This window comes from Mastigoproctus giganteus, chromosome 10 (assembly GCF_048544385.1).
Source record: "Mastigoproctus giganteus isolate SK-2022 chromosome 10, ASM4854438v1, whole genome shotgun sequence".
In the NCBI taxonomy this organism is placed as follows: domain Eukaryota; kingdom Metazoa; phylum Arthropoda; class Arachnida; order Uropygi; family Thelyphonidae; genus Mastigoproctus; species Mastigoproctus giganteus.
The window spans coordinates 200,568,994-200,688,927 of record NC_143584.1 but is presented as its reverse complement, the minus strand read 5'-3'; the positions used below and the strand labels follow the sequence as shown (position 1 = coordinate 200,688,927).

Below are 119,934 nucleotides of genomic sequence, written 5' to 3'. Positions count from 1 at the left end.
TGCTTACCCCATTGACTGAAATAACTATCATAATTATAGCCCACAAAGGGTTAGGGAGGAGCACATCTTGATAGATTTTTTAAACATGTAGATTCCAGTCTGAATTGATCTCATGGAGTCTAATGCCTATAGATTTATCGAAATGCAGCTTATTTTAATATTGAACAGTTCAATGAGGCTGAAAGATGTATGGCCAAATAAGATGAGTTGGCATGCTCCGAATTTTAGATGCATAGCTTACTAATAAAATTTTTCTTCTGATATGTGATGGTAGTTCGTGAGATCTAATATGTAAGGTCTGAGGCGGGAAAGTTCTAAAGGTTCCTAACGCAATTCTCAAAGCGTTGTGCTGGATAGGTTCAAGCCATCTAGTGCACTCTTCCTGGCAGAGACATAGACTGGAGAGCCATATTCCAGACGCAATCTAATTAAAGCTCGATAACGATCGAGAAGGCTAGCACGATCAGCACCCTAGTTTTTGACATATATTTCTTGAAGAATGTTCATTTTTTTTAAGCAGTTGGTTCGGATTTGCTTCACATTTGCTAAGAAGTTAAGTTTTTTGTCAAGTGTTAATCCAATGAGGCGCATGGTACTATTGAACGAATGATATGGTCTTGTAAATATAATTGGGGACCCAAATGTAGATTTCGTTTTTTACAGAAACGTATGTTTACTGTCTTGTTTTTTTTTTTTTTTGGATAGACGATAGTCATTGCAATTTACCCATGCAGTGGTTCCATTGATTGTCATTTGCAGTTGCCATTCTGTATATGCCATGTTTAGAGAGTTACATGTTTAGAAAGAGTATTTTGATTTCATACTTGGAAGGATCAATGTTGTAGAAAGTTTTGAATAAAGAGAGGAAGGTTGCCTCGAAGTCCTAGCTTACAATGATTCTGCAGGATTCCATAATGCCAAGTAGTGGCAAATGCTTTTTCTATATCCAGGCTCACCATATGAACATAACCATATGTTCTTTTTCGATGCTGCGTTGCGAATGTTACGCTCTATTTTTATCATAAGGTCAAGGGGATTTTTTTTGCGAAAACCAAATTAGCATTTAGCAAATGTTGGTTTTCTAATAGCCAAATTAGCATTAGCATTAGTAAAGGCATATGATGCAAGAAAGAAAGTTTATGCAGCATCAGCCAAAAAAAAAAAAAAAAAAACTTCCCCTTCACCCCCTCCGTTCGTACAAAATACCTGTCCAGCTGAGCCTTAAATTTATTTAGGCTATCAACCTCCGCAACAACGGATGGAAGACTGTTCCACCAACCAACAACCCGCTAGCTAAAGGCAAATTTCCGCACATCTATCCTACATTTATCTTTCCTCAAATTGAACTTATGCCCTCTCAGGTGATTATTCTGAGCAAGAGGAAGAATCCCGTCAGCATCGAGCATGCTCAAACCATTCAAGGCTTTATACACCTCTATCAGATCACTACGCCGGTGCATAGTCTTCAGACACTGTAATTTGCAAAACTTAAGCCTTTCTTCGTAAGAGCAACCCTTTGTTCCATTCACTAATCTTGTTGCCCTTCTCTGTTTCAGCAGCTCTACATCCTTCTTGAAATGAGGCCTCCAGACCTGTATACAGTATTCTTGTAATAACTGAGAATAAAGTGGAGGAGAAATTGTTGAAGATAAACACAAGAAAGGCACCTGGGGTGGATGGGATCTATCCAGTTATATTAAAGGATAGATGCCTTATAAGGGAATAATCACCTCCTTATCCCTGCTAGAAATATTCCTGTATATCATTGACAAGACACCATGAGCTACTCTTGCAGCCCGTCTACACCGCTCAGAAAACTTCATATCTGCCTGCACAACCACCCCCAGGTCCCTTTCATTCTCTACCACTATCAGTGTAGTACCACAGAATTGATACGTTGCTCTGGGATTGCTATTTCCCATATGTCGTAATTTCCATTTCTCAATGTTAAACTTCATTTGCCACCTCTCAGCCCATCTGCTCAAACTTTCCAGATCCTGTTGCAGCAGAATAGCGTCAGTAGTGTTCTTAACATCCCTGCCAACCTTTGTATCGTCTGCAAACTTGGACATTAAGCTTGATATACCATCATCAATATCATTTATAAATACAGAAAACAATAATGGACCCAACACTGAACCCTGAGGTACTCCACTAACAATGTTAGTCCACGATGAGCAGTGTCCATTGATTACCACTCTCTGTCTTCTGCCACTCAACCACCCCTTTATCCATAGCATCAATTTGCCTCCAATGCCACGCTGCTCCAATTTTTGCAGAAGTCTTCCATGTGCAACAGTATCAAAAGCCTTCCTAAGATCCAAGTACATAACATCAAAGTTATTCCCTGCATCCAGTTCTTTTGTGACTGCATCATAGTATCCAATCAAATTGGTCAGGCAAGAATTCCCCTTAACAAAACCATGCTGTGTCGGAGCTATAACTGAAGTCTTGTCTAGATGATCCTGCAGTGCTACTTTAACCAGTGCCTCCATTAATTTTCCTGGAACAGAAGTTAAACTCACAGGTCTATAATTACTTGTGTCAGCCTTTGATCCTGCTTTGTGAATTGGGGTCACATTTGCACATCTCCAGTCCATGGGTACTTCCCCGTCCAAGGAAGCTCTCATAATTATGGCTAATGGTTTGCTTACTTCCTTTGCTGCCTCCTTTAATATAACTGGATAGATCCCATCCACTCCAGGTGCCTTTCTTGTGTTTATCTTCAACAATTTCTCCTCCGCTTTACTCTCAGTTATTACAAAATCATATGGCTCACTGCCAGAGTTAAAATCACCTCTGGCATTCCCCTCGCTGAATAACTACTCATGTGTGAATGTGGATGCAAAATATTCATTTTGTTTGTTAGCTACCTGAGCAGGATCATTAACAGTTGAACCATCGATATCAAGTGCACCAATCTGATTCATCCCTTTCCTTCTAGAGTTTATACGTATAAGTAAAGAACTCTTTGCTGTTTTTTTTTTTGCATTCCTTGCCAAAGATTTCTCGTAATCTGCCTTCGCCTGCCTAACCGCCTTTGTAACTTGGTTACAGATCAACTTATATCTATCATAGGCTTCTGTGTCACGTGTTAATTTATATGTATCCCATGCATTTTTCTTCTCTGCCGTATGTCTCATTAGTTCATCTGACATCCATTTAGGCCTCAACCTTGAACAATGTTTCTTAGTTGGTGTGTAAAGCTTAGTAGCTTCCAAGATAAGTTCTTTGAATGCTTCCCATTTTCAATTTTCTGTTGGTAACATCATCAGTTGGCCCCACTGTATAGAATTTAAATTTCCATTGCAGTTTGGACATTTCATTATTTCGCGATGGGCACTCTGTTTGATTATGCTCTGTGAATCCGCATCTTGGGCAGACTGATACTCCATAGCATGCTTTTTAGGGGTGACCATATATTTTTGCTATATGTAGCATTTCAGTGGATTGCGAATATAAGGATGTATTCGGCAATTTAAGTAGCCAGTTTTCACCGAGCTTAATAGAATTTGATTGCTAAAGATAGGCATAATGTTTCGTCGGTACTAGAATGCCATATATTTTTTTTTCAGAATGCGTTACCTGCTGTTTCACTTAATTCTTGAAAAAGTGCTTCTGTGATATTCATGAGGTTCCATTCTGAAATGACACCTTTAGAGCTATTTAGCGTGGCATGAGGTGTATGTTTGTATGTTTACTCCACCGAACGACGATAGTTCCAAATATGCGGCGGCATGTTTGTGCTTGAGTGTTTCCACCAAGAGATCTCCGGATTTAATTAGTCCGACTACTTTTAATCAACCTGCAGCATTCTCCAGGTATCACTAGGTAACAAATGCAGAGATTTTACTTAGTGGCTAGTTGGTGAGGGAGTGAAATATGAAAAAAAAGTAGAATAATTTTGATTCGCTGCCTCTACTTTCTGTCTCTTTGAATTGATAGGTGAAAGGTTGTTATTTCCAATTGGACACATTTCTTTGGATGCTGGACTAAGCTTGTTGAACTGAGAAAAGTTTTAAAGTCTGTGATTCTCCTCTAGCCCAGGGGGCTAAGATCTTTTTCCCTTGAGTTCCAGCCTTGTCTCAAGAGGTAGACAAGTAATTGCAAGCTCGCTAGGCCTAACAATAAGTAATCAAATCAAATAATGAAATATGTGGATGGATGTGTAACACTACGCGTATTTCGGGTTAGTTAACTACAGTTTACAAACACTATTAGTGATAAAACTACTTGTTTCACTGAAATAAATAGAATTCACGCCCGAACAATATCCACTGATAATTGATTACAGCACTCTCAAAACCGTATGGAAAATGTCTGGTTTCGATTCACATTGGTGGGAGTTGAAAAATGTTTTGTTAGTACAGGAATTATAAAAACGAAATTAGGCGATGTGCAGAAATGTATCAGACGAAAACAAATTATTTCAATAAGGAAATTAAAAAACAATTATATATGTCTTGCAGTCTTCCTTTCCCGTTGGCACGGTAACACAGTGGTATTGTCACTGTCCTCCCCACACTGGGTGGAAAAGGCCCGGGTTCGAATCCCGTCGATGATGCAAGGAACTTTAATGGGCTTTTTTCACTCCGTGGCTGAACTAGTCGGTCTCAGGCGTAGATAGCAAGGTTTTTTCCCATAGTGAGCTGCAGTATTGTCTGGGTGTGCTGCGGTGGCTACACAGTGAATTTCTGAATTTTGGGCTTCTCCTAATGCAAAGTTCAGTAGCTTAACTTTAATATATTAACACTTTATACAGTTAGGTTACAGAAATTTATTAAAACATGAAACAATTTATTGTAGTTGTAATAGGGTTTTTAGGAGCATTGGCAACTAAGGCCATATTTATTATACTGTCCATAAATTGCATGTGTTCTGTTGGTGATTTTCTGTTTGCTGGACGAAAAAACAGGGTTTCTGGAATAAAAAACCATGCTACCTAAGTGTGAGACTGACTTACTTAGCCACGTTATGAGATATGCCCACAAAAATTCCTCACATCAATGAGACATAAACTCAGGTCTTTTTCACCTGGTGTGGGAGAATGGCAATTTTACCACACCACTCACGAAGGTATATGAAATAAAAATTTCATACATGTAGCTAACTGTAGCTCACTGCTGATGTTGTTTGTTATTTGGTTTTTAGGAGCATTAGCAACTAAGGCCATATTGCTCCTGGGATATGCGGTCAATCCCTGACCTTTCCGCATCCTCCGTATTTGGTGGTCATGGGCTCGAACCCCGGTCTAATCAAGAAGCGTGTGCTATGGACTGCTGCTCCTGCTCACCTGGCTACGGAGGCACCACTGCTGATGTGCCACCACAAACAAAGCAATCGCACTGCAGCAATATCTGTTGCATGCTGGTCACTACACTACTCAGCTGAAAGAGCTCCTATAACAACCTATTCTATTATCCTCTGCACAATTTCTTCAAAAAGTTTCACAAGCCAAAATGGATCATCCTGTCTTGAGCATTAGCAGTGGCAAATGATGCAAGAAAGCAAGCATCTGTATGAACTATATTTATTTATATTTTTAAATATACTGCTGAATTGTTGGTTGTAAGAAATATATTTTTTTTTATATATATAAAAAAAAAATATATGAGTTGCATAATAAAATTTAAATTATAAGTTGTACATTATTTTGAATAAAGTATCAGTTTAGTTCCACTATATTTTAGATTAGCATTTATTATAACTACCACTTTCAAGAACTTTTTTTTTGACAAATTTTCTTCTTTGGTATTTTTATGGAAACCATTCAGAAAGCTTATCTGATTTAAGTAATTTTTACAAATGCACCAAACCGGAAACTGTGTTTGTGAAACTAATAATTGTCCAGCTTTTCCTTAGGTCACCTGCCATCCCTGCCTATTGATTTTGCCTCAGATTGGTTGTTCCAGATGTCTGTTTTGAAGAGCTAACACATCTAATCTCACAGGTGCTCAACTGTATTGGGATCTAGCCACTGGAGAGGCCACTGCACTTACATTCCTAGAATTAGTTCTATTTAATCCTGGCCTTGTGACATGGTGCCTTATCCTGTTGGAATCCATTTGTAGACAGACACAGTGCAGCCATGAAGGGATGCACCTGGCTAGAAACAATTCCCAAGTAACCTGTGACATTCTGTTGCTCCACCGTTAGCTAAGGGGGCCCAATGCACACTTCTCACACCATTACACTGCTCCACCGCCAACATTGTTGACATCTGATAGGATAAATCTGGGGAATTGCTGTTTTTGCCATATTTTGGTCCTTCCTCAGCATGAAACAACAGAAACTGGTGTTGTTTCACACAAATTGAAAAAATTTCAACATTTTTTCAATTCTCCACTTCTTCTGTGCCAAGCATTAAGTTACATTGTGAAATTCCTCTTTGGAGACTACTGTTGTATTAGATTATTATATGATTAACCGTGGCTCTTCTACCAACCGGCATGTCTTATCAGCTTTCGTTGGCTTCTCACATTAATGGGGTTTCCCATCAAGATTTCCACTGGCGGGATGTCATTTGGGTATTGGACCAATCTCCATAGCTGAGACATAGTCATATGTGAAAACCGGCAGGGTTGCAAATTCCAATATACTCAGTCTGACACTGACTACACCATGCCATGTTCAAAATCACTTATATCATTCATCTTGCTGATCTTCACAATAACACGTCATCCCTATATATCTGCCCACTCAATTTGTATATTGCATGTTAACACATGATACTGTGACTGAAGGAGCACTCGATTTCATGAAAAGGATAGGTGTACCTAATAAAATGGCCACTTAGTGTACATTTTCCTGGCCCCATCCAACAGCAAGTTCTCTCATTAGAAATATGCATTAAGACCAGAGAATGCACTAAAATGATCCATCATTTTAATAAAGTAGAAACAGCAAAATGATTACCAACTTGATTTTCATCAGTTACTACCTTCCAAGTCTAATTTATTGGAAATTAATTGTGCATTTTCAAAGAGGATGATGGCATGAGTGAAAAACATCATAAAAATGCAAGAGTGTGGTGCTATCTTTTGATGCCTTGAAACCTGACATTGTATTTTCTTCTTTGGCAATGCATGTTCGATCCAGCATTTTTTTTCCAATAGAGCAGTCTCGTCAACATTATAAATTTTCTGTGTTGAATAGCTGCCTTCATCAATAATTTTTTTCCAAAATTCCATCACAAAATTTCTCTGCAGCTGCAGAATCGTCACTGGAGACTTCATTAACATGGAAACCAGCGTAATGCTTGAACCTATTAAACCACCCGTTGCTTGCCACGAACTTGGGTTGGGGCTCTCCGTACTTACCCTCTTCATAAATATATGAAGATAAATATATCTTCATAAATATTTCTTGCTTTTGCTTGAATGGTCATTAGACTCAGGGGCACTCGCTTATAAATCTGATTTTCTATCCATATTATTAACAGCTGTTCCATCTTTGATATACAAACTGAATGCTGTTTTGTGATCACTGTTGATCTTAAGTGCATTGATCCTTCGACATGTTCTTTTATACACGCAGTCGTTTAAAATAGTATTCACTGTTAAAGCAGCCAGACCTAATTCTCTTCCAATAGATGACAAACTTTGTCCTGCTTCGTCTTTATTAATCATTTTCATCTTCATTTCTAAATCAATTTTGTTTTGTTTCCTGGCACTACCACCACTTGCACTTTTCATTGGTCACTTTCCCTTCATTATTGTAGTACGTAAACAGGAATGAAGAGAATTTTCTGAAAATTTGTTTTTTATGATTGAAGGTTTCAGTGAAGAGGGAACACATTTAACCATAATAGCTTAAAAACCCACACAATTCCAGTTATCAGTATTATCGCAAATGCAATAAGATAGAACTTACTACCTGTTTATAATTAGATGCACTAACAGAAAAGCCCAATAAATGGGAAAGTGCAAATTCTTTTTATTGTTTTTTGGTTGTGACCTCCAGAAACGTGCTTTAGAAAAATATCACAAAGGCTTTCAAAATTGATTCTTATAATGGGAACATATGATAACGATGAAAGGGTAGTGCAATTTCCATTATAAATATGACCTTTTAGAGAGAGAAACAGATTAGTAATATAGCAAAATTTTCAACTTCCAAGGACAGAACGAACCAAGAACTCCTTCACCCCCCCCCCCCCACAATGTGTTATTGGGTTCACATTACAATATTTTCACGATACCTCCATTTATTTCTATGGGATGCAAAATATGTTTCAACGATTTTTTTAAGTTTTCACCGGCTGGCAAAAACTTACGTAAAGTCGAATTTCCGTAAGTCAGGGAATTCCTGTACTTATGGCCCAAACCTTGGGCCATAAGTACAGGAATTTCATTGTAATTATCAATGAAATGTGGAAGAAGTCAAGGAATTGTAAGTAGCTTGTACACTATCATGGCAAGTTCCTTGTATTCATAAAGTGAATGGTTTTTGTGTCAAAAGATAAGATGCAATCGGCATTATTCTGAAAATATGGATTACTACGACTACTACAAAACAAAGTCAGTTTTTTGGAGATAAAATTACCATTCTGAAATTCAATTCTTGTTCCACTGATCGCATTTCGGAGGTAATAGTTTTTGATCCCATAGTTGGAGACCATATAAGACAGCAATTTGACTTTGATGATGAATATACCATCAATGATGATATTATAGCATTGCTTCTTATTCCCAAAATGTTACAGAACTGTAATCTATCAACTGCCATACTAAAGACAAAGGTATATAAACCTTGCTAGCACTTATATCAGTTAAAAAAAAAAAAAAAAAGAGAAAAAAATATATCAACTAAATAAGTTTTTGTATTTTGTTGCATTCTGCTGTATATGTATTTAAATTCATAGAATTTATATCAGAAAATTTTTGAAACTGCTTTTGTAAGGCATCTTTTAATTTCCCCAAGTTGTAAAGCAGTGGAAGAGCTTCTCTGATGGTAATTTTTATTTTTATCTTTTGGAATTCATATATACACAAGATGCTAAATAACTTAGTTTTCCCTAATTAGGATATGATTATATGACAGTTAGAAGAAGTTGGTCTCTGAGAACTAGATAGCACACTTCATTCATCATTGAAAAATTTTAGTCTGAACTGCCCATTAGCTTATTTTAAAATACCTTGATTAACAAACACTTTTGGCCTAAATGAAAGACATACTATTTGGCAAATAACAAGAGCATTAAATTTTCATTGAATTAAAGTACATGGCAATATTACATTGAAAATAAAAATCAGTTTATTTACAAAATGCAAATTTTCTAGTTAAGGTAACTAGAAAACACTATATTATAGGCTAAATACAGCAATAAATATACATGGTACTTATACAGAATATACAGGTGGTATTAACATAAACAAAGTGAATACCTATGAAATAAAGCAAATAATTCAAACAGTAATTGCACTGCTCTTTTTAGCATCGGGTTACATGTTCTTCTAAAAGTTATTTTTTTTTTATCAATTCAAAATAGTCAGAGATTTTCTTCACTTCTTGTTTCTTCTTTGAGCAACTGAATCAACATTTCCTCAATTGGTGATTCTGAAATTCTATTACTTGTTCTTTTTTTTACCGCTCTTACAAGTCTCTCCATATATTTAACATGTCCATTTTTATATTTCCTAACCTAGAAGTAGCATCATTGTAGATTATAAATTTGAAATAAATATATCCAACATTTTACAGCATTAAAATTTATTCTAAAGAGCAACACAGTGAAATAGGTTTACCTACTTGCTTGTTTGCAGTACAGGCAAATGTCCTAAAATCAAATCAATACAACCATATCTGGTTATGTGCACTGTGCTTTTTGATGATTTTGTTTTGTTCTGGATGCAAATAAATGCTCACTAGATGGTTCTATATTTATCACTTCAATAGCATTAGCATTAGCAGAGGCATATGATGCAAGAAAGCAAGCTTATTCAGCATCAGCCAAAAAAAAAAAAAAAAACACTCCCATTTCACCCCTCCGTTCGTTCGAAATACCTGTCCAGTTGAGCTTTAAATTTGTTTAGGCTATCAACTTCAACAACAAGTGATGGAAGTCGGTTCCGCCAACCAACCACCCGCTGGCCAAAGGCAAATTTCCGCACATCTATCCGACATCCGTCCTTCCTCAATTTGAATTTATGCCCTCTGAGGTGATTATTCTGAGAAAGATGAAGAATCCCATTGGCATTGAGCATGCTCAAACCATTCAAAGCCTTATACACCTCTATCAGATCACCTCGCCGGTGCCTAGTCTCCAGACTCTGTAATTTGCAAAACTTAAGCCTTTCTTCGTAAGAGCAACCCTTTGTTCCATTCACTAATCTTGTTGCCCTTCTCTGTACCCGTTCCAGCAGCTCTACATCCTTCTTGAAATGAGGCCTCCAGACCTGTATACAGTACTCAAGATGTGGCCTAACCATTGCCTTATACAAGGGAATAATCACCTCCTTATCCCTGCTAGAAAAATTCCTGTATATCATTGACAAGACACCATGAGCTACTCTTGCAGCTCGTCTGCACTGCTCAGAGAACTTCATATCTGCTTGCACAATTACCCCCAGGTCCTTTTCAATCTCCACCACTGTCAGTGTAGTACCACAGAGTTGATACGTTGCTCTGGGGTTACTGTTTCCCATATGTAGTACTTTACATTTGTCGATGTTAAACTTCATTTGCCACCTCTCAGCCCATCTGTTCGACCTTTCCAGATCCTGTTGCAGCAGCATAGCGTCAGTATTGTCCTTAACGACCCTGCCAACCTTTGTATCATCTGCAAACTTGGACATTAAACTTGATATCCCATCATCAATATCATTCATAAACATCGAAAACAACAACGGACCCAACACTGAACCTTGAGGAACTCCACTAATAACATTAGTCCACGTTGAGCAGTGTCCATTGATTACCACTCTCTGTCTTCTGCCACTCAACCATCCTCTTATCCATAGCAGCAATTTGCCTCCAATTCCACACTGCTCCAATTTGTGCAGCAGTCTTCAATGTGCAACAGTATCAAAAGCCTTTCTAAGATCCAAATATATAATATCAAAGTTATTTCCTGCATCCAGTTCTTTTGTGACTACATCATAGTATCCAATCAAATTGGTCAGGCAAGACCTGCCCTTAACAAAACCATGCTGTGTCTGAGCTATAACTGAATTCTTGTCTAGATGATCCTGCAGTGCTTCTTTAACCAGTGCCTCCATTAATTTACCTGGAACAGAAGTTAAACTAACAGGTCTATAATTACTTGTGTCAGCCTTTGATCCTCCTTTGTGAATTGGGGTTACATTTGCACATCTCCAGTCTATGGGTACCTCCCCTGAGTCCAAAGAAGCTCTCATAATTATGGCTAGGGGTTTGCATACTTCCTTTGCTGCCTCCTTTAATATAACTGGATAGATCCCATCCACCCCAGGTGCCTTTTTTATGTTTATCCTCAACAATCTCTCCTCCACTTTCCTCTCAGTTATTACAAAATCATCCAGCTCACTGCCAATGTTTACTTTACCTACATCATTCTCCTTCCTGAATAACTCCTCATGCGTGAATGTAGATGCAAAATACTCGTTTAGATTGTTAGCCACCTGAGCAGGATCCTCAACTGTTGAACCATCAATATCCAGTGGACCAATCTGATTCATCCCTTTCCTTTTCGAGTTCAAGTATGTAAAGAACTCTTTTCTGTTTTTCTTTGCATCCTTTGCCAAGGATTTTTCATAGTCTGCCTTTGCCTGCCTAATCTCCTTTGTGACTTGGTTACAGACCAAGTTATATCTATCATAGGCTTCCATGTCACCCATTAATTTGTACGTATCCCATGCATTTTTCTTCTCTGCCACATGTCTCATTAGTTCATCTGACAACCATTTAGGCCTAAACCTTGAACAATATTTCTTAGTTGGTATGTAAAGCCTGGTAGCCTCCAAGATTAGTTCCTTGAATGCTTCCCATTTTGAGTTTGCTGTTGGTAACATCATCAGTTGGTCCCACTGTATAGAATTTAAATACTGTCTCAGACCATCATAGTCGCCTTTACGAAAACAAAAACCCTTCCCTTTACCTCTGATGGTAGTTACCTCCTTGAGTAAATCCCACTTCAACACACTGTGATCACTGCCACCTAGTGGTTCATTTATCTGCAGGTTCTTAATGCATGAAGAATCACTACTGATAATCAGATCAAGAGTATTGCTCCCTCTTGTTGCCTCATGAACATGCTGATGTAGGAAACAATCATCCAATAAATCCACAAAAGTCTTGCTAGTGTGAGAGTGACCAACCCACAAATTCCAGTCAATATCTGGGAAATTAAAGTCCCCCATTATAAGACTCTCTGATTTACTGGCCCACTCTATTTCCCTGTACAATATCTTATTATACTCATCAGAGTCATTAGGCCTATAGCACACTCCTACTCTCAATTTTGATTTCCCTATGCTTATGTCACACCAAACTGACTCGACACTGCCCTGTCCATCGATGTCGACTGGCTTCACTTCCTTGGACTTTGTGTTTCTTAATTAATAGCATAACCCCTCCTCCCCTCCTGTCCTGTCTATCCTTTCTATACACATTGTATTCCCCAAATTCCAGTTCCGCATTACTTATATCTGTGTGACACCACGTCTCTGATATCCCAACAATATCTGCGTTTGATGTTTTGAGCAATACCTCAAATTCATCAAATTTATTTACCAAACTCCTAGCATTGGTGTACACGCAGGTATACATGCACCTGTTTCTATTCTTAGCTACCCTAACACAACCCATGTGTTTACTTGTACCGCAATGACTACCAGCAGTCTCTGAAATATCCTGCATCTTGTTTTTCAGACTTCTGCTCATTTCAATAGAAGCAGTGCAAGAATCACTTCCACCTCTGCCACTGGCTACTGTTAATCTATTAGTCCTTGTATCCCCCCCAACTAGCAGTTTTCCGACCCACCTAACACTGCCTCGACAGCATCAGCAAAAATTCTTGCACCCTTTCTATTTAAGTGTATCCCATCCCTGTAGAAGCAATCTCTCCTGTTAACAAGTACAGTCCAGGCTGAAAAAAATTCTACCCCTTGAGCCTTGCACAATCCCTCCAGGGCCGAATTGATCGACAAGTCTCTCATCATATACTCCCTCCTATCGTGTCTGGGCAGAATTGCAGACACTTTCAAGTTCAATCCTAATTCACGGCTTTTTTTCAACAGTGACCTGTACTTGCTAAGTAATTCCGCCGGTCTCCTACTCTTAATATCATTAGTGCCAACGTGTACAACTATATCACCTTTTGTGCCCTTAAAAGATGATATCCGCTCTACAACGTCATCAATCTTTGCCCCTGGCAGACATACCCTGGTCCTATTCCATCTATCCTTTTTACAAAGTATGTTCCCTGTTTCCCTGACAATAGAGTCACCAACAACTACTAGTTCCTGTGGGACCAGCGCATTCTGCCTAGGGGGCTGCTTCTGTGTTGCCTGATGACCAAGTGCAAGCTCTGGCGTTGATGTGGGCAGCTGAGAGCTTGATGGGCCCCTCAATTTATTTCCTTCGAGGGCATCCACCCTGTCCTTCAAGCTCTCATAAAGGCCCATAACAACGCTGAGTTGTCGCCTGATTTCCTTGCACTCCTTACATCGTGCACACACAAAGACATCCCCCTCGGCAGTATCATGTCCTGTACCCGACTGCTCCGCAAACATCAAGCAAACAGTGCATTTTAATAGACTGTGATTCAGAGGGCAACTGCCCCCCTCAGTTCTCCCCTGAACCACAGCACTCCCATTAGTTTGAGCCTTTTGCTTTGCTGCTCTGGTCAGAGTCATGATTCCGATTTAATTCAATAAAATTCAAAACAAAAATTAAATCCTTAAGTTATATCCCAAAACAGTTATGTCATATATATATTTTTTCGGTATCTAGTGTTTTCTACGAGTTCCCTTTTACAACTTCCGTATCACGTGTACCACTATAGTTATGTATTAATTATTTGTTACGATTAAGTCGTTATATATATATATATATATATATATATATAGAGTTAAAAGTACAATTTAATTGACAATAAAGTTTATCAAGATTAATATATTTACTGATTAATTGACAATATTATATTATGCACTATACGACACTAAGCTTATGCTATCATGTAAAAATGGCGGGAATTCACGAACGGTATTTCTACGGACTCGTAAGTATTGATTAGCTTCCAAATCTCACTATCTCAATTTAGAATAAACTAAGGATCCTGACTAGGTCTATAATCTACTTATAGAAGATAATTTGATATAACAGTTGGTTAATAAATCGACTAAATTTGGTTAAAAAAAAAAAAAAAAAAAAAGACGTCTCGTTCAATTTGTGACACGTGGATTTGATACCGTTACCGATACTAAGTAATATCTACAAAATCTCTGTCTAAGTTAAACTTTAAACTAAGTATCGTAACTAGGAATATAAAGCCACTCTAGAAAATAAGTTAATATGACAATTTAAACTAATAAAGCAGAAAATAAATCAGGAAAAACTTCTCTGTTTGAAGAGCTTTAAGGAGCAAATACCGCACAGGCTAACCTCGCACCCAGACTGCACAGGCTAACCTCGCACCCAGAATACAAACAACATGTGCTTTATTTTTTGCAAATGACAGGATTTCTTTGGAGACTGGTGTTGGTATGTTTGTTTTTCATCATTTGATTAAAAATTTGTTCTTGTTTATAATCTGGTGCAATCATCAGATTGCAGTAGTTCATAATAAATTATGAGTACAATGTTAATTGTATTAAGTTATCACATGGGTTTGAACACGGTCTACTCAAAGAGAATGTCCTTCTGCACTCTTTCTCATGACCACTCAACTACATCAGACCCAATTATGAAATATAATTGAAAATTAATACGTTTGAACTTTTTTTCCTTAAGTAGTTATTCCAGTTGTTTTTATGTCATTGATTGCTTTTTTGTAATGAAGGTTGGCAGAAAGTAGTGATTCAGAAAGGGAATCAGATTCTGGATCAATAAAAAATTTGCTTTATTGATCTAGAATCTTAATTCATAGCAGATTATAATTTTTTTTTTCATAATGTATTACTAAGAACCTATTTTTAATTTTTTATGGAAAATATAATAAAAGTATTTTGCAAAAAATATTTTATTTTACTGTCTAATTATAAATTACCTGTCACTTACACACACATATATAACATACTCATAATTCAAATAGAAAGCATCCATTTTCAAGATGGACTGAAAGACATGTAACCCATTATAGTGTGTGTCATCCCCTTCCACCTAAAGTGTTCTAAATTTCATTTGGATAAACTGTAAACAAGTTATAAACTGGTGTGGCTTATATTGAATGGTTACCATCCTGTTTAAAGATGTCGGGTCAAAATGAAAATATCCCTGGTAATATGCCGTCATACCAACTAACAAGACCTGTAAATTTTGCTTCAATCAGATTGTAAACAGAAGAGCACCAAATAAATTCATGTATAATTAGTGGCAGCCATTTGTTTCAAGATGGTGTTTTGAAATAGAAGTACCTCAGTGAAGATATATCTGCCCCTTGCCCTCTCAAAGAATACTGTAGCAGCAGGTTTGCTGATGAACCAAACTCACACTATGATATGATTGGATGGCTTATTGATAATTAAACATCTATGATACATGTTGCTCCTTGTGATGATTGGCAACTACTATCATTCAATGTGAAAAACAAACTTTTTTTTTTCCTTCCAAATTTCAGGTTTAGAATATGATGCAAGCAACTGTTTTGGCAACTTTGTTGTGATGCATTCCTCAATTGTGGTCTTGGCAATTATAGCAAGTCATTCACCTCAGGGAACTTTCCTGTGATTGCTGCTTTGGCAGCCATGAAAAGTTTCCCAATGATCACATTCTAAGTTAGGGAAAGAACTTGCTTTAAAAGTTTATATGACATAGAGTTTTGGTGGCAACAGCTGTCAGTCATAATTAGGAGCAACCAATGAGAGATATCTGTATGCAGTCTAATTATCATTGAATCATCCAATCATATCACAGGATGAGTTTGATTGGCATCAGGTAGCACATTTTGGGAAGCAAGTCATTGCAAAATTTTTCATGGTCATACTTACTCTGAGTGGCCACTTCATTAGATACATCTACCCTTTCACTTCATGTTGAGTAACACCATCATATACAAAGGGTACTAGGAAAGTTTTGCAATACAGCTTTGTTTATTTAATTTTTTCAAAGTAATTTCCTCTACATTCAATACATCTCTCCATCCTCCGAAACCAATCTTTAAACCAGTTCTGCCAAGTTTCACTAGGGAGTAAAGCACACTCGTTGTCCCAAGCCCGTAGGTCCTCATCACTGGAAAACTGCCTCCCTTTTAGCTTCATTTTCACATGCGGGAACAGTGCAAAGTCGCAGGGAGCAAGGTCTGGACTGTGGGGAGGGTGCTCGAGAAGTTTCAGTCCTGTCGTGGTCAAATATTCGGTGCAGGCGTTGGCGCAGTGAGCTGCAGCATTATCGTGATGGAGGTACCAGGTGTCCATTCTTGACTTTGGCCGCAGGTTCTTCATAGATCCAATGACTTTAGGCAGGCATTGTTCAGTATACCACTTCATGTCGTCCAAAACGACACGTTCCACAATTCCACTCGATTTGAAAAATACAGCTATCATTTTCTTCTTTACAGATCGGGATTTTCTGACAATTACGGGTGTGTCGTCATCATCAAAGACCCAAACTTTGTTTTGAGCCTTGGTCGGCAGATCGTAATAGTACAGCCAAGTCTCGTCACCTGTCACGATGTTGCTCACATACCGAGATTGTCCCTTATCAAACTTTTTTAACATCTCCCAGCACCAAGTCACACGTCGTGTCATCTGCTCTTCAGTCAGTTGATGCGGCACCCAGAGAGAACAAAGTTTCTTCACGTGCAAATGATCTTGCAGAATCGAACGAATTGCTGGTGCATTTAGGCCCAAAGTATCCTCTATCTGTTTTTAGGTCACTCGCCTGTTTTCGTCAAGCATTTTCCTCACAGCAGTAATGTTTTCCTCCGTAACTGACGTTCGTGGCCTTCCCGGCCTCTCAGAATCCTCCAGAGTGAAATTTCCCCTTTGGAATTCTCTATACCACCTGAATATCGTTGTACGATGTGGACAAGCATCATCTAGTGCAAGAGTCATTTCTTCTAAGCACTGGTCTATGGTTAAACCATGCACGAAATTATACCGCAAAACTGTCCTTATCTCATTTCGTGACCACGATGCCATCGCAAGCACTGTACACTCTCACTACTAATGAATAACTGAGCCCATCGAATTGGCGCGGCGGCTACTATGAACGTATGAACATGTCTCAACACGCAGCAACAAGCAGCTTCCTGTGATTCATTGTTGCGTCATATTGCAAAACTTTCCTAGTACCCTTTGTATTTGCACCATACAATATGAAGCAGGTGGGTATATAAATAGGGATACTGTATTTGGGTTTGCCACAGTTCTATAAAATAATCAAGACATATTTACTGAATACAGTAGTAAATGAATCACAAAGCTGGCAATATCTTGTATGTCGCTTTGTGCAAGTGAAAATGGATGAGTTAGAGTTAATATAATCAAAGAGAGGAAGGAAACAAGCTGGAACAAGTCTTTGACAGCAAGGCTTGTTCTGTAAGGTTATGCCAACTAGAGCATTCTTCTTATGGAGGTAAGGAATAATACTTGATTTCAAAGAGCTAAGAATGTGGAACTACTAGCTGCTGTCTATGCTAAATGTGGTCAATATGTGCTCCTCAATTTTATGTTCAAAATGTGGTATTAAGAAGAGTTATTTTATTTTCTTGGTGATCATCTTGTTAATGAAGTTACATTGTAGTAGGGTCGAGGGTTTCTTCACGATATCAGGTAGTATTTAACTACTTACAGATGTGTTTATTTTGACAGTTGGAGCATTCTTCATTCTAACGGTCAGCTGATTGTTTGCCTATACTAAAGCATAATGTAAATACTTAACATTTCATCTAGCTATAATTTAAAATTATTAAAAAAAAATTAAATAAATAAATAAAAGCTAGAGAAGTCTGAAAGGTCTGGCAGCTACGAAATCATCATAACACAACAGAATGCTGATGGTGACGTTGGACCCAGCAGGGGGTCCAACGTCACTAATTGACTACCTGGAAAGCCTTATTTTTCCAGGTAGTCAATTAGTCAATATGCGAAATATTCGTTGTGGAATCGGGATATGTAACTTACGAATGATATTGAAATGTGGAAAGCTGGAGAGTGTCAAAAGAGAAATGCACAGGAATGGTATTGATGTGCTTGGAGTGGCGGAGACAAGATGGAGTGAAGTGGGTGAATTTGTAAGTGGAGGCTATAAAGTTATGCATTCTGGAAGTAGTGGCGGCAATAATTAGGATAATTAGGACAAGAAGATTCATGAGAGCACTAATAGATGTGGTATTGATAGGACATAGACTTATCATGGTCAGATTTGTGGCAAATCCGGTTGACATGGTACATACACAAGTTGATATGCAAACCTCAAATAGTGCTGATGAATTGGTCTAAAAGACATATAAACAGCTGAAGAAATTAATAAGGAAAAGCAGATCCAAGAAATGTAATAATTATGGGAGATTGGAATGTAGTGGTTGGAGAAAGAAGGGAAGAAAAGACTGTGGGGAACTTTGGTCTAGGTGTGAGAAACACAAGAGATCAATACTTAGTGGAGTTTTGTACAGAAGAGAGGCTAATGGTAGCAAATACATGGTTTAAGGCACCACTCTGCAGAAGATATACATGGAAGAATCCTGGTGACTCATGAAGGTGTACTACCAAATTGACTACATTTTAGTTAAACAGAGTGACCAAGTAAAAAAAAAAGAAGCAACGTTCTATCCGGGAGTGGACAGCGGTTCAGACCACTCACTTGTGAAGATGAATGTGGAACTACAATTGAAGTGCCTGAATAAAAGGAAATCATTCATGAGATGGAACACTGAGAAATTTAAAGAGGAGAGTGCAAAAAAATGTGTTTCAAGATCTGACCAATGTTATTGATACTGAGGAGACTTGTAAAGCTGCATCGGAGGCTCTGGGAAGAGTGAAAAAATTAGAAAGAAGATTTGGATCACAGATATTTTACTGCAGAAAATGGATGAGGAGGAGACTGAATAGCCAAAAAAATTATGATCACCAAAGGAACTATCGTAGGAGTGTAGGAAGGCAAAAGAACAGTGGTGGGCAGAGATTGAAATGTTCGAACAACAAAGTCGGATGGACAATGCGGGATGAAAAGGGAATGACATTAGTGAATTTCAAAGAACAAAAGGAAAGATGGAGGAGATACACTGAAGAACTTTATGAAGATTTAAGCATGTACACATGGAAAAGAACAAGAAAACATGGAGGAGAAAATATCTAAAGACTTCAACAAGCCTTAAAGTCTCTTAGCAATAACAAAGCACAAGGAATTGACAACATACCTGCAGAGCTTTTAAACAGTGGAGAAAATCTGAAGAAAGCCTTATTTGAACTGATAAGGAAGACACACACAGGGATGAGCGTTGGCCGGAGGAATTCTGCACATTAATCATAATTCCCATACCCAAGAAGATGACACTAACAGTATGTCAAGATTACAGAACTATAAGTCTTATTATCCATGCATCCAAGATTCTGCTGAAGTTATCAAAGTCCATATAGAGAGTCAAACTGAACAATTTCTGGATGACTCAGTGCGGTTTTCGTAGAGAGAGATCAACGAGAGATGCTATTGGAACATTGAGAGTGTTGGGAGAGAAAATGTATAACATGGGAAGAAACCTCTATGTGTGTTTTGTGAATTACAAGGAGTTTGATAGAGTAATCTGGAGAGAACTGTTCCCATTGTTTGAGAAAACTGGATGCAAGAAGATTACTGGACTGATCTACGAGGGGTTTCCAAAAGGTAAGGTAACACATTTTTTCTCTCGATGGAGTTTAATAATACGAAGTTGAAATTGCACACCAAGAAATAAGTGAACATGCACTTCTCCACAAAGTCTCCAGTTTTATTGATGCACTTGTCCCAACAATGGATCAGTTTATCAATACCAGTACTGAAGAAGTCTGTGCCCACATCGCACCGCCTGATGAACTTCCTCATCCACGATGAAATGCTTTCCTGAGAGGTGTTTTTACAGAGGGCTGAACAAATGGAAGTCTGAAGGTGCTAAGTCTGGGCTGTAGGGAGGATGTGACAGAGTTTCCCAACAATTATGGCACAACCATTCACGAGTAGTGTGGGCAGTGTGTGGAGTTGCGTCGTCATACAAAAAAATCACGCCGCTTCTCAGGAGTCCTGGTCGTTTGTGTTGAATTTTGGTTTTCAGTTTTTCCAATGTTTCACAGTAAAGCTGTGCATTGATTGTTCCTCCCTTCGGCAAGAAATCCACTAACAGAATGCCTTGGTGGTCCCCAAACATTGTGGCCATGACTTGTCAGACACTGGGAACAGTTTAGAATTTTTTGCGCACAGGAGATTGTGGATGTTTCCAGGTCATGGAGTCTTGTTTGCTCTCCGGGGTAAAGTGATGAACCTACGTTTCATCTGCTGTCACTATGCAAGTGAGAAAATCCTCTCCATTGCTGTATCACAACGGGTTCTCTAGACATCCCATGCGTTTTGTTTTGTCCTCCCTCTGACAATTGTCAGAGCGCCCAGTGGCAGCACACTTTTCGAAAGCCAAGGAAATTGTGAACAGTCGGCTTACTCATGTTCACTATTTGTGCAATTTCACGCAGTTTCACTCACATGTTTTCAAGAACGATGGCCTTAATGCATGAAATGTTGTCTTCTGTCTTGCTCAATGAAGGCCTGCCCGCCCGATGTCGATCTTCAATGTCAACATGGCCCGCTTTAAATTCATTGCATCAAAAACATACCTGCTTCTTTGTCATCACCTTTTCACTATACACAGCAACCAGTTCACAGTGAATGTCACTTAGTGAAGACCCTTTTGCTTGCAAAAAGCAAATAACTTCATGAACACCTGTTTTGGACTACACTCGCATGGTAGCCACTATTTTGCAACTGGAATCTGTTGTGAGGCAACAGTATCACAACACTACACTGGTGGTCTTTTTGAACGTTATTAACAGGTCTATCTGTCCACCATGTTTCATCTCATTCCCTTTCACCATTATTAAGAAAAAAAAACGTGCTACCTTACTTTTCGGAAACCCTTCATATGACTTATATAGAAGACAAATTGTGATGATAAGAGTGAAGGGAGAACTGACAGAAAAAGTTAAAGTTAAAAAGGGAGTAAGACAGGGATGCTTACTTTCACCTGGATTTTTCAATGCTTTTGCTGAAGTGATAATAAAGGAGGCACTTGGGAATAAGAAGTGGGAGGTTAAAATAGGTGAAAAGTACGTACAGGTTATTAAGTTTGCAGACGATCAGGCCATACTAGCAGGTTGCTCTGCTATGCTGCAAAAAATTATCAGAAGACTAAATAAGAAAGTACTGAAGTATGGAATGAAGATAAACATCATGAAAACAAAGGCAATGACGATTGGTAAAAGGCAGATTCCTTTCTGAATAGAGATCAATTGAGTAAGAATAGAACAGGTAGATCACTTTAAGTATCTGAGGCAGTTATTTGCACAGGGCATTTTATGTCAAACTGAGATTCAAACCAGAATTACAATGGCAAGACAATCTTTCAAAAATAAATTATCGTTGATTATACAGAAGATGTCACAGGAAATTAGGAAGATAATAATGACATAATATACCTGGTCAGTAGCTCTATATGCAGAGAAATGGATTCTTATAAAGAAACACAAAAAAGAGATTTGAGGATTTCAAGGTGTGGGTGCTGATGCAGGATGGAAAAAATTAAATGGACTGAAAAAGTGTCAAATGTGGAAGTATTAAGACATGTCCAAGAACAAAGGAAAATTCTAGGTAAAATAAAAAGATCAACTAGGCTCAAATGGGTCAGCCACGTGATTCAACATGGTGGTTTGTTTCTGGATGCCATGGAAGGGACTGTGGAGGGAAAACGTCCTAGGGAAGACCAAAACATACCTTCATCGAGACGTTGGATGAAGCAGGACTTCGAAATTTTTGAGGAACTAAAACAAACAGCACAGGAGAGACAAAGGTGGAGACAGGTCATCAGAGGAACTGGCCAATCACAAATCTGAATTACTAATGATGATGGAGAATCTGGAAATCTCTCTTGTGTGGCAAAACCACAGGGAATTTTGATCAAATAATCATGTTTGTTTATTGTTCATTTAATTCTTCATACTGAAAAAAAGAAGCAACATTTGCTAATATTTTGGAAGGCAAATAAGAATGGGTCACTTTCTAACTGTTTATGAACTTCTTTAATGCTTGTTGCAGAAAAGTGGGGGGTAAGAAAAACACCCCACAGACTTTCAGTTCGGGATGGCCAAAGATTGAGAAGGATCTGAAAATCTCAGGGCTGAAGAGAGAATGAGAAATTCACCAAGCCAATATAGGGAATTGCAACAATCAAGCAGGTGTGATAAGGATAAAAATTAACTTACCGGCATTCGAATGAGAGTTTTAAGCTGCAATAAATATCTACAAAAATCTACAAAATTATACATAAGAAACCAACATAATCCAGCATTGCCAGATTTTTTCAAAAATCCAAGGTTCATTAGTTATTATTAATATATTTATGTTATAATGTAAAATAGAATTTGTTTTATTTTACATTACAGCACACAATGTTCTAATACTAAAATATATTTTCTTCAAAAATATTTTGCAATATCACTGATATGCTCTTTTAAGGTAAAATATATTACAAAAGAAAATTTCAATAACATTTTTCAAGACATAAACCTACTACTCTAATTTCTGTAGGCTTTCTCTGCTTGCAGATTTACTAATTTCAGGCTTCTTCAGGAGTATTACACTCACAAATGAAGAGGTTCTCTCTATAAGTGCTAAAATTAGTTATTTAAAAAAGAATGAATAAGCCATTATAAGAAAAAAAAAAGTAACTTTAATGGCACTTCACAGTGATTAATTTAATTTCTAATAACTGAAATTTAATACTTACTGCTTTCTTTTTTTCTTTAATGACCTCTTGACATACTATTCTAATCTCTTCACTGTTAGTAATAAGTGACCAGTTACATGCTTTAACAATCTGAAAAAAAATCTGAAGGTTCATTGGTTGATAAAAATTTTAAGCTGCTTTAAAAATTATTAAACCACCAATTCTTAGCAAATATTACATAGCTCTGTATGAGAAATAATGCCACGTGTTACATCTTTTACAGATCTGTATAATATTTAAAATTATGTGCAAAAGAACAGTGACCATAGCCATTGTGCTATCCGTGACTAACAGGAGGGCACTTTTAATAATGCAGAAGTTTGATCATCAAGGTTTAATGCACAAAGTCAAATAATATGTGATATCATATGGAAAACAAGTCCAAAGTATAGCAGTAACTAAACTGTGTGTCAACCACTGAATGTGCAAAACCAGTAGAATCGGTTTTATCTAATTACTGTTATAAGATGATCTTATTAAAATACTTGGTTAGTTGCATGCTCCTATCATATATAGCTGTGATGTGAGACTACATATCCTGCTTTTAATTACATTGTTGTTGCTAAAGTTATCCCAAATGGCAGAATAAACAAATGAGAGAGGGGGGGAAAGAGCTGTGTCATGGCAATTTAAAAAGCACAAGAGAAAATGTGAGGATATGGAACACTGGCAGAAATAGGAATTAAAAGAGTTTTGTCATGACAACTGGCATGTGATAGCTAAAATAACTGAAGTAGTATGACTAAAAGGAATCAATTCACATAAATACAGGAATCTTTATATGAACAGGTTTAAAAGCAACTTTCTACATAAATAGCTGAGAGATGAAAGAATGTCTCCTGTTGAAAACAAGCATGAAATCATGCCCACAGAAAAGTTTCCATTTATTATTTATTATACATTTTTTAGCAGTTAAAAAAACGTTTTCAAAGTTTGTTCATGATGAGGCCGCCGTAGCCTAGTGGTCAGGCGCGCGGGTGCATAAGTACACGTGCCTTGAATGACCGGGGTTCAAGCCCGTGACTGCTGAATACGGTGCTGTTTCTTGTATTCTGTGTATCTTGTAAACTCCTCTGACCGTTTAGTCGTCCTGGAGTATAAACAGAAAATTTATTTATTTTATATTGGCCTAAGCTTTGAATCCACAAACATAAATCATATAATATTTAAAAAAGTCTCAACCAAGAATCAAGGTTATGATATTAACCAGAATTTAATGAGTCAATTTTTAAATATGAAATTAATTAATAGATGCATTTGTGCAAATGACTAACTGCCATTTTAAATCAGGATTCAGCATAATGATAACAGTTTAAACAGTAGTGTACTCAATAAAAGAGTTTCATGTGTGTTAACCACTGAATGTTAAACTGGAATCTCATTTTTAATCTTTACAAGCAACCTCCATTCTGCTATCTGCTTGGATCACAAATATCACAGACAATGGAATCACAGGATCTGACATACTTTCAAGTAAAGTAAAATGACTGCTTTGTATATGTGTTATATACTGCTTTGTATATAAGTATACTAAATGTATAATCACAGTAAAAACTCTTAACATTTATAACAAGCATGCTCAAATACATTTATTTTTATTTATTTTTTTAATGTTTTATTACTAAATTAAAGAATATGAAGAGTTAATTTACAAATATATATAACAAGGCAGTTTCAGGACTCCATCAAGGAATGTCTACACCGAAAATATTGTCTATCAAGAGATTTTATAAATTAATGTATTCTAGTGGAAAACATTGCTGATGATCAAAACTAAAGTTCAAGCATTGCACATAAAGGTAATAGTATTTCTTATTTTTAAATAATTGTTTTCTTTTATTGATTAACAATAACTATTCATGTCCTTAAAACATGTAATAAAATGTTTTTTATTATTAAATACTATTATTTCTCAAATAGCTTTCAATAGTCAAATTTGACTTTACTAGAAAATATTTGAGAATGCATGCTTGTAAACGTTAGGAGTTATTATTGTACTTATAAGTTTAATTTATATATATTTTAAATCCATATGCAAAGCAGCACTTTAATCTTACAAGTACCTGGTGGTATGTTGGGTTAGGTCAACTTTATAAATTGTGTTTGCATACAAAAAACTTTACAGGAGACCGGAAAAAAAAAAGTGACCAATGCACCTTCACTGCTCTGAAAGCAGTGCTCACCACGTAAAGACGCCTATGTGAAACATGCAAACTGAGCCTTGCTACAGCTGCTGTTCCACCTTTTAATTACACTTCACCACAAGACCCTTCACTATGATGTTTTGAGAGCAATACTTACACTGTTCAATCAACGAATACTATTCTGATTTCAGTGAATATTTTAGGTGATGGAAATATTTATTTATTTATTGTAAAGGGTTGCAAGGGCTCATTTTCAAAACCAACATGCAGAAGTTTGTTATGCATCTGCCATAACATCTCTATTGATTTATGAAATGAGAATCTATTTATTATTGTTTAAGAAGCATGTTTTCCATTTTTTGTGAAACTTTTTTTTAATTTTCTTTAAAAGATAGTGACTATCCTTATGAAAATGCATTGTTTTACAATGTATATATTAGGAATGGCAGAAAAATATTTTCAAAAAGAAAGATGCAATGGCAGATGCATTATAAACTTCTACAATTTGGTTTTGCAACCACTTAATTCATGGATTGAACAATATAAGTACTGCTCTCAAAACATTATAGTGAAGTGTCATGATGAAGTGCAATTAAAAGATGGAATAACGGTTGCAGCAATACTCAGTAAATCAATAAAAAAAAAATAATTAAAATAAAAGAACAGAAATCAGCAATGAAAGTTAACCAAGAACACCGTCAACTCTTTCTAAGCATTAATCTGGTGGTTTTTTACATTTATGTTGTCTGTTTACTTGATAATTACAGTTAATTGTAAAACCCTTAATGGAAAACTTAATGATTAGATTTTTTTTGAAGAGTATTGTGATTTACAGGCAGGCAGGTAATGCAATATAGCTGAAGAACAGGAAAAAATTTTATGCCACTGGGAAGTGTTTTTATTACCATGCAGCCAATTAAAGGTAAATACACCCACATACAGGTAGCTTTTTATTGAAACTTAGCCTTACTTAACAAGTCCTCTGTGACAGTATGGTTGCCATGTTTCACTCAGATAAGTGAAAAATTCAAAGAGGTCTGGAATGAAATCCAGCTGCAGTACAGTAATTCTTCAAGACCTCTTCAATCAGGGTTGTAGTCATTAGCTAATCTCAGGTGGAGAAGTCTCCCATGAATTATTCCAGGTTTTTCGGCATGAAAATTTTCCTGCGAGCACACACTTATATGGATATAATACACTGGTGGAATAAAGCCTAAGATGCTAATGCACCATAAAACCAACAATAATAATAACAATCGTACCTAACGAAAATGTTTAATTCTCTAAAATACACTTTGGAATAAAAGCATAATACTTTATATCTTTCTAAACAGAAAATCATAATAAGTAGTGCTAAATGTATTCATCAAAGTCTAAATCATCAGAAAATTTCTATAAATACCTATTTTCATATTTTTGGGGAAAAAATTACCCCCCCCCCCCTTTAAGTCTTAAAAGGTCTGTTCCACTATAATTTTGCAATTTTTTTCTTCTCATATACTTGAACCAATGTATGGATTTTTCAGTGAAACCATAACACACCAATATAAATAGAAAATTTATATGCCAAAAGAACAATTATACACATGACTGGTCAATGCCATAAATACCTAAATCACTATTTTTCATTTAAATAAATACACTATTGATTTAACCGTAAAATATATATTTTGTTTTCTTGATCAATAAATTAGTGGCAAATATGTATTTCTCAGTTTATTTTCCTTTTTGAAAAGTAAACTTTTTTAATGATATATAAATTACAAACATCAGAAATAGAAAGGTAGCTTTCATAGTTCCCGTGTTTGATATCACTAGTAATAAAGGTGCATTATAGCCTTAGTTGCTAATGTGCCAATAAAACCCAACCAACTAGTAATAAAAGTGTGGGAAATACCAGACAAACTATGCATTTTCCATGATCTGTTAGCATTAGCATAGGCTTATGATGCAAGAAAGCAAGCTTATGCAGCATCAGCCAAAAAAAAAAAAAAAAAACGCTCCCATTTCACCCCTCCATTCATTCCAAGTACCTGTCCAACTCAGCCTTAAATTTATTTAGGCTATCAACTTCCACAACAAGGGATGGAAGTCTGTTCCACCAACCAACCACCCGCTGGCTAAAGGCAAACTTACGCACATCTATCGTACATCTGTCTTTCCTCAATTTGAATTTATACCCTGTAAAATGATTATTCTGAGCACGAGGAAGACTTCCATCAGCATTGAGCATGCTCAAACCATTCAAGACTTTATACACCTCAATCAGATCACCTCGCAGGTGCCTAGTCTCCAGACACTGTAATTTGCAAAATTTAAGCCTTTCTTCATAAGAGCAACCCTTTGTTCCATTCACTAATCTTGCTGCCCTTCTCTGTACTCATTCCAATAGCTCTACATCCTTCTTAAAATTAGGCCTCCAGACCTGTATACAGTACTCAAGGTGTGGCGTGACCATTGCCTTATATAAGGGGATAATCACTTTCTTATCCCTGCTAGAAAAATTCCTGTATATCACTGACACTATGAGCTACTCTTGCAGACCGTCTGCACTGCTCAGAAAACTTCATATCTGCCTGTACAATTACCCCCAGGTCCTTTTCGTTCTCTACCACTGTCAGCGTAGTACCACAGAGTTGATACGTCACTCTGGGGTTGCTGCTTCCCATATGTAGTACTTTACATTTGTCAATGTTAAACTTCATTTGCCACCTTTCAGCCCATCTGCTCAACTTTTCTAGATCCTGTTGCAGCAGCGTACTGTCATTAGTGTCCTTAACAACCCTGCCAACCTTTGTATTGTCTGCAAACTTGGAGATTAAGTGTGATATACCATCATCAACATCATTTATAAATACAGAGAGGCGCCTCCATAGCCAGGTGGGAAGGAGCAGCAGTGCGTAGCACACGCTTCTTGATTAGACCGGGGGTTTGAGCCCATCACCACCAAATACGGAGGATGCGGAAAGGTCAGGGAATGACCACCGCATATCTGGGAGCAATATGGCCTTAGTTGCTAATGCTCCTAAAAGCCAAATAACTAACTAATAAATACAGAAAACAACAATGGACCCAAAACTGAACCTTCAGGGACTCCACTAATAACATTAGTCCACGATGAGCAGTGTCCATTGATTACCACTCTCTGTCTTCTCTCACTCAACCATCCCTTTATCCACAGCAGCAATTTGCCTCCCATGCCACACTGCTCCGATTTGTTCAATAGTCTTCCATGTGCAACAGTATCAAAAGCCTTTCTAAGGTCCAAATATATGATATCAAAGTTTTCCTTGCATCCAGTTCCCTTTGTGACCACATCATAGTATCCAATGAAATTGGTCAGGCAAGACTTTCCCTTAACAAAACCATGCTGTGTCCAAGCTATAACTGAATTCTTGTCTAGATGATCTTGCAGTGCTTCTTTAACCAGTGCCTCCATTAATGTTCCTGGTGCAGAAGTTAAATTAATAGGTCTATAATTACTTGTGTTGCCCTTTGATCCTCCTTTGTGAATTGGGATCACATTTGCACATCTCCAGTCCATGGGTACCTCCCCTGAGTCCAAGGAAGCTCTCATAATTATGGCTAAGGGTTTGCTTACTTCCTTTGCTGCCTCCTTTAATATAACTGGATAGATCCAGTCCACCCCAGGTGCCTTTTTTACGTTTATCTTCAACAAATTCTCGTCCACTTTCCTCTCAGTTATTACAAAATCATCCAGCTTACTGCCACAGTTTAACTCACCTCTGGCATTCCCCTCCCTGAATAACTCCTCATGGGTGAATGTAGATGCAAAATACTCCTTTAGTTTGTTAGCCACCTGAGCAGAATCATCAACAGTTGAACCATCAATATCCAGTGGAACAATCTGATTCATCCCTTTCCTTCTAGAGTTTACATAGGTAAAGAACTCTTTGTTTTTCTTTGCATCCTTTTTCAAGGATTTCTCATAATCTGCCTTTGCCTGCTTAATCTCCTTTGTGACTTGGTTACAGACCAGCTTATATCTATCATAGGCTTCCATGTCACCCATTAATTTATATGTATCCCATGCATTTTTCTTCTCTGCCACATGTCTCATTAGTTCATCTGACATCCATTTAGGCCTAAACCTTGAACAATATTTTTTAGTTGGTATGTAAAGCCTAGTAGCTTTCAAGAAAAATTCTTTGAATGCTTCCCATTTTGAATTTGCTTTTGGTAACATCATCAGATGGTCCCACTGTATAGAATTTAAATACTGTCTGAGACCACCGTAGTCACCTTTACGAAAGCAAAAACCCTTCCCTTTACCGCTGATGGTAGTTACCTCTTTGAGTAAATCCCACTTCAGCACACTGTGGTCACTGCCACCTAGTGGTTCCTTTATCTGCAGATTCTTAGTTAGTTATCAGTATCTGTTCTTAGTTATCAGTATCTCTTATAGAGTGAGCAATGTTAGACTAATTTTGATGTTTCTTATCCAACACGTTTTACTACAACAGTCAGTCTATTTCGGTTTTCACAGTAAATAACAATGGCAAAATTGAATATTTCTTTTTTCAATCACAGAGTGAATAATTTATCTGAACAGTCTTTTAATGGTGTATTTTATTATAGCTTGCCCAATCACTAATGGTGGACACACTACTTTAATGTAGGTGCAACAGAAAAGCAGACTAGTAAGTGACACCTTATAGTCTGTTTTTCCGATTTTTAAAGCAACACAATTTTACGAGATTTATAACAGATTAAATATATTTTTCTCTCCTTATGAAGGAATAATGTCAGGCTGTGACATTCTGTACACAAATAAACTTATTAATGCAACTGTTTACAAGAATAAAAACCAATGTCCAATAATGTAGAACTTAATGAACAATTTGTGGAGCACTAAGTGGGGAAAAAAACTGCATGAAAAGTAAATATTTATTAAAATTTTTTTAATAAATAACATAATTTTTTTTTGTGTGTGCTTTTAAAAATACAGTGTACTTTTAGAAGCACACACAATTAAAAAAATTGTGTGTGCTTCTAAATTAAATTAAAAATTATAAGTAAAAATATTGCATAAAACCTATTTAGTGCTGCTTTTATTCAAAACAAACTGAAGGCATATACTTAGTACACAACTGATATTCATAATATTAACCATGAGCAGAGCTGCCTAACAGTGACTTTGAACTCTACAATGATAAACAAAATATGACAAATAACTTGCATATCGAAAAATCAAAAAATAAATAAAATAAAAGGAACAAAAACTTTAGTAGAATTAAGCCAAAAAGTACACTTTCCAGAGAACTTTAAAAGACACATTCATTTTGGAAATCATTTAGCAAAGCTGAAAAAAGATGACAGGTATGCAAGACTGATGAGAGCAGTGTCTTCAAAAATATCCACAAAAAAAAACAACAGAAAACTTTCTTGAAATTAGTTTTTATAAATTTTACAAAAAAAAGGAAAAATAATGTGTTTTTATTTGCTTGTAACAGTACACATGGAATCAAATTACATGACTCAAGAATGATAGATCAAAAATTAGGTATAAAATTAAATTAAACAGAACAAGAATCACAAATGAACATTAACTTATTTAAATAATCAATTGCCATATTGGTCACCATCAGGAAGTCTCCAGGGTTTCCTTCATAGGCTTGCAAGGCACAATCCTCTATTTATGTGTTGGATTTTTTTTTTGATTTTTTTTTTTTTTTTGATTTGGTAGTTGTTGGCGCATCGGCTTCTGTGGCCATATTGCACCTCCCAAGGTTTTTGCAGTACTTTGATCCAAGCCCGAGGCGGGAATCGAACCCGCGACCTTTGGGTTGCCGGGCAGGTACTTTACCCACTCGGCTAGCCCGGTCGGCTTATGTGTTGGATGGTCTGTCTATCAGCTCCACAGCCATACGTCGGGGAATAAATTTTGCCCCACTAGAGAAGGTCTGCACATCTACCGTGGTGTGTTCATGCCCTGTTTAATGCTAGCCATATCCTACAAGGCTTGTCAAAACCAGGTGGTGTTTCAGAGATACAAGGCATGTTATGACATTGAGGAGGGGACTTTTGTGGCCACTCTTGCGTCCAGGTATCCAGAAGGTTGAAATTGGCTTGTTGCAATGTTTTAGCCATTGGGATTGGTGGATGTCTAGAACAGAGCCTGTTTATTCCTAGGTCTCGAATGTTGGAGTTTGTTTTGTAGTTCAGGATTGTCTATTATTTTTCGGTATTCTCTGATGAGGGCACATTTTCTTTGGAAGTCTATTGACGGGTAGCCAAAAGAGATAGGGATGGACCCGACTATTCCGGTTATGATGTGCATGGTGTTATTTAGCTGTACATCCACCTTTTTTCAACTGATTTGTGTCTCATTGCTATTGCCCAATCATCCACATAGCCAGACTCTAGAGTGAGTCTGCAATGTAAAGGCTAAAAAGAAATGGAGCAAGGACAGAGCCTTAACATAATGTGTGTTAAGGAGATGTAAAAAAAAAAAAAATACAAAAAAAAACTTAATTTAATCCTTTCAGGATTAAATCTAGTTGAGCCACTTTTGAAGGTTGCTTCAAATGTCACCATTAATACAAGAATTATTTCGACATTTTTTCAGGATGTGCTGTCTTTCTTATCTGTTGGACTAATTGGAGACACAGTTTACAAAAAAGATAGCAAGAAAATAGCTTTGAAAATTAGAGGAACAAATTGTACCTGCCAACTTCAGTTATTTGATTTCGGCTTACAAAAGCCAAAACTGAAAAATTTCTCTTGAAGGCAATAAAATTGAATCAAGCAATATATACAGATGTACAGGATATTACTGCATGAAAAGAAAAATAAAATAATGATAGAGTTTACTGTGATTTGTTTTTATAAATAAAAAAAAATCTGATTTGATTTTTAACATTAAATTTATTCTCATGTTGGACTAAAGATGAATATGGCTAAAATAAAGTAATGTGGAACAAGTATGCCATAGAAAGGGATATGATGATTGAAGGAGCGGTAATTGAAAAGGTGGTTGTTGTTGTTATTTGGTTTTTAGGAGCATTACCAACTAAGGCCATATTGCTCCGGGGATATGCGGTGGTCATTCCCTGACCTTTCTGCATCCTCTATTTGGTGGTCACGGGCTCAAAGCATGCTATGCGTTGCTGCTGCTGTTCCTGCCCACCTGGCTACGGAGGCACCTTTGAAAAGGTGCAGTCATATACTTATCTGGGACAAGTCATCAGCTGTAATAATGATAAATGGCTGGAAGTCAAGAGAAGAATAAATTTTGGATGGATAGCATTCAGGAAATATAGTCACATACTGAGGAGCAATATCCCAATTTGTCTGAAACGTAAAATAACGAACCAATGCATACTACCCACCATGACTTATGGAAGTGAAACTTGGGCACTCACCAAAAGAATGGAAGAGAAGCTGAGAACGACACAGCGAAGAATGGAACAAATTATATTGGGAATCAGACTGTTAGATAAGAAGAGAAATACATGGATTAGGTAGCAAACTCAAGTAAAGGACATTCTTATTAACTATCAAAATTAACTACTAAAATGGTCTTGGGCAGGACACATAGCTCGAAGACATGATTATAGATGGACTAAGAGAATAACAGAGTGGTACCCAAGAGGAGCTAGAAGAAAACCTGGAAGACAATGACGGAGACGGACAGATGAAATTCATGAGTTTGTGGGTAGTAAATGGATGGCCATTGCACAAAACAGAAGGAACTGGAAAGTTGCTGGAGAGGCCTTCATCCTGTAGTGGATTGATAATGGCTGATAATGATGATTACTCTCATGTTGGACAATAGAGTCAAAAACATTAATACTTTAAAACATTTTATCTTCAAAGTTTTCATTTTTAAAAAGTTTGAAATTCCACAAATCAACATGCCCAAAAGAACCTGCCATTATCAGAAATTCACTACCTGGGCTCACACACCCACCCAACCCCACTTAACAATTCACTCATGTAAGGGTTAGTTCTTGTAGTGTTTTATACACAGATTCAAGTATCTCTGCACTAATCATTCACCACTGAATGTTTCTCAAATACGTGAGATTATTACATGATCTGAAACTACCTACCTCTTCTGCAGACCGTTCATCTTTAGAAATCATCAAATCCAGCACATTACCACCTGTTTCAAATGTAATTATATTTTTCTCCACAAGATCAATTATCCCTTCAACTCTTTCAGGTGCAACAGGACTAAAAACAATGTCTAATGTAAGTTATTTGCAAAAATAATTATTACAAAATTAAATCTTGATATAAACCTTAAATCTCAATATAAAAAATAATGGATGAAAAGCAGGATGAAAATAACTAACTAAATACATTACTCGAAATTTCACAAGTCATGCAAAAAATAAATGATGCAACCAATATAATTAATTAATTAATTTAATGAAAGTTTTAACCCACTGAAAGCTAAATAATTATATTTGATGTGACAATGTGCAATTATGTCATTTTGAAAACTACCAAAATTACTATACTCTGAGAAGAATAAAATACTGTATTTTCCAGAGGAAACCTTTCACCTATCATTTAGCCTGCAGTGGGACTAAACAGATTAACTGTACAATTACCCCTTCACTTCAGACACATGAATATGGTCTCAGTAAGTCTCTACATGCTATCATTGAGGGCAGTGCATTCCAAGGTGGTTGAAAGAGATATTTACTCACAAAAATCAAGTTTATTTTATCCATTTCAGATGGCTCGAAATTGCCCCCAGAGGTTATTTTTAAAGAAAAATTATCCTCAATGAGCTGTTTGTTTGTTATTTGGTTTTTAGGAGCATTAGCAACTAAGGCCATATTGCTCCGGGATATGCGGTGGTCATTCTCTGACCTTTCCGCATCCTCCGTATTTGGTGGTGACGGGCTCGAACCCCGGTCTAATCAAGAAGCGTGTGCTACGCACTGCTGCTCCTTCCCACCTGGCTATGGAGGTGCTCCTCAATGAGCCTTTTCCAAAGAGGATAATAGTTGAGGGCACTGAAAGGGTGTATTTTTAAGGCCAACTTTGCTGCTTTTAATGATAAAAATGCAAAGCTCACTCAACTGAAGTTAAAAAGTGCCATCCTAAGCGTTCAAAGTTGGCAATCAAAACCCAGTGGTCTCATTAGGAAGTCACAACTGGGAATATTGCTATTAATACAGGGTGTCTATAAATGGTGGGAACACTTTCAATAATTTATTGCACATGGAGTTAGAGAGATACCATTTACTTATTTATACCATGTGAAAGAGAAAACATGAAAGTTTCGCAGTTGTTACTGCCGAGGTGTGTAGTTCCATCATTCACCGCCAGTTGGTGTTACCTGTCATACCTTTACCAGACATAGCCTTGTTGAGAGATGGTTTCAACAAAGTTGAAAGAATGATTTCTTCTTGTGGGGCTACATAAAGGATCGTGTTTATGCACCAATTTGGCCATGTGACGTCCAGGAATTAAAGCAGAGAACTGAAGAAGCTACCACTACGGTCACACAGGATATGCTGGACAGGGTATGGCAAGAGTTCGATTACTGTGTGGACATTTGCCGTGTCACTCGTGGTTCCCACATTGAATCATTGTGAAGTGATGTGATGTAAAAAAAACTTTTGACATTTTCTCTTTCACAAGGTATGTATATGACACTGATATCTGGCCTAGTCTTTGTGCAATAAATTACTGAACATGTTTCCACTATTTATAAACACCCTGTATATCTTAAATTACTACTAAAAGAAAAGCAGACGCAGTGAATGATTGACAGATGCCGCAAAAAACACATGAGAAATGGACGAATGAAATTTTTCATATGGTAAAATTAATCAGCAGAAAGTTGAAATTGGTCATTTATTCCAGTTTCATGCATTACAACTGGAGTTCACAAGGCTCTAAAGAATGCATCAGCCACAAAAATATAGATAGCAACTGAAGAATAAAAAAAAACGAAAAAAACAAAAAACAAATGGAAGTTTCAATTTCTCCTGAAATTCTTAAAGCAACTGAGACTTTTGAAATATTTCAGCATGAATTTCAGTAAATTACACTTTAAATCCAGACCAGTATTGTGAGATATCAGTTGTCAATCTTCTTTATTTATCACTTTTCATTTAATTCGCCTACCAGTAAATTTGGAATTAATTTATAGTACCCATACTGTTTTTTTGTAAAATAAAAAATTTCTTTTTTAATTCCCTGCACTCTCTTTTCTTAAAATAATTTCACTTTTTGCATGTATTCTAGGAGTTCCCCCTAGAAAATATGACAGTTACATAATATTTGCACATCTCTCTATCTTTCTCAAACATACTTAAATTTCACTGAGAAATTTCAAGTCTGGCTTGATTCTAAGCTTGTGTCAAGAGTCACTACTTTAGCTGCAAGCAAAGCTTTTCGTGAAAAATGCTGAGGATTGTATGTTCATATAAATCCCTAGCCCTCTGGCTGTGAAGGACTTGTACAAAAGTGATGTTCATTTTTTTTTCTTGTTGTACAATAAAGAGTATTTATAAGTCCACACTCTATATAGAGTAGATATGCTCACTCCTTCGTAATTTGGGGTAAACTGCTCAGTTTTGTGAGAAATATTTGTAGTTGTCTGATTGTACGGGTCACTGATTCCTCAATTGATTTTCTTCTCAATTTGAATATTTATCTACAAAATTTACTTGAAGATAGCAGGAAACAACTCAGCATAAATACATTTCAGTTTCAAAACTGTCTTAAGAGTACTCCATTTTTTTATATGAATTTTGATCACCAATAGATATTTCTATTCCATTAAATTAATTTCATGTGCAACTTGACTAATGTTAACATACAGAGCAGGGCATGTTGCAGCCTGCATAAAAGACATATCTGCAGCCTGCAGATATGTCTTAACTTCAGCAGCTGATTTCTGAGGCAATTTTGAGTTTAAAACTGCATATAAACATGGATCCAATTTACACAAGCTTAGAATCAAGCCAGACTTGAAATTTCTCAGTGAAATTTAAGTATGTTTGAGAAAGATAGAGAGATGTGCAAATATTATGTAACTGTCATATTTTCTAGGGGGAATGTGAGAGTATCATTAGAGTAGATTCTCAAAAACACCACCTTTAACTTCAATGCTTCTGTGTGAATTGCACTTGCTTCTCACTTAGGCTCATCATGGCTGACTTTTATGCAGGCTGCAACATGCAATACAGTAGTGCAGCTTGTATTTGCACTTTTGTGTGGTATACAAGATCTTTCATTCACCCTTACAGGCCACCTAGGTCACTACTACAGATTCTAGTGACCGAGGTGGCCAATTTTGTGAACCACTGTGAATGATTCTTCACCCAAGGGAATTGGTCATTGAGGTGAGTAATCACTGCATGGAAACTATGCAGAGGAGATGTAGCTAAAGGTACATCTAACAGTTTCGCAATTCATTTTGCAGAAATCAATTACCAAACTGGTAGACAAACCTGTCCAGTAAGATGACCATCAAAAATAAATGAACTAATTAACTCATCCTACAGGATTCCACACCACACATTAACACTAAATTCGCAATTAAAACTACTGTTCACAGTGGAATGGGAATCCATTTCTGACCAAACATGGGAATTATGTGTGTTGTTGATATCATCTCGGGTGAAATGAGTTTGTTTGTTACTTGGTTTTTAGGAGCATTAGCAACTAAGACCATATTGCTCCAGGAATTTGCAGTGGCCATTCCCTGACCTTTCCGCATCCTCCGTATTTGGTGGTGACAGGCTCGAACCCCGGTCTAATCAAGAAGCGTGTGCTACGCATTGCTGCTCCTTTCTACCTGTGAAATGAGTTTATGAATAGGATGCAACAATGCAAATGGTGATTGTCATTCGCCAATTAAAAAATTCCAGCCATTTGGTGGGATCCTCAGGCTCACAGTGTTGAAAATATGCTGCACACAGTAAGAATACATGATTTTTTATGCAATGTTGTCCATACTCTTGATTGGGAAACATAGAGATGCATGGCCATCCTTCGTACACTAGCATGAGAATTATGCTATACCACCTCAACAATGTTCTCTTGCCCAGCCACATCTTGTCAAACTGCATGCTCATATGGGATGTGGAATATTGGGAAGTGAACCAGTATCTCACATTTGGGAAACTCAGTTAATAATTTATCAATTTAGAACACTGTGATTTGGAAAACATTGCTGGTAATCAGTGACCGCATTTTCATTGAAAATTCATAAACATACACCATATTAACATATTCAGTAAGTAGTAGTAGTGGCATGTGATGCAAGAAAGCAAGTGTATGAGCTTATGCAGCATCAGCCAAAAAAAAAAAAAAAAAAAAACCACACCATTTCCTCCAAATTCCTGTCCAGTTCGTACTTAAATTTATTCAACCTATCAACTTCCACGACAGATAGAAGTTTATTCCAGCAATTAACCACCCGCTGGCTAAAGGCAAATTTCCACACATCTATTCTACATCTGTCCTTTCTTAATTTGAATTTATGCCCACTTAGGTTCATAATCTGAACAAGTGGAAGGATCCCATCAGAATTCAGCATGCTCAACCCATTCAAGGCCTTATACACCTCAATCAGATCACCGCGCAGGTGCCTGGTCTCCAGCCACTGCAATTTGCAGAACTTAAGCCTCTCTTGATAAGAGGATCCCTTCATTCTCCTCACCAATCTTGTTGTACACGCTCAAGTAAATCTACATCCTTCCTAAAATGAGGCCTCCAGACCTGTACGCAGTACTCAAGGCATGGCCTGACCACTGCCTTATACAGAGGGACAATCACCTCCTTTTCCCTGCTAGCAAAATTCCTATATATCATCGACAAAACCCCATGACCTGCCCTGACAGCCTGTCTGCATTGCTCAGAAAACTTCATATCTGACTGCACAATTACTCCCAGGTCTTTTTCATTTTCTACCATCTTAAGTGTAGTACCACACAGTTGGTACATTTCTCTGGGGTTACTTCTACCTATATGCAGTACTTTGCATTTGTCAAAGTTAAATTTCAGTTGCCACTTCTCAGCCCATCTGCCCAAATTTTCTAGATCCTGTTGCAGTAGCACACTGCCATTATTGTCATTAACAACCCTGCCAACCTTTGTATCATTTGCAAACTTCGACACTAAGCCTGATATACCTTCATCAATATCATTGATAAACATATAAAACAACAGTGGACCCAACACCGAACCCTGTGGGACTCCACTAATAACATTAGTCCAAGAAGAGCAGCACCCATTGATTACCACCCTCTGTCTTCTCCCACTTAACCATCCTTTTATCCATTACAGCAACTTACCCTTAATACCATTCTGCTTCAATTTGTACAATAGTCTTCCATGCGCAACAGTGTCAAAAGCTTTCCTGAAATCCAAATATATGATATCAAAATTATTTTTTGCATCGAGTTCCTTTGTAACCACATCATAATATCCTATCAAATTTGTCAGACAAGACTTTTCCTTAACAAACCCATGCTGTGTCTGAATTATTGCTGCAGTCTTGTCTATATGATCTTGCAATGCATCTTTAACCAGTGACTTCATTATTTTACCCGGAACAGAAGTTAAACTAACTGGTCTGTAATTATTCATGTCACCCTTCAATCCCCCTTTGTGAATTGGGGATACATTTGCACATCTCCAGTCCTGGGAACCTCCCCTGAGTCCAAGGATGCTCTCATAATTATGGCTAAGGGTTTTCTTAGTTGCTTTGCCGCCTCCTTTAACATAACTGGATAGATCCCATGCACCCCAGGTGCTTTTCTTATGTTTAACTTCAACAATTTCTCCTCCATTTTCTCTCAGTTATTACAAAATCATTAAGTATCCTGCTACAATTTGATAACCTTCTGCCATTTTCAAACCTTAATAATTCCTCATGTGTGAATGTAGATGCAAAATACTCATTCAGTTTGTTTGCTATCTGAGCAGGATCATCAACAGCCGAACCATCGATTCAAGCAGACTAATCAGATTCATCGCCTTCCTTTTAGAGTTTATATAAGTAAAGAAATCCTTGTTGTTTTTCTTAGCATCTTTTGCCAAGGATTTCTCGTAATCTGCCTTCGCCTGCCTAACTTCCTTTGTGACTTGATTACAGACTAGCTTATATCTGCCATGGTCTTCTGAGTTGCTTGATAATTTATATGCATCCCATGCATTTTTCTTCTCTGTTATGAGTCTCATTAGTTCATTTGATAACCATTTAGGCCTAAACCTTGAACAATATTTTTAATAGATATGAAACTTTTAGTAGAATCCACGATTAATTCCTTGAATGCTTCCCACTTAGATTTTGCTGTTGGTAACATTGTCAGTTGATCCCACTGTACAGAATTTAAAAACTGTCTGAGACCACTGTACTCACTTTTACGGAAGCAAAAACCCTTTCCTTTATCCCTGATGGTAATTAAATCTTTAAATAAATCCCACATCAGTACACTGTGATCACTGCCACCTAGTGGTTCTTTTATCTGCAAATTCTTAATACACGAATGATCACTGCTGATAACCAGATCAAGAGTATTACTCTCTCTGGTTGCCTCTGGTGTAAAAGGCATCTTGGAAAGTAACAATGGAACACAATATATATATATATTTTTCCCCATTTTATTTGCAGGTAGATAATATGTATACAGTGATGGCTGGGAATTTGACAACTGATGAATGCAAGTGGGTAGTGGAAGACCAAGAATGCAGAATCTGTCCATATGAAGTGTGCTAAAGTCTCAATACCACTCCCCCAGGAAGGCTATCCATCTAAAGACTTCATGACACATTCAATTGGACATCAACCATCATTAATGTATCAAAGTGTAGTCAACAATAACCATTATCAGGGATTTTTTTTTTTGTAAATCATGATGCCAAATTTTCCAAACTGGGTTTTTTTAAAAAAGCTCTAAACAGTTAGTTTTGAATGATTTTTTTTTTCTGAGATCTCACGAAAAAAATTATTTTATCATTTTGGCCACTTGTTACTTTTGCCACTCACCCTACATTCTCACTTCTTTGTTATAGTAGGTTCAATAAAGCCACCTTTTCTTTTATTTGATACTTCAATAATATTGCACTTACACATAAATAGTATGCATTCTCAGTCCCAGTGATGCTTTTAAATAATGGCATCATAAGTACTAATTTGACATTTCAAATTACAGATGTATAACAAATTGGACAAAACTAATTTAATAGATATTTTTTATTTAATTATTCAAAATCGGGCTATATTCAACAATCGTTGTAAAAATATGCAAATTAAAGAGGTCACATGGTGGATGAGGTGAGCAGGAAAGCACTATAAAACTGTGTGACTTGATTAGTGCCTAAAGCAGTATGTCAACAATGGCAAACAGGCAAACTATCCTGGACTTTCAAAAAGAGGAGTGTGCATCCAGCTGCCTGCTACAAACAATATACCATGTGGAATGCCCTATGAAATCAGTAGCTTCATAGAAGCTATTGATCTCAGAGCCTAACCAGAAAATACAGCTATGTTGGTGCCAGGAATGCAAAAGATGTATGCAGGACTGGAGGGAAATCATACAATCCAACCAGTCCCAATTTGTGATCAGTGGTAGTAGAGTCAACTGCAATCGTAACAATGATAAAAATAATAACCCAGTTGGCAATACCTTGAAACTACCGTCAAAATAATCTTTTCAGAAGTATAAGAATGTGTGATAAAATATCTAATTTTATAATTCTATGTACAAGATTGCATTAAGAAATATGAAATTGACAATGTCCTTGATATTTTTATCATGTAATCTGAAGTTAAAGTCCTACCAATTTTTAATATTTCAAGATTAAAAAAATGTATGTTTACTTATTTAAATGTTTTTACCAATCAACACATAATTCTATCATTATTAGTAATACCAGTATTAATTATATTCTAGTTCAAAATCAGAGAAGCTTACTAACCAGTCCAAGAATGAGAGTTTATTATCTTTTAATCTATTCATCATCTCATGATGCAAAAAGTGAATAACCATTGTTGGGTCATGTTTGTCCTTCGTAACAGCTTCAAAATATGGTTGCAGACCTTCTATCATCTAAAATAAAAACAGAAAAGTTTATGAAATGATAACACTGGTAAACATGAATTGTTGTTAAGCAAAAACTATAAGCACCATTTTATTCCTTACCTGATGGGATTACTACTCATTTTTCCCACTAGCCACATTTCAGTAAATGTAGCTAGTGTCTGTGATCCAAAGATATAAAGAGTATGAGTGATCCATTTGAGCAGAAAGCATGCAACAGGAAAGATGCAGACAAATCACAGGCAGAAGATTTCTGAATGCCTAAACAAGTGTGATATTCTGATTGTGGAGACAGTTCCAGAATATCAAAAAGTCTCAAAGTACTGACCACAAGTCAAAACACCAACATGACAAATTTCTAACCCTAACTGCTAAATGATACAGGGAGATGATAGCACAGTAGGAAAAATAATCTTCCACGTTTACAGCCATCCCAGAATGCAGTATCTGCTGATAAATTATATCCCATATGCTGCAGAAAATTGGGTGATAAGCAAGTTGACCTACGATGTGTTTGTTTGTTTGTTATTTGGTTTTTAGGAGCATTAGCAACTAAGGCCATATTGCTCCGGGATATGCGGTGGTCATTCCCTGACCTTTCCGCATCCTCCGTATTTGGTGGTGACAGGCTCGAACCCCGGTCTAATCAAGAAGCACGTGCTACACACTGCTGCTCCTTCCCACCTGGCTACGGAGGCGGCCCTACGATGTGTTCCTCTCACTTCATCACAGACAAACCCACTTCAATTAGTGTTATGAACACGACACTAGTTGAAACAGATCTAAAGGCAATAATTCAGTTCTCAATGCATGCTCATCTGAAGGAGGGGAATGAAGAAGGGCCTAAAGCCAGCCATAAAGATCAGGGAAAGGGACTACACTATAAGATATTGTAGGGCCCGAATGGCTTGGGCAGGCATAATGTGCAATGCATGTACAGAACTGCACATTTTCAAAGAGAAACTGGGCCCAACTGTACTTTTTATGGGTACAGTTGGGCCCAGTTCCTATTAAGAGATAATCCCCCCACTTCACCATAAAGCACAGCTAGTGGAGGACCTTCTTCAGATCAAGAATCATCATGTATTAAGAGTCTTCAAGTAAGGAGTCCTTAGGTGACAATGATCACAGTGCATCAATGTGCAATTCAATCAAAGAAATAGCTACTGTCAAGGATAAAGGGAAGGATTTGGTTTTTGGAAAGGTGATTATAATGGGCTCAGACATATTTAGTCTTTCCAGTGGAAAGTGTTCAGAGGTAAATGTTGAAGCTGCTAATTATTTTGCATTAGTAATGGCCATATGGTGCCAGGAAGGCTTATGCCGCACCAGCCAAAAAAAAAAGGAGTATAATAATAATAATAATAATAATAAAATAAATACTTAATAAATAATAAAAGAAAAGGAAATAGACAACCTATGCATTTCTCTCCACCCGTAGGTAACTATCCAGCTGACCTTTGAATTTTCCCAAACTGTCAGCCTCAACCACCCATGTAAGGTAGGTAACTTATTCCAGTAATTTATAACTTGCTGGCTAAAATAAAACTTCCTGCAATCCAGTCTAAACATCTCTCTCCGTAACTTGAATTCATGGCCCCTAGTTCTAGAATCATTTAGAACTGTGAAAATTTCATCCTCATTAATTTTACTTTTGCCTCTCAGTGCCTTAAACAACTCAATCAAATCTCCTCTAAGGTGCCTAGTTTCCAAGCTGTGCAACCCACATATTCGAAGTCTTTCCTCATATGAACGCCCTTTTGCCAAACTCACTAGGTGAGTTATTTGTCTTTGGACCCTTTTGAGAAGCTCGGTGTCTTTTTTTAGGTGCAGCTTCCACACCTGAACACAGTATTCCAAGTGTGGTCTAACAATAGCTTTATATAATGGGATTATGACATCCTTATCTCTACTAGCAAATATTTGACAGATTATCAATAGGACAAAATGGGCCTTCCTTGCAACCTGTCTACAATGCGGGGAAAACTTCATGTCTGACAATATCGTAACTCCCAAAACCCTTTCTTCTACTACTGACTTTAGTTCAACTCCACCAAGTCTAAGCTATTTTAGGATTACTGTTCCCCAGGTGTAAGACGTTGCACTTTGCTGGATTAAAGAATATCTGCCATTTTTCTGACCATTTTGATGATGCAACCCGAGTGATGCAATGATGGCAAAATGTGTGATGGCAATGATGGTGAAGCATTACTTATTTGAAGTAGTGTAATATGCAACTCGTAATATGCAACTCGTAATACTCGTAATATGTAATATGCATATTATATCAATATGAGATATAACTTAAAACGATGCCACTTTGCTAATATTCTGTTCATTCAGATTTGGCTATGTATTATTGATGCTTATGCACTATACTTATACATAGTCTAGACTTTTCCATAACTTGAGGCTTATGCTCTAAATGCTTTATATTATATTAAAAGTATTTATTTGCCTAGCTCACACTAATACTTTACTAGGCTGGCTGCAGGCCTCTAACTGAATAACAATAATGTATGGGATGGTCTGGGAAGACAAATTTTTTAGTTGTCAACCACCCCTAGAACTTCATATGACTTACAGACTGCTCTCTGTAAGAGTAGGCTTTGATACAACCGGGACCCTTGAAAACTCTCATTAACAATATGAGAGCCTGTTGTTAGCACTAATTATCTATTAGAAATAATTCTACTCCCCTCCCCAACCCTGCCTATTAAGGTATAAAACTTTCTCTGCTAGATACTCATTTTCAAGTATCCATACACCAATTAACATATTTCAGCAAACACATGCTTTAATCAGATTACAAATAGTACTGTTGTACCATTAAAATATATATTTGAATATCAATTTTCACAGACTTATCAACTATTTTGCAAACTACTGTACTTTTTCTAATTATATCCTAACTGTTGCTAACCAGTATAAAATACAAAAATTGTATTACAAAAAAAAAAAAATAATAAATAATAATATAACGCATATTTTATTTTCAATATTTTTGCACTATATTATTCCATTATACCAATGATAAATATGAAACTAAAATATTATTTATCTGTCTCCACTAATTATCACACAAATGATAATCTGTTATATTCTAAAATGTTAGACATTTTACAAAACAAAGTGAACTCAGGAAACTTACCGTAATTAGTGAAACATTTTCTAGGGAAAGGTTGAATTTTTCTAACAGATACTGCCGATCTTGTGCTGGAAGCTGAGGTAGCTGTCTTCTTATGTCATCTATATTTACAATGTGTGGACGTTCTTGTGGGTTTATGCTATCAGTTTCATCACATAACAGGAGGGGAGGAAGATTGGGCTCAGGCATAAACCTATAGTCTTGTACAACTTCTTTATCTCTAAGGGTAAGAGTACACCTAGAAACAATATCACTGACTATTAGGATGTTAATGTAAATTTATATATAATATTCTAAGATACTAATCTAAATTAAAAACCTGGTCATCAGAGAGAACTGAAAAAGGCATAAATTGTTCCATACTGCAGTTTAATTCCTTTGATTAATCATTTCAAAGGAAATTGAAAGCTCTGCTATTCAATTAGACAGTAAAAAGTACAATATCAAAGCTTATTAATTACATGAGGCTAAGGGGCTACATCCCTGTTTGCTTTGCTCACCAACACCTGGCTTTGAAAAACAGTCAATGTAATATACATATTTTGAATCTTGATAAATGATTTACAGTGAATTTTAATTTGCAGAGGTCAACTGAATAATAATTACAAGAACAATTCAAGTAAAAATAGATATTAACCTATTTCTTACTCTGTGGAGTGTTGTTGTTGTAGGGTTTCAGGTGCAACAGCAACTTAGACCATTTTGTCACTGTGTGTCATTTAATTTGGGCAAGAGAGCTATTCCACTATCTTAAAGAACACTGGAGAAGGATAAGATTTCAAATATGCTAAAGCAAATGCTTCACAAATGGCCAAGAATGTTTTAGAAGCAGTGATTCTCTTTTAGATAAGCAAAGAAACTAAGCACTTCAAATTCATCAAATTTATAAACTATGCCTCTAGCATTACTACACAAACATATAAGAGTACATTGTTTCATGTACTTTGTAACCCTAACATGCATACAAAACAGAATGGCCAAGAAGTCCCATTATTTCCAGGTACATAAATTATCAATCAATCAAATAAATTACAATACACAATTCCTTGCTTCAAGACTCACAGCACATTACTATACTATCTATCCAAGCTCACAAGAATGAAATATACTATCCTGATTTAAGGAACAAAAGTAAGAAACTTTATACAGTTTGTGACATGATAAAAATAAAATAAATGCTTACTTCTTAATTGAATCATAATTTCTTGTTTCATTTAATACTTCTGAACCATTTTCTAGTAATTCAATCTGACGATTTATTTCATAATCTGAAAGTGAAAGCAAATAGTATACATGTAGAGGCTATTTATATATTCAGTTAAACTTCAAAAATCAAAGAATCATTCCTTGCATTTGTTCTAAGAATATATTTACTGTAATTTTTTACAATGAATTCAATGATAATATCCTTTTTAAAACTTTCCCTCATTTTATAGCATATATATATATATATATATATTTTTTTTTTTTTTCTAGAGGAAATGATTAGCTTTCTTTCCTGACATTTTTGGAATGAAATATAGACCTATGGTTGGACCATCATGAGAATGAATAGTTGCCAGCATACACAATCTTTTTAAGAAGTAGTGGGATTAGTAAAGTTTTTTTTTTTTTTTTTTTTTTTTTGTTAGTTGTTGGCGCATCGGCTTCTGTGGCCATAATGCACCTCCCAAAGTTTTTGCATTTTACTGTGATCCAAGCCTGAGGCAGGATTTGAACCCGTGACGGTTGCCAGGCAGGCACTTTACCCACCTGGCTAGCCCGGTCGGCGATTAGTGAAGTAGGGGAAAATGAAGGTGAATGTAGATATTATATTTATATTATAGACCAATATTGAAATGAGATCAGAAATGATTATATACATTATTTTATGCATATATATGACTGTTTATTTTGTTTACAATTAAAGTTAATTTAAAATCATAGTACCCTAATTACTCATTGGTAATTACATCACCCCTTTATTCCTAAAATAGACTGCATCTAGTGGTGACCTTGAGTTCATTCTAGTGGCAGTATGACTATACATAAGGGTCTATATTTCAAAATATAGTTGGTTTATTTCACAGCATTCTTTCTTCCTTCTGATTTCAATAGATCCTTTGCAGTTCAGATTGTTGTAGAACAGGACTACAGCCTTTCGACTATATTCTTTTATTTTTGTTCACTGAGGGTTTGTGGCCTCTGATGAGATAGAGGTTCCAATAGATGAAATGTTTGCTTAGAAAAAAAAATTGGGGCTGGGGGAAGAATTACATTTGTTTTTTTTTTAATTAAGTCTGGAATTCATAATTAATTTTACAGTGTTCCCTAAGTGGCTGACAAAGGAGACAAAGTATGTCCTGACACTTTCACAGAATATTTTGATAAGTATTTTGAATTTAATTTGAAATTTTCACTCTCAGAATTCATTTAGATTGCAGAAGAGAAAAAGTAGTCATGGCAAACATGTGTAGTACTTTTCCAAAGGTGTTTTAAAAAAAAAAGTCCTTTCAAAATTAGGAATGTAGCACAGTGTAAAGAATAATCATAAGAATGATAAAATAATTCCAGTGATATTTGCACAAAAAAGTTCTCTCTGGGCACATTGAGATCCTGTCAACCAGCAGTAAAAAAACAGATACAATTAAAATTGTAATAATGTTGTTTTTGGCTTTGTGCATTAGGTTTCAGAGATTTTTGATGCTTTAACTATTTCTGTCATTGTGTGCCAATACTGCTGATAACACTATCTGATTATAAATTAACAAAAACCATTTGAGTAATTCAACAAAATGTGTTTATTAAACATTTTTAAATGAAATAAATATATTAATAAAATAAATATACAGTCGAACTTCCCTATAATGAATTCGATAAATCTGGCGAAAAAATTCGTTATACAGGCATACCTCGAATAACGAATAGGATGCGTTCCACGAAATTACTTCGTTAAGCGAAACTTCGTTTTCAGAGGTAAAAATACTATGGCCAGAATAGGGATATGTTCCTACGTAAAGAAAATGAAAAGCTTTTTTTTCGAACAAAGAAAAGTTTTATTAAATAAAATTAAGCTATCAACATTAAACGGTCTTTGGCTGCTTTGAACCCAGCAGCTGGTTTTTCTTCAACAGAAATGAAACTTTTTGTTGGTAGCCGTTTCCAGAACTGCACATACAACTTACATACAAAGTGAAATCACATTTTAAAATATGAGTCTAAAGCTGATTGCTTATGCTTTTTTTCTCTTTCATTTAACAATTGTCTATACGGAGTTATTGCATTTAATACTGATCGCTTAACAATAAAACTTCTTCCTAAATCAGGATCATTTTCACTAAAAAAATTTAAACGTTTTCAATGTCATTTAAGCAGCTTTTTAAATCTTTGTTTGTTAACACTTTTTCGGAAGGAACTTCTTTAACTTCGTCTTCATTATCTTTGTCTTCGTTGCTAACAAGGTTTTCTAAATCTTCCACTGAAAAACCATCATCTTCTGCATTCAATAAATTTCTAACATCCTCTTCATCGACATTTTCGAAACCTATTGATTGAGCCATCTGGATAACTTCATTTCTAATTTCTTGGATGCTATTTTCTTCTTCTAGTACAACTTCTGGCCATATTTTGCGCCAAACTCCATTTAAGCATTTCTTAGTGACTTCTTTCCAAGAACTATCAATGTTTTCAATTGCCTTTTTAATGGTGTAGTTTTTCCAAAAAGTTTTAACTGTCATTTCCTCTTTATCCTCTAGTTCAGTTAAATTGCTTAATGTTCGACGCAGATAATAAGCTTTAAATGATGCTATCATTCCCTGATCCAATGGTTGAATCAAAGAAGTTGTGTTTGCTGGAAGAAACACAACTTTGACAGGAATGCATGTGTCCAACGAGTTAAGATCAGTAGGATGTCCCGGAGCATTGTCTAACAACAAAAGAGCTTTTTCTTCAAAGTTGTTTTTTTTGACAATACCGTTTTACTTCAGGACAAAAGTGGTTAACAAACCAATCAGTAAATAACTCCTTGGTAACCCACGCTTTTCTATTTGCTTTCCATATTACAGGTAAATTCATTTTTATGTTACCTTTTAACGCCCTCGGATTTTCTGAATGGTAAACTAATAACAATTTTAATTTATAATCGCCAGAGGCATTCAATCGAAAGAGTAACATTAAACGGTCTTTGGCTGCTTTGAACCCAGCAGCTGGTTTTTCTTCAATAGAAATGAAACTTTTTGTTGGTAGCCGTTTCCAGAACATACCGCTTTCGTCAACACTGAACATCAAATTTGGTGGAAAATTTTCACGTTCAATTATTTCCTTTAGTTTTTCTGAAAACTTATTTGCGGCTTCTCCTGTTAATTTTACACTATGAACCCTGGCCCGTTTTTTTTTAAATTTCTCGAACCAACCACGAGAAGCCCAAAAGGTTTCCGTAATTTCGTCAGTTTGTTTAGATTTCAGGTGATTAAACTGGAATATTTTTTTTATGTTAAATGGGGCTTGAAATTGCGGACTTCGTTATATCGAAGCTTCGTTATCAGAGGTAACGTTAACCGAGGTATGCCTGTACAGAGAATATCTTTTTTATTAGAAATTGTTATCTAATTAGAAAATGAAAACGAATCTACATTTATTTTTAATATATTTTATTTCAAAAACATACTTATTTAAATTACGTTTACACAATTTTTGCCAGTAAATATCACAAATTAAAAAAATCTGTAATTTTCGTTTGCACAGTACAATTAAAAAATTGTCTGATTCTCAAAGAAAACCTCACATTTGTTCAGACCATTAAAAACATTATCAGGAACATTTTCACAAAACTGTAGACCCATACGAACTGTTTTAAAAGCATTAATCATTTCTTCACGAATTGACTTTTCTACGGGTTGTTTTGATGCGTCTCTTCAGCGTCATCGTTAATTTGTTCGTGATCATGGTCGCGTCTAACACTGTTCAGCAGTATTTCATCTTCATTTGGATGTTCTGCTGTGATCTACATAAACATAACTATCCATTGTTATTTCATTTTCGATGTTTCCAGACGATTCTAATAATGTCCAAAAGTTTTTCAGTTGTGAAAGGGGCAGTTCATCTTGTTCGTCCAGTCGCTGTTTGACTTCTGTATTCAATGCAAATCCCGCTTTCGAAAAACAATTTTGAATAGTGTATTCAGTGACATCGTTTGTCCAAACTTTTGCCAGTTCAGAGATGCAATCTCTAAGGTTAATTGTAACCTCCAAGTTTCTATTTTCTGATAACGCACTGACAATCTTCATTAGTATTCCCTTTAGATAATGAAATTTAAAATTTTTAATAATGCCTTGGTCCATTGGCTGGAGTTTTGACGTTATGTTTGGTGGTAAAAACAACTTCGTACTTTTAAGTTTGGCAGAAATATTGGCAGGATGTGCCGGACAGTTGTCAGTTACCAACACGATTTTCCTTTTTTCTTTTGTTATACGCTTGTCTAGTTTTAATATCCATTCTTCAAAAATAGCACTTGTCATCCATGCTTTTTTATTAAAGGTGTAGTCAACTTCCAAAGATTTTGTGCCTCTAAAACATCTTGGGTTTTTTGATATTCCGACGACTAAAAGTCTTAATTTTTCACTTCCTGTCATATTTGCTCCAACTAGCACAGTGATTCTTTCTTTGCTTTGTTTTCTGCCAAAACATTTATCATCCTTAAAAGCAAGTGTTCTATTCGGTAAAAACATTTAAAGAATAAACCTATTTCGTCAGCATTAGAAACATCCTTACGCTCATATTCTTCCAAAATCTTCTTTAAGGTATTGTTCCTCCAACTGTTGCAATTTTCTTTGCTTACATTAACACTTTCTCCACAAATAACCTTTTCCACAATTCTGTGGCATTTCTTAAATTTATCTAGCCACCCAGTGCTCGCATTAAATTCTGTATGTCCAAGGGACTATGCAAATTTCAGAGCTTGTTGCTTAATTATTAGGCCCGATATTGGGATATTCTTTTCCCCTATCATTTGCACCCATTTTAGAACAGCTTTATCAACATCTTCGTATATACACGACTTAATTCGCTTTTTGTCTGCTCCCCCTTCAATTGCATTTAAAATTGATTCTCGATTTTTTTAAAATCGTAGATAAATGATAAACGATTAAATATGGCATATCTGCTTGCATATATGCCATATTTCTCCACATCTTTTTTCTTAAAACCCTGGTCAATATCATAACAATCTTTGCTTTATCATTAATACTTAAACACTTTCTCTTCGACATTGTTTGTTTTTGCAATTGTAAAAATTATTGGACTGCAGCTCTTGCCGATACATACACCGCAAACTTCGCTGCGCTGCGCTGGCCATATAGTGAATTGTTAGTACAGGTACCGCCTACTCAATGACGTTCGCTTGCCAATTCAACAGTATCACTCACTTTGAAGAAATATACGACTTTGTGAATTTCTTTTATTTTGCTTTCATTCATATATACATGAAAGAAAATTTATGATTAACGTATGCTGTATGTTACTTTTCAGAAAAAAAAAAAAAACAAAAGCATATAGCCTATGTGACTGATGACGAACGAAAAAAAAAAAAAAAATTCGTGAAAACCATCTACTGGGGGTCCAGTTAGACGAGAATAGACATATCGTATAATAATTGACATGAAGGTCACGAGGTACAGTTGAGGTGAGAAGTGAATGTCAGTAGGCATTACTAAAAACCGACTATGGTAGCATTCTATGTATTGCCGCCGCAGCATGCTAAAGGTTTACTGCAGCGAATTTCGCTTTCCCCTGAGCCAACATCAATTTACAAATCTACCCTATTTGTTGTAAAGTTTATGACCACTTTTAAGAAAATCCATTTGGTTTAATAACTGTAACAAAAATGAAACAAAGACCCTCCTATGGGCATCAACGGCCACAAGTGTTCACTAAAAGGATGATTATTTAATTCCAGATGCTAATGTGACATTTCGGAGGGAAGGAGGCAGTATATTTGAGCGGCTGTTTAGCAGTGAATGCTTGAAAATCTTCAAAAATGCTTTTACTAATTTTTTTTTAAAATTCGTTATAGAGAGACTAACACTTCATTATATGGGGTTAATTTTACATGTAATTTCGTTTCAAGGTGCAATGTTTTGCGAAAAAACTAGTAATATAGAGAAATTCGTTAAATAGAAGTTCGTAATAGAGAAGTTCCACTGTATTTACTATTTCATTTTATTTCTTTGGCCACTTTCATTTTGGCATTGTCTGTAAATGCCTTTTCTAGAGCATTCAAATGGCTTATAATTATATAAATATAGGTAGTTTTCTATTGCTTCCACTAATTAAATATTAACAGCAGAATCTTTAATTTTTTCACTCATAACTGCACCTCACTTGGCAACTGAATGCCAAGTTATGAGAAACTAAAGGAAACATGTTCCCACAAATCCCACTCAATTAAATTCAAGTTCAATGCTGAACTAGTTGAGCACGATCTCATAACAAATAATGGGAAGGGCTATCAAACAACTTTTGAGAAAAGTCAAAACTGTATCACTCCATAGGGGGACTGCTTTGAGTGATAATCTTACATGGATAAATTTGGGATAAAAAAATTACTTCATGTGATAACAGGTTAATTGCATATATTCAGGTTAATCACAGAAACAAAGGTTCATTAAAAATTTGGAAAAGTCATCTCTCAGGTTTTGAAGCTTTTTTGACAGTAAGTTAATATGAATTATTAGAAAAGAAATTTTAAAATCAAATGATTTATCATAATTTTATTTAAAATATATTTTCTTTTATCATTTTTATACTAATAAAAGAAAACATCACAGATGAAGTCATTTCCACAATGTAAAAAAAAGTATAAATTCACAGCAAGCTTGATGAAGAATGTTAAAAAATAATAATAAAAGTTTATAAAGTAACATAAGAAAAACAAAAATTTCAACTTACCAATTGCTTTTGCAATAAAGCGAAAACTATTTATATTTTTAACTTCAGTTCTAACTCCCCAGGGTTCTCCAGGTCTGTTAACTGATATGTTTGCATCTACTCTTAATGCTCCCTCTGAAAATTACATCAGCATGAACTTCTATTAAATAAAATTTTAAAATAAAAATGAAATATATTTTTCACTCTTTATTATTAACATTTTCCTTTTGTAACAATTGTAAATACAATACAACTTTGAAATGATTCAACTATTCAGGGACAAGAACATCCATGATATAATGAAATATAAAAGGCTGCTGAATTTAACAATTCCTTCCCCCAACCCCCAGACATCAGAAAACAAAAATCCACAAAAACGAACTACTATATAACCTTTTGATAACACTGTTTTACATTACTTTTTATTGTCATATAGAGTTAAAATCTGATACTCAAAAAACATACATAAAATAGTTAAACCTTCAATAAATTAAGCCTACATTAAATTAAATTAATAATTAAAGAAACCTTTGTTTTTTTTTATTATTCTCAATTATACATATTATTTTATCTTTCCCAATTAAAACTTAGCTTTTCAACCCACTTATTTATCATGATTACAAAAAAGGACATTTGACAGTTTTACCCTTTACTGGTTGTGCAGAGTAAAGTTTTCACTTCACAGCCATAAAAATCCTTCTCCATTCCAACCACAACATATAACATATGTTGTGGCTGGAGTTGGGTAGAATGCAAATGTACCTCAATTTCAAAGTTGTTTTTGGATCTGAGATATATTTGCAAGGATTTTTTTTCTGTTCTAACTGATTTAAGGTATCGAGAAGCTCGCTAGTAGATTATAGGATGCCTGCTACACAAACAAGATTACTGACTGAAGTCACTGATAGCTAACAATAGTGAATTAGAGGTTTCTCAGTCTCATGGTCCTTACATGATGAGTTAGGCTGTCATACTACTCAGACAAGGAAAATTATTAATTTTCCTATTTTAATTTTATTGACCTTGCTTTGAAAATTCCTAGTGATATATATGTATACAGTTACCCCTCCAACTGCACGATGATAACTAGTGATAAATTAATATAAAATTTTAATGGCATATTTCCCAGGTTAACTTTAGTCTAAAGTTCAAAGGTGCACACCAAAAAAAAATTTTTTTTTTGGTTAGTTAGGTGGGTAGATTTTCTAATATAAATTTAAATAACAGAAATAAACTGAGAAGGAGTAAGAGACCTTAATAGGATATCTATTCCCACCTTACCCAATTTCTCTAGTTTATAAGCTGTGCTACAAAGATATATTAGGCATTGATAAGTGGGGGAAATTTGTTTATAATCTTCATCAAGTTTACTTTAGTGAGTTATTATTCCTTACCATTCATGATGCAAGAACATGTGTTTATTCTTTTTAATATCAACTGGAGCTCTTTAACTAAAGCAACTGCTTCTTCTCCATCTGAGAGATCAGCTTCAAACACCAACTCCATCAAGCCAATACCTGTTGACATAGAATATTAGCATTCAACTTAAAACATCATGAATTTCAAGCTTCTATTATTTTAAATATACAGTTGTGTCCCCGTATCCGCTGATTCAGTTACTTGCGGCAACCACAGAAAAAAACCGAAAAACTTAACACGTACTACTTGCGTGTCCGATACAATGCTTCCCTTTATTTTTTACAATGGTGCGTATGGTTTGGTCACCAACATTATAATGGTTCTTTAGAGATTTAACGGATGCACCGTTTTCAAACTTTTGAATAATTTCAAGTTTTTGTTTAATTGAAAGCACAACTCTTGCATTTGCCCATCATTTTCATGAATTCTGAACAAAACAAAACAAAAAAATTCTGACATCCCTGACATAAATAACGAAACAAAATTTGTCCTTTTGAGGTGCGACGGAACACAACAATCAACGTGACGCACTAAATCAAACTAAACATTTGGTCTCTTTTTTTTTGAGCGGTAGGTGTGAAGACAGCAGGGGTTGCAAGATAATAGGTACACTAATCTCCCAATGACGATTTATAACACCAGTTCTTGTTACTTATTTACGACTTGCAAAATATCTGTTTATACCTCTTCCAGTTATTACTTGAATTTTATGATTTCTGTTTTTTTTTATTTTTTTTATTTGGAGTCTTGAAGTGTCCCGGTTAATCCAATCCCGGTAAATCGAGAGTCTGCTGTACTTTATTATTACCGTGTTTAATGTTGGTAATGTCTTACTGCGTGTTTAATTTATCAATTAAACTTTATTATATGTATGTATGTACAAGAAAATTACGTTATATATAGGGTCAGCAGGTGTTCGCTTATATCCGTGGTTTCAGCCATCCACGGTAGGTCTTGGAACATATCCCCTGTGGATACGGGGGTCTTACTGTATATAAAAGTTCAACTATCTATGCACACACAAAAATGTATAAATATTCAAATACATTACAAAACATAAAATATTAAATCAAACATACAATTGAAATATCATTTAATGAACCAAACTAGCTACTTTAAGGTTCTTATAATACTTAGACAATACTAATAAAAGTGAAAGATAAATCTTATCTGACTTTAAAAAAAAAGTTCACAACAATTTTATTCTACCTGCTCTGTTTAAATCGATTAAGCAAGAATTAGCCACCTCATTGTGTAAACTTCTTCCACTATCTTGTTCTAACTGGATTTGCTTCAATCTTGCTTTATGTCTGTAAGCAAATCTGTGTACAATTGGGTTATACACAAGAAATTCAACTTCTCCGTCTGTTGCTAATGGTGATCGCTGCTGAGTAATTTGATAACCAGCCTATAAAAGACAATTAAATAGTATTTTCTGAATAACAAGACTGAAATTGCAAAAAAAATTTAATTTGGTTAATTCATACAGGAACATACATAATTAGATGTATACATTAGAGTAAGTGCACCCTGGATTTTTTCTGGGTGTGAAGGGTGCTACAGTTTATAAGCACATATGCAAAACACAACTTGTAGAAAAGAATAGCTCATAACCAAGTAATTTATGAATTTCACATGTAGCAAAACTAATAAAAGTGAAGGAAAAATGGGATCTGACTTTTAAAACAAAAACTAAGTTCAAAACAATTTTCAAATAATGGATACTGAAAATGAAGAAGATACTAAAAATAACAACAACAACAAAAAATGTGGTAAACAAAAGATTTGTCATTGTCTTCATACTTAGTATTGTTATTGATCCAGTAGGCAACCATGCTAAGGAAGTTATAGAACATCACTGAACAGGTTAAGGAAATAGCTGCAGTTCTGGATATGCAGCAATCTCAAATTGTGGAGGCAGTTCAGTTCGAGTTGCTTGGTATTGTACTAAGCTTAAAATAAAAAAAAAAAAAAAAACATTTCTCAAAAGGGAGAAGTATACTGTTATTTATGTCAATTGTACACCACTATCCATACCAAGGTTCCATTGCTTGTTGGTGACTTATTGGTGCCTACTTTATTATTCTACCTAACTTGTATAGTAAAGTTTTTAATTTCTTAATTAAAATTATTTCTTAACTTTTATTATTGGTGCAGTTTGATCAGTGAGACAAAGGGGATCAGAACATAACAATAAAGAAGTCAAATACAAAGGTAGAAACATTATTGCAAAAAAAAAAAAAAAAAAAATTATGGAAATAATTTTTATGGTTTTTATTAACTTATCAAGAAAGTGAATGGTAATTTAAACTAAACCAATCTTGTGATTGTTGAAGGCTATTTAAGATTCACTGTGATATAGAAATGTTAAGGTTTTAAACAGAATTTAAGATATCAGAGAGTATTTTCAAAAAAGAACACCACCAGACTGGCTGAACAGGTACAGCTACAGGTTTCCTAGCAAAAAAATTTTTTCTCAATTATTTGGTAACTTTCATATATGATTTCATCAGCCTGGATTTTGATACTATAAAATATATATATATACAGGAAATCCTTGACTAACGTGAGGGTTGCATTCTGCGGAACGCTACGCAAGTCAGATTTTACATAAGTCGGAATTCCCCCCATGCTTGTGCAGCACTCGCAACTGTGCTCACTGAATTGATTGAATCAAAAAAGAAATGTCCAACGAACTTGTAAATAGAATTAGTTATTGTATTTATTCAATTTTTTATCTCATGCGCAGGAAAAATTACAAAAGCGTGCAATTTAACAAAATTTCAAAATTAGAAAATTAGAAAAAAGAGGGGAGACAGGCATAATGTCAGTAAGTTTTACCTCTCGAGCATTGTTGCCAGAATCGATCTCTTCAGATGATAATGATAAAATGAAGAATTATATATCTCCACAGCCCTCAACCTCCACTGCAGAGGTTGATGGCTATGGAGATTTAGAAGGGGTTGGCTGCTCAGCCTTACGAAAGAACATATTAATGGATGACTGGGCAGTGGCTTTTTTCTTTTCATCATAGATTTTTTTGTAGCAAGCATATCATTCATCCCTCTGTTAACTTTTAAGAATCATTTGCTGTCAGGATCCATCTTCTCAAACCTTGCCATTGTCAATGCAATTTCACAAAATGCCATTGCCATCTCTCTGGTGATGAAGCATCTCAGCACCTCATTTGGTTCATCTTGAGCTTCGTCAGCATTTTCTTCTTTCACTATCGCTGCCTGCAAGTCAATAAGTTCTTCGTTAGATAATTCCTTCTCTTCTTCCTCTATTAACTCATCCATGTCTTTGGCATCAACTTCCAACTTAAGTAGCTCTGCAACCTTTACAATCTTATCTGTAACCTCTTTATATGATTTGTCTTTTCTCAAATCATTTGAAGCCTTATTTTTCCATGCGCCATTTTAACAACTTTTAGTAATTTCTGCCCAGGCCTTATTAATGTTTAAGATGGCGTGGTAAATATCGTAAGATTTCCAAAAGTCTCTTAATGCAAAATTTTTCTCATCGTCTACTGCAGACAATGCCTGAGAAAATGTTGTGGGTAAATAGTATGCTTTTAAATTTGAAATAACACCCTGGTCCATAGGTTGGATGAGTGAAGTCATGTTTTCAGTAGAAATATGACTCTTATATTCAAATTGAAATCATCTAGATGCATAGGATGTCCAGGAGCATTATCTAATAGAAGCAAAATCTTGAAAGGGACATCGTTGTCTTTACAATATTTTTCAACCTCGGGAATGAAGAGGCATTTAAACCAATCCGTAAAGAAAGAAAGAGAGAGAGAGAGAGAGATAATGTTATTCATGCGCTATGGTTCGAACGGAAATGCACAGGTAGGGTGGCTTTATTGATGCCATTAAATGCACGAGGATTTCCAGAATGGTACACAAACAGTGGTTTTAATCTGTAATCTCCTGCTGCATTACCCCCAAGCAAGAGCGTAGCCCTATCTTTTGCCTTGAAACTGGCATTGTATTTTCCTCTTTGGCAATGTACGTTTGATCCAGCATTTTTTTCCAATACAGAGCAGTCTCATCAACGTTAAAAATTTGTTGCGTTGCATAGCCGCCCTCATCAATAGTTTTTTCCAAAACATCAAAAAATTTTTCTGCAGCTGCAGAATCGGCAGTGGCAACTTCATTGCATATTTTAATGTTGTGGAAACCAGTGCAATGGTTGAACCCATTAAACCACCCGTTGCTTGCCACAAACTTCGGTTGGGGTTTGCCATACATATCCTTAATATCTTTATAAATATTTGTTGCTTTTGCTTGAATGGTCATTAGATTCAGGGGCACTTGCTTCTGAATCTGATTTTCCATTCTTATTATTAACAGCTGTTCCATCTTTGATATAGCACCTGAATGCTGTTTTGTGATCACTGTCGATCCTTTGACATGTTCTTTTATACGTACACTGTCCTTTAAAATAGTATTCACTGTTGAAGCAGCGAGACCTAATTCCCTTGCAATAGATGACAAACTTTGTCCTGCTTTGTACTTCTTAATCATTTTCATCTTCATTTCTAAATCAATTTTGTTTCGTTTCCTGGCACTACCAGCACCACTTGCACTTTTCGTTGGTCACTTTCCCTTCATCATTGTAATATGTAAATACGAATGAAGAGAAGTTTCTGAAAACTTGTTTTTTTATATGATTGAAGATTTCAGTGAAGGAGAACCCATTTCACCATGACAGCGTAAAAATCCACACAATTGGAGTTATCGGTATTATCGCAAATGCAATAAGATCAAGTTTACTACCTGTTTATAATTAGATGCACTAAGAGAAAAGCCCAATAAACTGGAAAGTACAAACTGTTTTTACTGTTTCATGGTCATGATCTCCAGAAACGTGCTTTAGAAAAATATCACAGAGGTGTTCAAAATTGATTCTTATAACCAGAACATATGATGACGATGAAAGGGTAGTGCAATTTCCATTATAAATATGACCTTTTAGAGAGATAAACAGCATAGTAATATAGCGAAATTTTCAACTTCCAAGGACTTGGGAATGAACTACAAAGAAAAAAAAAAAAATCAATCAATGTGCTATTGGGTTCATATTACGATATTTTCACGAAACCTTCATTTATTCCTATGGGTTGCAAAATATGTTTCCATGATTTTTTAAAGTTTGCACCAGCTGGCAAAAACTTACATAACATTGAATTTCTGTAAGTTGAGTATTACGTAAGTCGGGGAGTTCTTGTATATATACGGATTATTTCTTGAGATAAATAACTTTGTCCTGGGCTTTAACAAACTTACTGGCAAATCACCATAAAAATAGTGCTTTCTATCAAACATCGAAAATTTATGGACAGTACAATTGAGGGCTAGTGCTGTAAGTACTCCTGCCTCTACACATCTTCGATTCAAAACCTGAAAGAAATAAATGACAAAGATGAGTTCAGTCATATATAGTAAAACTCAGAGAGATATAGTAAGCAAAAGTTATTTTATCATCAAAGTAAAATTACTCCTTTTAACCTTATATATATTACATATGTACTATATATATATACTACTATAGGTACATATATATATGAGAGCTGTTCAATAAAGAATGATCATAATTTTTCATGAACAACTGTACTGCTTGCTATTTTTAGCTGAAATGCAGAATTTAAGACCACACCAAGCCGTATCACATACAAATTGCACAACTGACTCATGCACACAGTATGACCGTGGCAGTCATATTTATGCCTGTTCAGTTTTGCCTATGTAACAATGGATGTGACATGTGAGGAACACTATGCTGCTCTCAAATTTTGTTTCCATCTCAAGAAAAAACATCAGCTGAAGTGTATGAAATGTTAAAAGATGCTGATGGTGAATCTACACTTCCATATAGCACAGCTCACAGGTGATTCAGAATGTTTAAAAATGGACATGGTTCAATCACAAAAATCAGTGGTCTTGGAGTTTCAACCACTGCTGTCACCACAGAAACCATAAACAATGCGTCTGTAATTGTGAGAGAAGATCATTATATAACAGTAAGGCAACTGGCAGAGACGTTGAAATTATCATTAGGAGCACACAAGGAATTCTCCACGACCATTTGCATGACACATGTTTGTGCATGCTGGGTTCCAAAACTACTCACACTGAGCAACAGTAAGTTTCCATAGAGGAGGTCTGTCAGGAGGTCTGTAGTACAAGAACGAGGGTAGCCTGTGCGGACGTACATTTTTGCCGCTCCTGGAACAGAGAAGTTTTTTCTGATTTATTTTCTGTTTTATTAGCTTAAATTGGCATATTAACTTATTTTCTAGAGTAGCATTATATTCCTATTTACGATACTTAGATTAAAGTAACTTAGATAGAGATTTTGTAGGTATTACTTAGTGTCGGAAAGGGTATCAAATCCACGTGTTTACCATTCGTAAATAGTCGCCATTGTTACGCGATACATAATATCTCGAAATAGATAGCATAAGCTTAATATAGTATAGTACATAATATTGTCAATTAATCAGATAATTAATCTTGTTGAACTTCATCGTCAATTAAATTGTACCTTTAACTATACATATAACGACTTGGGTTACGTAACATAAATAATTAGTAAAAAATAAATAATTAATACTTAACTTGATACGGAAGTTATATAAAGGGATTTCGTAGATAACACTTGATACTGAAACATAAATATAGCGTTATAACTGTGTTGGGATATAAGTTTAGGGTTTTAATTTTGTACTGAAATTGAAATAAAATCGAAATCATGACTCAGACCAGAGCAGCAAAGCAAAAGGCTCAAGCTAATGGGAGTGCTGTGGCTCAGGGGAGAACTGAGGGGGGGGGCAGTTGCCCTCTGAATCACAGCCTATTAAAATGCACTACTTGCTTGATGTTTATGAAGCAGTCAGGTACGGGACGTGAATGTGCCATGGGGGATGTCTTTGTGTGTGCACGATGCAAGGATTGTAAGGAAATCAGGCGACAACTCAGCATTGTTATGGGCCTATATGAGAGCTTCAAGGACAGGGTGGATGCCCTCGAAGGATTAAAAGTGAGGGGGCCCATCAAGCTCTCAGCTGCCCACACCAATGCCAGAGCTTGCACTTGGTCATCGTGCAACAAAGCGGCAGCCCCCAAGGCAGAATGTGCTGGTCCCAAAGGAACTAGTAGTTGTTGGTGACTCTATTGTCAGGGAAACGGGAAACTTGCTTTGTAAAAAGGATAGGTGAAACAGGACCAGAGTATGTCTGCCAGGGGCAAAGGTTCATGACGTTGTAGAGCAGATATCATCTTTTAAGGGAACAAAAGGTGATATAGTTGTACACGTTGGCACTAATGATATTAAGAGTAGAATTACTTAACAGAATTACTTAACAAGTACAGGTCACTGTTGAAAAAAAGCCGTGAATTAGGGTTGAATTTGAAAGTGTCTGCAATTCTGCCCAGACACGATAGGAGGGAGTATATGATGAGAGCCTTGTCGATCAATTTGGCCCTGGAAAGATTGTGCAAGGCTCAAGGGGCAAAATTTTTTTCAGCCTGGTCGGTACTTGTTAACAGGAGAGACTGCTTCTACAGGGATGGGATACACTTAAATAGAAAGGGTGCAAGAATGTTTGCTGATGCTATCGAGGCAGTGTTAGGTGGGTCGGAAAACTGCTAGATTGGGGGGATACAAGGACTAATAGATTAACAGTAGCCACAGGCAGAGGTGAAAGTGATTCTTGCACTGCTTCTATTGGAATAAGCTGCAGCCTGGAAAATAAGATGCAGGATATTTCAGAGACTGCTGGGAATCATTGGGGTACAAATAAATACATAGGTTGTGTTAGGGTAGCTAAGAAAAAGAACAGGTGCATGTATACTTGCGTGTACACCAATGCTAGGAGTTTAGTAAATAAATTTGATGAATTTGAGGTATTGCTCAAAACATCAAAGGCAGATATTGTGGGGATTTCAGAGACGTGGTGTCACACAGATATAAGGAATGCAGAACTGGAATTTGGGGAGTACAATGTCTACAGAAAGGATAGACAGGATAAGAAGGGAGGAGGGGTTATGCTATTAGTTAAGAAATACATAAAATCCAAGGAAGTGAAGCCAGTCGACATTGCTGGCAGTGCAGTGTCGAGTCAGTTTGGTGTGACATAAGCATTGGGAGATCAAAATTGAGAGTAGGAGTGTGCTATAGGCCTAATGACTCTGATGAGTATAATAAGAAACTGTACGGGGAAATAGAGTGGGCCAGTAAATCAGAGAGTCTTATAATGGGGGATTTTAATTTCCCAGATATTGACTGGAATTTGGGGACTGGTCACACACACTAGCAAGGCTTTTGTGGATTTATTGGATGATTGTTTTCTACATCAGCATGTTCGGGAGGCAACTAGAGGGAGTAATACTCTTAATTTGATTATCAGTAGTGATTCTTCATGCATTAAGAATCTGCAGGTAAATGAACCACTAGGTGGCAGTGATCACAGTGTGCTGAAGTGGGATTTACTCAAAGAGATAACTACCATTAGGGGTAAAGGGAAGGGTTATTGCTTTCGTAAAGGCGACTACGATGGACTGAGACAGTATTTAAATTCTATACAGTGGGACCAACTGATGATGTTACCAACAGCAAATTCAAAATGGGAAGCATTCAAAGAACTTATCTTGGAAGCTACTAGGCTTTACATACCAAATAAGAAATATTGTTCAAGGTTTAGGCCTAAGTGGATGTCAGATGAACTAATGAGACATATGGCAGAGAAGAAAAATGCATGGGATACATACAAATTAACACGTGACACAGAAGCCTATGATAGATACAAGTTGATCTGTAACCAAGTTACAAAGGAGGTTAGGCAGGCGAAGGCAGATTACGAGAACTCTTTGGCAAGGGATGCAAAGAAAAACAGCAAAGAGTTCTTTACTTATGTAAACTCTAGAAGGAAGGGGATGAATCAGATTGGTCCACTTGATATCGATGGGTCAACTGTTGATGATTCTGCTCAGGTACCTAACAAACTGAATGAATATTTTGTGTCGACATTCACACATGAGGAGTTATTCAGCGAGGGGAATGCCAGAGGTGTATTCAACTCTGGCAGTAAGCTAGAGAATCTTGTAATAACTGAGAGTCAAGTGGAGGAGAAATTGTTGAAGATAAAAAAAAGAAAGCCACCTGGGGTGGATGAGATCTATCCAGTTATATTGAAGGAAGCAGCAAAGGAAGTAAGCAAACCCTTAGCCATAATTATGAGAGCTTCCTTGGACTCAGGGGAAGTACCCATGGACTGGAGATCTGCAAATGTGACCCCAATTCACAAAGAAGGATCAAAGGGCGACACAAGTAATTATAGACCTGTTAGTTTAACTTCTGTTCCTGGAAAATTAATGGAGGAACTGGTTAAAGAAGCACTGCAGGATCATCTAGACAAGACTTCAGTTATAGCTCAGACACAGCATGGTTTTGTTAAGGGGAAGTCTTGCCTGACCAATTTGATTGGATACTATGATGCAGTCACAAAAGAACTGGATGCAGGGAATAACTTTGATATTATATACTTGGATCTTAGAAAGGCTTTTGATACTGTTGCACATGGAAGACTGCTGCACAAATTGGAGCAGTGTGGCACTGGAGGCAAATTGCTGCTATGGATAAAGGGGTGGTTGAGGGGGAGAAGACAGAGAGTGGTAATCAATGGACACTGCTCATCGTGGACTAATGTTATTAGTGGAATCCCTCAGGGTTCAGTATTGGGTCCATTATTGTTTTCTGTATTTATAAATGATATTGATGATGGTATATTGAGCTTAATGTCCAAGTTTGCAGACGATACGAAGGTTGGCAGGGTTGTCAAGGACACTACTGACACTATGCTACTGCAACAGGATCTGGAAAGGTTGAGGAGATGGGCTGAGAGGTGGCAAATGAAGTTTAACATTGACAAATGTAAAGTACTACATATGGGAAACAGCAACCCCAGAGCAACGTATCAACTCTGTGGTACTACATTGGCAGTGGTAGAGAATGAAAGGGACCTGGGGGTGGTTGTGCAGGCAGATATGAAGTTTTCTGAGCAGTGCAGACGGGCTGCAAGAGTAGCTCATGGTGTATTGTTGATGATATATAGGAATTTTTCTAGCAGGGATAAGGAGGTGATTATTCCCTTGTATAAGGCAATGGTCAGGCCACACCTAGAGTTCTGTATACAGGTCTGGAGGCCTCTTTTCAAGAAGGATGTAGAGAGGCTGGAATGAGTATAGAGAAGGGCAACAAGATTAGTGAATGGAACAAAGGGTTGCTCTTACGAAGAAAGGCTTAAGTTTTGCAAATTACAGTGTCTGGGGACTAGGCACCAGCGAGGTGATCTGATAGAGGTGTATAAAGCCTTGAATGGTTTGAGCATGCTCAATGCTGATGGGATTCTTTCTCTTGCTCAGAATAATCACCTGAGAGGGCATAAATTCAAATTGAGAAAAGACAGATGTAGGATAGACGTGAGGAAATTTGCCTTTAGCCAGCGGGTGGTTGGTTGGTGGAATAGCCTTCCATCCCTTGTTGTGGAAGTTGATAGCCTAAGCCTAAATAAACTTAAGGCTGAGCTGGACAGGTATTTGGAATGAGTGGAGGGGTAAAATGGAAGCATTTTTTTTGGCTGATACTGCATAAGCTTGCATTCTTGCATCATATGCCTCTACTAATGCTAATGTTAAATAAATTTAAGGCTGAACTAGACAAACATTTGGAGCAACCAGATGGGTAAAATGGGAAGGGTTTTTCTTTATTTTTGGCTGATGCTGTATAAGAATGCTTTCTTGCATCATATGCCTCAACTAATGCTAATCACTAACAACATCAAAAAAAAAGAAAAAAGCTGTGGCTTCTGCAGGAAAGGTTATGGCCATCTCTCTCTTTTTTGACATTCAAGGAATGGTTTACTGGTATGTTGTGTCACATCATATGACTGTTTGGGACCTTACTACAGAACTGCACACTTTCTGGGATCATATTCATCACAAATGACCACAACTGAAAGCAGGTGGGTGGATGCTGCATCATGACAATGCAAGACCTAACACTGCTCATATTGTCATCCAGTACTTAGCCAGCATTAATGTCAAATGTGTTCCTCATCTGCCATATAGCTCTGACCTTGCACCCTGTGATTTTTTTTATTCCCAAATTTAAAGGAGCCTTGAGGAAAACTTTTCCAGTTATCAGAAGTTGTAAAGACAATGGAGGTAATTCTCAAATGCATGTCAAAAAATGGCTTCCACCATGTGTTTGAAGAATGGCAGAAACATTGCAGTAAGTGCATTTCATAAAATGGGGATTACTTTTAAAAGGACCACAAATATATGGATGATTAATAAAAGTATATTGTAAAAAATAAATTATGATCATTCTTTACTGAACAGCCCTTGTACACACTGAGTTGGCTCGACATTGGCAACACCTCCTTGTGTAGAGCCGACCGGGCTAGCCGAGTGGGTAAAGCACCTGCCCGGCAACCCAAAGGTCGCGGGTTCGATTCCCGCCTCGGGCTTGGATCAAAGTACTGCAAAAACTTTGGGAGGTGCAATATGGCCACAGAAGCCGATGCGCCAACAACTACCAAATCAAAAAAAAAAAAAAAAATCCTTGTGTAGGAATGGGCTAGTCTGTGATGCTGGAGAAGGCTCAAAGTTGGAAGCAGATGACATAAGATTATAGTTCAGACACATGGGTTAAGACAAGCTATGAGTAGAAAACTTGCTTCTTGTCCATATGGTTGTTGAACATTCTGGTCTCCTAACAAAGCTATTGACTGCAAATTTTGCCAACCTCTACTCCCACCATTGTTAAAACCTGATGGTTCTATTGTCACCTCAGCTAAAGCCAACTTGCTAGCATCCTACGTTTCTCCTGACTCTTGTATTGATGATCTTGATAAACCAGCTCCTAATGTTCCCAGTACACTCCATTCAATGCCTCCTGTGGTCTTCTGTCAAAAAGAAGTCAGAAGGATTTTGAACAATTGTGATGTTAAGAAAGCACAAGGTCCTGATGGTATTTCTTCACTTGTTTTCGAAAATCAGTCCTGAGTTCTGTGTTGCCATTTTACATTTTCTTATTTCACTGTGTTTTTTTTTTTTTTTCTGCTTGGAAATTTGCTCATTCATATCCAGCCAGTTAACAAAAAGGGTAAAAAATCCCCCCTTCCAGTTATTGTCCCATTACACTTCTACTCTTTCTAAAGTAATGGAGAAATACAAGAAGTGCCAACTCCTAAACTATCTAGAAACCTTTCATCTGATCAATGATTGCCAATATGGATTCCATGAGTGTCATTTCACTGGTGATATTCTGGCATATATCAACGAAAACGTTTGGTGAAATTCAAGCAGTTGATCAGGGGTGGCCAACGAGTCGATCGTGGATTTAATTTCGGTCAATCACGACGAATTTTAAATATACAGTCATCCCTTGATTTGTGCACCTTGTGCAATGAAATTTTTGAGATGGTAGATTGCGGCACACATTTTGAAGGAAAAAAGTAGATCGCATCACAAATTAAGTTGGCCACTCCTGCTCTAGATATTTTAAAGGCTTTTGATCATGTTTAGCATAAAGGTCTTCTAAGTAAGCTTCCATCTTATGGACTGCCAACTGTTTTTTGCAATTGGATATCCAGTTTTTTCTCTAGCCTCTCATTAGGTGTGATGGTAGCTAGCTCTTTAAAGGGCTGATTCAATGTCTGAAGCAAGATAATGCAAATTTTCTCATTGCACAATTCACCAAACTCTTATTTTGCAAACTTATTCTCTGATAGCATCTCTGCTATCAGTCTTCTAAATTCTCCACTACTGCTGATGATCCCTAAGGTTCAGTTCTTTCTCCCACTCTTTTCCTCTTGTATATTAATGACCACCTATCCATAGTTTTCCTAATGATAGCACATTGCCTTCCATCATCCAGTCTGACAAACTTTGCCCTGCACAAACAGTTTCAAATTCTCGAATATCCACTACCAATTCTTTAAATGCCGAACTCCAAGTAATTCTCCAGAGGGACAAAGATAACTTTAGTTAATTTCAATCCTTCTAAAACTCAATCCTGTCTTATATCTCACAAAAAGGATTCTTTTGCTCCTATGCTTATCTTTGATGATAGTCAGCTTTCTAGACAAGATCACATATCTCTATTAGGGATTACCCTTTCTAATCTCTCTTGGCATAAGCACATCACAAATATTGCTTTCTCTGCATCAAAACTGGGTTTTTTCTTTTGCTCTTGGTGTTACTTTTCTTCTAAATAGCTACTCACTCTGTACAACTCTCAAATCCACCCTACCATGGAATACTGTTCCCATATCTGGGTTACAAAGTCTCTCCACTCTCTGTCTCATAGCCATTCTGTTTCTGCTACATGCCTTTCTATAAATACTTCCATGGGCACTGTTCTTCTGAATTGGCTTCTATAATTCCTCCTCTCTTATCCAAATCATTCTGAACACACGCTGCAAGCAGTCGGCATCCTTTTACTGTTCAACTCCAAACTCGCAGAACCAACTTTTCTTCATCTTCCATTTTTTGGAACAACCGCCTTTTACAAGTATTTCCTGAAAATTATAATCTACAGAAATTGAAGTTTAATGTCAACAAGTATCATCTTTCATCTTCTTAACCTTCAACCCACACACAGTACTAAGTACAATAGGTTCTAATACCCTTTGTGTTTGGAGTTTTTATTAAAAAAAAGAAATTTCAAATGTTTGTGAGTTACTGCACTTTCACACTTGACCACTTAGCTGCATTTCCAATTCTAAATGATTATGGAACTATAATGGAAAAAAAATAAAAATAATAAAGAAATTAATAAAGAAACGTGTTTTATTATTAAATACCTGAGTCTACTATTTGTCTGCTTATTCATATTTCTTTATTTTTTATTTTTACTATTCAAAACTCCATAGGCAATATTTTTTAATTCAAACAGTCACTGTTTCATAACTGTTCAGAATCAGAATGTTTACATACCTTTTTACTGAAAATGAAGTTTTGAGTAAAAAGGTACATCTCTGCTATCAGCATCCAAAGTTAAGACTTTCCTCTTGAATTACCCTGTATAACGTTCAAACTGACTTGCACAATAAAATTAAGGTAGGCCAACATTTGAATGGTAGGAAACAAAAATTCATGTCTTAATGTTTTCCTTTTGAAATAAAGCGTAGTTTTGTGGTACTATAGATTTGTTAATTTTGTGTCCATTATATCTTTTATCTCTAGAAGTAATGAAGGGCCATAAATAAGATTCACAGTTTTCTTAGAAACAAAAATTCATTTTCAAAAATTGTTTGTAAGAAAAAAAAACCTAGATTATAAAATAAAATTTATAATGAACTTCAAAATGCATAACAAAAGTTTTTAGATTTACATATTTTATAGAATGCTTACAGGTAAAGTTCCAGGAAGTGCAACATCAAAGTATGATACCAAATCATTTGGAGGAGAAAGATATGTCACACCTGAACCAGAGAACAATTTTGAGTTGGCAGTAATCTGAGCATGTATTTCCAATCCCACTACAGCCTGCCAATCTGTTTTAGGCACTACTTTCAGTGCAGAAAGCCTAGGTGAAAAACTACAAAGGGAAAAAGAATTATACATCTATTTATCTTCTCTCTCATACTCACTCACAGATATACTATTTTGTACAGATATGCACATATGGTTACACCAAAACATTTTACAATATTCATAACAATTTTTTTTTCAGTCTTGAATAAATAAACTAGAATTGTAAATAAAACATTTTAATAAGTGCAACAAATTAGAATTAGGTAGTCAGAGTCCCTTATGCACATATTTTTAAAGATCTTAAAAATAAGGTTGTGGGCTTTGCACCATCAGTAATTGCATTGTTCTGGCACTCACGATCTCAAGGCCTTAGAATAACTATGTCTTTGCACTTTGAAAAATATGGACTTGAGTGCAAGTCCATGTGAATGATTATTATTATTATTGTAGCACTAGTGGAAGTTTGACAGTGTCAGCAAAAAATATAAAAAAAAAGATAAAATAACATTACCTATTCTCATCTGTTCATCCCCTCTAATAACATGTCTAGTTCTGCCTTAGATTTATTCACTTCAATTTAAACAGGTCTCCTTGCAAGTACCTAGTTTCCATGCACTGTAATTTGTAGAACTGAAGTCTTTTATGGTAAGAGTACCCCTTTGTGTTCTTGATTAATCTGGCTGCTCTTCTCTACACCTATTCCAAGATATCCACATTGTTCTCAAAATGAGGCTTTCAGACCTGTATGCAAATTCAAGATGTGGCCTAACCATTGTTGTATACAATGGTATAATCGTCTTCTTGTCCCTACTGGCAAAGTTTCTGTATATCATTGACAAAATGCTATGAGCTGTTTTCTATCAGCCTGCCTGCAGTGCTCAGAAAACTTGTACTGTGTAATAATTACTTTAATTTTCTTTCATTCTCCACCACTTTGAGTGTGGTACCATGTAATTTGTATATTATTCTGAGATTACTGTTACCCAGATGCAGTACCTTTAATAACTTGTAATTCATGGATATGAAAGTTGATTATCTTCCTACAGAATTACAATTTTTTGACCTGCCTTTTGTGTGTACAGACAGATGGTTCTCAGACTTATGGCAGACTGCATTCCAGAATGACATCATAAGCTGAAACTGATTTTGCACACAGATGTGATGATATTTTAGGGAAAATCATGGAGGAATTGATCAAGGGTGGAATTCAGGATCATTTGGATAGAATTGAAATTCTCAAGGATACTCAGCATGGTTTTGTAAAGGGAAAATCATGTTTAACAAATCTGGTTCGCTATTTCGAAAGGGTCACTCACGAGCTGGATTTAGGGAATAATTTCGACATTGTTTATTTAGATTTCAGCAAAGCTTTTGACTCAGTCCCACATGAGCGGTTGCTTTATAAGCTGGAACAGGTTGGAATCACTGGGAAAATCCTTAGATGGATAGAAGGATGGCTTCAGGGCAGGAGGCAGAGGGTTGTGATAAATGGCTATTCCTCAGATTGGGTTGATGTAAGAAGTGGGGTTCCCCAAGGATCAGTATTAGGACCACTGTTGTTTTTAATTTTCATAAACGACATTGATGAAGGGATAGAGGGCGTGATGTCTAAATTTGCAGATGATGTTAAAATTGGTAGAGTAGTTAATGATCACTGTCAAGCTGAGCTTCTTCAAAGAGACCTAGATAGACTTCAAGAATGGTCAGAAAAATGGCAGCTGTGCTTTAATCCAACAAAGTGTAAGGTATTACACCTGGGAAACAGTAATCCCAAAATAACTTATTCACTTGGTGGAGTTCAACTAAACCCAGTACTGGAGGAAAGGGACTTGGGTGTTACGATACGGTCAGACATGAAATTCTCTGAGCATTGTAAACAGGTTGCAAGGAAGGCCCATGGTATCCTATCGATGATCTATCGAACTTTTGCAAGTAGAGATAGGGACGTGATAATCCCATTATATAAGGCTTATGTTAGACCACACTTGGAATACTGTGTTCAAGTATGGAGACCGCACCTAAAGAAAGACATCGAGCTTCTTGAAAGGGTGCAAAGAAGGGTAACTCGCCTGGTGAGATCGGCAAAAGGGCGTCCTTATGAAGAAAGACTTCGAATATGTGGGTTGCAGAGTTTGGAAACTAGACACCTTAGAGGAGATTTGATTGAGGTGTTTAAGGCTCTGAGAGGCATCAGTAAAATGAATGAGGACAAAATTTTCAAGATTATAAATGATGCTAGAACTAGGGGACATAAATTTAAGTTACGCGGGGAAATGTTTAGATTGGACTGCAGGAAGTTTTATTTTAGCCAGCGAGTTATAAATTACTGGAATAAGTTGCCTTCATGGGTGGTAGAGGCCGACAGTTTGGGGAAATTCAAAGGTCATCTGGATAGTACTTTCGGGTAAGGGAAGCGCATAGGATGATAGGATTAATTTCCTTTTTATTTAATTTTTAATTTCATTTTATTATTTTTATTTATTTATTAATTATTATTATTTATTTATTTAATTTTTGTTTTTATCATTGTTTTGTTCGGATTTTTTTTTTTTTTTTTGGCTGGTGCAGCATAAGCCATAGGCTTTCTTGCACCATACGGCCGTTACTAATACTAATACTAATACTAATATTACATGGGATTATGTTACTGACTAAGAGTGCAATAAGGAACTTTTTATAGATACAAATACAAGAAGCATATTTAGTAAATTGTTGATCATGAATAAAGTATGTCACTATTATAATTACTTCAACATGAACTCTCATTAAGTGTTATCACTTTTCACTTCACTTATAACAGTCTTTCTACTATGTTACATTTCTTTATAACATCCATCATATGGGCATTGACCTTTCCTTTTATCAGCCATATTTAAGGATGATATAAATCAAAAATGAAGTGCAATGCAGAGAAAGCTAAAGCGTTCTTTAGGCCACTCATACATCAATATTTGACATAAGCCAATATGATGTATTAAATAGATTTTATATTAAATGTTGTCCACTAAGAGATACAAATCATGAATATAAAAACTCAATTAGTCTAAAAATAAAATCAAGTGAAAAATACATTCCTCCATATTCTAGTGATACATACCAGTTTCCTATAAGTATATTTTCTTTAGTTTGTTAATATTCAAAAACAAGCACAATTTCATTGCCGTACAACTATCATACAGAACAGTAGTATGCTGTTAGGTGATGTGCTGCTAATTAATTAGTAATGGGCTCTTTAAATCAGAACTTATTATATAAATGATAACCCTTAATTAAGGATATGGGGTCACTGATCCTGTCTTTAATTCAACAGAACAAGTATTTGTGCACACTGAAGAATTTTTCCCAGTCAACTGACTTCCATTCTGTGCTTCTCCCCCATCACCCCGATCACCATTGCTTAGTTATTTTTGATAGCTGCACTGATTTGTGTCTAATTCTATCATTATGGTCATCATGACCACTATCATTATGGTCATCATGACCATAATGATAGAATTAGACACAATGCTGTGAGAGATGTGGGGAGCATCATGCCCCCCACATCTCTTACGGCATTAATTTTTCACTATTAGCTATCAGGACTGTATCAAAACTATTAAACTTTAGCGCGCCATTTGCAAGGCAGACTGGCTGAATAAGTGAGAATTGATACCTGCCCTCTTTTCTGTAATGCATAAAAATCTATGTACCTTTAAATAATCACTTTTACTATAAGTGATTAATCTGTATTAGAGTCAAATCAGCATTTCTTTATGCACATCAGTATAAAGCAATGCAACATCTAAATTAAATAATCATAAAAATTGCAAACCTTCTCTGGTGGCAAAGTTAGAGGGCTTATTAACATGACTGTTCCAAAAAAGAAGCAAAGTATGATCATCTATGTACACACTTAATTGTTTCAAAATTTTTAAAGGTTTAGAGCAGTTTTAAAACTATGTAATCATAACAGGGAAGCACAAAATTGTACAAAGAAAATGAGTGTACAAAGAAAATTTTAAAAAAACTGTATGAAAAATGACTGATACCGTAGTATACCTTTGACATTTACAAACTTCAGGAAATTTTATATGAAATACATATTAATATTAATAAATTAAATTAAATCAATAACATATAATATTACTTATATTATTGATATTATTTTATATTACAATATAAAATCTAATATTATTATCTTTCTATACATTAAAATAATTTTCCTCCTAATGATATTTATTCAGCCAATAGGAGAAGAGAGATGTTGGTTACGTGGTAATACGTAACAAATACAAAAATATAAGAGAAGCTTGTTTTTTGTGGTAAAACAAGCTTCCGTTTAAGCATGGTCACGTGCTATGTTTATCTAATATGACCCCCCACGGTACCATTTTCGATTTCCATATGTAACATATTTATTTAAATAACTAAATGCAACAAGGCATAACATTTTAAGATTCTATATCTGTATAATATCAGTGTAGATACACCATAGACAACTCTTAAAGTAATGTGAAAGGCACTCACCGATGAAAAGCCAACTAACTTTTAAACGGTGCCATCTGGGTGGTGGCCACTCCCACCGAGAATAAGTGACAACAGTCTTCACTATTACTGAAGCGTTACTTATTCGAGGTAGTGCAATACATGGTAATTTGTTGTGAAGGATGAGTATAATGTGAGTTACAGATGAAATGATGCTTTTCACACGATTGTAGTTTTTCTTTAAGCATTGTTTGTAGTGTATCTACACTGATATTATATAGATACAGTAACGTATTTATATATTCATAGCTGAGGAAGAGACACACACAGAGTCGAAAGCTTTGTAAATCTGTAAATATTTTATTTTTATTTTGTCAAAAGAAGCGAACACAGCGAGCAGGGATCAAGTCCCCTATTTATTATTATTACTATCAGCCATATGGTGCAAGGAAGCCTGATTCTTATGCTGCACCAGCCAAAAAAAATTTCTGAATTACCCTGAGAGAGAGAGTGTCAGAAGTAAGGAGTCACCAAGAAAGAGAAAAATGATGAAATCCAGCTCAGGACCCTGGGTGTACCAAGCCCATACTCACCAGATGTGAGCCCCTGGGGTTTAATATATAATAATAATAATAATTAAATTAATATTGTCTCTTTGTATCCCACCCCTGCCAAACCGATTTTTAACCCCAGGGTCTCACATCTGGTGAGTATGGGCTTGGCACACCCAGGGTTCTGAGCTGGATATCATCACTCTTCTCTTTCTTTTATTATTATTATTAGCCTTATGGTGCAAGGAAGCCTGAAGCTTATGCTGCACCCGCCAGAAAAAAATTTCCGAGTAACCCTGTGAGAGAGAAATCACCAAAAATTATGATATCCAACTCAGAACCCTGGGTGTGCCAAGCACCTACTCACTAGGGGTATGCCCCTGGGGCAAGATCTTCAGTCTAACGCTCTCCCAACTGAGCTATTCTTAGTGACTCTCTTCTACTTCTGACGCTTGTTCTCTCTCTCAGGGTAATTCAGATTTTTTTTTTTTTTGGCTGGTGCAGCATGAGTTTCGGGCATCCCTGCACTATATGGCTAATAATAATACTATACTAAATGTTTTTTCTAATCAATCGATTATTATTATTTTTTTTTATTCCAATTGGCTCATAAATAAACAAATGCGGATAAGGTGGAAACACATTTTATCCATATCATTACCTCTCGTCTCTTTTGCTTTCAGCTAAAACGGACAAACTACGCCTAGGAATATATATTTTTTTATTCGAGTAAGATCTAATTACGTTCAAAGAGCAAGACACACGAAAAGAACTCATCGTTTACGTTTCTACATAACGACCATGACACACAACGCCATCTTTAAATGTAACACGTTAATACTCTCGGAATCAATCTTGTTGGAAACGTTGAATTTGTATGCTGTACAATAAAAAATACAGCTCAACGGTTAAACACAGAGTAGTGGTATGCGTATACATTGGGGTTAAGCGTATTGTATTTTTGACTAATTTCAGTTATGCAAAAATTCCTGAATAATAACAAAATTTAATTACTATTACTGTATAACAGCAATTCAATTTTTTATCCCGAAAAATTAAATACAAAATGTAACATAGCACATAGTTTTCTGAAATAAATGATCAAATTGTTTATATGAATAAGAAGTCATATGTGATGTTAGCTTTCTTGGAAATGATTGGGAATATTATGTCCCAAATAAACGCACGTACTGCTTTAGATACACCTGATGATTTTTTTTTTTTTTTTTTTTTTTTGAGAATGAGGGATGGTATTTACTGTTATTATTTCATTATCTAAAATAAGTGAAAAGACAACGTCCAGTTCTTTTAATTTGTCCTCTCTATCATATTAGAACCAATCCAAAACTAATTCTTAAACAAAAAACCCAAGTTTCCAGTGAGAAAAACTTTGCGATCCACGCCTGAGACCCATTAACTCAGCCACAGAGTAAAAAAAGATGTTCCTTGTTCATTTTGTATTATATTATATACAATGGATGCAGCTGTGAAAGCACTATACCGCTAGATGAGTCACCCGGGAATCTGTGAAGTCAGCGGCCCGACAGCGGGTTTAATTTTTGTGGGCTTTTTACAGAAGCAGCGGAGTTAGTCGGTCTCAGCCGAGGGTAGCATGGTCCCCCCTCCCCCATAAACTCGGGATTTTCATCCAGCAAACAGAAAATCGACTTCAGAACTCAAGCAATTTACATTACGAAGCATTTTTGGCCTTAGTTGTTGATGCTCTTAAAACCAACAACAACAATAACAGAGGGTTTGATATTGTTAAAGATCGACTGGGGTGGTTTGGCAATCTTGCTGGATCGGCAGAATTAATAGTTTTACCTCAGACTATATGATATTGTTAGGACAGCGCTCAAGTGCCTGGATAAAAAGAGATACTGTCCCCTGATTTTCACTAGTATTACCATTAGTAGAGGCATGTGATGCAAGAAAGCAAACATATACAGTATCAGCCAACGGAAAAAAAAAAAAAAAAACCACTTCCAATTTCACCTATCCATTCCCTCCAAGAAGTTGTCTAGTTCTTCATTGAATTTAATTAAACTATCACCTTCTACAACGACAGATGCAAATTTCTTCCAGAATTCTACCACTTGCTAGCTAAAAGGCAATTTCTGCAAATCTATTCTGCACCCATCTTTTCTTAATTTGATTTTTTTCCCTCAAGTGCATAATCTTAGCAAAAGGAAGAATTCCATTAGCAGTGTGCTTGTCCAAACCGTTCAAAAACCTTAATCACCTCAATCAGATCACCTTGCATGTGCCAAGTTTCCAGACATTGCAATTTGCAGAACTGATACTTGGTGAAAAAAGTATATTTTGTGCCCTTTATTATTATTGGTAACTGCTCTACAACGTCATCAACTTTTGTTCCTTAGATATACCTGGTTCATTTCCACCGATCCTATTTGCAATATATATATTCCGTATCCCCAACAATAGAGTCACCAATAATAACTAGCTGGGACCAGCGCATTCTGCCCTGTGGTATGCTGCTCTGATGCCTGATCATCAAGTGCATGCTCCGGTATTGATGTGGGCAGCTGAGAGCTTGATGGGCATCCATCCTGTTCTTCAAGCTCTCATAACGGCCCACAACAACGCTGAGTTGGCGCCTAACATCCTCACACTCCCTTGGCAATATCGTGTACTGTTCCTGATTGCTCCGCAAACATCAAACAAGCAGGTCATTTCTTAAAGCTATGTTTCAGAGGACAACGATCCCCTCAGTTCTCTCCAGAGCCACGGCACACCCTCAGACAGTTTTTAAATTCTGTACAGTGGAATCAATTGATGATGTTACCAACAGCAAATTCTAAGTGGGAAGCATTCAAGGAATTAATCCTGGAAGCTACTAAAAGTTTCATATCTATTAAGAAATATTGTTCAAGGTTTAGGCCTAAATGGTTATCAAATGAACTAATGAGACTCGTAACAGAGAAGAAAAATGCATGAGATGCATACACAGAAACCTATGCCAGATATAAACTAGCCTGTAATCAAGTCACAAAGGAGGTTAGGCAGGCTAAGGCAGATTACGAGAAATTTTTGGCAAAGGATGCTAAGAAAAACAGCAAGGATTTCTTTACTTATATAAACTCTAAAAGGAAGGGGATGAATCTGATTGGTCCCCTTGCTATCGATGGTTCCACTGTTGATGATCCTGCTCAGATAGCAAACAAACTAAATGAGTATTTTGCATCTACATTCACACATGAGGAATTATTAAGGTTTGAAAATGGCAAAAGGTTATCAAATTGTAGCAGGATACTTAATGATTTTGTAATAACTGAGAGCAAAGTGGAGGAGAAATTATTGAAGTTAAACATAAGAAAAGCACCTGGGGTGGATGGGATCTATCCAGTTATATTAAAGGAGGCAGCAAAGCAACTAAGCAAACCCTTAGCCATAATTATAGAGCATCCTTGGACTCAGAGGAGGTCCCCGCGGACTGGAGATGTGCAAATGTGTCCCCAATTCACAAAGGGGGATCGAAAGGTGACACGAGTGATTACAGACCAGTTAGTTTAACTTCTGTTCCTGGTAAAATAATGGAGTCACTGGTTAAAGATGCATTACAGGATCATCTAGACAAGACTACAGCAATAATTCAGACACAGCATGGGTTTGTTAAGGGAGAGCCTTGTCTGACAAATTTTATTGGATATTATGATGTGGTTACAAAGGAACTGGATCCAAAAAATAATTTTGATATCATATACTTGGATTTCAGGAAAGCTTTTGACACTGTTGCAAATGGAAGACTACTGTACAGATTGGAGCAGAATGGTATTAAGAGTAAGTTGCTGCAATTTGATAAAAGGATGGTTGAGTGAGAGAAAACAGAGGGTGGTAATCAATGGGTGCTGCTCTTCGTGGACTAATGTTATTAGTGGAGTCCCACAGGGTTCGGTGTTGGGTCCACTGTTGTTTTGTATATTTATCAATGATATTGATGCAGGTATATCAGGCTTAATGTTGAAGTTTGCAGATGATACAAAGGTTGGCAGGGTTGTTAATGACAGTAATGGCAGTGTGCTACTGCAACAGGATCTAGAAAATTTAGGCAGATGGCTGAGAAGTGGCAAGTGAAGTTTAATATTGACAAATGCAAAGTACTGCATATGGGTAGAAGTAACCCCCAGAGAAACGTACCAACTGTGTGGTACACTTAAGGTGGTAGAAAATGAAAAAGGCCTGGGAGTAATTGTGCAGTGAGATATGAAGTTTTCTGAGCAATCCAGACAAGCTGCCAGGGCAGGTCATGGGGTTTTGTCAATGATATACAGGAATTTTGATAGCAGGGAAAAGGAGGTGATTGTCCTTCTGTATAAGGCAATGGTCAGGCCACGTCTTGAGTACTGCGTACAGGTCTGGAGGCCTCATTTTAGGAAGTATGTAGATTTGCTTGAGCGTGTACAGAGAAGGGCAACAAGATTGGTGAGGGGAATGAAGTGATCCTCTTACCAAGGGAGGCTTAAGTTCTGCAAAATTCAGCGGCTGGAGACTAGGCACCTGCGAGGTGATCTGATTGAGATGTATAAGGCCTTTAATGGGTTGAGCACGCTGAATTCTGATGGGATTCTTTCACATGTTCAGATTACGAACCTAAGGGGGCATATATTCAAATTGAGGAAAGAGAGGTGTAGAATTGATGTACCGGGAAATTAACCGGGTGGTTAATTGCTACCTGGAACAAACTTCCATCTGCCGTTGTGGAAGTTGATAGGTGAAATAAATTTAAGGAGGAACTGGACAAACATTTAGATGGAATTGTTTTGTAATTTTTTTTTTTTTTGGCTGTTGCTGCATAAGTTCATTCACTGCTTTCTTGCATTGCATGCCACTACTACTGCTACTACTATCTTGAGTCTTTTGCTTTGCTGCTGTTGTCTGAGGTTTGATTTCTGTTCAAATTCGATAGAATTAAAAATACTACACTAAATTTATATCCTAATGCAATAATAACACTATATACCCGTTATGCTATGGGGTTTACATTTTTGAATATATATATATTTCAATATCTGGCCTACGGTGTATGTATATCGTATCACTTACCAAGTTTAAGTTATATGTATTACTCTATAACGTTACGTTTGTAAGTTATAAGTAATTATAATAGATAATAATTTAACTATCTATTGCCAACTTACTTGATGCATGATTCGAATAATGGAAGAAAGCAAACTTATATAACATCAGCCAAATAAACAAACAAAAAACAGTTCATACAGCATCCATCCACGACACTAGGAGTCAGGCCAGTAGCATACAGAAACGTCTAATGGGGCTTGTCCTGGCAGAGCCGGAAGGGAGCCCAAATTAGGAAAAGAACGGAGGCAGTGGAAGTTGGGGAATCAAAGTTGAACGCGAAAGGAAGCACGAGAGAAATGTCCTCGAGGCTAATAAGAGCTAGAAAAAACTTATAGCTGTTCAATTGCCCTCTAGAAGGGTTGGGAGGGGTGGAATGAGAGATTAAAAATGCCTAAACGTGAAAACTAGATAGGTTTCCGAAGAGGTTAGATAACAACAGGTTAGATAGGTTCCGAATATATCAGATACCGGCAAAGGCTGCAATATTTTATTTCTAGGAAGGCGCAATATCTCCTAAGTAGCCCTTGCGCCAGAAATAACCATACCAATACCAATATTTCTAGGAGATGGACTATATTTCCGAATGCAAATTTTACCAGTTTCTATGAGCCACTGAAACCACTACCATGAAATGAATTGTCATTTGGTACTTGATAATGGTCCATGATACATTTTAGAGGGGATTTATTTCTTGTAAACATTTTGTGGCGTTGATTCTTTTTGAAATGCACTGCTTTTTTCAATATGATTGTTTATACCAAAAGTTATAGATATATCAGTCAGCAGATGGAGCCAGAAGCATCAGCTTTCAAATTAATATTAATTCTATCGTTAAGAAAAGGATTTATTTATTTATTTTATATTTTAAGCTAAGGCCAAATTCGATGAGTGCAGGGAATTTATTTGTGCACCACCTCTCCAAATTAATCCACCCATTACTTCCCAGATCCCTTATTATTATTAATAGCTATTAAAAGAAAACTTGGTATTTGTGTAACCTATACTAACTGAACGTCATAGATTATAATTCTCATTGGTTATCAGATAATATTAACTTATAACAAATGTTTGATAACCAAGTCACATAAAATCTAAGGAAGTGGATTCAGTTGACATAGATGGACAGTGCAATGGTGAGTCAGTATGGTATGACATAAGCACTGGGAAAGCAAAAAATGAGGGTAGGAGTCTATTCTAGACCGGATTCTGATGAGTACAATGAAGAAGTATACAGAGAGTGGGCCAGTAAATCAGAGTGTCTTATATAATGGGGGATTTGAACTTCCCAGATATTGACAGGAACTTGTGGTTGGTCACTCGCGCACTAGCAAGGCTTTAGTGGATTTATTGGATGATTGTTTTATACAGCAGCATGTTAGAGAGGCAACAAGAGGGAGTAACACTCTTTATCTGATTATCAGCAGTGATTATTCATGCATGATTTACAGATAAAGGAACCGCAGTAATTACAGCGTACTGATGTGGGATTTACTTAAAGATGTAATTACCATTAGGTGTAAAGGGAAGGGTTTTTGCTTTCATAAAGGTGACTACAGCGGTCTCAGAGATTTTTTAAGTTCTATACAGTGGGACCAACTGATGGTGTTACCAACAGCAAATTCTAAATGGGAAGCATTCAAGGAAGTAATCTTGTAAGCTACTAGGTTGTTTGTTCCAACGAAGAAATACTGTTCTAAGTTTAGGCCCAAATGGATGTCAGATGAACTAATGAGACTCGTGGCAGAGAAGAAAAATGTATGGGAAGCATATAAATTATCAGGCGACACAGAAGCCTATGGTATATAGACCGATGGCCGCCGTAGCCGAATGATCAGGCGCGCGGGTGCATAAATACACATGTGCCTTGATTGACCAGGGTTCAAGACCGTGACTGCTAAATACGGCGCTGTTCATTGTATTCTGTCTACCTTGTGAACTCCTCTGACCGTTTGGTTGTCCGGGAGTATAAACAGAAAATTTATTTATTTTATTTTTAATATGATGTTGGTCCTCCACGTTACCCGGCGAGGCATGAAGGCTACAAGATTTATAAATGTCTTGTGGTATCTGTTACCAACACGTAACCAGCAGATTCAACTCCTGTAAGGTTCGTAGTTGAGACGTCGCAGATCGTAGTTGCAGTTCCAAGGCAAGCCACAGATGCTCGATGGGATTGATGTCTGGGGAATTTGGAGGCCAAAGCAATACTGGAAGTCTCCTCATGTTCGGCGAACCAGTCTAGAACAATCCGGGTGGTGTGGCATGGCGCATTATCCATCTCAAAGACGGAACCGCCACAGGGGAAGACCGTTGCTATGAAACGGTGTACCTGGTCAGCAATGATGTTCAAGTATGAGGTATGTTGAGAGTCTAACGGCTCCTGGGATTTCTCCCATCTCCGCGAATGTTCTGTGTATCGATGAGAGTACCTTATCAGAGCCAGAGATTTATAAGTGTGTGGGTCATGTGTAGTGTTATATGTTGTGCCCATTGCTTATCCGGCTTTTTGGCCGCCAGCCCCCTAATGGGACCCGACGCTACCCACACCTAGCCACGTGGAGGGCCAGCCGAGTGTTACCAGTGAGACAATTGTACTCTGACAGGTACTGCCACTTACTTTCCTGGGATTTTAGTGGCTAGGACCTAAAATAAAATTGGAACGAGCGCGGTTGATTTTAGATCAGCTACATTAAGCCACTAACATGGGGTTTGACGCTGAAGACCTGTTTCTGAAGTGCCTAAAAGGTCGGGCGAAATTTTTTTTTTTTTGGTGTATTTTAAATTTGGACGTTTGGGGCTATTCACTGTGCAAGAGAAAGTGCTGGGAGGGAAGAGTGAAGGCTGGGGGGCGAAATAGGAAGAAGAGGGTAGATAGGGTAGGTGACCCCCTGTTATTCAGTGAGGCATGCCCATGCCCCACCAGAGGGAAGGAATGATGTGTCAAGGGAAAGAGGAGACAGAGAGCCGTCACCTCTCCCCCTGCCGGGTGTGGGAGAAAAAGGGTTGCACCGCACAAGAGAGTGCAGAGCTTTGAGCCAATACGGCTCCATCAAGACGGCAACTTGGAGTTTTTATGCTGTATGAGATCTTCGTCGGGCTTTTCTGTCATCGGTAGTCTTTAGTATCCAGGTTTGCCCTCCTCAGCTATGAAGACTGGTCAGATCCGTTGTCAGTCCGTTCTCAATGGCTGTGGTTCTCTTCATCACGAAAAGATCCGCATCTGTCTCCATTGAGTTATTCTTGCGTTCGCTAGGTATTATACAGGGTGTTTCAGTTAAACGTTTCAGAACTTCTAAGAGGGGTAGGGTACATCCTGACAACTCGAAATCATATAGCAATGTGGGGTCGGAAATGCTTTCCTGAAGCGGTATTGTACACAGAAGTCGTCGTGCGACGTCGTGCAGCACAGATTCGATTTTTGGTCAATGTATGGGCCGGTATTATGGGAGATCACCTCATCTGACCTTACCTGTTACCGTGTCGTCTAACCGGACCTATCTACTTGATCTTTCTGCAGCAAGTATTGCCACAACTTTTGAGAGATGAACAGATTTCTGCATCGACGCAACAGACAATGTGGTTCCAACACGATGGAGCCCCTGCCCATTATAGCGGAGATGTTCGTAACTACCTGGATGTCACATTTGGTCAACAGTGGATCGGACGTGGTGGTCCCGTGCGTTGGCCTGCTCGGTCACCCGACCTATCATGTCTTGATTTTTATTTCTGGGGTCATATGAAATCGCTAGTTTATGACACCCTGTTGACAATGCTGAGGAGCTGGTTGCAAGAATCGCAGTAGCTGCCGAAGAAATTCGAAATTCGCCTGGAGTATTCCAGAATGTTCGGATGTCCATGCGTCGGAGATGTGAGGCGTGCATTGTAGCCCGTGGAAGAAACTTCGAACACTTACTTTAATCCATGTACCTTTTGCTTCTTTTCATGTATTATTAAAACGATTTCTCACTTACGGTCTCTTTTCTTTATGGTGCTTCTGTGTACAACACCGCTTCAGGAAAACATTTCCGACCCCACATTGCTATATGATTTCGAGTTGTCAGGATGTACCCTACCCCTCTTAGAAGTTCTGAAACGTTTAACTGAAACACCCTGTATATTATTAGTAGTCAGCGGGTTCCTGAGAGAGTTTCTCCCTGAGTCCTCCCCACGTGTGTTCTGTGTCTCATTTTTTTTATGTTTCTTCTATTAATGGCTATCAGTGTTTTATGCCTAGCAAATAGAATATGTGCATATTCCTTTAGCGCCCTATATTCCTCTAGTGAGTCCAGTAGATGTGATTCCAGGTTCTTGGGATGGTAGTGTATTGCGGTGATCAGTCTGCACCTGAGGTCCTCAATAATGTGTGCAATCGTACATAATGTGCTCCCAGCACTCAAGCGCCGCACAGGTGCAGCTCGGATCCTCCTTAATTCCCAGCGCTGTCAGCTGGGCTTTAAAGGCCCCGTGTCTAGTCAGTAAACAGATGGTGTATAAGCCGGGTTGAAACCAAGTTGGGGGACTGGGATAGATCCTGTCGATGTTCGGAAAGAATTTCCTGTGATATTTCTCTTGTTTGAGTCGACCCAGTGCTTCTGCCAAACTTGCATCAGGTGTTTTTGCAGCCTTATCTTTTCATTTTTGCGTGGTGCATTAATGTCCACAGTACAGCCATGGTATGCACAGGGTATTCCTTTCTCTATGTGGTAGTTTATTTCCCTGCGCGTGATCTCTAAGTCGAGGGGGAGAGCCCCGGCCAAAACCTGCAGTGCCTGGGTACTGGTGATTCTACAAGCACGTGTAACTGTCAGTATGATGATTCTTTGTGTTGCATCAAGGCGTCGGTTTACTACAGTTGCTGTTTTGGGAAACCATATGGCCGAGGCGTAAGTGATGATCGGTAGAAAGGTTGTTTAATAAAACAATGACAGGGTGCATTGGTTTAACCCCCAGACCCGCCTGGCGATCCTAGCCACCAATCCTCAGTATCTTTTAATTTTGGCTCTGATATATATTAGATGGTGTTTAAAGGAAAGATTACCATCCAGTATAACCCCTAACAGTTAAGCTGTGCGAACAGATTAAATACCTAGGAATAATCTTGGACAGAAAATTAAATTTCAAACCACACCTAGAATATATTAAACAAAAGATAAGAAGATACGCGGCCCTCCTCGCTACAGTCACTCGCAGGGACTGGGGACTCAGACGTACTACCCTGTCTTTGTACTACAAAGCTCTCTTCATCCCTGCCATCACATATGGCTCCCCTGTCTGGTATGCGAAGGCGGCACTAGAAGTGAATAAACGGATCCTCGAAACCATTCAGAGGACCATCCTCCTTACCATGTCGAGAGCAACTAGAACAACTAGCACGGCTGCCCTCCAAGTCCTGGTAGGAGTTCTACCCCTGGATCTCGAAGCTACCCGCTGTGGTCTGCTCTACCATCTTGCCAGAAACACATCGGCTACGATATATGACCTCACCACTGACATCACTAATGACCGCAACTATGAGAAGAGAAGAATCACCAACCACCTCATCCAGATTTGGCAGAGGAGATGGAGCAACACAGAAAAAGGTGCAGTGACCAGAAGATTCCTCCCCACTGTCACCAAGCTGTACCCTAAGGCGCCAGTGTGGTTTCACCCTGGTCGAAATACCACCTTCCTCCTTACAGGACACGGCCCGTTTAAAGCTAAACTTCACCAACTTGGTATCATAAATAACGCGGACTGTCCCTGTGGCAACCCGGAGTCCTGGAGACACTTAATGTTTGAGTGCGATTTGTATGACGACCTGCGACTACAGCTAATAACGTCAATCCAATATATCCCAGACAACCAAGAACCCAGACTGCTAGACACTCAAGAGGACTACAAGGCACTCAGTCAATATGCCCAGGATCTATTTTCTAGAAGGAAAACAATGATAGAAATATACCAAAGGCAACCCAACTAGGAAGAATGCAGGAGGTCAAACAAGTAAAAAAAAAAAAAAAAAAAAAAAAAAACACAAGCAATAAACTCACCATACCACAGAAAGACAAGACTTGAGGATGATTTGAATGGCCTACTATCGACCCAAAACTGCACTCCCTTGTGCGGGTTTTTTTTTTTTTTTTCGGGGAGGGGGAGGGGAGGTGGTATTTGCTCTTCTCCTCTCCTCGCCTCCCCATATTTTCACTCTGGTGGGGCATGGGCATGCCCCACTGAAAATGGGGGGTCACCTCTCTATCCGACCCCTCTTCTTCCTATTTCATCCCCCCCAGTCTTCACCCTCCCCTCCCAACACTTTCTCTTGTACAGCGACTGCCCCACATGTCCAAATTTAAATCACATCAAATTTTGCCCGACCTTTTAGGCTCTCTAGAAATAGTTCTTTCAGCGTAAAACCCCACGCAGCGCTTTCTAAATGCAATTTTACTTAAACCGATAACTCCAACTTAGCGATAACTCCAACATTTATTTTAGGTCCTCGTCACCGAAATCCCAGGAAAGTAAGTGGCAGGACCTGCCAGAGTATAATTAGTCTCTTGGTACACCCGGCCAGCGTCCCCGTCGCTAGGTATGGTAACGCTGGGTCCCACTGGGGGCCCGGCGGCCAACAGGCCGGATGAACAATGGGCACAACAAACTACATACCGCATGACCCATACATTATTTTTAAACCTCTGGCATAGACAGGGTACTGTCACTCGATACAAAGAACATACGCGGAGATGGGAGAAATCCCCGGAGCCGTCAGACCCTCAACATACCTATACCTATACCTATACCTATAACCCCTAAATATTTTAACTGGATCACTAGTTTTATTACGGTAGGTCCCATCTTTATTTGTGGCAGGCTACGTATATCAAGCTTGCCTTTTAGCAGGATGGAGGACGTCGTTGTTGGTGATATTATTCGGCAGTGGGTTCTGGTCCAGTTTTACAATATCAACATTGCCTGGTTGGCCTTTTCCTCTAGCTGGGCCCTGATATCTGAAGCAATGGTGAGGACCAAAACATTACCAAAGGCCTGAGAGCGCACATCGCCCAGGTCCAAAGCAAAGAACCCATCCAGACCCATGTTCCACAGGAGCGGCCCCAGAACAGAACCATGGTGGCAGCCCCTGCGCACACCACGATTCACTCTACCATAAGGTGCTTCCACGATGATGATTCTCTCGGAGAGGTATGACCTAATTATGGAGTATAGGTTAATCGGCACGTGTGCCTGCCTTAGCCTTGCAGGCTGCACGGCCACCAAATGGTGTCGCACGCCCCAGTGAAGTCGACAGAGACTAGTAGGTATTTATTATTACAGTTTGCTGCTGAATCCAATAGGCTATGAAAGGCCTCTACAGTAGACGAACACTGTTTAAATCCGTATTGCGATGCCTCTGTGTGTTTCGCTGTCTGGTAATGCTAGTTTATCCTTGGTAGAGTTTTTTTTTTTTTTTTGTTAGTTGTTGGCACGTCGGCTTTGGTGGCCATAATGCACCTCCCTAAGTTCTTGCATTTTACTCTAATCCAAGCCTGAGGCGGGATGCGAACCTGCGACCTTTGGGTTACTGGGCAGGCATTTTCCCAACCTGGCTAGCCCGGTCGGCTGTAAAGCAGTCTTTCTAGCAGTGATGTTTAGGGAGGTGGTAGACGTCAGAGTGCCCAGCACATGGATGACTGAACTCAGGGTATCTCAGCAGAACATCGCCCAAAGCAAGACACCACCACCACTGGCTTGTTTCCATCCGAAGGTGCATCCAGGCGCCATCACTTCCACAGGTAAACAACGCACACGTACCCGGCCGTCCACATGGTGCAACAAGAAACGTGATTCATCGGATCAGACGACCTTCTACCAATCAGTCAAGGTCCAGTTTCGATGCTCGCGTGCCCATTGTCGGCACTGTCGCTGGTGAACCATGGTTTGCATGGGCACTCCGAGCGGCTTGCGGCTACGCAGCCCCCTTTTCAGCAGGGTTCAATGTAAAATGTAGAGCAATGTGACACATTACTCTCATCACTAGCATTCCAATTACCGGCTAGTTGCTCCATAGTCGCCTTTCTGTTGCCACGTACCATCCAAGAGAGCCTTCGCTCACCTCAACCAGTGATGAGCCGTGGTCGTCCAACACATCCCTGGTGGTTCATGGATTTTCCCTCCTCTGACCACTTTCGGTAGGTACTAATCACGGCTGACCCTGAGCAGCCCACCAGCCGTGCCATTTCGGATATGCCCTGACCCAGTCATCTGGCCATTGCAATTTGGCCTTTGTCAAACTCGCTTAAGTCCACTGCCTTTTCCATCTGAAGAACAAGAGTACCGCTGATTAACGGAGCTCAGTATCAGGTGTTTTTTTGTACAGTTTTCCGACCCACGCACGTGCCATAGTTCAGCTGCAGTTACTTCGATTTGCATAACGACTCGCTGGTCATAATGTTTTGGCTCATCAGTATACAAGCTAGTCTGTAATCAAGTCACAAAGAGTTTAGACAAGCGAAGGCAGATTATGAGAAATCTTTGGCAATGGATCCAAAGAAAAACTGCAAAGACTTCCTTACTTATATAAACTCAAAAAGGAAGGGAATGAATCAGATTGGTCCACTTGATACCACTAGATGGTAGAGTTGTTAATGATCACTGTCAAGCTGAGCTTCGTCAGAGAGAACTAGAGAGACTTCAGGAATGGTCAGAAAAATGGCAGCTATGCTTTAATCCAACAAAGTGTGGGGTATTACACCTGGGAAACGGTGATCCCAAAATGACTTATTCACTTGGTGGAGTTCAACGAAACCCAGTGCTGGAGGAAAGGGACTTGGGTGTTGCGATACGGTCAGCCATGAAATTCTCTGAGCATTGTAAACAGGTTGCAAGGAAGGCCCATGGTGTCCTATTGATGATCTATCGAACTTTTGCAAGTAGAGATAGGGACGTGATAATCCCATTATATAAGGCTTTTGTCAAACCACACTTGGAATACTGTGTTCAAGTACGGAGACTGCACCCAAAGAAAGACATCGAACTTCTTGAAAGGGTGCAAAGACGGTAACTCGCCTGGTGAGATCGGCAAAAGGGCGTCCTTATGAGTTGCAGAGTTTGGAAACTAGGCACCTTAGAAGAGATTTGATTGAGGTGTTTAAGGCTCTGAGAGGCATCAGTAAAATGAATGAGGACGAAATTTTCAAGATCATAAATGAAGCTAGAACTAGGGGACATAAATTCAAGTTACGGGGGGAAATGTTTAGATTGGACTGCAGGAAGTTTTATTTTAGCCAGCGAGTTATAAATTACTGGAATAAGTTACCTACATGGGTGGTAGAGGCTGACAGTTTGGAGAAATTCAAAGGTCATATGGATAGTACCTTCGGGTCAGGGAAGCGCATAGGATGATAGTTTTAATTTCTTTTTTTTTTATTAATTATTATTATTTATTATTATTTTTTTTATCATTGTTTTGTTCGGGTTTTTTTTTTTTTTTTTTTTGGCTGGTGCAGCATAAGCCATAGGTTTTCTTGCACCATGCGGCCATTACTAATACTAATACTTATATTAATATCGATGGTTTGATCATTCTAAGATAGCTGCCAAACTAAATGAGTATTTTGTATCTACCTTCACACATGAAGCGTCATTCAGGGAAGAGAATGCCAGAAGTTTATCAAACTCTGGCAGGGAGCTAAACGATTTTTTAATAACTGAGAGCAAAGTGCAGGAGAATTTGTTGAAGTTAAACATAAAAAAGGCGCCCTGATGGATGGGATCCATTCAGTTATATAAAAGCAGGTGGCAAAAGAAGTCAGCAAACCCTTAGCCATAATAATGAGAGCATACTTGGACTCGGGGGAAGTTCCCATGAACTGGAGAAGTGCAAATGTATCAAAGGGTGACAGGAGTAATTACAGAACTGTTAGTTTTATTTCTGTTGCAGGGAAAATAATGGAGTCACTGATTAAAGTAGCATTGCAGGATCATCTAGACAAGACAGCAGTAATAATTCAGACACAGCATGGGTTTGTTAAGGGAAAGTCTTTTCTGACCAATTTGATTGGATACTATGACATGGTCACAAAGGAACTGGATACAAAAAATTATTTTGATATCATATACAGTAATTGTATTTCATGAAAGCTTTTGATACTGCTGAACATGGAAGACTACTGTACAAATTGCAGCAGTATGGCATTAAGGGCAAGTTGCTACAATTGATAAAAGGACAGTTGAGTGGGAGGAGACAGAGAGTGGTAATCACTGGATACTGCTCTCCGTGGACTAATGTTATTAGTGGTGTCACGCAGGGTTCGGTGTTGGGCTCATTGTTGTTTTGTATATTTATCAATAATATTGATGAAGGTACCGGTATATCAATCTTAACGTCAAAGTTTGCAGATGATAAAAAGGTTGGGAAGATTGTTAATAACAGTCTGCTGCAACTGGATCTGGGAAAGTTGGACAGATGGGCTGAGAAGTTGCAACTGAAGTTTAATATTGACAAATGCAAAGTACTACATATGGGGTAGCAGTAATCCCAGAGAAATTACTAACTGTGTGGTTCTACACTTAAGATGGTAGAGAATGAAAAAGACCTGTGCAGTCAGATATGAAATTTTCTGAGCAGTGCAGAGAGGTTGCCAGAGTGGCATAAGGAGGTGATTATCCACTTGTATAAAGCAATGGTCAGACCACACCTTGAGTACTGTGCACAGGTCTGTAAGCCTCATTTTAGGAAGGATGTAGACCTGCCGGAACGAGTACAGAGAACGGCAACAGGATTGGTGAGGGGAACAAAAGGGTGTTCTTACGAAGAAAGCTTAATTTCTGCAAATTGCAGCGTCTGGAGACCAGGCACCTGCGAGGCAATCTGATTGAGGGGTATAAGGCCTTGAATGGATTGCGCAAGCTCAATGCTGATGGGATTCTTCCTCTTGCTCAGATTACAAACCTGAGGGGGCATAAACTGAAATTGAGGAAATACTGATATCGAATAGATATGCGGAAATTTTTCTTTAGCCAGCGGGTAGTTGATTGCTGGAACAAACTTCGATCTGTCGTTGTGGAAGTTGATAGCTTAAATAAATTGAAGGGAGAACTAGACAAACCTTTGGAACGAGTGAATGGGTGAAATGGGAATTTTTTTTGGCTGATGCTGTATAAGCTTGCTTAATGCTAAAGTTGCATTTCCGGGATTAAAGAAGAATGTGACTCTTGCCTGAGGTTAACTAACCCAGCAAAGTTGTGAAAACAGGAAATAAATTCTTTGCGCATCGTCCACAGGATTTAAACAAACAACTTTTCCACCAGGTGGGTGGACGGTGATTATCGCAACGCAACACCAGGGGCTCACATCTGGTGAGTTTAGGCTTTTCATACCCAGGGTCCTGAGCTGGATATTATCATTCTTCTCTTCCTTGATGATTCCCTCCTACTACTCTCTCTCTCTCTCTCTCTCTCAGGGTAACTCAAAAAGTTTTTTTTTTGGCTGGTGCAGCAAAAGTCTTAGGTTTCCTTGCACCATATGGCTAATGATAATAATAATCAACAAAAAGATGCAATAATTTTGAATACTGTGCGTGTGTGTGTGTCGGGGTGAGGATTTTGATACTGTAGCACATAAAAATCTGCTGTACAAACTGAAGCAATGTGGCATTAAGGCAAGTTTCTGCTATGGATAACAGGATGGTTAAGTTAAAGAAGACAACGAATGGTTATCATTGGGCACTGCTATTCGTGGACTAAACGTTATTAGTGGAGTTCCCCCAGAGTTCAGTTCTGGACACATTGTTGTTTTGTTTTCAATATTTATTAATGATATTAACGAAGGGACGTACAATAGGCTTAATTTCTAAGATTTCAGATGTATAAAGTTTGGCAGGGTGGTTAACAGCAGTAATGACTGTATGCTACTGCAACAGGATTTAGAAAATTTAGATCGATGGGCTGAGAAATTGCAGTTGAAGTTTAACATTGAGAAATGCAAGGTACTGCATATGGCTAGCAGTAATTTCAGAGTAACGTATCAACTATGTGGAACTCAGAGTAGTAGAATATGAAAAACACCTGAGGATAATTGTGCAGTGAGATATTAGATTTTCTGAGCAGTGCAGATATGCTGCCAGAACAGCTCATGGGTTTTTTTTCAATGATATACACTAATAATTTTGCTTGCAGGAATAAGGAAGTGATCATCCCTATAAGACCATGGTTAAGTCGCATCTTCAGTACTGCATAGAGATCTGGAGGCCTCGCTTTTGGAAGGATATACATCTGCTGGAATGGATATAGAGTCCATAGGGCAACCAGATTGGTGAAGAGAACAAAAGGGTGCATTTACCTATCAAGGCTTCAGTTATGCGAATTTCAGCGTCTTAAGACCAGGCACCTGCGGCGAGATCTGACTGAGGTGTTTAAAGCCTTGAATAGATGGAAGAATCTGAATGCGAATGGCACTTTACCTCTTGCTAAGTCTACACTCATGAGATGTAGACGTGCGGACGTGAGCAAGCGGTTGATTGTTGGAACAGTGTTTCATCTGTTGTTGTGGAAGGGGATGGTTCGAATAAATTCAAGGAAGAACTAGACAAATTCTCTTGGAGGGGATGGATGGGTGAAGCGTGTATTTTTTTTTTTTTTTTTTTTTATGATGGCTGATGCTATATTAGCTTGCTTTCTTACATCATTTGCCACTACTACTATTACTTTAATATTATAATTATTTTACAGAAAATGTAGCTTTCAGAGTAACAAAATGAATGAAACTACTTAATTAATTAGTTTTTAATAAATTAAAAAACTCTTGATTAGTTTTAATACATTTTTAAAAATGACTTAATTATTTCTAACATGTAATTTATTTTGATAACTGTTGCTAAATAATTTTTTTTAAAAAATATGTTAGCTGAAATAAATCCATAGCTTAGCATGGGTCTTCGAGTTCACTAGAGGTCCAATATTTATTTATTTGTCGGTTTAGTACATGCCCAGGACAGCAATTTTGCTAGAAGGGTGTTCTTTTTCTAACAATTTTTCAGTTATGCAATATATCATTTACATAACGTCCAAAATAACATATTATCGATATATATATATGCACAATTTATATGCAGGTTGTTAGACAAATGTCTCTTCAAATATTAACAATTCATTGGAGACAATCTGGAGACACTGACAGAGAAAGGTTATTCAATCAAACAAGCTCTTAAGTCATAACTGGCAGAGTCGATGGAAATAACCAAGGGGAAGTCTAGAGTTTGATAAATTGATATATTTCCTGCAGCGTTGATGACCTATATTTTCTTTCCGAACAAAAACTTCCCAGATCAATTGAAGAGAATTACTGTGTTCCACTACGTTGTTTGGGAATAATACATTTAAATATCTAACGTTTGTAATTATGCTTCTAAACCGATCTCTCTCTCTCTCTCTCTCTCTCTCTCTCTCTCTGTCCTTGTAGAATCATAACAATATTGTTAACTGCAGATGCATCCATCCGTTGGGAAATTAGTTATTGCAATATGTTTGTTTTCCTCGAGACTACAAGGATTTTCCATGGTAAAATGGCAAGTGTGGTGTAGAGGACTGATTTCATATCGTGGGAGGATTGCTCAAACTGTGATTCAAACTTTTCATCATCCAATAGTGCAACGCATAAATACGCTTTTGGTGTGTAGGAAGTGCAAGTGATCAGATGATCGATGCATAAAGGATGACGGTGTAAACATACATTAAGAGGTATTGTACTAGTAGCTTTTGATTTGTGACCTCTGTTAATTTTTACTTTATGCTCCTGTGTATAGAATACAATTTGTTTTTTAGGTAATTGACGTGATAAATGAAGTTGAGATTCTTGTACTAGGTTACGCCAACATCAGTATGCAAAATTGTCTTGTGGATTTGGTCCAGGTCGGTGATGACACGGACATCATTTTCTTCAAGCTTCTTCAAGAACGACAGCAGTGCAGTAGTGCAGACAGACTGAGAGGACAGCTCACGGCGCTTTATCAATGAAATACAGGAATTTTGCCAGCAGGGGGAAGGAGGAGATGATTATCGCATTGTATAAGACAATGGCTAGGCCACATCTTGAATAATGCATACAGGTCTGAAGGCCTCATTTTAGGAAGGAGGTAGATTTGCCGAAACGGGTACAGAGAAGAAGAGATTAGTGAGATGAACAAAATTGTATTTCTACCAGGAAAAGCTTCAGTTCTGCAAACTGCAGCGCCTCGAGACTAGGCAGCTGCGAGATCTGATTGAGGTGTTTAAGGCTTTGAATGAATTGAGTAAGCTCAATGCTCATGGAATCTTTCCTGTTGCTCAGACTACACACATGAGGCGACATAAATTCAAACTAAGGAAGAAGGTTGAAAGGTAGGTGTGCAGAAATTCTCCTTCAGCTAGTGGGTGTCGATTGTTGAAACAAACTCCCATTTGGAGTTGTAGCGATGGGTAGTTTGAATGATGTAAAGAAGAAGTAGACGAACTGTTAGACAGGACGGACAAGTGATATGGAAAGTTTTTTTTTTTTTTTTTTTTTTTGATTGATGCTGTATAACTTGCTTTCTTTCATCATTTGCCACTATTAATACTACGCATCTACATAAAATTATTTCGGGGTTACGACCCCGCAGTATACGAAATTCTCCGTGCAATATAGACAGGTGACAATGAGAGCCCATAGCAACCTGTTGATAATTTCTGGAACATTTTCTTGTAGGGATAGGTCAATTATAATCCCATTTCATATAACAATAGTGAAACCGCACTTGAAGTACTGTGTCCAAGTATAGACACCATACCTATAAAAACAGGATATCGAGAAAATGCAAAAGGTCCAAAGATGAGTGACGTACTTGGTGCAATCGTAAAAGGATTCCTACATTTGGAAAATACTTTTAATATGTTTAGGGGTACCTGATTGAGGTCTGTTGGGCTCTGAGAGGGATAATAAAACGAATGAAGGTGAAATTTTCACCGTTATAAATGATATTAGAAATAGTGGCCAAAAATTATGGTGAGAGACATTAAACTAGATTGCAAGAAGTTTTCTTTTAGCCAACAAGATGTTAATTACTGGAATAATTTGCCTCCACGGGTAGTTGAGTTTGATAGTTTGAGAAAATTCAAAGGTTAGCTGGATCAACCCACGTGAGCAGTGGAACACGCAAGAGAGGGTTCCCATTTATTTATTTTTTATTTTGTTGATGGTGCAGCAAAAGCCTAGACCTTCCTTGTACCATATGGCAAATACTAATACTAATACTAATAGATTGACTGAGGAACTTGTAGTCAGGGCCGTGTTAACATGGAAGCCTGGTAGCCAATACATCCAGGCACCTCTCTCAGGGGCTAAAAAATAGTATCACTATGTTACTACATTTCATGTAGTATGAATTATGGCTTAACACGGGTTCTGCTCACAGTGCCAAAACTACCATATTATAGTTACCACTGAGAGCCCGAAGAAACAGGCAATGTGACATTGGCGATTAGTATTAGTAGTGGAAAATGATGCAAGGAAGCAAGCTTACGCCAGTAATTTGTAATTTTTCTAATTCTCCCTTAAATTTATTCAAACTACCCACTTCCAAAACAGCGTAAGTGAGTAGTATGTCCCCTTATATGTCTGAGAAGGAGTAAGGATATCATCTGAATTATTTTACTTAATCCATTTTAAGCCCTTAAACAGTATGGCTTTAAATGGATTGACGCTGTTGAAGATCACGGGAAAGGTGTTCCTTCAAATATCTTTCAAGGGCCAAGAATCTATAGTTTCGCCTCTGCAACGTTGTTTATTTCTTTATATTTTAACCGTAGCTTTTAATTAGGACCATAATACTATGCACTGAACCTCGTCAACAAGGCAATATTTTTTCGATTAAAGTCCATTCCTTCAAATATCGTTCCTTATAAACGCATAGACATTTTTTACTGAGTAGTGATAAAATAAAATATTCGATGCTCTTTTTTTTTATCAAAAATTACAACGTCCTCACACTTCAACAGTATTATTTGTAAGATGTAAAACATTAAATGTAAAGTGTAGGATTTATTACGATAATGTTAGTTGCCGTGTTCAATTAACAAAATTATTAACAAACTTACCCTAACCATGATACCAATTACAGTACTATACTGGACAATATCATTTGGTATTTCGAAATGTTTTATAAAAATGTTTAAAAAAGCTTTGATGTTCTTTCTTTGTCTTAAAATAGGTTAAATCTTTAGAAGTTATGAAAAGTAACAAATCCATACATTAAAAAAGTTTAAATAATAAAAGGGATCCAGCCTACTTCGACGTTGGTAACATTATTTTTAATCGATCAAAACTGCGATAAACTTTAAATAGGTGGCGCAGTGCGCTTTTTTATTTTTGAAGTATTTTAAGAAAGTTGGAAACGAAGTGCAAAAACCAAACGACGTACTTGGCACGTGGAACGTGAGTAGTCGTTGCTGAGGTGAAAACAGTCAGTTTTTTTTCACAGGTTTTCAACTGAACACGCCCAAGGCTGAACCGTTTTTTTATCACTCTTTTATTTCGCCTTTTTATTTTTTCGTCTTCTTCAAAGAGGAGATAAAATTTTCTTTAATTAATCTTCCACACATCTTCGTGATCTAGCTTTTGTTGGCAGTATGAGTCTGAAGCCATCTCAAATGACAACGCCATTTGGTCGAAGAGAGTTCTTTCCTTTCAGAATTAAAGGGAAACACCATCTCGATCCGATTACAAGTTTTCTGACAACATGATGAATGAGAACGCAAGGGGACTGGTTGTGGTAAAACGGCTGTACTCTTTCGCCAGGATTATTTTCGAGGATCTTTTTGGACAACCTACTGAGTCAGAGATAAAGGCCAGCGTTCCGTATCAGTAATACAAACCCGATTCGTGTTGTCTGATTTGTTTGTGATTAATGTGTCACTGCGTACTGACCATTCCTTCGTTCTTTTTTTCCCCCTTCTCGATGCCAATAAAAGTTAATTGCCTTTCTCTTGTTACATTGATAGCATTTTGTTAGTTTTGTTTTCTTTCTCCTCTCTTTTTGTATCTAGGTGAGGAACAGACCATGATTGCATCTAAGGTCAACTACCAGCGAGCGGTTGAAAATATTGCACTTTGTTCAGTAAAGTGCAGCAATTTGGAGCCATTTAATCCATTTTGTAATGCACAGCAACGAGACAAAAATTCTATATATATGTATATATTCAGAAAACGAATTTATAACGAAAATAATTCAAAACAGTGTCCATGAGATCGATACACTTTTAAATTGTTGAAAGCATTCTTGAAAGTCTTCCATATTCCTTGAGATGGTTTATTACATTCTTTAGGTTGTTTTGGATCAGAACGTTAGAGAAATGAAAGTTAGAAGTAACATTCCAAAATCACGTTAAGTGGTTTTAAACAACTCTGTTTTGAAGTGAGATTCCACCAAGAACATAAGCACCTGAATGCTGAACATCTTGGTTTATTTCTGCTTGCGCTGCACTTGCTTTCTGCAGTTTAATATGTTGCTGATAGATAGCGAAGCCGTGCACAGAATAAAGAATGTTGCTCTTAAATGTTATGTCTTCGGCACTCTTTTACTCGACGTTATTCACAATTTCATTATTTCTCATTTAAAATGAAGGATGGATGCGCCCATTTCGACACATACAGGAAGGCGCGTGTTAACATGGAAGCCAGTTACGGTCCGATCCAGGTACCAGCTCTCAGAATGAGAAAATCAATATAGATCTTTCTTATTTGGGTAGAGAAGCGACTAAATCAACAATGGAATCCTTCAAGTTTGTGTGCGATGAGCAGCATTTCCGTGCTACCATCCAGTTTTGACATGGTCCTGCTTCCAAGTTAATATGACCCTGGGAAATACCATTTCAGGACTTCGGAATTTACCCAGGATAGGTCTTCTGGGGTAGCGCAGTGGTTATAATCACCTTCCCAAAACCGGGTGGAAAAAGCCTGTGTTCGAATCCCGTCAATGACGCATAGAACTTTTATGGGCTTTTTTTCATTTCGTGTCTGTGTGTCCCGCAAAACAGGCAAGCCAACCAGAGATAAAATACAGTATCGAGGCAACTACCATTCGTTTGATGAAGTAGTGCGTTTTTTCTGACAGAAACCCCACCTTTTTTTTCATAACAGTATAAATATATATAATATGAAGAACTTCCCACACTTATAACGAGTTGACTGCATATTGCACTACATTACATAATTGCACATAACTTTTCAATTTATGTACAAGGGTGACTCAATAAGTAATGCATAATTACTCACACGCGCACATTGCATGAGGAAGAGGGAGAAATTTATGATATACACTCGTTGAACGACTAATTACCCATTAACACGCCTAATATTATTTTTCTGGTGTTTTCAGATCTGTAGATACGGATGGACGAAATGACAGCCGTTTCTGGCAACGATGTATGGTGGAGTTCCTGTTCAAATCGGGTGATCAGTTTGCCACATCTGTCGAACGAAAACTGCTGGCAGTCAATGGGAACCAGACGATTGATCGAAGTAACGTCCAGAGGTGGCTCCAACGGTTTTGAGAAGGTGATTTCTATATCAGGGACAAACAAAGGGACGGAAGATCAACGTCTGCAACAAACAATGAAAAATGAAGAACTCATTGGCCAGCTCATTCGAAATTACAGGTGCATAACCATCAGACAATTGATGGACTCTGCGAAAATGTCAAAGGAAAGTGTTTTTACCATCATTAGACTGGGGGTACAGAAAAATGTGTTCTCGGTGGGTGCCTAAGCTGCTCACACGAGAGATGATAGCTGCGAGGAAAGAGATCTGTGAAGATCTTCTGGAGAGGTTTGGCGCTGAAGATCCTGAGTGCTTTAAAGGGGTTGTCACAGGTTATGAAACATTGCTCAACCAAATGAAAATCCATGAAATGGGCACACCCGACATCACCTGTAAACAACAAACCAAAACGTTCCAAATCATCGACAAAACTTATGGCCAGCTTCTTCTGGGATCATAATGGCATCATTTTTATCGATTTCTTGGAAAGTGGAACGAACAAACATCAGCAAAGAAAGATACTGCTTGTCCCTGGAAAAGCTTAATCGAGCTATGAAAACAAAAAGACCTGAATGAATCGGCAGGATATCGTTTCATCAGGATAACGCAATTTATGATATTCAAGGCAGCACAGATGACACTGCCAAAGATCGCCCAGTTGGGGTGGAGCACTATGCCTCACCCACCCTATAGCCCTATCCGCTCCCCATCAAAAATGAGTTCTGTATCGCTCTCAAAGACCTGCGTGGTAAGGTGCTTGAGAGCGATACAGAACTCATTTCTAACATTAAACATAACTTTTGGATACAAGTGTTCTTAAAAACATTAATGTACCATGTAAAGAAAAAAGTTAATTTTTTATATTTAACATACCGTTGGTTGCAAATATTTAAAAAAAGTCTTTGTTTTAGATTAACTTCCAAATAATAGAAGCGTAGATTTTTTTTTTTTTCCAAAGTACACATAGGAAGGTAACTGATGGATAGTTTGTTGATGAGCAAATATTATGTAGAGGATACGAAGTTTTAAGAGTAATAATCATCTTTTGTGTCCACGAGATTATAATCATGTCTCCGAGTTTCAGTGTCGATGAGATTATAATCTTGTCTCCGAGTAAGACCTAAAATAAGAGAAAAGTTAAGGGCACGACATCTTTTTTCCACCCCATATGACTGATTACAGCTATTAAAATCAGATAGATTATTCACAGGCACGTTTCTTAGTAAATTCTCGTGCCAACTAACCTTTTGAATCGTTTAAGCATAAAGCATTACTCCACATCGGTTAATAACCCTTTGCAAGTAGACAACTCTTTTAATTTATAGCTTCGAGAGAAAGAAGGCGTGTATAGTTTCCAAACATCATTTTTACTCATTGCGCATCTATTTTTATCTTGACAAAATTCAATTCCTCATCTCAAGTGCTTCGCATAATAATTCGTGTCTGCCACAACCCCATTTAAGCACTAATGTCATCTGCAGTTTGTTTAGCGAAAAAAGGAAAACAGGTTCAGTCCAGATTTGCCCACAGTTTTATTAATATATCGTCCATTACCATGGAAGTGGATAATTGTTTCCAAGGTAAGGGAAGGTTGTATAAGAATTACACTCATGGCCAGGAAAATTAGAAACCTTTTGAAATTGGCGTCAACGGAGATTTAAACGCAGAGAATGCAAATTTGTTGTCACGTGGTATGATCTCAAGTTTTTTGATGTCAGATGAATACTGTACGCTTTCATGAGACTTCTTAGTCGATGTGGTCAAGGGGAAGACACGTGATCTTTCCGATTTACAGGAAGGTGTTACTGTTGGAGCACATTTAGCAGGAGCCATAATTGAGAAAACAGAGGAGACCAGTTGTTCTTTCTATAAAAAAAGCTAAAGATTCGCTTGGAGTGGTGCCGACAAGACTGGATTGTGGAATAGTGATAAAGATCATGTGGTCTGACGAGTCTCAATTTACACTTTTTTCCACGAGTGGTAGAATAAAATTCACCACAAGAAGCCATGCATCCAGACTGTCTCGTGTTCACCGCTCAAGTGGCTGGAGGTGGTATCATGGCATGGAATATGTTATGTTGGTACGGACTGGGTCCACTCATACTCTTAGAAGGTCCCGTTACCTCCAATGAATATCTGTCTGTTGTATCGGATCAACTTAACCTGAAATGCTTCATTTTCACTCACATTGCGTGAATTCTCTCAAAACGATGACGCAGCTATCTACCATGTAAAAATTGTATCTGAATGGTCCGAGTACATTCCCAAGATTTCCGACATCTACTCTGGCTTCCCAATTCTCCAGATCTGAATCCAACTGAGACTGTCTGGGATATGTTCGAAAGGACAGTTCGTCTTTAAGTTCTCTGCCGACCACAATACAGCAGCTGACAAATGTCCTGATGGAAGAATGGAAAATCTGGAGGTAGACACCCTCAGACACTAAGTAGAATCTATGCCACGATGTGTGCGGTTTGTAATTTGTCAAAAAGTAGGTCTTCCTAGATATTGAATAAAGATTTCCAATTTCTCGACTGTATACTTGCACCTGATCAGAAAGGAGATCCACATTAAAGTACGCTTAGATGAATTTAGCCCTAAAGATTAAATATATAGTGATCTCCATGCGAATAAAAGACGGTGATCAAAGAGAAAAGTTCCCTTTGTTCGTAATGAGCCCTAAAGACCTGACAGCTGTTTCAACGGTGTTGTCACCCGTCGGAATGATCAAATATTCATCAGCAGTGCATAAAAAAAAGTTTCCAGTATGAGAGATGCCAGCTGGTGGTTGAATTGCAATTTAGAATAAAGGAATTTTAAACTTCCAAGAAAGGGCAACATCATTGAAACAGCTATAAGGGCAGCGACATCAATTACGACTATATATTTTTTTATTTATAGTACATTCGGAGGAAACTGGTGGTGATTTTGCTGCATTTATGATGAATCAGTATCCGATCTTAAAAGAAAAACTGGCTTATTTTTAAAATCTACTTTACTCAGCCCATTATAAAACTAGAATGGAAATTCAGATATTTTAATTAGTATTTTAAGCTGTGGGGGAATTTTTCCTCTCCTAAGTTCATTTTGGTGAGAGGGAAAGTCTTTTAATCTCCCGCGATCAGCCCACTTTCAACTACGAGGTAAAAAAGTTTTTTCTTTTTGATGGGACCTCATAGGCTTAACTACCTGAACTAATATTTTTACCTAGCCACATTAATTTTTAATTCTCTTAAGTACATTTGGCTGAAAAAAGAAAGCAAGATTAGGAATAATTCTTTTCTCCTTTCATCTCACTCATTGTTACCTAATCCTCATTATGTTTAATGTATTTTTTACTGAAATTTCTTCTCAACATAATTAACATTAACTCGGTTTCTTAAGTAATTTCTCAGATAAAAAAAAAATGTTTCTAATTTAAAAAAAAAAAAAATCGTGCTCCTAAAGGTAATATTATATTTTTGGTAGGGTAGTGTACATTGCTCTAAAGTGAAAATATATGTATATAACATATATTTTCCATCAGCATTGATGGGAAGAATCACATCAAAAATTTTATTAAGTATATTACTCTTCTAATTGTAAAAAATAAGCTAAAATATTTCTTCTTTTATGCTTTAGGAACTCAAGACACTATTCAAAATTGCATTAAAAAAACGTGGATTGGTATCTAATTTTTTTTTTTTTTTTTTTTTAAATTGAGAATAACAAGCAATGGCGAAACAACCATACCTCTAGGTCGTTCAGATCGGGGTTCTTAAAGTTTTCGTGTTTGATTACAAAATTATTAATTACAATGTTTATATGTGCTTTGTTCATTATATATTTAAATACTTAATTATTTAATATATAATTATTAAATAATTAATATGCATTTTGTACGATGTTACTCGGTAGATATCTTTTTTTTTGTATTATTTATTTAAATAAAAAGTCACTTGCAACTGAATAACATTCTATTTAGTATTTTTCTTATAGTTATGTAATATATTTTCAAAACACTGGATTGGATGTTCCTTTGGTAAATAAAGTTTGAATAACACTGCCATGTTGTATAGAAAATAAATTTAATTTCCATTTTAGCTACTAGATGGCAGCAAATATCAAGTCTGTACAGTATCACATATTGTTAGATAACTCTTGTTGAAAACTTATAGTACGCATTCCATAAAACCACAAATTCCTTTAATGTCATTATTTTTATTATTTCATAAAATGTTTTTTGATATTATTTATTGTCTAATTTACTGATGTATCTCGTCTTTATTGCAGTGAGTACTACTGTTCGTTTTCTTACGCTACAATACTTCAGAATTGCTTTATTTTTTACCGATCAATTAGTGGCCCACGGGCCATTTATTGACTATTAACGTCAGCTCATTTAGCTTTGAAATTTTTTTAAAGAAAAAATATTTTATCTTGAAAATCTTATCTAACAATTTTAATGAGCTTTTAACTAATCAAATTATTAATTTATAATTAAAATTAATTTTAAAATTTTAGAAATAAATAAATATATATTTTTTAAATTTAATATAAATAACCAATAACAATAAATAACCGATATTTATTGTTTTAGTCAGTTTCGTGAAAATTGATGCCAGTGCCACCTAACGGACTTCGAGTATTGTAATTACATATTAAAATGGCGACACAAAGGTAGTTAATTTGGTTATGGTAAGTTTATTTATTTTTAATTAATAAAAAAATCACTAGTAAAAATAAAAAATATATCAGAAATGCAATTTATGCTTTTATGACTCCAAAAATATAAGATCATATGAACAAAAGAAAAAAGAATAGAACTGCAGCATTAAAAATGTATTACTATTAGCCAAAAGCCTATTCTAAGCCACAGGCTTTTGCTACACCAGAAAAAAAAAAAAAAAAGGGGGGGGGAGGGTAAAGGGAAAAAAAAGATCCACAATTCAAGATCAACTTAATAGCATTAGCGTTCGTAGAGGCATATGATGCAAGAAAGCAAGCTTATCAGCCAAAAAAAAGAAAAAAAAAACCCTTCCCGTTTCACCTATCCATTCACTCCAAATGTTTCTGTAGTTCAGCCTTGAATTTATTTAGGCTATCACCTTTCACAACGACAGATGGACATTTGTTCCAGCAATTAACCACCCGCTGGCTAAAGGCAAATTTCTGCACATCTATTCGACAACTGTCTTTCCTCCATTTTAATTTATGGCACCTCAGGTACGGAATCTGAGCAAGAGGAAGAATCCCATCAGCAATGAGCCTGCTCAAACCATTCAAGTCCTTAAAACCTCAATCAGATCACCTCGCAGGTACGTAGTCTCCAGACGCTGCAATTTGACAGAACGTAACCTTATCTTCGTAATAGCAACCCTTTTGTTCCACTCACTGATCTCGTTGCACTTCTCTGTACTCATTCTAGTAGCTCAACATATTTCCTTAAATGAGGCCTGCAGACCTGTATGCAGTACTGAAGGTGTGGCCTGACCATTGCCTTATACAAGGGGATAATCACCTCCTTATCCCTGTCTTATACACTGAGTGATCACTGAATTATGACCACCTATCTAATACTTCGTAGGTTCTCCTTTTGCCCTCAGTACAGCAGCTATCCGACGTGGCATTGATTCAACAAGATGTCGGAAGCGTTCGGGATATATAGCCAACCAAGCTGTGTGTAATGCGGTCAGCAATGCAGGTATGGAGGTGATTGGTGTATCCAGACGCCTGATATGACTTTCCATAGTGTCCCACAAGTGCTCTATGGGATTGATATCGGGCGAGTTCGGAGGCGAATTGATATGCTGGAAGTCAGAACTGTGTTCCCCAAACCATTCCTGCACAACAAGTGCCCGATGGCTCGGCGCATTGTCATCTTGGAAGACACCATCGCCATTCAGGAAAAAGTGTAACATAGCGGGGTTTACACTGTCAGCAAGCAGTTGATGATAGCAGAGACCACTGATACGTTGTTCCACGTGCACCAGGGGTCCAAGTTCCTGCCAGTGAATCATGCCCCACACCATACAAACGTCTCCGCCTGCCTGCACTTTTATTACCATGCATGATGGATCAAGAGCCTCATGTTGTTGACGCCAAATCCGTACACGACCACCCACGGTGTGGAGTAAATAAAGTTACTCATCCAACCAGCACACCTTCTTCCAGTCTTCTAACGTCCAACTTGCATGCTCTTTGCACCAGGCGAGTCTTTTATGCCGATGAACCTTGATTAGGAGAGGATGCCGTAGCGGTCGCCTGCTGGTATAGCCCATACGTGCGATGCATAGTCATGCCAGATATTGTTCCGCGTTGGCCCATGTTGTATTTCAAATTAATTCAAATTATTATATTATGGCCACCCGTAATTTCTTACATCTACCCATATATTTATTTGTCTGTAAATTGCATGTGTTTTCAGGTCGATTTGCCTGTTTTCTGGACGAAAAAACCCCAATTTCTGGGGGGAAAAACTTTGCTATCTACGCCTGAGACCGACTAACTCAGCCACGGAGTGAAAAAAAGCCCATTAAAGTTCCTCGCGTCATTAACGGGATTGGAACCAGGGCCTTTTCCGCCCGGTGCGGGAAGGACGGTGACGATACCACTGTGACGAGCTGACGCCCATGTTTATTGGGTAGTCAACTCTTCAACAGTGCTGCGCCTGTTCTCCTGTACGAATCTTCAGACCCGGCGCTCACTTATAACATGAACCTTTCGCTGACCTTTGTAGTTTTGCCATAGGGTAGTTGTTTGACCATTTTGACGCCAGTCCTGTTACACTTTAACTGCGGCGGCTCTCGAACACCCCACCAGTTCAGTGAAATTGAGTGCGTTCTTTGGTAGATTTTCTGAACGAAAAACCCTAGTTTCCTGGAGGGAAACCATGCTATCCTCTCCTGAGACCGACTAACTCAGCCACGTTGTGAAAAAGACCCATAAAAATTTCCATTTCTTGCGTTATTAATGAGATTCGAACTCGGGTCTTTTCTACCCGTTGTGGGGAAGACGGGGATTATACCAATTGTTACCCACGGGGGCCTCAATATGTGGAAAGCATTCCAAAAACTTCGTTTGTTAGATTAACAAAGGCGTTAACAAGTTTCTTATTAACTTACGAAAAAATATTTCAAATGTGAGCTTCCCAATGGTAATAATCATTAATCCTTTGTAACCGTAGTCTCCATTATCGTACATTATAAATTGCATAGTATTAACAGCGCAGTTATTTTGCTGCTCAGCATGATTTCTTGCCTCATAGATCGTGTTTAACTAAGCTATTGCCCACATTACACATTAGATGGAAAGCTCAGACAAGGCTCCACCCATCCTTCTCTAAATTAACACAATATATTTTGGCATTTGCAATGCTTTTGCCAATGCACCACAAAACATTTTAATTTAGAAGTTAATCACCTTCCAGCTAGAGCACATGATAGTCATATGGATTTTCCATTATCATAATAAGAGAATACAAAGTACCAAAGTAAGGGGGTTTTTGCTAAATTGGCTCACCAACGCCTGCGGTGTTCGTACTAAGTCTACTGCGTTTCATATCTACATAATGACAATAGTAATAATCTAAAATCTAAATCACAGTTATATGCTTATCTAGAGGCTTATAACGTGCCCTCTAGTGATTGCTATCACTCATTGGGTTACCAATTAAACTGTACGCTGTGGAACAGTTTTATTCAGTAGTTCCCAAACTTTACAGTCACCACCCCCTTAGTTCCATAAACTCGTCTCCAGTGTCCCCTACCCTACCCTAAAAAAAACATTCAGACTGGCGTTTTGCACGACCCGCCAAGGAGGATAATACCACAATAAAATTCAAAACAATAACAATTAATTGCACATTTATTCAAAATCCAATTAAAACTTTTTAGTTTAATTAATTCAAAAAATTGATGAACTTTATTCAGTGATACCAGTCTGATAGTCGTTTAGAGAGTTTTAGATACTCCATTTACTTCACTGTTCAATAAATTCTTAACGCGATGTTAGACGGGCTGGATGAAGCGACCAGGTTCCCATTGACTGGCTTAAAGCAGGAGTCTTGAATCACCACGTTTAAGTAATCAGGAGTACATTTCTTTGCTTGGAGAAAAGTTGGATGACCACATTAAAACCAGTGCAAAATAATAATATATATAACTACTTACCAAAATATGCACAAACCTTTGCTTACCACAGATAGTACAGTAAGTAATTTATAAGACAATCAATAGCTGTTACCAATAATTGGCTATCTTGTAATAACTCAGAATCATATATACAAACCGTGACAAAAGGAAATGGAATGCAAAGTAGAGCAGTAAAACTTTAAGGAAAACATGGAGCAAATTAAAAATTTCAATTTGAGAATATTTTAATATATACAAGGTGCTCCAAAAGCTATGAAATTTTTATGGAAATGAAACTAATTTCAAACTAGCGCACGAAAGACAAGTCTGCGAACAACATATGCATAATACTTGGAAACGCACATTGTCAGGGTCTCCATGAGAACATAGCGTTTCGCAACTTTTTACCAGTTTAGAGATGCCTGGGTTCGAACCCCGTCAGAGAATGGAGGAATTCTAAAAGGCCTATTCGGTCGGGACTGGAGTTAACTATCAGGCAAGGAAGTACACCTTTTCCCTTGAATTACTTCGCATTTTTCATCCAGCTCAACATATAAATCAGCCCGAAAGCATAAGCACACAACTTTAATGCAAAATAAATCACGTGAACTGGAGTACTACTCAGACACTTTCGTCTGAGCAACCGATTCGCCAAAAATTCCTAACAAGAACATGTCAGATAAAACAGTATTCTATTCATCATCAACATCCTTTCAAGGATTTAGGACAGATGGCCTGTTCCGGTGTCAATCCCTCTTTTCTTCGGACATCCCAGATCTCTTCTTCCAACTGGCCGATATTTCATAATCTTCTTTGGTAATCTTGCTGGATGCATTCTATTCAAATGATTAATCCATTTTCCTCTGATTTTTTGAGTATTCTAATAAAACTGACATATACATGGGTAATCTCTTTCATTTTCATTTATTTTCAACATTTCTCCTGAGAAGTTTCTTCGAGATACTTAGGAGAGCCGAAAAATTCATAAAAAAGGTAAAAAAATTTACCTCATTTATTTATTTCCCTACTTTTAGAGTTCTTCTACTACACTGCTCCACAAAATTAACAGAACACGTAGAAAACATGGTGCAGCATGCAATGAAGCAGGACAAAATTTGATATGGTGGTGTACCATAGAATAACGATGAAATCATGAGATAGCGAGAAATTTCGACAAGTATAACAGACATTTATAAGGGTTGTATAATAATTACCAAAAAGGTCACATTTCAGAAGTCGACACAAGATGCTCGAAAATATGGTCACATGACATTCGTACGGCGTACGATCTCTTCCAACAGCTAAACAGGCCTAACAGCGGCGAACCATGCTCGATATAAGGGTGTCTATAAGATTCTGTAGCAACAAATCACATTCTTCCACCAGCGCAGACTTTAGTTCACTAGTGACCGAGGAGTTGGCTGTTAGCATGAAATGCGACACCCAAGGGCTTCTCACACATGTTCGATCGGATTTAAGTTTGTTGATCGTGCTGGCCACGGCAGTCGTTGGATATCTTCAGTTTCAAGATATTCATTTATTTCTCTACTTTTAGGGCTCTTCTACTACACTGCTACACAAAATTAACAGAGCACGTAGAAATTCCTCCCTCACTTCAGTTCTATGTGCAGTGGCGTTGTCGTACATGAAAAGAAAATCTGGGCCAACCGCACCCCTAAAAAGGCGCACATAGTTCGACGATCTGTTCTCGGTACCTCTGCGCAGTTACGGTACCCCTATTAAAAAGCGGGGAGCGGTTGTTGATCATTATTCGGTCCCACACGAGAACACTTCCTTACCGTGAGTGTCCCTTTCTCTGATGTTGGAGGGATGGTATCGCATTCCTCGTTGTCTCCAGATGAAATAGGTCTAGAATCTGTTTGTAGGTTAAACGGGACTCATCAGAGAACAGAACTGTAACCCTTTTGTTAGGGTTTCAAGTCACATGTTCATGGCACCAGTTTCGACGAGCTCTATGGTGGTTTGGGGTTAATGGGATACAACCACTGGCTTCCTTGCCTGGAGTCTGCTTGAATTGAGCTTTCTTAACACAATCCGGTCGGAAATGTTTTCAACTGTGGCTGCAGCAATCTCAAGAGACAGTTGATTACAGGACATCTTAGGGTTCAGTCTTGCTGTTAGAGCCAGATGGTGGTCTGTTCCGGTTGATGCAGCCCTCGGGCGATTTTGGCCAGCTATTTTTGTAATGATTCCTGTCTCCTGACACTGATTCCATAGTGCTGGGATGACAGATTAAGCCAACGTGCCACCTCCACCAGCGACTACACGGTTCACGTCGTCCAACGGTCCGTCAACTCAAAGAATCATCTAAACAACGATGACTTACCATCCTGGGTACTAGAGATGCGTCTATCTCACCGAACAATCCAAAAAAAAAAAAAAAAAAACGGGAATGAAGTGATGTGGTCCAACCCTGCTTTTCACTGTTCACAATAAAATAGTCATGAGAAACATTAGATCTATTAATTTTGTCGAGCAGTGTAGTTTTGCAATCCACAAGCTGGAAGTCTCTTTGAGTATTATGATTCTCCTTAACTCTTGCCACTGATCACTCATTCTCCATGTCCTTCGGTCAGCCAGATATCAAAAAGTTTTTCATATCAATCCACTAATGATATTATTGTATGAAATGCAGTCCTATGACAGACTGTCCTCAATTGCCAATAAGCAGTTTATTTGGAATTGAATAATATAACATGGAATGATATAACATGGGATCTAACACATGGAATGCAGTCATACATTTCGAGGTTTAGAACAGTTACTGTTACACGAAATCATTTTATACTTTTCAAAATAGCAAACTTTGTACGTACATTCAAGGAGAAAACAACGCTGCTACAAAGTCTGTCTACAAAAGGAAACGTGATTCGTCAGACCAGCACTCCCTTTGTCAGTTATCCAGTCAACAATACAGAAGTCACGGTGATCGCTCCTGTGGGGATTACTTGAGAATTTCGCCTTTGACATTCTTTTACCCCAAATGGTGAGGCTTTTTTTTGTAATCCCGTGCTGAAAAAGAGAGGTTAATTTAAGCAAAAAAGGAATAAACACAGCCAATCACCATCAATTGTAGGAGGAGCTATGCTTTTGGAGCTGTGCAAATCACTGCTCTTGTCACTACGCGACACAACCGATGTAACTGTTACCATATACAGATTAACCCACAATTTTATCAGTGATGAAAAATCACTGATTTTAATTTCCATATATTGACTTTTCATGTTTTTCTCTTCATGTCATCAAATGCAGTTTTCCCCTAATTATAAATGAGGTCAAAAAAATAGGGACGCACCTAATTGCGAACTATTGCTACTGAAGAAATCAGTAGATGCATTAGTAATACTTAAGATGACAGTCAGCAATTCTGCAACTGTCATCTGTTTGAGTGCTTTTAAAGATAAGGTGAGGATAATGCTGATCTGTGCGCCTATCTTGTCGCGAACAAGAAAGATTTATAGGGCAATAGTTCGGGCGTGTGGATGGGTATCAGAAAATTGTTTCCTTCAGTAAATTGAAGGGTTACCTCAGACTGTAACGACAACATTGGACACGTAGACAGTGATCCGAGAGATTTAAGAAGGTCGTAAAACGAAATTATTATTATCTACTTTCGACTAAGGTGGATTCTTTGGAGGGGAGGAAAGAAGACAGACGTTGGAGGAAGACAGTTTTAGACCCGCTGAGTAGATCCTGGTTGACATGATCAATCCGGGTGAGACAGCAGTGCTCGAGAATCGATCACTTGGTAAGGGATAGACGGCTGCACGTAAGAAGGCTTTCGTGTGACATTGCTTTCTGCGGTCACCTGAGGTGATTAAGAGTGCCGGCCGTGCGGAGAACGCAACAGATAAGATTTTGTTCGTAGAGGGAGAGGGGCAGCTTGTCAGCAGCAATAATGGTAGCTGTCTGGGAGAATTACTAGCGGTGGAGAAGGAAAGGTTTACCGGAACCTAGGGTTGCTCATTAGTTTGTAGGACTGTGTGTGTGTGACAGACGTAAGGTGACCACTGATCAGTGAGTTTAGTTGCTTTGGAAAAAAAGTCTGGTAAGGAATGACGATTGAAGAAACGCTTGTCCTTTTTGGCTGTAACATAAAATTGAACACCCGCCATTCAGAAAGAGTGCTTGGTGTTAGTTTTGCGTGTTCCGTGATAAACATGGCTTTATCTTTATAAATAAAGATTTATAAATAAAGTTATTCCATCAGGAGTATTGGCGAAAAACTAGTGTTTCATTTAAAGGAATACAAAGGAAAACTACCATTCTATGATTCAAGGAGACTGGCAGTTTAAAGGACAAACAAAGATCATGACGTCGGCGCTTAATAACGAAAGCACAAGATAAGATCATAAGACTGATTTCTGAACGCATACGACGGCTTACTGCACCTGAAATCTGAGCTTAGTTCAATGGGAACAAAGAAACTCCCATATCTACATCCACTGTAAAACTTCGTCTTAAACAAGTAGGACTTCATGGTCGTGTAGCGGTCCGAAAACCCTTATTAAAATCTGAAAGTCCTCGTGGGTAGCATGGTTGGTAGGTTCATCATCCTCCCCCACACAGTTGGAAAAGACCTGAGTTCGATTCCGTCGATGACGTGAGGAATTTTTATGGGCCTTTTTCACAACGTGGCTGAGTTAATTGGTCTCAGGCGAAGATAGCATAGTATTTTCCTCCCGGAAACTCTGATTTTTCGCCCAACAAACAGAAAATCGGTCTCAGAATTCATGTACTTTACAGACAATATACACGGAGCAATATGGCCTTAGTCGCTGATGCTCCTGAAAATCTGCAACAACAACAAAAGCGGAAAATCAAAATAAACGGTTGACTTGGGCTAAGTGAGTGTTTTTAAAGGCCATCAACATTGGATAATTTAAGAGTGGAAAACCGTACTGGGGACGAACGGATCCAAATTTGAAATTTTAGATCCAAGAGTAGAGTTTATGTAAGACGACCAACTGAAACAAAAAATGGTGCCATGTTGTTCAGTGCTTACAGTCAAACAAGGTGGTGGTTCCATCAAGATCTGGGGAGTGCTTATGTTTTTCTGGAGTGGGCGACATCGTCAGAATTGAAGGAATTTTAAGAAAAAAAAGCTATAAAAACATTCTTGAACATAATGTAATATCCTCTGGACTTCAACTTTGTGGAAGAAATTTTATATTACAAGACAATAACCCGAAGCACAGCTCTAAGTTGTGCAGGGACTTTCGAGCAATTAAACAACAGGAGAGGGTATTGCAAATTATGGTGTGGCCACCCAAATGTCAAACTTAAATCCAACAGAGCTTTTTATTGGATCATCTAGACCGTCAATTCCATGAAAGTCTGTCTATCTTCACAAAATTTATGGAAAACCTTACAAATCGCGCGGAATAAGGTTATGCAAGACACTGTTAAAAATTGATCGCCAGGATGCCACGTTTGATAAAATCTCGTGAAGGATATTTTGATGAAAATCAGGTTATTAATATTAATCATTTCAATATATTTTTGTTGTAAATTTTTAAATGCTTAATAAAAAATCTTAAAATACTTTGTAGTGTGTTGTTTTTATATTAAACCTTTCATTGTCATAGCTAATTTCAAAAAAATTAACGAAAACTGTTATCGTACGATGTGATTCCAAACTTTTAGTGGGAAGTGTAGGTAAATTTTTATACTTTGCACCATTATAAAGATAAATCCCAGAAAGAATTTCTTGTAAATTCTATAGCATTGCATGATGCATTGATAGGTTGCGCTAATTCTTTTACAAACTAAAATGGTGAGTATACAAGAGAAAGAAGTTTGTTTTTTGTGGCTGGCGCCTAAAAATTAACCCAATCTGGTTCGTCGTAATTATCGTAGGGTATACTTCGATTTATCGATAAGTATCATTTGAAGAAGGTCTTTGATGGAACAGCCTTTTGTACTTCAGGACAGCTTAATCATCCTGAGAGCTTCCATATGCAAACATATAGGTGCTCGCAGAGTCCACATAACTGTGATTCCCATATTCAGGCCTAATGACCCACTGGTCAGGATTTACGATGCTCCCAAAGGGCTTGTGAAAACCTTTAACGTCCCTAAAAATTTCAGTTGTTCAAATCTTCCCTTATCCAGCTCATAAAACGGGTTATACTTACACCAGTAACTTAAGGGAACTTTACGACTGCCAGACATGCCAAAACTTGAAAAATATGCTTGGACATATGCTCTCCTGTCATCTACCGGCATTTCTCCGAAACTTGAGTGGTTGCACGGTGGTGCTGCCATTCAGCGAATTAAATGATCAGCCTGTGTATTCATCTATATATCTGTCTTGTGAACCTGTGCTGAATGAAACTGGTTCATGTAACATAAGTGAATTTTCTACTTTAAAAAATAAGTTATATATTTGGTAAGCTATTGACTGGAAAAATTTTCCTTTACTAACAGTGGTATAAATATATAACTTATATACGGAATAGTTATGGGGAATAGTTTCCCCATAATCAATTATTATAATTGATTATGGGGAAATTGATTATAATTGGTAATTATTAGTACCATATTTATTACTAATTATTTAATATCAATATTTCAGGAAAATTTAATTCACTAATGCACTAGTGATTTTTTTCTATGCTAGTTTCATAAATAAGGATTTTGAAGAAGCCATTAATAATTTTTCCGATTTAAAGTCTAAAAATAACTTTGAATGCATTGCACATTGCCTTTACATTTTACGCGGACCCCTATCCACAAAAAAAAAGTTTGTGGATAGGGGTCCGCGGACCCCAGTTTGGGAAACTCTGCTTTAGGGCATCAAATTCTGTTCCCCCTTCAAAATTCTGGAATGGGCCTTCCCCTTCTTGGAGCCCCTCTGCAGTGGAGGACCTGGCACCAACTCTAGCCATTGTTTTGGAATTAGAATATACAGATTCGAAATTATTTTTTAATATTTTAAAATAAAAAACGTTTTTCTGATAGTTATTATAAGCCTAAAAATCTTGATATTTTTCTCAGTTTGCATAATTTGTTGAGAAGCATTAATTGTATAAATATTTTAAAATTTCATAAAAAATTACGACATGAAAGGCAGTTAAAATATAAAAATTACCGGTTTTTTTATCCTCACGTTGCTATTAAAAATAATTTAAAAATAAAAAAATATAAATATAAACTGTTATAAGAACAACTCCATTTTATTTCATATTTTTAACTTTTCATAGCAATAAAATGCGAAATCATTAATCTTGAATTTAGTATTTATTTCAATAAAAATAAAACATCTACCCAACAGATGACACTGCAGTAGAGCGAATAGGTAATCCAAAATTACTCCACGTTCATTTAAAAAAGTCCAAATAAATAATTGAATTAACTGATTAATAAACATGAAATAAATTTATACAAATTTATACTTAAGGAGCAATTTTTCCTTAGTCTTTCAGACATGTTTCCATGACAACATAAGAGTTTTCAAAAACCATAATATTTACCTTTATGTACGTTTCAGACTGACTTCGGCCATCTAGTGTCCATTAAATGAGAAAAATTACAAAAATTATTTATTTTAGATTAGGCTTTTATTTATTACAAATCTGTTTGCCAATGAAAAATTGATAAACCCATAAATTTATAATATTTTCTTAGTGATAACGGCAGTAATAACAACGTTTTTATTGAATACTTTTTCACAGTAATCGAATTAATGCGTGTGAGTTTAGAACATTTTTGAATCTTAAAAAAATAACGCGTTTAAAGATTAAAAAGAAACGATTTTCCAGATTTTTGTATTCTCATATGCGACTTTTTATTTTTAATAGTTGCTATAGTTACACGATCGAGTAAAGATTGGTGATCTTACTTCATTTATAGGGATAAAAATTTCGTTTTTTTTTTTTTATTAAGTCTCATAAGGGAATTATCACCTCTCTGCTATTACGTGTAGTTGACACTATGATAAACGAGTACTTGGACAATTCAGCTATGTTACGGGAAGAAGGTAATTCCAGAACTACATTTTTTCGCTCTCTCCTCCTGAAGAGCAAGTTCCACACAGGGAGATCAAAAGAGCTAACAATCTCTCATGATGGAATCGAGTTCCGGCGTAGAGGAGTTATAAATCAAGCTGCATTTCACACCCCCAAAGGGATTACCGGGTATCTTTTAACATGGTCCCTCTCCTGCAGCTTCAACCACATTATCATTGATTACTCTCGCTTTTTCCCGGCTGTTACAATGGCTTTCAATTGGTGAAGATATCGATTATTGTGAAGAATCATCTCCACATTAAGGAATTTCCAGGAAGAAACGAAAATCGTCTTTAAGAAGTGGATAGAAGAACGCTAACATTATCTTCTCTCATACCTGAAATTTATTTTTCGAAAGAATTCGCTTAATATCATTAACGAAATATTTATAGCGCCTATAGTTAATGGCACGTACTGAATTGAAAATAGGCAGTCGAAATTCAAGATTAAGTATGAATTGCATAAGAAAAATAAGACCGTAGCTTAGTATTTCTCCACCTTCTACACTGAATATTTGGGCCATCATTTGTATTTCAATTAGAGTTGACGCTGTGCTTCGACTATTTTTCTTATTTGGTGATTACTCAGTTTACTTAATGACTAGTACATACTGCTATGGTATTTTCGGACTGTAAAACGCAATTCGATTGTCAAAGACAAAACTGAAGAAAATAATTTTAATTGCAAATATGTAATATTTAATTGCAAATCGATTTTAGAAATCACAAACAGAAAGAATACAATGAGAGAGTGACGGACAGTTTTTATGGCACATAGCTGTAAAACTGCTCGGATTCGCACTTCTTTGAGTATTTTATCACTTCCAGTTTCATAGTAGCAATACAGAAAACTGAATTCCGTGTTTTTGTTTCCATTTCACCACAATCCACCTACAGGTAGTATAAATCTACAAGGAACTACTGCACGAAGCTCCAAAGCTTATCTAAACAAGAAACATCACCATAGCGATAGCGAATTGGAAGGTTACTGAAATTTCAAGTGGTACCAGCAGCAGTAGTACTCTGTTCTATAATAACGTTTTTCAGTTTCATCCAGAATAATAAATATAATAAAGAAAAACAAACTAAAATATAACTCACTGATTTGTAATAGTCAATATTCTATCCTAGCAGTGACCAACCTATTTATGAATAATGGGTGTATTGTAAGTTTCGGATAATGAAGAGGGTCGTAGAGTATTTTTGTTTGTTTTTATTTATTATAAGTAGTCATTAACAGACAAAATATATTTCTCCATTTTTATTTAAAAATTACATTAAAATATTAGTTTCATCTATTATCATCTGTAAAGCATACAGGCATCTATATAGTCCGAGGGAAACGAATTCTAGGAAAATATAGATGCACGTGCATACGCTAGGAATATAAGGCCTCATTTTCTAGTAGATGAATGTCTTATGGTCTACAAAATAAGGTAATTATGTATTCTAAACTAAATCCATAATTAGCAATTTTGTCTACAAAGTTAAAAATCACCGAGAGTCCCATTTTAAGTCACGCTGTTCCACATGAACCAGGGGTCCAAGTTCCTGTCAGTGAAACATGCCCCACACCATACAACCGTCTCCATCGGGCTGCACTTTTGATACCATGCATGATGGAGAGCCTCATGTTGACGCCAAATCCGTACACGGCCAATCACGGTGTGGAGTAAATAAACGTGACTCATCCGACCAGCACACCTTCTTCCAGTCTTCTAACGTTCGATTTGCATGATCTTTGCACCAGGCGAATCTTTTACGCCGATGAACTTTGGTTAGAAGAAGATGCCGTAGGGGTCGTCTGCTGGTATAGCCCATACGAGCGAGCGTGCGACGCATGGTCATGGCAGATATTGTTCCGGGTTGGCCCATGTTGTATTGGGTAGTCAACTCTTCAACAGTGCTGCGTCTGATCTCCTGTACGAGTCGTCGGACCCGGCGCTCACCTCTAATATCAACCTTTCGCCGACCTTTGCAGTTTTGCCGTCGAGTCGTTGTTTGACAATTTTGATGCCAGTCCAGGTACACTTTAACAATGGCGGCTCTCGAACAGTCTAGTCTATTCTAGCCTCACCAGTTCAGCCGTTTGGGAAATCGAGGCACCAGCTTGTCGAGCTCCCACAATCTGTCCTTTATCAAAGTCCGATAAATCCTTCCTTTTACCCATCACGCTTGCATTTTGCTACCTACTGACACCTTATATATGCTACGTAAGTCGACTAACTGCGCACTCTCGTACCTGACGTGGTCAACGGGTCGCATTCAGTTTTCATAGGGTGGTCATAATTCAGTGATGACTCAGTGTATATATATATATATATAGAAATTACTTTTAGCTGTTCTAGTAGTATAAGTACAAGAATTTTTAGAATTTATGAGTGCAAAGGTATTTGAGGACCCGGATGCAAATGGGATTAAGGGGCCTAATTTATTTATGTTGAAACTTTGATGGCTCCCTCAACTGGGACCCCCTGGATCGGGAACCCATGTGTGCGCATCCAATGCACCCCCATTTGCACGGCCCTGGGTTCAGGAAGATGACTAGTTACAGTTTCAGTACAGTGAGACACCAGTGCTCCTGCCTCAGTGTAAAGAACTGTGGGTGAGGTGGGCAAAGGCCTAGGAATACTTTATACGAAAACAAAAAAAAAAAAAAAAAAACAGATAACACATGAAAAATAGTTTTAAAAATATGGCGAATACGTAGAACATAAGGTACCCGCACTCTGATCAGCACTAAAAAGCTATAGCCAGGATAGTAAAATAAAATACTTTTAGAAAATAAACAATTTTTAGTTAATAAATGGCTTTTTTGTATACTTCGCAGTAAGTTAAGTAAAAATTAATGTAAAATATTATAAAATAGCATGTAGTTAAAAATTACAACTAATAGCATAGACAAATTAGAAATAATATAAAAAATGAAATAAATAATCATAAATCAGGATACACATTATCTTATCAAGAAGCACAAAGTATTTCGATTAGCCAGACAGTTTAATGCAAGATTGGCAAAATTTTTTACTAAATTATTTTATAATCTAGTAACATTTTCTATTTTAATTTTTGTTCATCTGAACTGAATGGCAGTGGATTCGATTCTTTGTAAATGACGCGTTGGAGTGAAAGAAACTCTTATTATAAACCACGTTGAAAGGTTTTCTTTAAAAGTGTATTATTATTATTATTAATAATAATATCATATGGTGCAAGGAAGCCTAAGGCTTATGCTGCACCAGCTAAAAAACAATTTCTGAATTACCCTGAGAGAGAGAGAGAGAGAGAGAGAGAGAGAGAGAGAGAGAGAGAGAGAGAGAGAGAGAATAAGAATTAGAAGGGAATCACCAAGAAAGAGAAGAATGGTGATATCCAGCTCAGGACCCTGGGTGTGCCAAGCCGATACTCACCAGATGTGAGCCCCTGGGGTTATATTATAATATATATCATTTACATAACAAACAAATGTTTTTTTATTATTTTGTACCATAAAATAATAAAATCAATTTATTACATAATAAAAGAAATTGATTTATGCATTTTAATATGTACTTATTTCTGATTTTTATTTGTAAAAACATTTCATTTAATTTTTTTTGCTAATTTTCGTTTTTGTAAGTACAATATTTACGTTTCTTTTTTCTAGTATGATCAGGATTTCAACCTTTTGCTATTTCCATAGTTGCATCACGGATGCAACTATGGAAACAGCAAACTATGGATGGCAAAGAGCAGAGAATGAAAGAAATAAATCTCTCATTCTCAGAAGGTCAAAAATGAATTCGTGCATTTTAAAACAACGTAGTGAAAATTTCCTCTTCCCTTCGATGGTGTCCAAGCTTGTAGTACAGTGGCTATAATCACCATCCTCCCCACACCGTAAAGGGCCGGGTTCGAGTCCTATCAAAGACGTGAGGAACTTTTATGGGCTTTTTTTTCACTTCTTGGCTGAGTTAGTCGGTCTCAGGCGTAGATATCAAGGTTCGTCCCTCGCAGAAACTCGGATTTTTCGTGCAACAAAACAGCAAATCGACAGAGAAATGCTAAATTAATGGCCATACTACACTTGGCAGATGAGTTGGTTCTAGTGTGGTCCTAATATCACAGTTTTTATTTATTTTCAGATAAACACAGTCATCTGTGGGCAGAGTGGACACAGGAATACCGACAATGGACATTTAAGGAGTAGAAGTAAATCGTCTGGTCCGACGAATCCCGGTTCCAGTTGTTCCAAGCTGACAGCAACGCCAGAGTATGGGAAATATCACTCTGTGGACTCATATTACCAAATGCCAACACTGTAGGGTTGTTGACACGCATTATTCCCTTGATATCGGCAGATCAACATTTGAATGTTGAACATTGTTTTCTACCAGATATATCCCTTCATATTCGCATTTTTTTCATTTGGTAACCATGGTTCCCAGCAGGATAATATGTCATGAGACTCAGGTCGTTCTGGAACCGTTCCAGAACGATCTGAAATTGTCCGATTTATGACAACTGCCATAAATCGGGAGACGTTGAACACGCTATGATCCTCGTTGAGTTCGTGCTCAACAACTTGAAGCTGTACTAAGGGATAAAGCAGGTGCTTTTTGCCATTAGGTCGATATACCTAATAAACTAGCCACTCAGTGTATGCATATTTTTAGTTTTTAAATATTTTTGTTAATGTATTTCGAGATACACTTAAATAGAAAAATTAAATGAATTATATTGATTCCAGTAAATCCAATGTTTATTGAATAAAATAAAGTTTGTGTGTGTGTGTGTTTTTTTTTTCGCTGTCAGTTAATAAATAACATTAAAATTCTATACGCAGTATGACGTTGAAATATCGAAATACGTTACATTGAAATAAAGAAAAATGAAATCAGGAGTTACGTGATGCAGCAAAAATTCGTTGCATGAGAAATGTGTTCTACTCGTGTATCGATTCAATAGTTTCACTGTACCCCTGAGAATGGGAACAGGGACTTGAATTCTTACCATTATTATATTCCGTAAGGTTTCTCAGCGTTTTTTGATTCTTTCAAAATTCTTTGCTAAAAATATCACTGCTCCGATTTATATCCTTACTGATCAATAGATTTCATTTCCTGGACTGTTTACTGTTTGTTACTACGACATCTGCCCCAATCTGCCGTTTATCAACAAGACTGCAACTTCGATACAATGTGACGGATATTATTGGACATATTGCTGCTTTTCAAGAAGCAAATAAAACATCTATATTTTAGTTTATGGAATCTCCCACAGGGGTCGTGGAAGCAGCTGCATCCATGGAGTTAAAAAGTGAAGATAGTGCACATATTTCATACCAATGAGATGGTAAAAAAGTAGTTTCTCTACCAGCCATCTTACTGCGCCATAAATGAGATTTTTGGCACCTCGTGGCTTTAGGTGCCTCGGAGCTTATTGGATGGTTGCCTGTTAGCGAGATGGAAAACTAGAGTTTTGTAGCCACTTCTCTAGATGCTTTTTTCTTTATTAATGTGTACAGTGCACATATTATTATAATGAAAAGTAAGCTCACATTGAAAACAGTTACAAAATATTAAAATAATACTCAGGAAATTTTTCAACTATTTATCGCTTCGTTCAAGTTCGTTATTTCTTTTTGGAGTTCATCTGTGAGATGCTGGCAAGTACATTAAAGTCACTTCTACTCTTTTTAAATCTGGCTTGTCTTTTGATCGCTCAAAAAAAAAAAAGCTGTTTGTTGACTTCGTAGCATAGAAGGCAAAGGTTTATCGTAAATCTCCTAAGTACTGGATAAATCGCACGTTGAAGTGTTGGGTGCTGTCTTCATTCCTGGCGCATGAGCTTAAAGCAATCTCTAGCAAGTAAACTCTTCTATATTGCTCTTTAAATTTACTTATGTCTTCTCTAAGCAGAAGAAATTTGTAGCTGTCTCAAAGGCTACAAAAAGAAGGAACAATGAGGTCTTAAAGATGACGGACAAGAGGATTTACAAAAAAAGGAAGAAAATCCACACAGTAGTGCACATATCAATGAATGCCAGACTACCTTATCTATATCCCTTGTGGATCACAATATAAATTCCAATAAATCAACGACAGAAGAGTTTTTTAAAAAATATTTTCCCAGATCCGAATAGAAACGTAAGGTTTCATTGCCAGCTGTCATTCGTGCTTTTTCCATATAGCATTCCTTTTAACAAATTCCGGTATTTTGGTATTTTTGAAAAGTGATGGAAAAATATCGCTCACTTTATCTATATTAAAAAAAATAATAAATAATATATATATAAAACATTGTGCGAAGATGCGATGTTTGTTTTGATGGTCGAAATTTCAGAAATTTACTTTACTGTTATTAAAACTGCCGGTATGTTGTTTTTTAGGTAAAAGTATCCAAGGTTAATTCTGATATCGTTTAACTAATTTTGTAGTGGAAGCTGAAATCATATATACACTGACTCACCTTTAATATTTGAACACATGAATATCTATAAATAATCTTTATTTGCAGGAAAACTAATGTCTGCTGAAACCTTTAACCTTTATGACAGTCTCCATGGAATACTCTCCACACGTTTTTTGTAAATGTCCTTCGGTATTTTCCACCATTCGGCCTTCAAAGCGAAAACCAGTTCAGCTGTTTTTGGACAGTCTCTCCTCACATGCACCCAACGATCCATTTCATTCCAAAGTTTCTCTATAGGATTGGGGTCAAGGCTCTGGGCTGACCAGAGCTGAAACCATTCGGTCAAAGGGTGGGCAGTATGACTGGATCGTTGACCTGGTGATATAGGTATGGGCCTTCCTCGTCACGCTGCCACAACTTAAGTAATGTATTATTGCCCAAGACGTCTAGACCG

At 37.1% G+C, this 119,934-nt stretch overlaps 1 protein-coding gene across 1 annotated transcript; it reads right to left on the bottom strand.

Moving 5' to 3' along the window:
• Positions 1-9,351: 9,351 nt before the first annotated feature.
• Positions 9,352-74,101, bottom strand: LOC150079775 (glutamyl-tRNA(Gln) amidotransferase subunit B, mitochondrial-like). The gene is made up of 12 exons (XM_090383231.1): positions 73,986-74,101; positions 68,187-68,373; positions 59,055-59,168; positions 54,970-55,168; positions 53,736-53,858; positions 52,363-52,476; positions 45,623-45,707; positions 44,443-44,677; positions 41,170-41,300; positions 33,324-33,447; positions 23,105-23,194; positions 9,352-9,643 (listed from the first exon to the last, which is right to left on the bottom strand). The coding sequence occupies exons 1-12, from the start codon at positions 74,099-74,101 to the stop codon at positions 9,491-9,493; spliced, it is 1,671 nt and encodes a 556-aa protein (XP_090239357.1). The 3' UTR covers positions 9,352-9,490.
• Between the last annotated feature and the right edge of the window lie 45,833 nt (positions 74,102-119,934).

Excerpts from the sequence above, each read along its gene's own strand:
- LOC150079775 (XM_090383231.1), bottom strand. The coding sequence starts at position 74,101 with ATGAGTTCTTTTCGTGTGTCTTGCTCTTTGAACGTAATTAGATCTTAC. Across the intron at positions 45,708-52,362 it reads CTTTATTGCAAAAGCAATTG|ATTATGAAATAAATCGTCAG; the intron begins GTAAGTTGAAAT and ends TTTCACTTTCAG. Across the intron at positions 44,678-45,622 it reads AATTATGATTCAATTAAGAA|GTGTACTCTTACCCTTAGAG; the intron begins GTAAGCATTTAT and ends TATTGTTTCTAG.